The 141150-nt window shown below is 44.2% G+C and overlaps 10 protein-coding genes and 3 pseudogenes across 14 annotated transcripts; 9 read left to right on the top strand and 4 right to left on the bottom strand.

Annotated features, from left to right (window-relative positions):
• LOC115139432 (von Willebrand factor A domain-containing protein 1-like) overlaps nt 1–6249 on the top strand; it is a 12609-nt pseudogene extending 6360 nt beyond the window's left edge.
• Nucleotides 6250–21356: 15107 nt separating this feature from the next.
• LOC115145871 (olfactory receptor class A-like protein 4) lies at nt 21357–23176 on the top strand. The gene is made up of 4 exons (XM_029687469.2): nt 21357–21587; nt 21956–22219; nt 22399–22653; nt 22964–23176. The coding sequence occupies exons 1-4, from the start codon at nt 21357–21359 to the stop codon at nt 23174–23176; spliced, it is 963 nt and encodes a 320-aa protein (XP_029543329.2).
• Nucleotides 23177–36079: 12903 nt separating this feature from the next.
• On the top strand, nt 36080–38051 carry LOC115145867 (olfactory receptor class A-like protein 4). The gene is made up of 4 exons (XM_029687457.2): nt 36080–36547; nt 36911–37174; nt 37342–37596; nt 37739–38051. The coding sequence occupies exons 1-4, from the start codon at nt 36272–36274 to the stop codon at nt 37949–37951; spliced, it is 1008 nt and encodes a 335-aa protein (XP_029543317.1). The 5' UTR covers nt 36080–36271; the 3' UTR covers nt 37952–38051.
• A 645-nt stretch (nt 38052–38696) lies between these two features.
• On the bottom strand, nt 38697–39769 carry LOC115131415 (olfactory receptor class A-like protein 4; annotated as a pseudogene).
• A 3236-nt stretch (nt 39770–43005) lies between these two features.
• On the top strand, nt 43006–46031 carry LOC115145861 (uncharacterized). The gene has a single exon (XM_029687444.2). It carries the CDS (start codon nt 43410–43412, stop codon nt 44523–44525), a length of 1116 nt encoding a protein of 371 aa, XP_029543304.2. The 5' UTR covers nt 43006–43409; the 3' UTR covers nt 44526–46031.
• Nucleotides 46032–46526: 495 nt separating this feature from the next.
• On the top strand, nt 46527–51304 carry LOC115139412 (RNA polymerase II subunit A C-terminal domain phosphatase SSU72). Of its 2 annotated transcripts, none has more exons than XM_029676758.2 (5): nt 46527–46821; nt 47905–48048; nt 49645–49784; nt 49950–50068; nt 50409–51304. In XM_029676758.2, exons 1-5 carry the CDS (start codon nt 46742–46744, stop codon nt 50508–50510), a joined length of 585 nt encoding a protein of 194 aa, XP_029532618.1. In that variant the 5' UTR covers nt 46527–46741; the 3' UTR covers nt 50511–51304. The 2 variants fall into 2 exon arrangements, with proteins under 2 accessions (XP_029532618.1, XP_029532626.1); XM_029676766.2 differs by lacking the exon at nt 46527–46821 and adding an exon at nt 46831–47324.
• Nucleotides 51305–56401: 5097 nt separating this feature from the next.
• Nucleotides 56402–58432, top strand: LOC115139423 (transmembrane protein 240-like). Its single transcript, XM_029676780.2, has 2 exons — nt 56402–56801; nt 57932–58432. The coding sequence occupies exons 1-2, from the start codon at nt 56402–56404 to the stop codon at nt 58075–58077; spliced, it is 546 nt and encodes a 181-aa protein (XP_029532640.2). The 3' UTR covers nt 58078–58432.
• On the bottom strand, nt 58413–63760 carry LOC115131406 (ATPase family AAA domain-containing protein 3-like; annotated as a pseudogene).
• A 4000-nt stretch (nt 63761–67760) lies between these two features.
• Nucleotides 67761–81784, top strand: LOC115145858 (succinate dehydrogenase [ubiquinone] iron-sulfur subunit, mitochondrial-like). The gene is made up of 6 exons (XM_065001254.1): nt 67761–67873; nt 78142–78227; nt 78605–78741; nt 78852–78968; nt 79102–79468; nt 79588–81784. The coding sequence occupies exons 2-5, from the start codon at nt 78152–78154 to the stop codon at nt 79237–79239; spliced, it is 468 nt and encodes a 155-aa protein (XP_064857326.1). The 5' UTR covers nt 67761–67873; nt 78142–78151; the 3' UTR covers nt 79240–79468; nt 79588–81784.
• Nucleotides 81785–82482: 698 nt separating this feature from the next.
• LOC115139399 (microfibrillar-associated protein 2-like) lies at nt 82483–88530 on the top strand. Of its 2 annotated transcripts, none has more exons than XM_029676736.2 (9): nt 82483–82589; nt 84216–84276; nt 84456–84506; nt 86506–86532; nt 86632–86715; nt 86835–86870; nt 87007–87094; nt 87191–87264; nt 87402–88530. In XM_029676736.2, the coding sequence occupies exons 2-9, from the start codon at nt 84246–84248 to the stop codon at nt 87503–87505; spliced, it is 495 nt and encodes a 164-aa protein (XP_029532596.2). In that variant the 5' UTR covers nt 82483–82589; nt 84216–84245; the 3' UTR covers nt 87506–88530. The 2 variants fall into 2 exon arrangements, with proteins under 2 accessions (XP_029532596.2, XP_029532605.2); XM_029676745.2 differs by having other exon boundaries at nt 82491–82589; nt 84201–84276.
• Nucleotide 88531: 1 nt separating this feature from the next.
• Nucleotides 88532–112409, bottom strand: LOC115139391 (rootletin-like). The gene is made up of 38 exons (XM_029676715.2): nt 112060–112409; nt 111517–111643; nt 111238–111383; nt 107396–107587; nt 107204–107227; nt 106909–106992; nt 106685–106785; nt 106424–106589; nt 106213–106319; nt 105854–106081; nt 105500–105590; nt 105331–105417; nt 105026–105238; nt 104579–104778; nt 104119–104301; nt 103864–104008; nt 103556–103702; nt 103099–103329; nt 102725–102918; nt 102520–102647; nt 102052–102221; nt 101578–101757; nt 101289–101423; nt 101021–101164; nt 100695–100933; nt 100373–100532; nt 100002–100169; nt 99400–99835; nt 99089–99255; nt 98731–98851; nt 98380–98543; nt 97191–97406; nt 96805–97029; nt 96522–96671; nt 96155–96355; nt 94586–94717; nt 90218–90391; nt 88532–90123 (listed from the first exon to the last, which is right to left on the bottom strand). Exons 1-38 carry the CDS (start codon nt 112111–112113, stop codon nt 90037–90039), a joined length of 6117 nt encoding a protein of 2038 aa, XP_029532575.2. The 5' UTR covers nt 112114–112409; the 3' UTR covers nt 88532–90036.
• A 5711-nt stretch (nt 112410–118120) lies between these two features.
• LOC115139382 (adaptin ear-binding coat-associated protein 2-like) lies at nt 118121–121557 on the bottom strand. 2 transcript variants are annotated; one of them, XM_029676693.2, is made up of 8 exons: nt 121413–121557; nt 119816–119916; nt 119566–119670; nt 119304–119385; nt 119075–119183; nt 118812–118953; nt 118614–118686; nt 118121–118335 (listed from the first exon to the last, which is right to left on the bottom strand). In XM_029676693.2, exons 1-8 carry the CDS (start codon nt 121511–121513, stop codon nt 118296–118298), a joined length of 753 nt encoding a protein of 250 aa, XP_029532553.1. In that variant the 5' UTR covers nt 121514–121557; the 3' UTR covers nt 118121–118295. The 2 variants fall into 2 exon arrangements, with proteins under 2 accessions (XP_029532553.1, XP_029532563.1); XM_029676703.2 differs by lacking the exon at nt 121413–121557 and adding an exon at nt 120809–120887 and having other exon boundaries at nt 118203–118335.
• Nucleotides 121558–126073: 4516 nt separating this feature from the next.
• LOC115139366 (prolyl 3-hydroxylase 1-like) lies at nt 126074–137558 on the top strand. 2 transcript variants are annotated; one of them, XM_029676679.2, is made up of 15 exons: nt 126074–126153; nt 127813–127965; nt 132465–132654; nt 132749–132880; nt 133031–133170; nt 133345–133434; nt 133547–133599; nt 133866–133987; nt 134087–134214; nt 134388–134483; nt 134725–134875; nt 135105–135222; nt 135422–135497; nt 135628–135768; nt 135948–137558. In XM_029676679.2, exons 2-15 carry the CDS (start codon nt 127876–127878, stop codon nt 136953–136955), a joined length of 2535 nt encoding a protein of 844 aa, XP_029532539.1. In that variant the 5' UTR covers nt 126074–126153; nt 127813–127875; the 3' UTR covers nt 136956–137558. The 2 variants fall into 2 exon arrangements, with proteins under 2 accessions (XP_029532539.1, XP_029532512.1); XM_029676652.2 differs by having other exon boundaries at nt 126075–126634.
• Nucleotides 137559–141150: the final 3592 nt, after the last annotated feature.

Below are 141150 nucleotides of genomic sequence, written 5' to 3'. Positions count from 1 at the left end.
GGGTACAGCCGGGCATGGTGGATGGACCAATGGCAGAGCTGAGAAGGGCTGGTGTGTCTCTGTTGGCTGTCTCTACGGGACACGGGAACTACCAGGTGCTGCAGAGGGTGGTGACCCCGCCCATCGAGTCCCACCTGTACTTTGTGGACATCGATGACATCAGTATCATCACAGAGGACCTGAGGGAGGCCATCATTGGTGTGTGGGGCGGGGGTGTATTTATAGACAAGTATTTATAGACAGGACTGTGATTGCAGATGAAATCCTCTGTAGTGTAAATGCAAACTCTACCCCACTGAGTTGTATCCCCCTTCTCTCTCAGAGCTGATCCGCGTTGAGCGCCTGAGGGTGGTACAGGTGTCCTCCCACAGTGCCGTGCTGCAGTGGCGTCCTGTACTCGGATCCAACACAGATTTCTACAGCTTTTTACACTACAGCTCTGTTCTGCCAGGTGGTGGGGAGGGTCAGCCTAACGGCGGGGCCAGCAGTGGGGGGCAGTACCACAGACGGACCCTCCCCGGGGACGCCACCTGGGTGGAGCTGAGGGGCCTGCAGCCAGACACCATCTACACTGCCTCCCTCACCCCCAACTCCCAGTCCAACCATGATTATCTCAACACTCTCAGTGTCACCTTCACTACACAACCCGGTCAGAGGGGGGTGGGGGGGGGGGGGGGGGGAGGGGGATGGAGAGCAGTGATGTGGTAGATAAATTAAATGAGCAGATAGTATAATAGAAAATAAACACAACCAGCATATATTTGTACATTATTGAACACATTTTTGTGGATAATAATATTCTCTTTTGTTTCATCCCATCCCATCCTCCCCCTCTCCTATCCTCCAACCTAGAGGTGTTGAGCCCAGCGGTGGTCACAGTGGCAGACTCAGGTCCTGACAGGGTGCGAGTGAGCTGGGGTCCTTTGCAAACTGAGCATGTCCAGCGGTACCAGATAGAGTACGGAGCTCTACCCAGTGGGCAGGTCCACACGGTTAGGCTACATGGACATCAGAACTCCACTCTGCTCACTGGTCTAGAGCCAGACACACAGTACCTAGTTACTGTCAGCGCCCTGTACTCCACAGGCAAAAAGAAGGCCATGTCTGTCAAGGCCTGCACTCAGGAGGGTAAGATGTGTGTTGATGTGTTTCTATGATTTAAGGACAATTCGACATTTACTGGGTTAGGGGGGCTGTTCCAAAATAGGGGAGGGTTGTCTAGATTTTGGGGGGGTTGCTCTGGGGAGTGTGTTTTCTTTATTGGGAACACGGGAGGGTAGTGCGTTTTTTTCCCTGATTTACAATTTCCATTATGCAGGTTTTACGATAGGTCTTCCATATAGCCAAATGCCCTCATCTGCTTACTTGCTTCTTCCCTATCAAGGTGCTTTGGTACTTCCCTTATGCACTACACTTCTCTGTGCGATTACTATACCACAGATCAATATAGTCTACCAGTCAACTATCTATCCTGCCCTCTATCCATACTGACAATAGAGGTAGTTGGATCATTTATCCAGATCTGCAATAGGTTAACTAGCAATCATACCACACATAAAATCATTCAAATATGCACACATTTTCTATATAAATCCACAAGATATAGAGGCATAACTGATTGGCAGCAGAGAGGCCAGGTGCATCATTGGGCATGAAAGAACAGTGAAAACACGCAGCTCAAAAAGCTCCCCCATTGATCTTGTTAAGGGACAATACAATTATCCTTCCTAGACTAGCCTACAACACCATAATCCAATGACGAATTGAGTGCAATTATACTCCAGGCTGCAAACTGCAGTGAAAATATAATTTGAATAATGGTGCAAAAGTTTTTGGATTGTTTCATTCCATTCGTTCCATCTAGATCAGCTGTGGGTCTACTCTGGAAAGATTCTAGATAGGCACAGGAGCAGTCTAGGCTGGTTGTATTTTTACTTGTGATACTGATGAGCTGTCTGTTGCGGTCATCATTCTCCCATTCTCCCATGTCGTCCACATAGGCCTATATGCGCCCAGCAGGCCCAGTTATTCAAGAAAGCTTAACACGTTCTGGCTCCTTTCCGATCCAAGTGGCTATTCCTCGACCTAGAACCTGACACTTCAATATGGCCTAAATATTTGTCATTTAAAATGTATTACCTTTTTATGTGTGGCATTAACACAACTACTCACAATGTTTTGATCTGATTAGGCTACCTGCACACGTTCATCCACTCCACTCTAATATAATTCTACCATCTAAACTGCGCAATGGCCATTTGATTAATGGAAAGTGACAATTGTTACAAAACAACAAAATGACATTCAAACCAAGCCTTCGATACTGAGTAGGGATACTGAGTAGGGGTACTGAGTAGGGATACTGAGTAGGGGTACTGAGTAGGGGTACTGAGTAGGGATACTGAGTAGGGATACTGAGTAGGGGTACTGAGTAGGGATACTGAGTAGGGGTACTGAGTAGGGATACTGAGTAGGGGTACTGAGTAGGGATACTGAGTAGGGGTACTGAGTAGGGGTACTGAGTAGGGATACTGAGTAGGGGTACTGAGTAGGGATACTGAGTAGGGGTACTGAGTAGGGGTACTGAGTAGGGAAACTGAGTAGGGGTACTGAGTAGGGATACTGAGTAGGGGTACTGAGTAGGGATACTGAGTAGGGGTACTGAGTAGGGGTACTGAGTAGGGATACTGATTAGGGATACTGAGTAGGGGTACTGAGTAGGGGTACTGAGTAGGGGTACTGAGTAGGGGTACTGAGTAGGGATACTGAGTAGGGGTACTGAGTAGGGGTACTGAGTAGGGATACTGATTAGGGATACTGAGTAGGGGTACTGAGTAGGGGTACTGAGTAGGGGTACTGAGTAGGGATACTGAGTAGGGGTACTGAGTAGGGGTACTGAGTAGGGTACTGAGTAGGGATACTGAGTAGGGGTACTGAGTAGGGATACTGAGTAGGGGTACTGAGTAGGGGTACTGAGTAGGGGTACTGAGGAGGGGTACTGAGTAGGGATACTGAGTAGGGGTACTGATTAGGGATACTGATTAGGGATACTGAGTAGGGGTACTGAGTAGGGATACTGAGTAGGGGTACTGAGTAGGGATACTGAGTAGGGGTACTGAGTAGGGGTACTGAGTAGGGGTACTGAGTAAGGGTACTGAGTAGGGATACTGAGTAGGGATACTGAGTAGGGGTACTGAGTAGGGGTACTGAGTAGGGATACTGAGTAGGGATACTGAGTAGGGGTACTGAGTAGGGATACTGATTAGGGATACTGAGTAGGGGTACTGAGTAGGGATACTGAGTAGGGGTACTGAGTAGGGATACTGAATAGGGGTACTGAGTAGGGATACTGAGTAGGGGTACTGAGTAGGGATACTGATAGGGGTACTGAGTAGGGATACTGAGTAGGGGTACTGAGTAGGGATACTGAATAGGGATACTGATTAGGGATACTGAGTAGGGGTACTGAGTAGGGGTACTGAGTCAGGATACTGAGTAGGGATACTGAGTAGGGATACTGAGTAGGGATACTGAGTAGGGGTACTGAGTAGGGGTACTGAGTAGGGATACTGATTAGGGATACTGAGTAGGGATACTGAAAAGGGGTACTGAGTAGGGATACTGAGTAGGGGTACTGAGTAGGGGTACTGAGTAGGGGTACTGAGTAGGGATACTGAGTAGGGATACTGAGTAGGGGTACTGAATAGGGATACTGAGTAGGGATACTGATTAGGGATACTGAGTAGGGATACTGAAAAGGGGTACTGAGTAGGGATACTGAGTAGGGGTACTGAGTAGGGATACTGAGTAGGGGTACTGAGTAGGGGTACTGAGTAGGGAGGGATGTATTTTCTATTTTTCAAGATTGTCATACTCTACTTGATTGTGGTGTTGAAAATACAAACCATGATGATAAGTGTTCAAAGTCAGTAATTGGTATGCAGTTACGCGTTGCTTATTGGTTGTGTGTGATATATTGGCACAGAAACCTGTTGGTGGAAAATATGTTGCATATATTTTATATAATTATAAATACAGCAACGAAATGTTGAAAATCTGATTTCTCCCCAGATGATCATTGTCTGCAGCCTGCTCTGATCATAGTGTAATGAAACAGCCAGAGAGAGTGAGCTCACCCATAGCGAACCCTCAACTTTCTGGCCCATTAGCTGTGCGTGGCATTGACTGTGCCACAAAACCATGCTAAAGTGGTAAAGTCGATATCCACGTTTATAAACACTGGGTTGTTACAGTTATTGTTTAATTATGGTGGTAATAACTATTTTTTAGTTAATTTTATGAAGGGGGAGGGTGTGCACATTTTATTACAGTAGAAGGGGAGGGTGATGTGAAAATATTTGTAACATTGGGGAGGGGGGTGCATATTTTTTTGGGACCCCTCCTCCAGGTACATTTCTAACTGTCCCTTATACTTCTGCTGTCTTTCCTTAAATTGTTTCCCTCTCAGCAACAATATTGTACTTGTGCTGTTAATTCAATGGTTCCTAACTTTTTTCGGTAACTGTACCACCAAGTACATTTTGCTCTGCCCGGCTTTCCCCATAAGTACCCCCCTAATGTGCATTTTACCAGTAAGTCTATGGTCTCATGAGTCTTCTCAAGTATCCCCTGGTTGGGAAACACTGTGTTAATGAATGCTTGTTAAATGGTATTGACATTTAAATGTCATGAAACCCTTTACTTATCCTGACATACTGTACATTTATCCTACAGTCATTTATAAGGAGTCCATGCCTCCCTTAGGCTTTGCCCCTCTCTTTTTTCATTCTGTGATTTATGGCTTTTAAAACAGAACACACACACTAGCCTGTCCTCTATCTGTGTGTCTCAGTGCTGCCAGCCCTGGCTGACCTCCAGCTGACCCCAGTGGGGCGTGATGCGGTGCAGGTCCGGTGGTGGGGCCACGATGAGGGGCTGAGGGGGTACTGGCTCAACTGGGACAGGGGTGAGACCCAGAGCCCCTCCCGCCCTGCATTCTCCTGCCTATACCTGCCCCCTGGCTCCCTGTCCACACTGCTCACACACCTGGCCCCCAGCAGCCGAGTGTGTGTGTCCCCTGTCTACCGCATGGCCCGGGGATTGGGGCTCTGCTGCACCTCACGCACACAAACAGGTCTGATACTGCGCACACACATACCAGGGTTGGGCTCAATTCAGAATTCTGGAATTGGTTCCCATTCAACTCATGAGTTACATTTAAATTAAATTGGCCACACTCCACAGGATGTAGACATAGAATTTGAGTGACAGGAAGTATTATTTAATTCAGTGCTATTCAAATTCAGTGCTATTCAAAGACATTCCAATGTCATAGAACATGAGTGTCATTAAAACTAGAGAGAGTGCAAATCTGTCATCAAGGCAAAGAGTGGCTACTTTGAAAAATCTCAAATGTAACATTTTGATTTGTTTAACACTTTTCTGGTTACTACATGATTCCATATGTGTATTTCGTAGTTTTGATGTCTTCACTATCATTTTACAATGTAGGAAATAGTAAAAAACTAAGAAAAACCCTGGAATGAGTAGACCTGGGAAGGGTACTAAAACATTTCTGCAGCATTGAAGGTCCCAAAAAACACTGTGGCCTCCATTATTCTTAAATGGAAGAAGTTTGAAACCACCAAGACTCTTCCTAGAGCAAATTACAAATGACAAATTACCTCAACTAACCTGTACCCCCGCACACTGACTCGGTACCGGTACCCCCTGTATACAGCCTCGTTATTGTTATTTTATTGTGTTTTTTTTGTTTATTTGGTAAATATTTTCTAAACTCTTCTTGAACAGCACAGTTGGTTAAGGGCTTGTAAATAAGCATTTCAAGATAAGGTCTACCTGTTGTATTCGGCGCATGTGACAAATAAAGTTTAATTTGGTATTTCACTTTTTTTTTGGGAATAGCAAACATTTTGAAAAACCTGTTTTTGCTTTGTCATCGTGGATATTGTGTGTAGATTGATGAGGTGGAAAAGTGATTTAATACATTTTAAAATAAGGTTGTAATGTAACAAATGTGGAAAAAGTCAAGGGGTCTGAATAATTTCAGAATGCACTCTAATGAATTATGCTAAATGAGGCAAATATAACTTGTCTGTGTTTTGCCGTATATACAGTAAGACAACTGTCGGGACTGCCCCAGCAGAGCTTCTGACAGATGTTCACTATGGTGCATTACGTTTGTTGGAACATCTCCAGCTCACTGATAATAAACAATGATTAATTTAAGATTGCCTTTGAGTGTCTCTGTGTAAGAATTACAGAAGATTATGCCGTCATGTCATAAGGAAGACACGTTCTGGGTCAGCTGGGTCAAGATAAAGAGTTGTAGCTTCACCATATAGGTGATGTAATCCAAATGGATGGATTCCATTTCTCTGATTCCAATTAGAAGGATAGCCACTGACAGGGAGAGATGAATAAGGGTGAAAAGGAGGAGGGGTGGATGGAGGGGAAAAAGAAGACAACTGCATATTTTTATCATCTATGTCACATAGGCATTTCTGGAAGAAAAAAAATATACAGCATATACAGTTCATGAATAAAAGGTGAAAATGTACTTTCTCACACAATTTTCAGTTTTTGATTTCTCCCATAATGCAATCAACACCTGAGCCTAGCTCTTGTGAACTTGCTTCTGAAGAGCACCATCTAGTGGGACACATATTTTACCACAGGTTGTGACAATCAGGCCTACGTTAAACTTTTTAGATTTTTTTCCCCTGCTGCACTGTATGCACAGTACACCCCTAAGTGTGAATGTAATGCAAAAAAAATGCATGTCCTTCATTACTCAGATCTTTGCTGATGAAACTGTCTGACACTTTGCTGATGACACTGTAGTCTCTACCAATGATGTAGCATGCATATCATGCATCCTCCAATTGCAACGTCTGCCTATGCCCACACATAGGCTGCGTTTACACAGGCAGCCCAACTCTGATCTGTTTTTTCACTAATTGGTGTTTTGACCAATCAGATCAACTTTGAAAAATATCTGATGTGATTGGTCAAAAGACCAATTAGTGGAAAAAATATCAGAATTGGGCTTCTTGTGTAAATGCAACCATTGTGTCTCTAGAAAATATTATATTTTTAATACCCTCAAATATCAAGTTAAGCATAGGCTAAATAATTTCAAAATAAGCCATCAAAATAGGCTAGAATAGGCCATGATAATTCTTCACATTTTACCGGTGAAACCTGCAAACTACCAGTCATTGATTGATCTCAATCAGTTTCATGGGAATATGCATTTTATGCATCTTCTTGAATTACTGTTTCATGAGCAAATTACAGCGGATGGTGTTAATTAACAAACTTCTTTCTTATATTTTGTTTTCATCAAAGCATATATCCTGCTTAGTGGCTCGCTCTGGTTGAGTTTTGGAGCATGATAATTTTTTAAGGGGACAATTCAGCTTCAGCTAACCATCCTAAAATCTCATTAGAAATGAGATGTTTTGGTATAGCAGTAACGTTATAGGCCCCTATGGTATTATATTTGGGAGGGAGGTGAGGAATAAAGGAAACAAGGACAGAGAATGCATGGATTTGGCAGCTAGTAAATTTTTAGACAATGCCTGAGTGAGTGAGTGAGTAGCCGTGATACCCAGGTTCTGTCCAGACACAACCCGTAGCCTGAAAGAAATTGATGGGTGGTGACATAGTGAGTAGGCTTGGGTGGTATCCAGATTTTCATACTGTCATACCATCCTTCTCTCATCCCGGGATTTACGGTATTACTGGCATAGCACACAATGGGGCACTAAAAACACAAGAAAATCTGTTAAACTGTTATGCCTGCAGCTATGGCAACCCGACCTGTTCTCCGGACGTGTTACCTGTCCCAGACCTGCTGTTTTCAACTCCCTAGAGACAGTAGGAGTGGTAGAGATACTCTGAATGATCGGCTATGAAAAGCCAACTGACATTTACTCCTGAGGTGCTGACCTGTTGCACGACAACCACTGTGATTATTATTGTTTGACCTTTCTGGTCATCTATGAACATTTGAACATCTTGGCCATGTTCTGTTATAATCTCCACCCGGCACAGCCAGAAAAGGATTGGCCTGGTTCCTCTCTAGGTTTCTTCCTAGGTTCTGGCCTTTCTAGGGAGTTTTTCCTAGCCACGGTGCTTCTACACCTGCATTGCTTGCTTTTTGGCTGGGTTTCTGTACAGCACTTTGAGATATCAGCTGATGTAAGAAGGGCTATATAAATATATTTAATTTGGATTTTATTAACAGAACGCTAACCAAATTGACATAAACTAACAGCGAAATCACATAGACGCTGTTAGCTAGTGTGAAAACGAACAAACAAATTTCAAAAACAGGCAAATCCAGCTCAAAAAGTAGTACAAGCATATACAAGTGTGGACATTTACAACCGAAAATTAACAAGAGAAATGTTGCAAATGAAAAAAGTTGTGATGCATGCTTTTCTGAAGGAAAACCAGCATGTGTACATCAGTAGTGGCCGGTGACATTTAAGATGAGGACGATTTTATTTTTTCATGAGTATATCCTTATTTCTATTACAGCATGTTGGATGACTGTCATTCATATTCCATTCACCCAGTTCAATATAACTATCAGGTTTGAAGGTAAGACCCAGATGCACACTGTGTCAGAGTAACAATGTTTATTACAGCAACAAGGCAGGCCAACGACAGGTCAAGGCAAGGGTCAAAACCAGGAGGGCGAAAAAGAGAGACTGGGGAAAACCAGGAGTGGAGACAAAAAAACGCTGGTTGACTTGACAAACAAGATGAACTGGCAACAGACAAACAGAGAACACAGGTATAAATACACAGGGGATAATGTGGAAGATGGGCGACACCTGGAGGGGGGTGGAGACAATCACAAAGATAGGTGAATCAGATCAGGGTCTGACAATAACAGTGATTGGTTTAGGCTACTACATGATACAAAAATGTTCAATACCGCCTTGCAAACTCTTGCCTGCATCCAGCTTATCTATGGTGTAATCATTAGTCCAACAGTTGCAAACAAGAGTTTCCATTGGACAAATTCAGGTATGTTTATCCCCGTTTCATTCCGTTTAAGAAACATTTTTCAACAGAATTGGTGGAATGAATACACCCCTGATCACCCATAAACACAGTTCACTTTCATAACAGACACATTGTATTCCTTCTCACATCTATGCACTCTCCTCCTCTCACCTTTTCCCTTTGAATGTGGACTTCAATGAACAACATATCAGCTGTATGTGACCAGGCGAAAAAACCTTTCCAAGCCATATCTTTCCAAACCATATCATAAGCGCTACATACAGCCTACATCATTGTTACCATATTAGCTAAGGTAACGTCATAGTAAAGATAGCTAATAGTTCTAACTAATGTGTTAGTAAACCTGCTACAATCATACAGCAATGTTGCAGTGTACAGTCAGTAAGCAATTTAGCACTTACACCAGCGGGCCCCAGTGGTAATGAATTTGTAAACCAAAAGCTTACCTTGACTTGGAAGAGTTCCAGTGTTGTGCTGGATATTCATAGCCAGCTAGCTAACATAGCATTCTATAGTGTCTGTCTATATAAGGTCCCACAGTTGACAGTGAGCAAAAATCGAGCCATGGGATCGAAGGAATTGTCCGTAGAGCTCCGAGACAGCATTGTGTCGAGGTACAGATCTGGGGAGGGTACCAAAAAATATCTACTGCATTAAAGGTCCTCAAGAACACAGTGGCCTCCATCATTCTTAAATGGAAGAAGTTTGGAACCACCAAGACTCCTAGAGCTGGCTGCCCGGCCAATCTAAGCAATCTGGGGAGAAGGGCCTTGGTCACGGAGGTGACCAAGAACCCGATGGTCACTCTGACAGAGCTCCAGAAAGACAACCATCTTTGCAGCACTCCACAAATCAGGCCTTTATGGTAGAGTGGCCACTCCTCATTAAAAGGCACATAACAGCCCGCTTGGGGTTTGCCAAAAGGCATCTAAAGGACTTAGACCACGAGAAACAAGATTCTCTGGTCTGATGAAACCAAGATTGAACTCTTTGGCCTGAATGCCTGGAGGAAACCTGACACCATCCCTACGGTGAAGCATAGTGGTGACAGCATCATGCTGTGGGGATGTTATACAGCAGCAGGGATTGGGAGACTAGTCAGGATTGAGGGAAAGATGAACGGAGAAAAGTACAGAGAGATCCTTGATGAAAACCTGCTCCAGTGTACTCAGTACATCAGACTGGGGCGAAGGTTCACCTTCCAACAGGACAACGACCCTAAGCACAGCCAAGAGGAGGAGTGGCTTTGGGACAAGTCTCAATGTCCTTGAGTGGCACAGCAAAGTGAATGTAGCTCATAAACCAGTTAGCTAGCTAAATACATTTAATTTATGAGATTACAAAACAATTAGACCTAATTTAGCTAGCTAACTGGTTTCTGAGCTACATTCACTTTTCAATATGAACAGAACCAGGTTTTCCATTCTGTTGTCCTGCCCAAACAGTGTCTGTAATAAACACATCTAAGATTATTAGCTATAGAAACAACCTAGTCTGCTTTCATTTACAAATCTCATGACGTGGTTATGAGATATACTGTAGTAAAGTATCTAGTTTTGTTGTTATTTAGCTGAGCCTGCTAGGTAGCTAATTTTCATATTGGTATAGCTATACTACTGCTAACGTTAGGGAATGGGGATACCGCGTCAGTTGCACAACTGAAAACATTCAACCAGAGAGGAAGAGGAAGAGATAACCAACTCGATGGAAAATGGCTCCCTCCAGCAGGTGGTGTTTTTTAGTTTTGCTCACCAAGCAAGAAGATTTTGTATGGAGGTCAAATGAGAGTGTCGAACTTGGTGAACAAAAAATGTGTGACTTATTTGCTAGGTGAGGTTTATTTGATCTAATAGAAGTTGTGTAATGCTTAAGTTGTTACGAGTGTACTGATATAAGTTGGACAGGTGACATCCCGGCAAATTTGAGAGGAAAAAGAAAACACTTTTATATCAGAGTTGTCTCAAATGGTATGCATATTCACGGATAGTAGCGTAGCATCTCTCTCCATTGAATACAGGTGTTTGAAGTCAACAACCCTCATTGAATATTCAAAAAAGGTTTTACAATAATGAGATGTATTCACCAATCCAAAGCAAAAATAGGCGGGAGCTAGACAGCGCGCCCTGCCGCTTTGTGGACAACGACTCCCATTGTTATGGCGAAGAGACATGTATCTTGCCAGTCTATCTACACTGAAGAAAAGTATAAATGCAACATGCAAAGTCTTGGTCCCATGTTTCATGAGCTGAAATAAAAGATCCCAGAAATGTTTCATATACACACAAAAATTTGGACAAATTTGTTTCATCCCTGTTATTGAGCATTTCCCCTTTGCCAAGATAATCCATACACCTGACAGGTGTGCCATATCAAGATGTTGATTAAACAGCATGATCATTACACAGGTGATCCTTGTGCTGGGGACAATAAAAGGCCACTCTAAAATGTGCAATTTTGTCACACAACACAATGCCACAGATGTCTCAAGTTTTGCTGACTGCAGGAATGTACACCAGAGCTGTTGCCAGAGAATTTAATGCTGATTTCTCTACCATAAGTATTTAGCAGTACGTCCAACCAACCTTACAACTGGAGACCACGTGTATGGCGTCGTGTGGGCGAGTGGTTTGCTGATGTCAACGTTGTGAGCACCCCATGGTAGGGTTATGTTATGGGCAGGCATAAGCTATGGACAATGAACACAATTACATTTTATCGTCGGCAATTTGAATGCACAGAAATACCCTGACGAGATCCTTAGGCCCATTGTGAGGCCCATTTTTTCGTAAGGCATCTTTGGCCAACAGATGCAAATCTGTATTCCCGGTCATATGAAATCCATAGATTAGGGCCTAATGAATTTATTTAAATTGACTGATTTCCTCATATGAACTGTAACTCAGTAAAATCTTTGAAATTGTTGCATGTTGAATTTAAATGTTTGTTCAGTATAAAATCATTGATTCAACCAAAATATGGCTTCCACTCTGAATCAGAGAGGTGTGTGGGGGGGGCTGCCTTAATCGATGTCATTGGCACCTGGGGAGCAGTTGTTGTGGGGTTAACTTGCCTTGCTCAAGGGCAGAACAGCTGATTTTTTCCACATACCTGGCTCCAAACGCTCTAACTGCTAGGCTAATTGCCGCCCCAAAACTTAGCTAGCTAGCAGTCACTGTTAAGTCACCAAAATGATTTGAAATAATGATTGAGGTAACCATGTAATCTGGCTGAACACTTAAACTTTATTTATGGGAATTTAAATTAGATAAACAGTGCTAGGTGCAAGCACATTTGAATTAAAGGATAACAACAACAACACATCTTAGTATTTCCCTGATGCGGTCTAAGTTATGTCATGATTTTGAGAGAGAAAAACATAAACACAGTAGTACCAACATAGAAATAGATATACTAGATCACCCCCTAGTCAGGCCCTGACCTACTACACCATAGATAACCAAGGGCTCTCTATGGTCAGGGCGTGACAGTACCCCCACCCCCCCATGAAGTTGCTGCCTTGATCACATCTGATTTGACGAACATTACCACGTATGCCAATGAATGAACGCAGGGCATTGATAAAAGCGTCGGTGGTTAAGTCATCAAGCATTTCAATGTGAACTGCTCGGGAGCCCATGCAAGTGAGTAGGAGCCCATAACGCTTTAACTCTCTTCTTCCGTCCTTGGCATAGAAATGTCCAAAGCAGTCCATCCCGCAGTATGTGAAGGGAGGCGCGGTCTCCATGCGTTCCTTCGGAAGATCTGCCATCCTTTGCCCTTCTGTACATCTTCTGAATTTCCTGCATTTCACACATTTGTAGATGTGAGAGGAAACTGCATTGCTGCATCCTAGGATCCATATACCGTTGGATCGCAGCTCATTGATCGTCATTCCTCATCCTTGGTGTCGTACTCTTTCATGATAGTGCTTGACGAGCAGCACTGACAAGTGGCTATCTCTTGGCAGGATTGCAGGATGCTTCACATGGGAATGAAGAGTTGCATGAGCCAAGCGACCTCCCACCCTGAGGATACCTTGCTCATCTAGAAATTTGGTCTTAATGTCTTTCTGGTGCCTAAGGTTGTGAATCTCATGGGAGAAGGCTGCTTCTTGAACCATCTTTATAATGGTGAGCTCTGCCTCTCTCCTTTCTTCTATGCTTGTAGCTTCACTGGACCTCAATTTTAAGCCTATGGCTTCCTTGACACGTCGTTTGAGCCTGGAAATAGCTTTTACCACTCTTGCCCAGTCTGAGAACGTATGAAGGTGATCTAGTAATGATCTTTCTTCCTTTGCCTGGGTATCATGGACCAGGGATTTCTTCAGCTCTGGATCATTGTCTGAGAACTCTTCCCTCTTGACTTGTCCTTTGGGAAATTCTTCATGGCAAAGAAAGTCTGGACCTGTGAACCATTTGGAAGCCATGAGCTGTTCTGATGTGAGACCTCTGGAAGCATGATCCGCAGGATTCTCTTCAGAGGTCACATATCTCCATTGTTCGGGATCTGTGCTTTGCTTATTGTGTTGAATACGGTTAGCTACAAAGACGTGGAATCTTCTGGCTTCATTGTTGATGTAGCCAAGAACTACCTTCGAGTCTGTCCAGAAGTATTCCTGTAGACCTTGTATCTCTAGCTCCTTTTTGAGCATGTCACTTGTTCGAACAGCTACCACCGCTGCTGAAAGTTTCAGTCGTGGTATAGTCGTAACCTTGGAAGGGGCGACTCTCGACTTCCCCATAACTAGGGAGCAATGAACTTCTCCTGCTGTGCTGATTGTTCTGAGGTATGAGCACTCTCCATAACCTGAGGTACTAGCGTCAGAGAAGTGATGGAGCTCATAACTCTGCACCTCCTTGAAACTTGATGGCAAGTAGCTTCGTTGGATCCTTACTTCAGACAAGTTTTGTAGACCTTGGAGCCAGAATTCCCACTGGGAACGTAGGTCATCTGGAAGGGGGTCATCCCAGTTGATTTTGTCATGACACATCCGCTGCAAGATCTGCTTCCCTGCCAGGACAAAGGGTGCCACAAACCCAAGCGGATCATATACAGAGGCTACTGTAGACAACACTCCTCTTCTTGTGAGTGGGCGTTCCTTGACAACTACTCTAAACTGGAACTCGTCTGATGCGACACACCACTGTACACCAAGCACTCTCTCCATGTGTGGTTCACCCAGAGCCATATCCAGGTCTTTGGCATCCTCGTTCTTCCTTTGGAATTGTGGCTACAACTTCCTTGCTGTTAGAGATCAACTTGTGCAACCGAAGTTTGGCGATGCTGCAAAGCTCTCTTGCTTCTTTCACCAGCTGGGCCGCTTCAGCTTCAGACGATACGCTCGTCAACCCATCATCAACATAAAAGTTCCTTTCTATGAACTGGATAGACTTCTCGCTGAAGCTTCCTCGTCCTTCGGCAGCAAGATGTTTGAGACCATAGTTGGCGCAACCAGGAGATGAAGCTGCGCCGAACAAGTGGACCTTCATACGATACACTGAGGGTTGAGACTCTAGATCTCTGTTCTCCCACCAAAGGAACCGTAGATAATCTTGGTCTTCTGCTTTCACATGAAACTGGTGGAACATGCGCTCTACGTCACACATGATTACAACTGGACCCTTACGAAAACGACAAAGGACGCCCAGCAATGTGTTTGTCAACTCTGGGCCTGTAAGGAGATGGTCATTCAAGGACGTCTCTCGAAACTTAGCTGAGCAGTCAAAGACGACTTGTATCTTCCCAGGCTTTTGTGGGTGATAAACCCCATGGTGCGGGATGTACCATGCTGGATGCTTGTTAATTTCCTCTTTAGAGACCTTCTCAGCATCTCCACAAGCTATGGCCTCTTCCATGAATGCTGTGTAGTCCTTGTAGTACTGCTTGTCTCTCCTTAACCTCCTTTCCAGGCACTTGAGTCGGTGAACTGCACATGTTTTATTGTTCGGCAAATTGGGTCTTTCTTCCTTAAACGGCAGCGGCATCTCATAATGTCCATTGTCCTTGCGTCTGATGCCCTCTTTCATTTTCTTCAGGAACCGGATATCCTCTTGAGATATGAGGTCCTCTTCTGCAGCTCTCTCGTTGAAGTCAGATTCAAGCGTCTTGATAATGTCCAGTGTTGTGATTACCTCTCTTACACGTGTTCTACAAACATAATGTACTTGATTTGTGAGGTTGGAAGAAGATTGAAGGCTTGGCATCACCTGTCTAACGATAACCCGATGACTCACTCCAATAGGGTCGCCATAGTCGATACATGGATTTCCATAGCCGACTATGCTCCAGCCAAGATCTGTTCTCTGAGCAAAAGGCTGATTTCCCTTACCAGACACAATTTCTCTTGGAAGGAGAGCCTGGGAGCAGTTGTAGCCAATTAAGAGACCGACATCACAGCTCTGTTGAGGAGCAATCTCCTCTGCAATGTGTTCAAGATGAGACCATGCTCTTGCAGTCTCTGGAGTATGAATATGATCTCTGTTTGCAGGAATAAACTCTCTTGAGTAGGTTGTTGGCAGAGGGATTTTCTTCTCCAATTAAAGCCCTCTAACCTGCAAACCAGACAGCTTCTGGCAGGGCACAATGGTATTCCTTGAAGCCATTGTAGAGAGTTTCAGTTGGACTGGCTCCTTCCTTGTATTGAGAGCCTTTGTTGTCTCTTCAAGGATAAAAGTGGTGTCGCTCTGGGTGTCAAGAAGTGCATACACAAGAACTTCACGATTTGGCTCACTTGTGGTTGACACCCAAACTGGAATGATTGTGGAAGTGTGAGTGTTGTTAACTTCTTCGATATAGGGGGCGCTCTTTTAATTTTTGGATAAAAAAACGTTCCCGTTTTAAACAAGATATTTTGTCACGAAAATATGCTCGACTATGCATATAATTGACAGCTTTGGAAAGAAAACACTCTGACGTTTCCAAAACTGCAAAGATATTATCCGTGAGTGCCACAGAACTGATGCTACAGGCGAAACCAAGATGAAATTTCAAACAGGAAATGCCCCAGATTTTGAAGGCGCTGTGTTCCAATGTCTCCTTATATGGCTGTGAATGCGCCAGGAATGAGCCTACACTTTCTGTCGTTTCCCCAAGGTGTCTGCAGCATTGTGACGTATTTGTAGGCATATCATTGGAAGATTGACCATAAGAGACTACATTTACCAGGTGCCCGCTTGGTGTCCTCCGTCGAAATTATTGCGTAATCTCCAGCTGCGTGTATTTTTCCATTTGCTTCAGAGGAGAAACCGAACTGCCACGAATGATTTATCATCGAATAGATATGTGAAAAACACCTTGAGGATTGATTCTAAACAGAGTTAATTTGGAAAAAAGTTTGGCGTTGTAATGACTGAATTTTCGGGGGGTTTTCTTAGCCAAACGTGATGAACAAAACGGAGCGATTTCTCCTACACAAATAATATTTTGGGAAAAACTGAACATTTGCTATCTAACTGAGAGTCTCCTCATTGAAAATATCCGAAGTTCTTCAAAGGTAAATTATTTTATTTGAATGCTTTTCTTGTTTTTGTGAAAATGTTGCCTGCTGAATGCTAGGCTTAATGCTATGCTAGCTATCAATACTCTTACACAAATGCTTGTGTAGCTATGGTTGAAAAGCATATTTTGAAAATCTGAGATGACAGTGTTGTTAACAAAAGGCTAAGCTTGTGAGTGAATATATTTATTTAATTTCATTTGCGATTTTCATGAATAGTTAACGTTGCGTTATGGTAATGAGCTTGAGGCTATGATTACGCTCCCGGATACGGGATTGCTCGACGCAAGAAGTTAATGTCCCTTACGACTCTGTTAGATATGGCCTCACTTGACGCTCTTGTCCCCTTATCTTGTGGGGGCTCTGTCTTCCTATCCCTTAACCTTTCTTTAGTACGATCTTCGTGCAGGCAGGATGGATGCCTCCTCTGACACGTGTCGCAGGTGTTCCTGTTATCACAATCTTTCGAGCGATGCCCAGGCCTTAAACAGCCAAAGCACAATTTATTCTCTTGAACAAACTTCTGTCGCTCTGCGGTGGGCTTATCCATGAACTTCCAGCATGTGTGGAGACTGTGACCTGACTTCTCACAGAAGACACAACTAGTAACAATATCTTTCTCATCAGAGTTAGTTGCTAATACCCTTGTTCCGGGGCTTTGAATCCTTGGTGTCTTAGGTTTTCCATCTTCGCTTGGTTTCAAAGCATGAAGGGATGTCACAGGATTGCAAGCGATCTTTGCTTCTCTCGTGAGAAACTTCACAAACTGACTGAAGCTTGGAAAGATCTAAGTTTCTTCTAAGATGTCTAGGACCTTTCTATTCCATCTTGAAGTTAGCCAATCTGGAAGTTTAGCGAGGATCTTTTGGTTTTCATTACAGTCATTAAGCACCTCCAGGCCCTTATTCTGAGACATAGCAGCCTCACAGCTGCGAAGAAAGTCTACAAGGTCTCTAAGTTCAAGACTGTCCTTGGATCCTATCTTAGGCCATGCATTGAGCTTATCTTTGAAGGACTTGGCGATGAGGAATTTGTTTCCGTACCTTTCTTCAAGAATGGTCCATGCAGCATAGTAGGCTGAGTCTGTTCCTAACATAAAGTAACTTTCAATGGCTTTCTTGGCAGGCCCACCGATATATTTTCTCAAGTAATATATCTTCTCAGTTGCTGGTATGTTCCTCCTGTCTATCAGAGTCTGAAAAGAGACCTTCCAGTCAGTGAATGAGAGTGGTTCTCCATTGAATGTTAATGGTTCTGGTATGGGGAGGCGGCTTTCACTGATTGATTCCACTAGTAACCTGAACATGGTCTTGGTGCCATCTTCTTGTTGTGTGCTTGTCACAACATGTTGTGGTGAGAGACTGTGAAATGAGCCACTTCTGTGCATGACTTCTTTCACAGATTTGCAGTTAGAGAGTAGTTCTCTCTTCTCGTCCTCTGAGTTTTCATCTTGCTCATACACTTGCATTCGCGCCTTGGCAGCATTTAGTTTCTTGAGCACTTCTAGGCGCTCTAACTCTCTACGCTTGTCTTCTAGCATCCTTCGTCTGGCAGCATTTTCTACCTCTAACTTGACTCGCAGCCTAGCTTCTTCTAAGCTGCGTTTCACAGCCTCAGCTTCTTGCTCCGCTGTCCTCTTCTTATCTTCATCTTCGAGTCTCTGAAGCTCTTCTAGATAAGAGCGTCTGCTAAATGACTTAAATGTAAAATGTAAATGTAGTTGGCGTTCTTGCTTAACCATTACTTCTAAAGCTGCTTGGTTAGCAGCAACTTCCGCCGCAGCCTCTTGTCTCTTGACAGATGACACGCTTGAGCATCTGGAGTTGACCTTTGAGTTGCTTTGAGACTGGGAGGAAGCACTTGAGGGTTGATATTTGAGACTTGACTTATGTGAGAGTTCGGACATGCACAAGAAATTGCTGTCCTTCCAGTGCAACCCTATCTGGTTACTTTGACCTTCTTCTCTGCCTTTTAAATGACACCTTACAGTCTTGATAATAGACATTGTAACTGCTTCACAAGTATCAACTCTGCGTCGTATATCGTTGTCGGGAATGTCGATTTGACGCAAATTTACATAGACAAGGTTTAGCTCTGTAGAGGTATGGCTAATCTTGTTTCAGAGGTCTTCTAGTAGGTCTTCAGAGCAACAGCCTGTCAGTGACAGTTTTGCTTCCTTTACCAGAGCCTTCCACTTCTCATAGCTGACCCTGAAACGATGTTCGAGCTGTCTCCACCTTTCGTCACGCAGTTCTCTGCCCTTTTCAGTTAACCTGCGGACCCTCTCACCTTTTCGTGGCTCTTGTTTGCCTCCGTTTCATAATTCACTGGCCGAAGTGACTCCACACCAGTCTGGGCCTCTTCCTGCTGTTCTGTTTGTTCTGATGAAGGCTCGAAGTTTGCGAGGTGTTGCTGCAGCTGCTCAACTTGACGCACCCCATCTCTATCACCTTTAGTGAAACTACCTCTTTCTGACATTCTAAATCAAGTCAAATCAATTCTAGCTAAGGTTTGGATAAGTGAGTAGGTAATTTATACTCTAATTCGCTGTATATTAAACCTTAGTACGTGGTATAAACATGTATAATGCTTGTAACAAAGGCTTGAAAAAACACCTTACCAAACAATTACACTATTAACTTACAGGTGAAAATAGAATTAATAGGTGTACACTGACCCTTAATGTTTTGTAACTATATATATATATATATATATATATTTTTTTTTTAAGTATCAAAGAACATTTTTCCAGTAATACACATACCAACGATACATTAAGATAGAAAGAGCAAATGCATAATACCAGCGTCTTGAAATACACAACTATCTCCAGTCCTTACGACTTGTAATCTTAAGGTCTCTTATTAGCTGTTCACAAGGCTAGGACCACCTTCAAACACCTTGACTTGTACTTGCGTGTCTGACTTTCCTGTTAGTCTTGACCGTATGTTGCCTCACGATGCTTCCTTATGTGGAGATTTTCTTCTTAGGTTGCAGGTAGGTGCAAAACTCTTATCTGGTAGATGACAGGGTCTACCAGGATTGGGGAATCTTGTAGACGTTTTACAGCTGGATGAGATTCTTCTTTCTCTCTTGCTCGTGAAGAGCATTGAGTTCTCACTGTAGCTCCCTTCAGTAACCACGAGCACAACCGTTCCTTGATTTTAACTGGCGGCTTTATTCTGTAGTTTTAGTCAGAATTATCACCTTCCGTGAGAACTATAAAGTAAATAAAAAATACAGTTAAGCACACTCTTACAACCTTATCTTACGAGTGACTTATTAGCTTGGTATAACTCTGAAGTGCTTACATACATAACAGTTTAACCGGCGTTATAACGGGTTCAGATTAAACACATGAATAAAGGAAAAAATACCTCATTGGCTGCTTATTACAGAAGGGAGGAAATCAAACTTCACACTTATTATTCCTGGCATGAATTCACACTTCATCCTAACATACACTCTTCAACCTTTATGAACTACACCCGATGACATGAAAACTTAGCTAACGCAGCGCAGGATTGCCTTCCCTCCAAAAGTGTGTTGCTACAATAAGGATCCCCGTTACAACAGTATTAGCTACGTAGTTCCGCTTGTATTATCATTTCCCCCGCACAGCGGACACGTAAACAATTCAAACAAAAGACAACGACATAACCTGTAAGTCTAACTGTCAGTTACATCAGCTCTGAGACTAACATCTGTCTTGGTTTCAGACGAAGTCGCAGTGTCTCTTCTCCTTCATACACCATCTCTCTCCACCACCACCAGAAAATTAGTCGCAGGGATAAAGGGAGAGAAAGAAAGGGAAAAAGAGAGGGAGCGTCGGAGTGAACTTGAGAGGGAGAACGAGCGGGTAAGAGGAAGGAGAGATGAACACTCAAGATGAACATAGCTGTTGTCAATGAAGAGCTATGAGAGTTACTGTAAATGGCCTATGAAACAGCACATCACCAAGTACAAGCCAGATTCTTACTTTCCAATGTTTTCACTTTTGTACATTGCTTGTATTACATTATGATTTGGGAAACTATGCTCTAAAATCATAGTCCAAAGCTTTTGTCTGAACAATATTTTTGAAATTAAATGCTTTTGCATGACCTTGCCTTGTTTTATGAATGGCATCAAGTGATTACTTCCTGTTCAGCACCAAAACCAAACACACCTCCCCCCTCCTCCCTGGGGAAGCTAGTGTGGCATCCTAATTAACCTAGCTGCTAAGGAGGCATTTTTCAATTAGACTAGCTGATTAATCTCTCCTGTTCCGTGTATATGCACTCTCAGCTCCTGGTAGCTAAACTCTGAAACACCCACATTCCCATGGGTGTAGTGTACCCCTGGTCTAGCATTGATTGGTTGGGTAACTAGGGAAATGCCCTTTGCTGTGATTTTAGGTGGATGGGTATGGTAGGAACTACTTTGTATTTGTCTGGTGTCCATGGTGATTTTACATTGGTAGTTTTGTGGGAGGTTGGGCTTGTGTTCAATGCTACAGAAAGAGTGAGTGTTTATGAAAGTGTACCTATAATAGATGGGCAGCAATCAATATCTATTTTGCTGTGCATTTGTATCTATGACCAAGAGTTGTTCATATTTGGAATAAAACATCTAGCAGTGGATTAGAGGCTGCAGACAGATACTGGAATATAACTACTCTTAGAAGAAACTGGGAAAACAGGGCCCTGGATTAGGATCCAAAGAGACTGAAGAGTATTCTACCCAGAACTCTAACTCTAATTCAGTAGCTGAGATGGAGACCCCAATGCCGGAGTTGAGAGATGCGAAGCCAGCGGAGATGGGTCTCGGTGTCAAATGGTATCCCTTCCAGAACGCCCTCTACATAATCTTGGTCCTGCTGGGTATTGTGGGTAACGCCACGGTGGTTGGCATAATTAGTGAGAGCGTATTCAAAGACCCCAGTGGAGGACGTAACTCAGACATCATCCTGATAAACATGGCCCTCTCCAACCTGCTCCTTTCTCTGCTGAGGAACGTCCTGCTGGTCATGTCTGACCTGGGGCTGGAGGTAAGGAGCTGGATGCGACTGTTACAGGGGTTGGGCACTGTGGTAGGGGGTGCCATGAAGAATGAGGGCTGTATGTGGGTGCTTGAGCCAATGGGGAGGCAAGTATGGAAAGTGTGTGGTTTGGGCTCAAAGTAAAAGGGTTGTAATTTGTAATTTGAGATATTGGAGGGATTTGAGCTGGTCTTTGAGGAATGGTAGTTTAAAATGCAAGGGTTATGGCGGGTGGTGTGGTCTGTAACTAGAGATATGCCATGTGAAAAGAAAGCAATCTGACAATATACCATGCCATACTTACTGATAAGAGCATTGTTCAGGTCGGCACTATAGTGTACACACACATAAAACCTCACACCCAGCTCTCTCTCTAGCTGAACTCTTCCAGAGACGGGTGTCACGTCCTGATGGGGGTGTGGGTGTGGCTTCGCTCAGTCAACGTGTGGTCAACACTCTTCCTCAGTGCTTTTCACTTCCAGACACTGAGGCGTGTGGCCCCTCCCTCACGGACTGTTCACGGGCCCCGCAGGCCCCCCAAGACCCTTCTGATTAGCCTGGGCCTCATCTGGTATCTCAACCTGATCTATGCTATACCTGCACACATCTACTCTACTAAGGGGAACAAGAACAGCACAGAGGTAGGACCCTGATATAATAGAAGTACAGAGGTAGACAATAGGTGATGTGTATTATTTAAGTTGTGGGAAGCTGTCGAAAAAACCTTCTCCGCCTTATCTCCCCCCTCCCCATCTCCCCTCATTTCCTCTCCTCTCTGCTGTCCTCTGTCTCCTCTGCCCTCTTCTCTCTTCCCCTCCAGACCCTGATTTTGGTCAGCAGCACCACGCGCCCCCTGCTGGGCTGTGTGTGGAACTTCCCCTCCAGCTACAATACCCTGGCCTACACCACCACCTCCATGGTGATCCATGAGATCCTGCCTATCATCCTGATGGCCATCACCAACCTGGGCTCCCTCTACACACTCTACACCCACGGCAGGACCCGCAACCCAGCACACATGACTCAGGACGCGCCCGTCATCAAGAGGATACCGGCTGAGAGACGGGCTGCCAAGGTGAGAGAGACTGGAATGATTCAGAATGATGGCTTGTTGTGTGTGGACTGCCGCCTGGTTATTGTAAATGGAAAGAAGTACAACATGTGATTTGGACCTGTAACATTGTTATTGTCATAAAAAATTAGGAATGTGGAAAACAAAATAGCTTTTGTATTACTAAGGTGTTAATGATCCTGGTGTGTTTTCAATAAACAGTGTTTTTATAGAGAATGCGTGTGTATCTTTTATGTCCGTCATGCTAAGAGAAGACGAAAAAAGGTAAATAGTTTCACAGTATTTTCTTTCCTTACCTTCCCTCTCTCGCCAGGTGATTCTAGCCCTCACCATCCTCTTCATTGTGTCTTGGGGAACTAGCATCATCTCTATCAACTACTTAAACTACAATAAAGGATCTTCAGACAGGTTTCTCCCGATAATAGCTCGCTTTGCCAACAGCATCTTCATCGCCATTTCACCCATCGTGCTGGCAGTGGGTCACCGGCGGCTGCGTGCTGTCGTTAAGTCTTTTCTTACTCACTGACAGATCCAACACCCTGAATCCCACTGCAACTGACATTATGGGGAAGCCAGTGGAAAAAGATTATACTTCCCTTCACATAGCCTAATAATAAAGTAGACTTACATGTTTGTTGGTATTCCTCTAACCATTGGCAAAAATGATGAGGTCATCTGTGCTCTTTTAAGGTACTTACTACTAACTGAGCAGTATATTTTCCATGTGTGTAGGAGTCAGAATAAGAATACTGGGAGAGATGGAGGCTCGCACACTGTTGAAAAAATTAAACATCCAAAACCCGAGGCTTGAATGGTTATTAAAACATCATGGTGCCAGTGGCGGTTCTGGGGGGGTTCCAGTGCCCCTGTGACAACAATTTTGGACCCCCTTGTGGCCCCCCTAAATGTGGAGTATGAATTTATTTTTACATACAGTAACTCATTTTTGCTATCATTCTTTTTTTACATCCGTTATTAGACAGTGGCAACGATGATGATTATGAACATGGTCTTCTGCCTGCTAATGCCTGCAATGCAGTGAAGGAAACGATGTCAACAATAACGTCTAATGTAACTTTCCCCTCTAACAGTACAACTGGCCCCAGCTTGGCCCCCCCAGTTGAAATGGTCTAGAACCACCACTGCATGGTGCCCAAAAAATCTGAATGCAAGAAAGTGCATAAATGAAAGTGAAAACAAAACATAAACATTTTGGCCTCAGGTCATCATCAGTTTAACCATTGGCAACCATTTTGATCCTCTTAGGCAGACTGTTTTAACATGGTGCTATGAGATTTCTAAGAATGTATTGATCACTGAGGAAGACCACTGTTTGTTTGTCAGTGAGATTACATGAACACAATTTATTTCTGGAAACCTGCTCTTTTGTGAGCGACATAATGTTTTTGATGTATAGACTGTACGTGAAAGGGTACTCCTATCTATAGATAGTTGTTGTTACATGTTCTGTCTTGTTTGCTCTTTAAAAAACAGTCAAAATAAAGGCCTTTATTTGTACCATCTCTCAATCTCTGAGCCTCTATGCCAGAGGCTCCTCTACATGAAGCTCATTGAAAGGGTGTGAACAGTCCAACAGGATCTGTCTTTGCAGAATGTGAGAACTTATCACAATATTTCAACACTCCAGATCTTAAACATTCCATGACTTTAAATGTTCTAATGTATTTTTTTTTGTTATTACTTATCTATACAGGATTTTTATATATATGTGGACATTTAAAAACAGAATGAGGGGAAGGCAAGCACTGGTTATTTAATTATTCCATACAAAGTCGTACTCATTCATTCATTCAGTGACATGTTTTTTTGATATTTGCTTTAACTCTCTCCTCTACTTTTATTACCTCTCTCCTACTGAATAGTGAAAACAGTTTATTTTGCCTTCTTTCCTAGAAGGCCAGAATCCCGGAATCGCCTCTTTACTGTTGACGTTGAGAGTGGTGTTTTGCGGGTACTATTTAATGAAGCTGCCAGTTGATGACTTGTGAGGATTCTGTTTCTCAGGGTAGCCTAGTGGTTAGAGCATTGGACTAGTAATCAAAAGGTTGCAAGTTCAAATCCCCGAGCTGACAAGGTACAAAATCTGTTGTTCTGCCCCTGAACAGGCAGTTAACCCACTGTTGCTAGGCCGTCATTGAAAATAAGAATTTGTTCTTAACTGACTTGCCTAGTAAAATAAAAACTAGACACTCTAATGTACTTGTCCTCTTGCTCAGTTGTGCAATGGGGCCTCCCACTCCTGTTTCTATTCTGGTTAGAGCCAATTTGCGCTGTTCTGTGAAGGGAGTAGCACACAGCGTTATATGAGATCTTCAGTTTCTTGGCAATTTCTCTCATAGAATAGCCTAATTTCTCAGAACAAGAATAGACTGACGAGTTTCAGAAGGAAGTTCTTTGTTTCTGGCCATTTTGAGCCTCTAATCAAACCCACAAATGCTGATGCTCCAGATACTCAACTAGTCTAAAGGCGGACAGTTTTATTACTTATTTCATCAGAAAAAAAGTTTTCAGCTGTGCTCACATAATTACAAAAGGGTTTTCTAATGATCAATTGTCCTTTTAAAATGATAAACTTGGATTAGCTAACACAAAGTGCCATTGGAACACAGGAGTGATGGTTGCTGATAATGGGCCTCTGTACACCTATGTAGATATTCCATAAAAAATCAGCAATTTCCAGCTACAATAGTCATTTACAACATTAATAATGTCTACACTGTATTTCTGTGTAAAGGGTGCGTGTCGGTGGCAGGGAGGTCAGGCGCAGGAAAACGAACTTAGTACAAACGGAGTCGTTTAATAAGTGCTCATAAAACTCCAAAAACCTAAATATTCAAAAATAATAATATAAGTGGGTACAAAACCCTGCACATAACATACAATAAAACAATCTCCGACAAGGGCATGAGGGGAAACAAAGGGTTAACCTCTCTGGGATATGTGGGAAGCTTGCGTCCCACCTCGCCAAAAGTCAGTGAAATTGCAGGGCACCAAATTCAAAACAACAAAAATCCCATAATTAAAATTCCTCAAACATACAAGTATTTAACACCATTTTAAAGATCAACTTCTTGTAAATTCAGCCACAGTGTCTGATTTCAAATAGGCTTTACGGCGAAAGCACACCAAACGATTATGTTAGGTCAGCACCTAGTCACAGAAAACCATGAAGACATTTTCCAGCCAAGGAGAGCCCTCATAAAAGTCAGAAATAGCAATTAAATTAATCACTAACCTTTGATGATCTTCATCAGATGGCACTCACATGACTTCATGTTACACAATAAATGTGTGTTTTGTTCGATAAAGTTAATCTTTATGTCCAAAACCTCATTTGAAATTGGTGTGTTATGTTCAGAAATGCATTGTCTCAAACAAACATCTGGTGAAAGTGCAGAGCCACATCAAATTACAGAAATACTCATAATAAAAATTGATAAAAGATACAAGTGTTATGCATGGAATTATAGATAAGCTTCTCCTTAATGCAGCCGCTGTGTCAGATTTCAAAAAGACTTTACGGCAAAAGCACACCTTGCGATTATGTTTGGTCAGCGCCAAGTCACAGAAAAACATACAGCCATTTTTCCAAAGAAGGAGAGGTGCCACAAAAGTCAGAAATAGTATTATAAATAGTCACTTACCTTTGATGACCTTCATCAGAATGTACTCCCAGGAATCCCAGTTCTACAATAAATGTTTGTTTTGTTCGATAAAGTCCATAATTTATGTCCAAATACCTCCTTTTTGTTCGCTCGTTTAGTTCACAAATCCAAACTCACGAGGCACGGGCAAGTCCAGGCGAAAGTTCAAACGAAAAGTCCAAAAAGTTATATTACAGTTCGTAGAAACGTGTCAAACGATGTATAAAATCAATCTTTAGGATGTTTTTATCATAAATCTTCAATAATGTTTCAACCGGACAATTCCTTTGTCTTTAGAAAGGGAAAGGAACGCAGCTAACTCTCACAGGCCCGTGCGAGACTGAGCTCATGGCATTCTGCCAGACACCTGGTTGAAACAGCTGTCATTCTCTCCCCCTTCACAGTAGAAGCCTGAAACAAGGTTCTAAAGACTGGTGACATCTAGTGGAAGCCTTAGGAAGTGCAATATTACCCCATAGACACTGTATATTCGATAGGCAATTGACTTGAAAAACTACAAACCTCAGATTTCCCACTTCCTGGTTGGATTTTTTCTCAGGTTTTTGCCTGCCATATGAGTTCTGTTACTCACAGACATCATTCAAACAGTTTTAGAAACTTCAGAGTGTTTTATATCCAAATCCACTAATTATATGCATATTCTAGCTTTTGGGCCTGAGTAGCAGGCAGTTTACTCTGGGCACCTTATTATCCAAGCTAATCAATACTGCCCCCCAGTCCCAAAGAAGTTAAATACACAACATGTAATTGATGGGATTGGAACCAGGTGTGAGGAAGACAAGACAAAACCAATGGAAAATGAAAAATGATCAGTGATGGTTAGAAGGTCGGTGACGTCGACCGCCAAACACCGCCCGAACAAGGAGAGGGGCCGACTTCGGCGGAAGTCGTGATAGTACACCCCCCTGACACGCGGCTCCAGCAGCGCGTCAGCACAGACCTCGGGGATGACTCGGAGGGCGAGGCGCAAGCGATCCGGATGGAGACGGTGGAAATCTCGCAGCATCGAAGGATCCAACACGTCCTCCACCAGAACCCAGCATCTCTCCTCCGGACCATACCCCTCCCAGTCCATGAGGCAATGAAGGCCCCTCAACTGACGTCTTGAATCCAGTATGGAATGAACGGAGTACACCGGGGCCCCCTCGATGTCCAGAGGGGGGCGGAGGAACCTCCCGCACCTCAGACTCCTGGAGAAGGCCAGCCACCACCTGCCTGAGGAGAGACACATGGAACGAGGGGTTAATGCGGTAATCGGGGGGAAGCTGTAACCTGTAACATACCTCGTTCACTCTCCTCAGGACTTTAAATGACAAACTGTGGACCCAGCTTCTGACAGGGCAGGTGAAGGGGCAGGTGGAGGGTCGAGAGCCAGACCCGGTCCCCCGGTGCGAACACCAGGGTCTTACTGCGGTAACAGTCTGCACCCACTTTCTGGCTCAGCACAGCGCGCTGAAGATGGACATGGGCGGCGTCCCATGTTTCCTTTACGCGCCAGAACCAGTCATCCACCGCAGGAGCCTCTGACTCTGATGCCAAGGAGCCATAACCGGCTGATACCCCAATACACACTGGAAGGGAGAAAGGTTAGTGGAGGAGTGGCGGAGCGAGTTCTGGGCCATCTCTGCCCAGGGCACGAACGCTGTCCACTCCCCCGGCCGGTCCTGGCAATAAAACCTCAGAAACCTACCCACATCCTGGTTAACTCTCTCCACCTGCCCGTTACCCTTGGGATGAAAACCTGAGGTAAGGCTGACCGAGACCCCCAGACCTTCCATGAACGCCCTCCATACCCTCGACGTGAACTGGGGACCCTGATCAGACACTATATCCTCAGGCACCCCGTAGTGCCAGAAGACATGTGTAAATAGAGCCTCCGCAGTCTGTAGGGAGACTGGGCAAAGGGAAGAGACGACAGGACTTGATCCACAACGACCAGGATCGTGGTGTTACCCTGTGAAGGAGGAAGATCAGTCAGGAAATCCACCGACAGGTGCGACCATGGCCATTGTGGAACGGGTAAGGGTTGTAACTTACCTCTGGGCAGGTGTCTAGGAGCCTTGCACTGGGCGCACACCGAGCAGGAGGTAACATAAACCTTTATGTCCTTAGCTAAAGTGGGCCACCAGTACTTCCCACTAAGACAGCACACCGTCTGACCGATACCAGGATGACCAGAGGAGGGTGACGTATGGGCCCAATAGATTAGCCGGTCGCGGACAGCAGACGGAACGTACAGACGCCCAGCCGGACACTGAAGGGGAGCGGGCTCTGTACGCAACGCCTGCTCAATGTCCGCGTCCAGCTCCCACACTACCGGTGCCACCAGGAAAGAGGCCGGGAGTATGGGAGTGGGATCCATGGGCCGCTCCTCTGTGTCATACAGCCGGGACAATGCGTCTGCCTTAATGTTCTGAGAGCCTGGTCTGTAGGAAAAGGTAAATACAAAACTGGTGAAAAACATCTCCCACCTTACCTGGTGAGGGTTCAGTATCCTCGCCGCCCGGATGTACTCCAGATTGCAGTGGTCAGTCCAGATGAGAAAAGGGTGTTTAGCCCCCTCAAGCCAATGTCTCCAAGCATTCAAGGCCTTGACGAGAGCCAAGAGCTCCCGGTCCCCCAAATCATAGTTTTTCTCTGCCAGGCTGAGCTTCTTCGAGAAAAAGGCACAGGGGCGGAGCTTCACTGGTGTACCCGAGCGCCAAGAGAGCACAGCTCCTATCCCAGCCTCGGACGCGTCCGCCTCCACTATGAGCGCCAAAGAGGGATCCGGATGGGCCAACACGGTAGCCGAGGTAAACAGAGCCCTCAGTTGACTAAAAGCCGTGTCCGCCTCAGCTGACCACTGCAAGCGCACCGGGCACCCCTTCAGCAGTGAGGTAATGGGAGCCGCCACCTGACCAAAACCCTGGATAAACCTCCGGTAGTAGTTGGCAAACCCTAATAACTGCTGCACATCCTTTACCGTGGTGGGAGTCGGCCAATTACGCCCGGCTGCAATGCGGTCACTCTCCATCTCCACCCCTGAAGTGGAAATGCGATACCCTAGGAAGGAGACGGACTGTTGGAAGAAAATACATTTCTCAGCCTTGCCGTACAGGTCATGCTCCAACAGGCGACCAAGCACTCTGCGCACCATGGACACATGCTCAGCATGTGTAGATGAGTATATCAAAATGTCATCAATATACACCACTACACCCTGCCCGTTCAGGTCCCTGAAAATCTTGTCTACAAAGGCTTGGAAGACTGATGGCGCATTCATCAACCCGTACGGCATGGCGAGGTACTCATAGTGCCCAGAGGTGGTACTGAAAGCCATCTTCCACTCGTCTCCCTCTCGGGTACGCACCAGGTTGTAAGCACTAATGAGATCTATTTTGGTGAAGAAGCGCGCATTGTCTCTATCGCTGTGGCTATGAGCGGTAGTGGGTAACCATACCTCACAGTGATCTGATTCAGACCCTGATAGTGAATACAAGGGCACAGACCCCCTCCTTCTTCAAAAAAAAAAGAAACTTGAGGATGCGGGTGAAGTGGAGGACCTAATGTACCGCTGACCCAGGGATTTGGAGACATATGTTTCCATAGCCTCTGTCTCTGCCTTTGAGAGGGGATACACGTGAATCCTTGGAAGTGCAGCGTCTATCGCACAATCGCCCGGTTGATGGGGTAGTAATTGAGTCACCTTCTGTTTGGAGAAGGCGAGAGCCAAATCGGCATATTCAGGGGGGATGCGCACGGTGGAGACCTGGTCTGGACTTTCCACCATTGTAGCACCAACGGAAAGCCCTAAACACCTACCTGAGCACTCTCTGAATGGGGAAGGGCACATCCACGGGAACGATGGGGATCCCTAAACTATAGGCTAAAGCTCTATCAATAAAATTCCCAGCCAGGTCCAGCAGCTGGACAGGTCCACCAGCTGGTCAAACGTGAAGGTGGTGTCTCTGCAGGCCAGCTCCCGACGTACGCCCTCGCGCAGACTGCAGCGGCAATGGTCGATCAGGGCCCTGTTGTTCCATCCCGCGCCGGCATCCAGAGTCCTAAACTCCAGGGCGAACTCCAGGGCGAACTCCTGGGCGCTCCTCGTCTTCTGCCTCAGCTGGTAGAGGCGCTCACCCGCTGCTCTACCCTAGGGCGGGTGGTCAAAGACTGCCCGGAAATGGCGGGTGAACTCCTCAAACTGGTCCAACGCCACATCTCCCTCTCTCCACACGGCGTTGGCCCACTCCAGGGCTCTCCTGGTGATGCACGAGACGAGGGCGGACACCCTTTCACGGTGCGATGGAGCCGGGTGGACGGTGGCCATATAGAGATTTAACTGCAACAAGAACCTCTGGCAGTTCGCAGTCCTCCCGTCGTACTCCTGGGGCAAGTAGAGACAGATCCCACTGGGTTCAGGCGGGAAAGGGGCACTCAGGGGAGACCCCGGTTGTGCTGGTGGAGGCGCTGGAAGAACTCCCTGTCTCTCCCAGCGGTCCATTGTCTGGACAACGCGATCCTTGGCGTCGCCAAAATGGTAGAGCATAACTGCATGCTCCTGGACGCGCTCCTCCACCTCAATGGCCGTGGTACCCTCTCCTGCTGACTCCATAGTTATGGTCGGTGATTCTGTAAAGGGTGCGTGTCGGTGGCAGGGAAGTCAGGCGCAGGAAAACGAACCTGGTATAAATGGAGTCGTTTAATAAGTGCTCATAAAACTCCAAAAACCAAAATATACAAAAAATATATATAAGTGGGTACAAAACCTGTCGCACACCGACACATGACTTGCACATAACATACAATAAAACAATCTCCGACAAAGACATTAGGGGAAACAGAGGGTTAAATACAGAACATGTAATTGATGGGATTGGAACCAGGTTTGAAGGAAGACAAGACAAAACCAATGGAAAATGAAAAATGGATCAGTGATGGCTAGAAGGTCGGTGACGTCGACCGCCGAACACCGCCCGAACAAGGAGCGAGAATTCCAAGAACTGCCAGTTTATTTTACACACCTGTTTTACACACCTGGGTTTTAGTGAGTGGAAAAGTGGGGACAAATTGGAGGTTTACTTAGTAGCAATGCAAATATCATGGTACAGCTATATAGACACTCAATCATCATGTTAATTTTTAATGGTACATTTACAAACATATATTATGATAAATAGAATTGAAACTTGTGTCTCTCGTTATGGTAATTGGTGAAATAAGTATAGCCAGTTATAATTGTTATAACGGCTTAGCAGAAAATAAGAATAGACAATCAGTAGTTACCTGGCTAAAAGAGAAGGACTATAATATCTGGTGCGGGATGAAGTATCCGCTCATCCCGCGGATCCGCCAGCATCAGGGGCGGCTCTGGTGCGGGACGAAGAACCCGCTCAGCTCTCGGATCCACCATCTTTGGTTGTGGCTCTGGTGCGGGCCGAAGAACCCTCTCATCCCGCGGATCCAGCCATGGATCCAGGCTTAACACTGTACCTGGATTGGGCCTCGGTGCAGAAGAAGGCTCCTGTCTTGGAGCTGGTCTGGACACCGTGCTCGGACTGGGCATTGGCGCAGGGGAAGGCTCCTGCCATGGAGCGGAACCGGGCGCCGTAACTGGACTGGGCACCTGCGCTGAGGAAGACTCCGGCCTTGGAGCAGGACTGGACGCCGTGCTCAAACTGGGCATCGGTGCAGGGGAAGGCTCCGGCCATAGAGCTGGAGGTTCCGGAACATTGACCGTCGCAGGAGGTTCCAGACCGTTGACCGTCTCAGGAGGTTCCGGACCGTGGACCGTCTCAGGAAGTTCCAGACCGTGGACCGTCTCAGGAGGTTCCGGACCGTGGACCATCTCAGGAGGTTCCGGGCTGTAGACCGTCTCAGGAGGTTCCGGACTGTGGACCATCTCAGGAGGCTCCGGACTGTGGACCGTCTCAGGAGGTTCTGGACTGTAGACCATCTCAAGAGGTTCCGGTCTGTGGAACCGTCGCCAGAGGTTCCGGACTGTGGAACCGTCGCCGGAGGTGCCGGACTGTGGAACTGTTGCCGGAAGCTCTGGGCTAGGAACTGTCGCCGGAAGCTCTGGGCTGGGAACTGTCGCTAGAAGCTCTGGACTGGGAACTGTCACCGGAAGCTCTGGACTGGGGATCGTCGCAGGAAGCCTGGTGCGTGGGGCCGACCCCTGTGGTACTGGTCTGGTGACATGCACCTCAGGGCGAGCGCGAAGAGCAGGCACAGGATGTACTGGACTGGGACGGCGCACTGGAGGCCTGGCGCGTGGGGCCGGTACAGGTGGCACCGGACTAGTGACACGCACTTCAGGGCGAGTGCGGGGAGCAGGCACAGGACGTTCTGGACAGAGAAGGCACACTTGAGGGAGAGTGCGAGGAGCAGGCACAGGACGTACCTGACTGGGAACATGCACTTGAGGGAGAGTGCAAGGAGCAGGCACAGGACGTACTGGGCTGTGGAGGCACACTGGAGACCTGGTGCGTAGAGCTGGCACAGATGGTGTTGGAACGATGACACACTCCGCACGGTGAGTGCGGGGAGCTAGCAGAGGACGTACTGGGCTGGGAAGGCGTACCTGAGACCTGGTGCATAGAGCCGGCATCACTTGTACCTCTCAGGATGAGTACGGAGAGCTGACTCAGGTGGCTTTAAATCGATAACACCGGTGGAATTAAATGAATAAAACCCTTAAGCTACCTTGACTTAGATGAGTTCCAGTGTTGGATAGCCATAGCCAATAGGTACCATAGAATCCCTCTCCGTTTGAGTCGGATGTTTGAGTAGGCTAAACTAGCTAGCTGCATTCACTAGCTAAGTAAGTGAAAGTGGAAAAACAATTAAATGTAGCTAGCTCTCTCTTGCTTCTCCTTCATTTTTGAAGAAATTAATATTTTCAAAACTGTTCAACTACTGTTTTTCTCTCTCATAGTGGACAAAATCTAAATTGCGCCTAGTTAGATTTGGGTATGTCATTTTAAGCGAAAATGTGAAAAAAGGATCCTTAAGAGATTTTTTAACTGACTCGCTTTTCAAACACGTCTAGAAATGCACACATTTTGTGCTCTTGTAGGAAGCAATCACCCCCCCATTGCTGATTACAAATGATATACAGTATAACTGGGCTAATAACTCACTCACTAGCAAAGGATATGAACGAATGTGTACACTGCGCTTACATGTAGCTTTAGCTTTGATCTCAAGACAAGCTCGTTCTGTAAAAACAGTCCAGTTCAAAGTGAATATATATATATATATATGGCAGTGTTCTATTTGCAGTGGTGGAAAAAGTACCCAATTGTCATACTTGAGTAAAAGGAAAGATGCCTTAATAATAATAAAAAAGTGAAAGATACCCAGTAAAATACTACTTGAGTAAAAGTCTAAAAGTATTTGGTTTTAAATATACTTAAGTATCAAAAGTAAATGTTATTGCTAAAATATAGTTAAGTATCAAAAGTAAAAGTATAAATAATTAAAAATTCATTTTATTACGCAAATCAGATGGCACCTTTTTCTTGTTATTTTAATGTATGGATAGCCAGGGGCACACTCCAACACTCAGACATAATTTACAAACTAAGCATGCAAATTTTGTGAGTCTGCCAGATCAGAGGCAGTATGATTACCAGTGATGTTTTCTCGATAAGTGCATAAATTGGACCATTTTCCTGTCCTGCTAAACATTCCAAATGTAATGAGTACTGTTGAGTGTCAGGGAAAATGTATGTAAAATTAAAAGTACATTATTTTATTTAGGAATGTAGTGAAGTAAAAGTGAAAGTTTTCAAAAATATGAATAGTAAAGTAAAGTACAGGTACCACGAAAAACTACTTAAGTAGTACTTTAAAGTATTTTTCCTATACTATTCCAATCTATCTGACAGTAGATCATATTTGATCTACACAATACATTTCTAGCTGAACATTCTGTAAATGCCCATTCTCCCAAATGTCCATTGCCCCAGGTGTAGATAATAATTTTAAACCAAATATATTTAGTACAGATAAGTATTAATAAGTTATAATGCTCAATTACTGTATGACTCTTTCAACATGCCACTGAAAAGGTCGAAAGTTGCAAATCATTGTATTAAAATATTAAAAATACTACAGACAAATGCATAGCTATGCTTAGCAAAAAACTACTTTGAACCTCTTTGTCCATCTGAGGGTAAGTGCTAATGAAGCTCCAGACGAACAGTTCTTGTGCTCATGTTGCTTCCAGAGGCAGGAACTCGGTAGTGAGTGTTGCAACTCAGGACAGACAATGTTTATGCGCTACGTGCTTCAGCACTCTGCGGTCTAGTTCTGTGAGCTCGTGTGGCCTACCACTTCTCGGCTGAGCCGTTGTTGCTCCTAGATGTTTCTCCTGGTCTTCTTAGTTCATTGACTTTCTTTGAACCAGAAAAAAAGTGTCTTGCTTCCTCTTCTGTCTCTGACTCCAATGCTTTTTTGGGACAGTTGGGACAGAAGAGGAAGCGAGAAATCAGACCAGACCCAGTTGCTAATGCATTGGTGCCTATGGAAGAACCGGAACTGTGAATTTTTTTTCCAATTGTAAATGGACCGTGTAGGACGTTTAATTTATCCACCATATTTGGTTGGGACACTTTTTCCGGCTATCGGGGAGTTTTCATTCAGTTCGTTTTTCAGTTCATTTATCTAAAGCAATCCCTTTAATTAGAATTTGATTGGCACAATACTAGTATAGCCTATGGAGAATGCTTTCAGAACATGGAGATCAATGAAAGATAGCCATCAAAACATATACATATTCATGTCCGATTCAGAACCCATGCATAGATTTAAAAACATTATGATTATTACACACCTCTGCCACACCTCCGTTATTGGGCTCTCCACCCCAAAAGCGTAACTGGTTGGCACATGCGTTTCCCCATGCTTAAAATCCGTGCGGAGAGAAAAATGTCTGAATTCCCCCTCCAAAGATCATAGTCCAACGCTTTTGTTCAAACAATATATGAAATGCTTTTTAGATGATCTCTTGTCTTGTTTTATGAATGGAATCATCAAGTGAGGACTTCATATTGAGCACCATAAACAAAGGCACCTCTCTATTTGTCCCTGGAGGAGCTAGTATGGCATTATAATGAACCTAGATAGCTGTTAAGGCAGCATGTTTCAATTAGGCTAGTTGATTAATCTCTTGTGTTCCATTTTCATGCACTCTCAGCTTGGTAGCAGAAATCTGAGGTTGAAACACTGACATTCCCATGGGTATACCCACTGGGCAAAACTGATTGATTCAATGTTGTTTCCATGTCATTTCAACCCCAAAAATCAATCTGGTGACATCGAATCAACTTGGAAAACTGATTGGATTTGCAAAAAGTCACCAACATAAGGGCATTTTTCACCAAACTTTTAACCTATATCCAATGACATGGTGACATGTTCTATTGATTTCATGTTGAGTTCATGTTAGTTGACAACTCAACCAAATGTAAATCAAAACTAGACATTGAACTGACGTCTGTGCCCGGTGGGTACAGTGTACCTGACCCAGCACAGGTTGGTTGGGTAACTAGGGAAAGACCCCTTTGCTGTGGTTTTAGGTGGATGTGTATGGCAGGAACTACTTTGTATTTATCTGGTGTCCATGGTGATTTGACATTGGTAGTTCTGTGGGAGGTTGGGCTTGTGTTCAATGCTACAGAAATAGGGAGTGTCTATACAGGTGTAGCTATAATAGATGGGAAGCAATCAATATATGAGCTTTGCACATTTGTATTTATGATCTATGACCAACAGGGTGTTCATATTTGGAATAAAACATCTAGCAGTGGATTAGAGGCTGCAGACAGATACTGGAATATAACTACTCTTAGAAGAAACTTTTGATAACAAACTGGGAAAACAGATTAAGATGCAGAGAGACTGAAGAGTATTCTACCCAGAAATCTAACTCCAATTCAGTAGCTGAGATGGAGAGCCCAATGCCAGAGTTGAGAGAGTTGGAGCCTGTGGGTGTGGGGCTCCGTGTCACCACGTCTCCCACCCAGACCGCATTCTACATAATCTTGGTCCTACTGGGCATTGTGGGTAACACCACGGTGATTGGCGTGATCTTGGACAGCGTGTTCAAAGACCCCAGTGGAGTACGTAACTCAGATATCATCCTGATGAACATGGTCTTGTCCAACCTGCTGGTGTCTGTTCTGAGGAACGTCCTGCTGGTCATCTCTGACCTGGGGCTGGAGGTAAGGAGCTGGATGGGAATGTGGCAGGGGTCGGGCACTCTGGCAGGGCATGCCATGAAGAATGAGGGCTGTATGTGGGTGCTTGAAACAAGGGGGAAGGAGGTATGCTGATTATGTGTGGTTTGGGCTCTAAGTAAAATGGTTGTGATACTTGAGATATGGGAAAGATTTGGGCTAGTCTTTGAGTAATTGTAGTTTAAAATGCAAGGGTTTGGCGGGTGGTGTGGCTGTAACTAGAGATATGCCATGTGAAAATAAAGCAATCTGACAATATACCATGCCATACTTATTGATAAGAGCATTGTTCAGGTCGGCACTATAGTGTACACACACATAAAACCTCACACCCAGCTCTCTCTCTAGCTGAACTCTTCCAGAGACGGGTGTCACGTCCTGATGGGGGTGTGGGTGTGGCTTCGCTCAGTCAACGTGTGGTCAACACTCTTCCTCAGTGCTTTCCACTTCCAGACACTGAGACGCGTGGCCCCTCCCCCTGGGACTGTTCACGGACCCCGCAGGCCCCCCAAGACCCTCCTGATTAGCCTGGGCCTCATCTGGTTCCTCAACCTGATCTATGCTATACCTGCACACATCTACTCTACCAAGGGGAACAAGAACAGCACAGAGGTAGGACCCTGATTCAATACAAGCGGAGAGATAGACAATTGTGATGTGTATTCCTCTTTGAATTGTGGGAAAATGTCTTATACCCCTTCTCTACCTTCTCTTCCCTCCCCATCCCATCTCGTCTCCTCATCCCTCCACGCTCCCTCTCTACTCCCCCTCCCCTCCAGACCCTGATGTTGGTCAGCAGCACCACACGCCCCCTGCTGGGCTGTGTGTGGAACTTCCCCTCCAGCTACAACGGCCTGGCATATGCCACCACCTCCATGGTGATCCACGAGATCCTGCCTATCATCCTGATGGCCATCACCAACCTGGGCTCCCTCTACACACTCTACACCCACGGCAGGACCCACAACCCAGCACACATGACCCAGGACGCGCCCGTCATCAAGAGGATACCGGCTGAGAGACGGGCTGCCAAGGTGAGAGAGACTGGAATGATTCAGAATGATGTCTTGTTGTGTGTGGCCTGCCGCCTGGTTATTGTGGATGGAAAGAAGTACAACATGTGATTTGGACCTGTAACATTGTTATTGTTGTTAAAATGAGGAAATTTCTCTCCAGGTGATTCTAGCCCTCATCATGCTCTTCATTGGGTCTTGGGGAACCAGCATAATTTCTATAAACTACTTCAACTACAACCGAGGTTTGTCAGCCGGGTTCCTTCTGGTTATAGCTCGCTTTGCCAACACTATCTTCATCGCCATTTCACCCATTGTGCTGGCAGTGGGTCACCGGCGGCTGCGTGCTGTTGTTAAGTCTTTTCTTACTCACTGACAGGTCCCACACCCTGAATCACACTGCAACTGACATTATGGGGAAGTCAGTGGAATAATAATAGTACACTTGCCTTAACATAGCCTTTCAATACATTAGAATTACATGGTTGTTGGCATTCCTCTCTATACGTTGGCAACCATTTGATTCTCTTCCAGAGGCAGACTGTTTTAACATGGCACCTATGAGAGACAACCTCATTAATTTATTTTTTATCACAATTTCTATTGATTTATCAGTACTGAGGAATAGCACTGTCAGTTGTTCGGAGGAGTTTAATAGAAAATGTTGTAGAGTTCATCATTGCAATGAAATGTGTTCATCTGTACATGTCAGTGAGACTACGTTAACACAATTTATTTGTGTCAACCTGCTCTTTTGTGAGCGACAGAATGTTTTTGATGTATAGACTGTACATGAAAGGGCACTCCTATCTATAGATAGTTGTTGTTACATGTTCTGTCTTGTTTGCTCTTTAAAAAACAGTCAAAATAAAGGCCTTTATTTGTACCATCTCTCAATCTCTGAGCCTCTATGCCAGAGGCTCCTCTACATGAAGCTCATTGAAAGGGAGTGAACAGTCCAACAGGATCTGTCTTTGCAGAATGTGAGAACTTATCACAATATTTCAACACTCCAGATCTTAAACATTCCATGACTTTAAATGTTCTAAGGTATTTTTTGGTTATTACTTATTTATACAGGATTTTTATATATATGTGGACATTTAAAAGCAGAATGAGGGGAAGGCAAGCACTGGTTATTTAATTATTCCATACAAAGTCATACTCATTTATTCAGTCACATATTTGTTTTAATAATTTGATATTTGCTTCAACTCTCTCCTGTACTTTGATTACCTCTCTCCTACTGAATAGTGAAAACAGTTTATTTTACCTTCTTTCCCATTGTGTCTGGAGCTCTGCATTCCTCCACTATTTCCTCCTGTTGACATTTGACCCTCCTCAGCTTGTCATTTCCCAGAGCCACCACCATAGGGCTGAACCCCACAAACAGAGAAGTAGAGAAGTGGGACACAGTCAGCAGCCCCTCCACATGGTGCCCCCCGTTATGGTTCTAGTACGTCACCATCGCAACCACAAACAGCGTCATCATGATCACATGACTACCCTTGCGTTCACTGACCACATGACTGTCCAGCTCTCCCTGCATCCCTCCCCCTGCCTTGCCCGTCGTGCTTGGCCAGTGTAGCCAGGTAGGTGCCCACCATCAGCACCATTGGAGCCACCTTGTTGAGGGCCAGGGAGGAGGAGGCGAAGGCTGAGCCATGCTCCTCAGAGGGGAAATCCCACACACAGCCCAGCAGGGGCCTGGTGGTGTAGCTAATGACCATCAGCTCCACCATGGTGTTGCCGTGGACCTGGGTGGTGTTGACCAGCACCAGCAGGGAGAAGGCCAGGTTGACCCCGTAGACCAGCTCCGGGCCCACCCACACCCTCTTCCTTTCACGTTGCTGTGCTAGGGACCCCACAGCTCCTGGCTCTGCAGCCCATGGCCCGCCACCACACCCACAGCAGCAAGAAGAGGTGGCATCAGTCAAGGGCCAGGGACACGTCCAGACACAAAGACGGGCACCGTGAGGAACAGAGACGTCAGCAGGTTGGCAAGCGACAGGTTCACCAGGATTGTGTCAGAAGGAGGGAGCCGACAAGAGAGACTTTTAATGGCCGAGGAACACCTGAGAGAGAGGGAGAGAGAAAGAGTATAATGAACTACTATACTAATTATGTGATGTTATCTCAGGCGGAGATATTTCATGACTATTGACAGTTAGGGTTCTATTTCTCCTCACCTCATGGATGATCAGTATGTTTCACAGGATGCCAGAAAAGACCAGCAACCCAAACAGAATAGCATCTACAGTGAGGACCTTTGACATCGTATCCTCAGCATGGCGCCACCATTTCTTTGTCATTCATTGTCTACATGTATTATTACTATTCTAGGGTCTCAATTCTACCTCTGCCTCTATCCTGTTAATTGTGAACTATTTATATAGACACCTACACGCCCTCATACACAAACAAAGCCATCCCAAAAACAAACTCAGCATCTTCAGTGTTGCTGACCTGGCTCAGGGTAAATTTACTCCAATCATTTGTCGCCTAGGTAGGCCTTCCATGCCCTTGCCTGCTGCTTAGGTATGCAGATTTGTCACTGCATTGGCCAGCAGTGAACACACACCACTTACACACCACTAGTTCCCCTTTTGCTGGTATAACAGCCTCCACTCTTCTGGGAAGGCTTTCCACTAGATGTTGGAACATTGCTGTGGGGACTTGCTTCCATTCAGCCACAAGAGCATTAGGGCGGTTGAGAACTGATGTTGGGCGATTAGACCTGGCTCGTAGTCGGCGTTCCAATTCATCCCAAAGGTGTTCGATGGGGTTGAGGTCAGGGCTCTGTGCAGGCCAGTCAAGTTTTTCCACACCGATCTCGACAAATAATTTCTGTATGGACCTCGCATTGTGCACGGGGGCATTGTCATGCTGAAACAGAAAAGGGCCTTCCCTAAACTGCTGCCACAAAGTTGGAAGCACAGAATTATCTATAACGTTATTGATTAAGATTTCCCTTCACTGGAACTAAGAGGCCTAGCCCAAACCTTGAAAAACAGCCCCAGACCATTATTCCTCCTCCACAAAACGTTACAGTTGGCAATATGCATTGGGGCAGGTAGCGTTCTCCTTGCATCTACCAAACCCAAATTCCGGAGTCCAATGGTGGCGAGCTTTACACCACTCCAGCCGACGCTTGGCATTACGCATGGTGATCTTAGGCTTGTACTGTATGTGGCTGCTTGGCCATAGAAACCCATTTCATGAAGTTTCCTACGACTAGTTATTGTGCTGAAGTTGCTTCCAGAGGCAGTCTGAAACTCGGTAGTGAGTGTTGGACCTGAGTACAGCTATACAGCTAATAGCTAAATCCACTCATTTGCAGGGGTGTCCACATACTTTTGTATATATAGTGTATCAACTCATACCACACAGACAGGTCACATCAACAAGACATGTGAGGCTGACTAACACCTGAGACCATCTATACTATAAAGATATACAAATGGTTTCATGCCAATCTTAGCTCATTTGAGAGAGCGTTCAGGCATGTATTTCTTTGTTGCCCTTTAACAACCCTGGCTGTAAGTTGTCAATTCAAACAAATAAAACATGGCTAAATCGACCCATTTTAACAGGGGTATGTGACTGTGGCAGATATCTGTTGGCCCATACGTGTATGTTTAGATGTTTGTGTGTTATGTCATCATCCCGCACATTGTTATCTCCCATTGCTCAGAGGGGAGGATCGTAGAGAGTCATCATTAGACTCATTTACCCAGCATCCCCCGGGGGCTTCCCAGCGGTCTTATTAAAATCATCTCCTCCACTGATGCTGCACACTGTTCCTGTCCTCTCCCTTGGCACTACTACCTTGCTGGCTTGCCAATTCTTTCCTTTTGGGAATGGACATATAATCATTACCTCCAATAACCTCCACATAGAACTGCTGAGTCAAAACTGATCAAAGACTAAATGTTCTCAAATTAAAGATCTTCAGAGAAAGATATGAAGCTTTTTGTGACCATTATAACTGCCAGTAGGTGTTTCAGCAAAAACTTCAGAAGTTTTTGAATGTGTACAAAAGAAACACAGGCTTGTTGTAGAATGTTGTAGACCGACTATCAATTATTACCACTTGAGGTCACTGTACACTCTAAAAATAAAAGGTTCCTGGAGTATCCTTTAGGGGTTCTTCAACTTGAAACTGTGGGGGAACCCCTATAAATTCTTCAAAGAACTCCTTTTAATGGATCCTCGAGGAACCCTTTGAAGAACCTTTTGGGGTTAATTTTTTAACTCCCCTACTATTATTATTGTTATTATTATTAATAATAATAATATGCATAACAACAAGAACAATAACACAATATTTGAGTTGTCCGTGTTTATTATGATTTTAGTGGCAATTCATAATAAAAATCTAAATATGAGGTAATAGGTGATCAGTTCAGTCATCTGCACCCAATACAGCTAGCCTTCAACATATTCTTATAGCCAACATATTATTAACTCTTTGTTGATTGATACCCATTGAATTGTGTCCATTTTCTGTTTTAGAAAGATTTGCACAAATATGAAAAGATAGAGAGTATCATTGTAAAACAATATGAATATAGATCATACAAGGGACAACCCTTACACCTGCTGTCCTTTCAAATTCAAATCGAAGTTGGGCAGTTAGGTTCCTGCAAGAACCCCCACCAACTAAGGAGGTTCCTTGATTCATTTTCAGTGCCAAGAACCCTGAGAGTCTTCGAAGAACTTTGAGGATCTTAGAAGAACCCTTGTTGAATCCCTGAGTATTAGAGTCTAGGTTTGGAAATCGCATCACATCAAAACAAACCATAGTCCTAGATTTCAGCTTTACATTATAGCCCACTATTGACAATATCCAGATGTTCGTTAGTATTGGTAACATCTGCCTATATCATGACGAATGTGTTATAAACTGTTATCAGAGTTTATTTTCCTACAATTTTGAATAAATATGAATATATCATAATTAGGCTATTACAAGACAATTATGCCTGATAATAATAAACTATTTTTTTTGCACAAAACAATCTCATTATATTGCATTTCCAATAATCTGCCTGATTTGATAGTATGGACAAAAGACTACACACAGCAGCATTGAAGACTACAGCCTAGCACCCAATGTGGGAGTAAGGAGTGGGAGTTAACTGGAGGAAGGTCGGTTGGGTGGAAGGATGGAAAGGCACAAAAAAACAGAAAGGGTGGCAGGGAAATTAAGATTGGAGTAGGGACTTGAAATGATGACTCATGTAATTGACTGCTGATGACTACGCTACAAACATTCTGACAGACACAAAAACACACACTCTTCCTCACGACAACCATCACAGACAGCCAGACAGGACAAGACTGAGACAAATGTACCTGAAAAGATCATTGCCGCCGTCTTCGTTCTCGAAAACCTAGAAATGTAAGTTCTCTCTCAATAGCCAAATTGCATCTTACATTTATTGCCGTTTACATGAACCATTCTAATAAGCGGTGTGACCTATTTATTGGTCTGTTGAGTTGCGTGCGTAACCAACATGTGGTGTATGGCTTAAAACAAAGCATTCGTAAGTGATAGCAGTCTGGCTCATTCTCTAAAAGTGTGGTCTGTATCAATCAGCCATCTATTATTCTATGGTATATAATTTTTATTGTGCGATTTTACCGCAGATTGTTCTCGTGCTGGCCATCGGGGGAATACAGCGCTTTGATGGTGGTGTAGGACTGTGTAATGGAAGCCACCTGCCCCCATAACTCTCTTTTTCGCCTCGGATCTCCGCCGACAGTAACGGTGCTGTCCACTATGCATTTGCACTAAATACAGTGAAAGTGAACTGGTAAGAAGAGAAGAAATGAGAAGAAAATCGCTGGTTGCCTTCTCGGCAGTACTGATCTGTCTGTGCCGCGCGACAATCGTCTCCAACCGGACGCGCGGCGGCCGCGACGCGCAAACTTCATCCACATCATCAGACAAGGGAAGCGAGAAGGACGTGGCTGACTCCCCAATCTCTGGCCAACAGCATATCTACAATGTTGATTATTTCAGTAAGAATGAAACAATGGGCTCACCAAGGCGGCAGGGGGACTTCAGCCATAGGAATGGCACTTCCGCCATCAAAACCAGCAGAGGCAATACAGGCACCACTATGATATTTGGCAGGCCAGACCATGTTCAAGGTGGAACAGGGTGGGCCATGGATGGAGGAGTGGCACCAATATGTGCCTACCGGGTGATGGAGGAGGGAATCGGGGGGCGGCTGTGTTTTCGACACACACAGCTGGGGTTCAGGTGTCATCGTGGAGACTGCCGGACTGTTCCATCAGCAGGAGGGTCCCTGGTGGCCAACATTTTGACCAACGGCAGCGTGCTACTACAGTGGACATATGAAGATCTGAGGGGAGAGGCTCAAAGGACAAATAAAGGAAACACAGCTGGACATGACCTAGATAAACAAGAGACAGAGACTAGAGGAACAAGTGTAGAGGGACAGAAAGGGGCCCCTGGGACAGGGCTTGGGGAAGAGAGCAGGTTTGTAACTGCCCCACCGAAGAGGGTATTCGGTGGACGACGTGTCAGAAGGGGTGGGTTTGGGCTAAGCTGCTGGTGGAACGGGAGCTACACCCAGTTTGAGTGCGCTAACACCCATCTTGGCTCTGGTTGCAGGGACTTCTTGCTGACTGAGCTGCATGAGAACGTCCCTTACCGCATCTGCCTGCATCCGCTTGCCTCCACCCTGACACCACAGCTCCACTCAGAAGGAGCAGGCCAGAGGGAGGACATGTGGGACTGTGTGGAGTTCACTGTCTCACCCTTGGGCATGCAGGACATTGTGATTGCCATGACAACGGTGGGAGGAGCCATCTGTGTGATGCTGGTCATCATCTGCCTGCTGGTGGCGTACATCACTGAGAACATCATGAGCCCCATGACACAGCACTCACACTCCACATACCACTCTTACCACTAATGTCACTCACACAAACACGCACACATGTGTGTGCACACACACATAACCTTATTCAGCAATATCGCAGTCATTTATTTTAATCTCACATCTAAATCAATACACTAAAAACCCATTTATGTAACATACTGTGGTTGAACACCCACACACACATAATAAAAATCTCACTCCGATTCAGGGCATTGCACCTTACACACTAGTAGATCTGTAAGCTTGTGGAAGAATGATGAACTAAGCCTCACAACAGACCACCACACTTTCAAATACTATGAAATACTGTTCAAATGATAGGGCTCAGAGAATTCCGTTTGTGTCAGCATTAATTTGTGTGTTTATTTTTCTCTTGTGTATTTATCTCATTAGCCTTTATGCTAGTAATCAAGGTGCTCTGTATTAGAGATAGTAAGCTGCTAGTCAGTAGGCCTACCTAAGAGTGAAAAATGGTCTATAGTTGAGCAATATTATGAACCAGTATTTAGAACGATTCCTCTTTTTTGGGGTCCAGTTATATATTTGCAGTAATTACATATGTTCAGTGGTAAGTAATAAGTGCAAGCACATTAGGTAATTGAATGAATGATTTCTTACTTTTCACCTCAGAGAGGGTTAATTTAATTAGTGTCAACAATGCACCCTCAGGCACCCAAGAATGATTCCTATTTGCCTTACCTTCTCCTGGATGTAGAGATCTATGTATACTGAACATCCCTGTTAGTGAGCATTTCTCCTTTGCCAAGATAATCCATCACACTGACAGGTGAGGCATATCAAGAAGCTGATTAAACATCATGATCATTACACTGGTGCACCTTGTGCTGGGGACAATAAAAGGCCACTCTAAAATGTGCAGTTTTGTCACACAACACAATGCCACATGTCTCAAGTTTTGAAGGAGCATGCAATTTACATGCTGACTGCAGAAATGTCCACCAGAGCTGTTGCCAGAGAATTGAATGTTAATTTCTCTACCATAAGCCAACTCCAACATTGTTTTAGAGAATTTGGCAGAACATCCAACCGGCCTCAAAACCACAGACCACGTGTAACCACACCAGCCCGGGACCTCCTCATCCAACTTCTTCACCTGCGGGATCGTCTGAGACCAGCCACCCGGACAGCTGATGAAACTGAGGAGTATTTCTGTCTGTAATAAAAAAAACTTGTTAGGAAAAACCCATTCTGATTGGCTGGGCCTGGCTCCCCAGTGGGTGGGCCTATGCCCTTCCATGTCCACCCATGGCTGTGCCCCTGCCCAGTCATGTGAAATGCATAGATTAGGGCCTAATGAATTTATTTCAATTTACTGATTTCCTTATATGAACTGTAACTCAGTAAAATCTTAGAAATTGTTGCATGTTGTGTTTATATTTTTGTTGTAGACCTTCAACAGGCTTGTCTGCTCTGCAGTCTGCCAAATATACTGTTCCCAACCTCTAGTTTAGGAGGCCCTGTGGAATCAATAAAACACTGCGAGCATATGATTTTTGTATGTGTAAATGGGTACAGAAAAATATTATTATTTGTGTCTATCCGTCTATCTATCCATCCAACCATCCATCCATTGTAAAAAAATATATATATAGATGGCTACGCCTAGGCTTTTTGTACAATTAATGTAGGATACATGTGGCACAGTGGGGGCTCCCAAGTGGCGCAGTGACCTAAGGAACTGCATCTCAGTGCTAGAGGCATCGCTACTGGTTCGAATCCAGGCTGTATCACAACCAGCCATGATTGGGAGTTCATTAGTGCAGTGCACAATTGGCCCTGCCTCATCTGGGTTTGGCTGGTGTAGGCAGTCATTGTAAATAAGAATTTGTTCTTTAACTGACTTGTCTAGTTAAATAAAGATTAAATAAAATCAAAAGTGGCCGTCTTTTCCAGCATCATCAGGGCTTGGGAACACTTGAGAAGTTTGTTTGGATGACGTCATGCATGCACAGGAGGAAAAAAATCGATTTGGTATGAAGCCCTGCCCCCTATGACATCAACTGTAAAACCTTGGTTAAAAGTCCCCGCCGCCATTTTAACAGGCTCACAGAAAGAAGATTGTAACATCGCCTTGAAACGTTTATACCCCGTTGTATTTGCTTAGTTAGCTAGATCGAAGGCCTTCACAGCAGTCTTTTTGTAATAGTTACATTTCTACCACATTTTAACTAGTTGTGTGCTGTACTTAACATTCGATTGCTAGTTATTTCAGAAAAATAGCATTCGCAATGCCGAGCCACCCGCTGCGCGTGGCGGTTGTGTGCTCGAGCAACCAGAACCGCAGCATGGAAGCGCACAACATCCTCAGGTAACATTACTGGAAGAAAACTAAACAACGACGACATGCCAAGAAGCAAGGACCTTTGATTTTCATCGGCCTGGGTCTTTTACCTGGCTGAGAGCTCACCCTCCTCGACACAACAATGGGCTCACTACGCAGACCGCCTGTTTCCGGCAAACGACGCATTTTATTACAATACACAATGGCTAACTTCCATATTTACACGACAGAGACGTATACTTATTTATTTTTGTATCAAGCTCAACTAGTTCCCAGTGGCACACATGGAGATAAAGCTAATTTATTTTTCTTCGCCGGTGTTACGAATACCGGAAGTAGGGCATTTTTTCTTCAGTGCAGTGGCCATCCGCATAGCCTCCGTCAGTCACTAGCTGGAGGTAGCTAGGTCAAACTCCGACTAGAACTAGGCAACCAACCAGTGAACTACCTGAAATTGTAAAAAGATGGTGAAATATAAAAAATAAAAAAATAGGGAGACCTGCCATGCATCATCTACAACGTACTTTCAGGTTCGGGATTATTCCATGAAAGCGTCATAAAGTAGTTGTCACTCAACAGCCTCTACATTCAAAATTTAGAAACTTTTTAGGTAGGGTAAAGGTCAAATCAAACGCAGCCTCTACATTCAAAATGTATAAACTTTTTTAGGTAGGGTAAAGGTCAAATCAAACACGATCGAGCGTTGCTTTGGGTCGACGCGAGAGACATACTTGCTTTCTAATTTGTAGCGCATGAAGCTTTTGACGGCGTTGTCGTTCGCGACCAGTCTTTTCTAGAGTCTACGCAAAGCAATGCTTGTTCGCGTTTCGTTTGATTTGTTTGGCCTTAACACTAAACAAATGTATCTTAGACTAATTGTCATTTTACTGAGTAAATAAAAGTTGTAAAATCTCCATGCGTGGAGAGAAAGGTAAGGAGAGCCTGCCTATTGGGGAATGATGCCTGTGATATGGCTCTTGAGATGAGATTACTTTATTGATGGTGACTGATCCACAAATGTCCCCTTCTGTGGTCTGTATGCTTTTTGTCTTGCATGTGCTGGTCTGTAAGTAACCGTTTTCCCCCCCATCATTCCCTTTGTTTATACAGCAAGCGAGGCTTTGAAGTTCGCTCTTTTGGGACAGGGTCCCATGTGAAGCTACCTGGTCCTGCACCGGACAAGCCCAATGTGTACGACTTCAAAACCACTTATGAACAGATGTACAACGACCTGGTCCGCAAGGACAAGGAGCTGTATCCCCTGCACTCTTGCATTCACACACAGACACAACATAAACACAGCCCTACCTCTTCATGTTTCTTTTCTGCAGTGAGTTATTATCTTTATCTTCACAGAAAAATATACATAATTAGAAGTATGAAATTGTTAAGGGTGATTGAACAGGGAAGTATTTCATAGTGTTTATTGTTGGGAGATTTTGTAGGTAAGGGTGTCCTTCACTAACCTGATCTCAGATCTGTTTGTGCTCTTGTGAACACCATTGCTGCCCCTGTTAATCCAAACATTGGCATGGCAGAATGACAAGAAGCTGCCATGATAGCACATACAGACTGCCACTCAGGCTAGTCCGTTACATCTATTTTTTAGATTTCTCACATGCTGTCACAATGCTTTTTTAACAATGGTGGTGCGCTTGGAATATTTTACCTTCAGCAGGTTTCAACTTGTAAACAAGTAGCCATTTACCCTCTATAACCAGGTAGGTTGATTCGGGGCCAAGGAACCAACACTTCTAGGGAACATATCCCAGTCTTTCCATATCAGGACCTGGATGTAGACTTTAAACAAAAGAGAAGTTCTGGTTTGTATAATACTATATGTATTTCACCCAACTAGTTGTCAGTGTAGGTTTTTAATCCTACATATTGTTTAGCCAAGGGCACTACTTTTGAATGTGAACATTCTTTCCTTCTGTGCTGTGTCAGTATATGCTTTCACATGTAAAGAATTGTAGCCCCTCCCCCCACTACAGGGCTCTCAACCATATGCTCTTCAGAAAATAAATTAGCCATTGGAGCCAACTTCTTTGAATAGGCATACATTCATACGGCAACTCTGGAACCCACATGGACCCACCTTAAATGGACTCCTACTCCCTTTACACTTAAGATCTGAGAAAATTAGATATGTTTAAGCACTAAGGTGAAAAGGTGGAGTGATTACCATATTGGAGATGCCTATTAAATCCTCTCAGATCTACTGAAGTACATGGTGGGGTAGGAGCTAGCGATCCATTTGGGATTCAGCGTATTTAAAACATTTCAGTGTTGGAAGACCTGCTCAGTAGTGCTTTGGGGTGGGTATGGTTAAAGGGGTATGTTTAAATGTACAAAAAACTTTATTTTTGTGCAAGGAGATATCTGCATGCTTGTAAAAAGAAGGGCTATATATTAATTGTTAGTGGGAATGCCATAGCACTCCTTTCACTGGCCAAGTCCCTATTTGGGAGTATACAAGAGTGGGACCTTATCCTTACAATGCAGGCAAGGATTGGAGATAATTTCTGTAATATTTTCTTGCCTATTCATCTCGGTTTTTGCTCTAGAAAATAGCGTTTTTTATTTAAATTGAGTAGATAAGGTAGGTGACTTCCTAAAATATTTCACTGGTAGTTAAAGTTATGTGAGGCCAGTTACAATAAGTGTTATTAGTTACATTTATTAAGAAGCTTCCAAAGGTCAAATGCATTTTGAGTGAGTTTTGGCCTCTAGGGGGCATTGTGTCTTGAGTATTCACAGTGACTGACTGACGCCTTCAAGTTTCATATGTTTGAGGTCTTGTGTGTTGGTCTTTCGTCTTGCTGTGTTCCTTGACCCTGAGCACCTCAGATACACACAGAATGGAATCCTGCACATGTTGGACCGCAACAAGCGGATCAAGTCCCGACCGGAACGCTTCCAGAGCTGTAAGGACCAGTTTGATCTGGTCATCACCTGTGAGGAGAGGGTCTACGACCAAGTGCTAGAGGGTGAGAAGGGACCTGGGACAGAAGGGGGGTTGGGGGCTTCTCATGTCAAGTTGTGAAATATCAATTAGGAATAGTGAATACGCTTAAAATAAAGTTAGTCTTGGGCTAGGTCACTGGATTCATGTTGATCAACGATCACTATTCTCCCCAATTTCTCCCACTCAGACCTGAGCTCTCGGGAGCAGGAGACTTTCACGCCGGTTCACGTCATCAACGTGGACATCCAGGACAACCACGAGGAGGCCACACTGGGGGCTTTCCTCATCTGTGAGCTGTGTCAGTGTGTGAGTGTCTCTGCCTGCCTGGCCACCAGCAACCATTATCACAGGATTACACTGTTACATTGTCATAGCATGGATATCAGGGATATATGGTAGTATGGGCACATAGTGTCATGTTGCTACAGTGGGATATGTGTTTCTGCAAGATACATGGTGTGTCTGACCATAATGATTTGGAACGTAGGTGTGCAAATTATATTGGCAATAAATACATGCTTAAATGTTGTATGAGTAAGTGGTATGTCACTGTAATTCTATTACACTGAGCCCTAAAGTGTATGGATGTCTTGCCTTGACCCATGTAGCAGGTGTTGTATGTCTGACCGTCCCTTCCCTCTCTCAGATCCAGCACACGGATGATATGGAAAACGAGATGGACGAGCTGCTGCAGGAGTTTGAGGACAAGAGCAACAGGCCTTTCCTCCACACTGTCTGCTTCTACTGATGCCCATGCTACCAAATCTGCAATATCACACGCCCCCTGACCAAACATGCACGTTTATACACAAACTCATGCATACTTCCATATACACTTACTGATTACCTTTCACACACACACCCTCTGCTGTTGGTCAGGGCTGAGGGGACAGGGATGAATGCGCTCAAGTAGGCAGGCTCATCCCTCCTGCTCTGCCTTTCCTCCTCAGGGCCAAGGTGGGCCCAAGGTCCTCCCCCATCCTACAGTGAAACCACTGACACGCCTTCCCACAAAGAGAAATGCCCCTTTTGTCAAACACGTCCTCCTCTACCTCTAAAGGAGGATGTTTTTCTAAGTCTTGCACAGTGATGCTGATTGCTGAGCAACAATGAATTTAATTCATTTTTAAGAATGATGAATAGATATTGTTTTTATGAAGTATGATTTGTCACATTTACTCTCGATGGTGGAGAGTAGTATTGTTGCCACGGATGGGATAGAGTTGAGACTGGTTCGGCATGAATGTGTGTGTGTGTGTGTATACCAGTAGTTAATTAGGAATTCATCAAAATAGGGGGATAATGAACCAAATGGAGACCACGAGGTTCCCTTTTGCCCTCGTTTCCATTATGTTTTGATTCATGTTTAAAAACTCAGATCTGCTACCTTTTCAGGGTGTCATATTTTTTTTCTTTTGAAAACTGAAAAGAATGAAAATATTGTAATTATTTGCAAGCTGAGAGTTCAGTCCAGAGTGCCTGAATATATCTGTATGTACATATGAATCCATTAAATGAATAAACATCTCTAGAAAAACTTGATGAATTGACTTATTTTTAGTGTATTGCACAGATCCCGGATACACCACTCTGCATGCAGATGGAAGATTTTAATTAACAAATGTACCTTGTAAAGGTTCTATAGCCCAATGACCGCATTCATAAAGATGGCAAAAAATGTCCTCTTCCATCTGCTGATGCTCATGTCCATGGCAACATGATACTGTATATACCATTTCAAATATGTCTTTTACCCCAGGACTTTTTATGCAGTTACCCATGGCATTAACAGCATGCCCAATAAAAATGTTCAGTCCTGAGCTTACTCCAATTTCACTGACTAATGATGAGCAATACAGTTGTTATATTCGGTGCACAGAAACAATTGAATGGCAGGAACACAGTAGCCTGGCCCACCTTGAGTTGCACATGGACTATAATGTCAGAGAATATTATTTGACTGATGCAGCAATTTGTTCATACTGGGAGAGAAGAGGATGGGAGGGCTGCAAGGTCACTTATTTATGGGTAATGCAAAAAGAAAATCACCGGAGACAGAACCATGGTTGAAGTGACATTCCCATATCCTACCTCCCCCTGTCATCTAGTGACACAAATGGATAAATTACCTTGTCCTTGCCTCACAATAGGCCTATAAGACCAGGGTGGTTTGGTTTGTCATGGCAATATAATAAGGCAAAAGCTGATTCTGTGACATTTTAGATTTCAGGTGACTGGTGTAGGCCTACGCTCGTCATGGTACTGTTCATGGTGCTATATCGTTAGCTGGCACGCTTCGCGGCGCTGTCCATGGTGCTGAATTGTTTATGTGTACGACCTTATAAGGAGACACTGGTTCCATGCAGGTTAGAGAGTCAGGACAACGTTAAGAAAAAGCCTTTCAATATGTGACACTCTATTATTAACCATGGCCGGCACAGGGCTGGCATTCCCGGGGCCCCAATCCACTCAGGCCCAATTCATCTTCTTCTTGTTTGCTTTTCCCTGATAGACGTCGGCAATAAAGTGAATGTGTTGTCACAAACGAAGCCCAGCCCAACATAATGGTGCAGAATACATATTTAAACTGCTGATTGTCAGAGAGAGAGTATGCATACCAGTTATGTTAATTCGTTGTTAATTTATGTTGAAGCATGCTATTATAAACTTTTGGGGGCAAATATGGGGTGGAAATTGATTCAGCCTATAATCTGTTTCTCTGAAGGAGTCCAAAAATGCCTCCGCTATTATCAACTGGAATGCACAGTGGGAGGCTCCGTATTCTCTTTCAGCTGGGCCAAAGTAGCCTATCCTGTCGGACTATGAGAAATGATAGATAGCCTGACAATGAACAAACACCTGCTAGAGGGAGCTAACACGGAAAACGACTTGATTGGAGAAGAAAACACGAATCGATGATTCCTTGCCTAATGCTAGTGGATGCGTCCAGGTAAATAGGCTACACCAGGAAATGTGCAGTGGCTGGCATCACAGCAACGCATGGATCGCGACTTCGTCCTGATATCAACGGTGTTGCCGTGCTCTGGAATAGCCTAACAATCATTTTTCTGACATACGCTACAGCTTTCACACCACGCCTCCCCGTTGCACGCACCTCGATTAACCATATTCGCTGGTGCACAGAGTGCTTTTCGAAAGGGAGCGAAAATGAGACTGGTCCTCATCTCCTCATGTCGCGGAGAAAGGAACATCGGATAGACGATGCAATGATGGGTAGTTGGACACTGATGCTGCATCCATGAGCGCCTTCACTTCAGGGTGTTGTTTTTGGCACAGGTATCACAGGATAGTTCTGGAGGGAAAGCAAAAAACTGGAAGTTTTGATTCAATAGTGCACAACCGCCACGATCTTTATGATTTTAGGGGATTTATTTGTGATGGTAAGAAGAACACCGTTATCCTCATTCCCCACACTCCCTTATGTGTAACAATTGAATCTGTTCAAAGCTGTCAAATTGATATTTCAAACGACCTAGACATCAACGTGGCCTACATGAGGCGAAACAATCACTAAACTGTCAAGGAAAACATTGTTTTCTGGAGTAACTACACTTAATTCTTTTTTGAATTGACATTTTTGTGTGTCATCTACCTGAGAACTCGGGCAACATATGCTGTTATGGGAATGCGGCTTGTTTTGTCCCAGTTGACTTCAGTGGTTCTTTTCAGGCTGTAGCGTGTCTAACGGACATGAACGCGCTACTGGACCGCTTTCACAACTATATTTTACCACATTTACGAGGGGAGGATCACGTCTGCCATTGCAACTGTGGAAGGTAAAACAAACTTTCCAAAATAATGTGATTTAATGTTATGCAAAACAAAAGCATACATAAACAGTTTGTTTAAAACTACACTGTAAAACTAAGTGTTTAGGATCTGAGCACATAACTAAACCCATTTCTGTAACACTTTTTAAACGCATCATTCTCTGTAAACCCTTTTAAACACATGAACACGTGTATTCAGCACAGGGCGTTAAGTTTTAAACACTTAACACTGGGGGTATTATTTTAACACTGTAGGGTAAAGTCATATTTGCATTCTTCCCAGCATGCCTTTCAAGTGAATGTGAGAGATACCCACCAATGACTCTATTTGATAGTGACAGAGGCATGGTTGTTGCATTCAATCACTTATATTCCTGAATGGTTCACCTGGTGACTGTCTATGTGAATGTGTTAAAATGAAAAGTAAACCCTTTATGAAGACAAATTATACATTTAATCCCATAAAACCTTTAGTTATGACCTAGTTATTGACATTGTGCTTTGAAAATCCTGGCTCATGGGCCACATCAGACCTGCAAGACACAATATGCTGGTTTGTGAAGTGATTAGTAATTCCTATCGGAATACAGCCAGAGGGAGAATACCCAAGAATTGTACTATTTTATCACCCACAACCTGCACTCAGAATGACTGCTATGGTGAAGGACTAAACAAACACGACTACCTAAAATATCTAAACTGGAACAATCATCTCAGTAATGGGTGCAATAAATCCAAGTGACAGATTGGATTAGTTTAGAAAATGTAAGTTATTTAACTCAAAACAAATGTATTTTTGTCATAGGTGCCGAATACAACTGATCTGGACTTTACCGTGAAATGCTTGCTTAGGAGCCCTTCCCAACAATGCAGAGTTTAAAGATAACAAATAAAATAGTAACACAAGAGGAATAAAATAAAATACACAGGAATGTACAGGCAGTAACAGTACCAGATCAGTACCAGAGGTATTTGAGGTAGATATGTACATAAAGACAAGGTAAAGTGATAGATAATAATAAGAGTAACCTAAATACCAGAGCAGCAGCAGCAAATTATTGGTGTAAAAGTGTGTGCTTGTGTTGTGTCGGTCTGCATGTGCGTGTTATGTGTGTGTGCGTATGCGTATGCAGTGTATGTGAATGTGTGTGGGTTTTGTGTGGCAGTGTCAATGTAATGTGTGTGAGTGTGTATATGGTTTGTATACATGATATAGTCTAGTGAGTGTGCGTAGGGTCAGTGCAAGATAGAATCAGTGCAACTAGTTTGGGTACCATTCATTAAGTGACATGTCACATTGGGAATGTAGACCTGGTCATTTCCATCATGTACAAGAGCATAGTTCAACAGCGGTTTCATACATCGTTGATGTACAGACTGTAATGAGATGATAAAAGTGATAGGAGATGCTGTAGGCTACATGCAGAAAGTGCATTATTGCAGATGCTTTACATCACTAGTTCACCAGTGATCTCTGAGGTGAGTCGACATAAACAGAACTGTCAACATTCTTTGTTTATAAATAACAACAAAATGTTGATGGACCATCCACCATAAACAGTGCACTATCACCTGCACACTGTATCTGTCACCTTACCCATATTTCAGCACAACTGAACAGGACATTTAATTCAATAAATCTTTACAATCGCGTGGTGTTTTGTTACTCAACTGGGTTGAGTTCATTTCTGTTTACTTTCTCAGATAGAAAAAAAGATGTGGGAGTGGCTTCATTATTGTTATATTTCCCAGCTAGCTTTGTTTCAGGTTGATTTTAAGAATAGTTAGAATATTTTTAATATCTCTGTTTCCTCATGTACATTGATTGATTAATTGATCTTATACTATATTGATTGTATACTATACATACTATATTGATTGTTACTATACACAGTGTCTATAAGAACGTATCCAAACCAAAAACCATGGATTACAATAGGTGGAATCCTATTACACCCGCTCAGATGCTCATCGTACGTGGCAGGGTTTGCAGACAATAACGGATTACCAAGGGAATCCCAGCCATGAGTTCCCCAGCGATGCAGAACTCCCAAACGAGCTACATGGCTTTTGTTTTTCTGGAAAAAAGCCAGTTTTTCCAGATGCCTGTGTGACTTCGCTCTTCGTGGCTGATGCGAGCAAAATGTTTAAATAGGCTAACAATCACAAGACCGCCGAGCCAGACTGAATACCAGGGCATGTTCTCAAAGCATGCACAGAACAGCTGGCAAGTGAGGGTACGCAATAACACCTCCACCACGCTGACCCTCAACACAGGGGCCTCTCAGGTGTGTGTGCTTAGTTCCCTCTTGTACTCCCTGTTCACCCACGACTGCGTGGCCACGCACGACTCCAACGCCATCAAGATTTTCTGACGAGACGATGGTGGTAGGCCTGATCACCGACGGCGATGAGTCAGCCTAAAGCGAGGAGGTCAGAGACTTAGCAGTGTGGTGCCAGGACAACAACCTGCCCCTCAACGTTAGTAAGACCAAGGAGCTGATTGTGGACTATAGGAGAAAGAGGGGACTGGGCTGTTCTGGAACGGGTCGAGAACTCCCAAGTTTCTTGGCGTCCACATTACTAAGGACATAACATGGTCCACCCCCCCTAGCATTGAGCCTATTCCTGCAACCACTGGTCTGCCTGGATAGTTGCCTTGTCGTGTTTTAAGTTTGTGTAATTTCGGTAAAATGTATAAGCATGGACGTATGGCACATTTGCAGCCAAGATATTCATATTCAGGTTTTGAGATAAGGTTGTTTAATAGGGCTTGCATCCAACCCACACACAGCACTACAGCAAAGTACATAGAACCACACATAGCCTAACCATATACAGTCTTTGTATGGTAGATTTAATTACTCCCTTATGTCATTGTATCTTCCTCAATGCACTTTTTACCCCCCCCCATCCTCCTCTCTTCTCTCGCTCTACTCCCCTTTTCCTCCCTCCCCACTCCACGTGTCCTGCTCCCTTCTCTCTTCTCCTTGCCTCCTCACCTCCCCTCTCCCTCTGTCACCTCCCTCTGGGCTTCAGGCACCATGTACACTATGTGATCCCGTATGATGGGGACCAGTCTCTGGTGGACTCTGCAGAGAACTACTTTGTGAGTGACAGTGTGACCAAGCAGGAGCTGGACCTGATGTTGGGGCTGCTGCTGGGCTTCCTCCTCAGCTGGCTGCTGCTGTGCCTGGATGGGGCGCTGCACGCTGCCCTCAGACGTTGGAGGGCCAAACAGCACCATGGTGAGTCAGCAGGGGGACACAACACCACAGGCCGGCTCCGAGAGGCAGATAGACAATGTATGGGGAGCTGGTCTCAAAAGCCTGGCGCAGCTTTGAGTTTCAAAAATAGCAGCAGTAGAAAGTTAGTAAGGAATACAGATGTTTTGTTCATGGGGTGGGGGTAAAAATAGGATGTTCTTTGGATAAGTGAGGGAATGTATAGGAGAACAAATGTCTAAAGGTGCAGAGGTTTGATGTCTCAACTTTGAATTAGCCTTGTTTGATGAAAACTGCAGTATCGTGGGCAGCCTCTGTTCCGGAGACTACAGTACAGTGTGTAAACCTGTCTATGGTTCAATGACTTTTTATAAGTGTGACTCAGCCATCGACCCACTTTATCACAATATTCCCCAGCTTGCTGCTGTTTCTCTTTTGATTTCCTAAAAATTCATTTTGGATCAGTGTTTTTCAGGCTTATATATGACAGTGGGAGTCCCCCCCCCTCCTCAGATTTCTACATTGAACTGTTGGCACTGATAAAGTCATCATACATTCTTCCCCTTCAGTCTAGTCACAGTTTTTCCATATTTCTCTATCCAGTTGTGGGATTAGTATAATTCCCAGCCAGAGCTGCTTGCCGTGTATGAAGTGATGGAGTTGGTTGGTGTAGAAATTAGTCATGTATAGCTTCATGTCTTTTCAAATCTTTCCTCTAATGCACACACACACACCATTTATTTTAGTGTCTGTGGTTTTAAAACTGTGAGTTCAGAGTAGACTTACTGCAATGTTTCAGTGTCTTGTGATTTCTCTTTCTCCTCTCTCTGTATAGATTTGTAATCCCTCTCCCTCGCTTAAAATTCAGTATTTATCTCTCCCTTCCATCTCACCAATTAAATTCATGTTATTTAATTCTGTCTATCCTGTGAAAAGTCTGTGGGCTTTAGTAGTTTGGTGGAGTGGTCTCGTCTTCTCTCAATCCCCCCTCTCACCAGTAACCGAGAGGTGGCTATCTTGAATCCCAGAGCCAGCAAGTGAAAAAGATGCATGCACACTCACACACAAACTAACTGGAGGACACATCCTTAATCTTTCAATCAATGTCGTACATCTTCCCCAACCCACATCTTTTTTTCCTTTACTGTGTCCAGATGCGTTCTCCTGGTCATGGGTTCCCCGCTTCTGTAACCTGGGGAGAAGGGTGCACATGAGAAAGGTAGAGGACTCAAGTGGGAACATGGTGCACATTAAGCAGAAGCTGTACCACAACGGACACCCCAGCCCACGCCACCTCTGAGAGCATTGGACTGGCTGAGACCATAGACTGAGACCTGCTGACAACTGACCAACCAGACACAAGGGCAGCTAAACAAAGACTATTCAAGATATACCCTTCAAATCATACTGTTTCTTATTGCCACTGGATAGAACAATTTAACTGGCCCAATGGCCTTCACACACAGTGCAAAACTCCTCACTGTCCATATTTGTCTTGACTGGAAATGATTTCATGTAAAAGGATGTAGGTAATGGAGGGTCAGTTAGTAGTGGGGTTAGCAATTTGATAAAAGCGTGTTTTTCAAAATAGTATATATATATTTGGTTTTAGAATGTGAATTTTGCTAGAAGTGGGGATAGGGTGTATAGGGTGCCCGTTTTGAAATCAAAATATTTATTTTGCTTGAGGGTGGTCAAAGTTTGAGAGGGATTTGTGTATTGGTAGTACTTTGTCTATTTTAAAAACTTGGCATGTGAAAGCTGTACTGAAAGGGGCCTAGGGAATGTATTTTTCGTGGGTGGGTGTCATTTCTTTCTTGGTTATTGATGTCAATAATTAGACATTATTAGACATTATTTGGGGTGTGGAAGAGAACATAAATGCTGCCTGCTCATCTAACTGTGTGGTGTGTACAGTATATGCAGTGTGCCAACATTAAAGAGCCATTAGGAATGGCACTGTTGTGTATGTGTGTGATGTTAAGGGGTTAATTTGATATTTGGTCCAGAGGGTCATCACCATGGAAACCTGGAGATGAAATTCCAAGAAGGAGGGTTACACTCAGGAACTCTTTATAGTTGACGAAATACTTCACACTGAACAGCCAGCTGTAGAGTGCCTCCATAATAGTAGCTTTGAAAGGGACTGCCTGTGGTGTATTAACTCATATCACAGGTGCAACATGCTCTTGTCATGGCATTGAAGAGTGATACTGTATGAGGACTGTAACCCATTGGGATCCTGAGTGTTCCTCCCTTATGAATTAGTCTCTAGGGAGCGGGATGTGGCACCCTTTCACTTCCCTGCACCTCCCCGTCTCTGTGCAGACATCGGTGTTGTAAAAATTAAATCATTGTTTCATTAAAACGGACCACTGGAGGTTAACAGTGACGAAGTCCTGGTGTGTCATTACACAGGTTCAAGATATAGTTCATCACCATCTGTTGGTCACATGATTTTTTACAATGATTTAAGTCTATGAAACCATCCCATTACAAATTATAACATAGTTGCAGCCATTGTACAAAACCTGGATTATTTTCATCCACACCATCTGAATAATAGAGTATCATCTCTTACAGTCCACATCAACATTAATATTATTAGACAGTGTTTCCATATAAAGTATACTTTTTATACAAATCATATATTATCACAGCTCTCCAACCTCTCCAGGATTGTTTCATGATCTGCTAGTGCCTCCATCCCTCCTCCCCGTCCCCCATCTCTTTCAGTCAGACAGATGTATACAGACAGTCAGGAGGAACAGGAGGCGTCCTCCTGTAAACCCATTAATCCCAAAAAGCAACCCTCTTTCTTCCTTCCCCTAATGTTAATCTGGAGTCCCATCCTTGGGAGGAGTTTCTGTCCCACCCTCACTGCTAGGGGCTGCGTCAGTTTGGGCTACACCCTCTACCCCTCCCCCCGAGGTGTTACCACTGCTTCGACACCCTCCCCTTTGGCCGGGAAAGTCCCCTCCTCCGCAGGCAGGGTGGTACTGTCTGAGGAAGGTGGGGTTGATTCTGCAGGTAGAGGCACCTCCAATTTCAGCTCCTCCCACTTGACAGGGGTCTCCGGTCTGCTGTCCATCTCCAAGACCGGGTTGAGTACTCATGAGGCTGTGGTGGCTCCCATAGAAGTAGATCCTATATTGCTGCTGTCTACTGGTCCAGTGCTGTGAGAGGCTGTGCTCTTGGCCCCAGCCTCCCCGTGCAGCCAGTCCATCTTCTGGAGGTGCTGCCGCATGGCGTCGTCCACCCGAGCATCAATCATGGGCTCCGTTAGGACGCCGTCCTCTGAGGAGTATGCTGCCGCCTACAGGAGGACATAGAATACATTAATTATTACATTAAATCTAAATAAAATATTTTATCATAAAAGTTCTTGTCCACAGAATGAGTCTCACAGGAGAGATGAACATGACACAGCAGAAGGGGAGGAACAGTGACATACATAGTGATCCACTTCCCAGCTCTGCTTCTATAAATAGTTGGGAGAATAAATGGGTCTGGACTTCCTTGGTAACCAAATCACCTTGGGTCAGAATTGCCTGCTGTGGCCATCCCTAACCTTTCATCTATCTATCTATGACCCTCTACACAGGTTCTCCTAACAACAAATCATTTATGTCAAACTGGCATAATTGGACAATTCTGGTTGTTATCGTTTCAAAAAGATCAGCAGAAAGCATTGACCTATGAACAACAGGGGAAACGCATCACATACCTGCCAGGCCACGCCCAGTTTAGAGATCTCTCTGCCAGACATGCCCTCTGCCCGCTCAGCGATGTCTGAGCACTTCATTCTCAGCTTCATTCTCCTGCAGGGACAAACAGAGACAGAGGAACATGGAGACATAGAGAGGGATTACAGACAGATACGGATCTGAATGACATCCTGTCTGGCAGAATGGAAACAGGTCTGCGTTATGAGGTCTTGCCTGACTCTTATCTGGGGAGCCACTCCTTAAGTGGCCAAGCTCCCTCCACCAGCTGGCTCGGTTGTCTGAGTGTTGTTGGGCCTGGTCCAGCTTCCTGTGCCCGGTGTGTAAATCTCCCCCTGCCCCTCTGCCTCTCAGGCCCTCAGAGCCCCACTGTAATTAGTGACTCAGCATGGCTACGGCTGACTGGGATCCTGCTGCTGCTTATTGCTGGGACTCCTGCTCCTAAAGACCTGCTCCTGACACTCCACAGACAGAGCTTATTTTGAAGAAAAATAGAAAGAGGGGCCTCCTTCCACCCAGGCACCCAAAAGTTAATGCCCGTCCACATGTGTGCGTGGGTAGGTGTGTGTGTGTGTGTGTCAAGGAATGTGGATGACTCCAAGTATGTCTGGGAGTAGTTAATTACTTGGCATTAGAACTTGTTCCATTATACATCCTAGTGTGTGTGTGTGCTTGTGAGAGTGCCCTATTTAAACCTGTGCTGCTGTGCTGTGTGGGCATAACGCTGTGTGACTCACCGTCTCCCCTCTGTGGCTGGCTCAAGCACGTACCTGTCAAAGTACACCAGCCTCTCATCAGGACCCGGCAGGGAAAAGTTGACTATCTCATCAATGCGGTCGTTGATGGCCCAGTCAAACTGCTCCAGCTGGTTACTAGCCAGCACCATACTAGCCAGCATCATACTAGCCAGCATCATGAACCTGGAGGAAGACAACACAACAGTGGGCTACTAGGGTTAGAATGCTGTGGTATTTGAGGAAGTTTGTACATCAGAATTCAGGGTGTTGGGAATAGATATGGTGAATTTAGAGTGAATGAGGACTGACTTGTTGCTCTGCTCTCCAGTGCGGTACAGGAATGTGTTCAAAGTTGTTCTGAGCTCTTCACTGATCTTCTCCTGCAAACAAAAAGACACAAACCTTGAATTTTATTTTCCAATATTTCAACAAGATCATTGTTTTGGTTTTGCTATCATTTCAATACAGGAAGGTACAAATACCTGGGTTCAAATAGTATTTGAAAGAGCTCAATTACTTTCATACATTCGAAGTAAGTACTCAGATATCTTATATTTGAAAAGGCAAGTAGTTGAATATTTTACTTTATTTGAAAATACACTTGGAAAGTATTTGAAAATAAAAAATAAATATTTGAAAATGCATTTAATCCAGATATTTGAAAATAGTATTTAAGATAAGTATTTGAAAATACTCTCAAATACAATTTGGTAGAGTACAATTTTTTTTTTTTTTTTACAAATAACCATTCAAATACTCTGATAAAAGTTATTGTTTTGGCCTGTGTATTTTAAAATACTCAAACACACAGAAAAAGTTATTTTAAATACCAGATACTCAAATACATATGTATTTGATCCCAGGTTGTACACAACACACTTACGGTAGATCTCTTGCAAAGGAATGCAATCGGCTTCATCAACAAACAGCAACAGGCTGTGTCAGACAGGACACAGGATGGCATTAGCAGAGCTGCACTGGTCTTAATTCGTTCTCTGTATATAATATCAAGTGCATGTCTGTTTATGGCATGTTCAAATGTATATTATGTAGATACTTACGCTACATGGTTATATCATGGTTACATTTACATTAAGTTCTATCAATAGTATGATAGCACTGCAAGTGAGGGTAGCATACCCACGGCGACTGGTGTTGGCCCAGTCAAAGACTTTGTGCATGGCGGTGACGCCCTCACGGCGCCACATCTCCACCCGTCATGATGGCATAGTCCATCCCAGAGTGCACTGCTAGCTTCTACTCAAACCACAGAGAGACAGTTACCAACATAACACCTCTTGTCAAAGTCAAGGTGATTCTGTAAGGGGCCTACCTTAGCAAAGAGGGTCTTTCCAGTACCTGGGGGGCCGTACATGAGGATGTTCCTGTAGAGCCCCTTGTTCTGCCGTGTGTTCCTAGTTGCTATGGCGATGTCACGTACACGCTCTTCTAAGTTAGGCTGTGGGGAGTGGAGGGAATCATTCATATCAGGGAGATCAACATTTTGTCTCAAAGCAGGGCTGCAAAAACATATATTCACTCTACACAAGATGTGTACACAGCATTCTCTATTAATGTATCTTTAATACATGTGCTGGGTATAATATCTCCCAGGTATAGTTGTGTTGAGACTGTATAAGGTATGACTCTCTGGTGCTCAGGTGTGTGCTGAGTGTTGGTACTCACACTGAGCACTACTCCCTCCAGGGCATCCTGAGGTTTGCTTGTCAGGCGCTTTGAAATCTATAAGAGAGGAAAAATAAGAAAATGGACCTCACCATCACTTCATAGTACTTCTACATAAGTGTTTAGCTAACTTAATTTACTTGCAATAAAAAAATGTAAAAATAAACACAAAAAGCATCAGACACAGGACTTCTACAATGCACAGCAGGGCCGCTCTATCTTGGTGGGGTGCTTGATTGCCTCCGCCACAGTGATGCGAGACATCTCTCTGACCAATGAGGCCTTACCGAGCCGGGCCTCAATGTAGCGCCCTGCCACCGCTGTGGCGTTCCGGGCAGAATATACACCCACAGCCAGCAGGGTTAGTCCTGCCACCTAGTGGTGTGAGGGAACAAATACACTACATTTAGAGACACTCCAACAACAGCTTAGATCAGATATAAATACACCTTTAAGATATCAGGTACTTATTTTAGGAGTCATTGGCAGTTTGCATATTAATGAACATAAATGAGGAAGTAGAGTGGAAGGCAGGTCTCACCGTAGCTGTGACTTGATCCCAGTCTGACACAAAGACCTGGAATCCTTCCCCAAACACAGCACCTGCAGTCCTGAAATGACAGAAATATACAAAGACAGTCAGGTATCCAATATAGTATATTTCTGTATGGTCTGTAATGTAATACACTAAGTCTGTCTCACCGTACAGTCTGTGCTCTGCTGCCTTGAAGTGGATCTGCTCGTGGATGAGGTCTGCGTTTTCCCGTTCAACACATGCACGTGCTTTAGACTCTGCCTCTACACGTAGCAGCTCATTCTTGTGCCTCAGCTGCATCTCGTGCTCGATTGTTGCTATGTGGAGCGGGTAAATCAGTGGATATATCATTATACCATAGCATTGTTGAATACTCGTTTCTTATTGGCTTGAAGGACATTCTAGAGCGTGCATTATTTCTCTATAGAACACATACCCCCTACACATACACATTTTGTGGTTGCCAGACCCCATATGGCTATAATGACCAGTGAAAATCGAAGCAGAACCATATTCCTGGAGGCTGTGTGACTGTATTATACGGGGTCAGTACCTTACCTCATAGCCTCCTGTTTAAGCACAGAGTCCTCCTGTTTGCGAAGGTTGTCCTCATTCAGAGCTTGCTGAGGACACAGAAGAGAGGCTACACTCAGTCAGGTGGACATAGCATTTTCACTCTACTTCTTTCTAGCCTAAACAGGACTGAGTAGATATTGCAGCTAATGGCAGTTGGTCTTACCTGTTGCTTGAGTTGATCCTCATACCTCTGTCTGGCAAGTCTGTCTTGGAACTGTGCTCTCTGTAAAGGGATATGAGGAGACGGTAACCATAGTAACATGTTAGTCACCCTCTGGTGGACAGATATGTAACCCCTATATGTAAGCTCCTCTCCAGCTCTCATTGTAGCCTGTTTCAGAATTAAAGCTAATTGTGCAAACAATTTCAAGCTCTAAACTTATGAACACAATTGTACTCTCTACAAACTCAAAGACATCTAACAACTACAAAGCAAATGCTTGCTTCTACAGTTTACCCATACCTCTGCATTATGATCCATGCTATGAGCCCATCATTGACTCCATACTCTGCAGTACAAGGAATACTACTGCATAATCACCCTTCCTGCAGTATCACTAAACCCTCTCAGTACCAGCTCTCTCACCGATTGATGCTTGGTCTCCTTGCCGACAGTTTTCCTCCTCTCCTCCCCTTGAACACGCAGCTGATCCCCCTTCAGCTGCTCCACTGCTGCCCCATACCTCTTCCACCATCACACACAGAAGGAACACAAATAGCATGATCAGATATTGGATTAATAGTATAATGTATTTGGTGTCCTACACATTACTCTGCATGTGCCTTGTTTAGTGCAACAGTATCTTGATTTCGGTCTTCAAGAGACATACATTTAATTTAATGACAGTAGACTATATTCAAACTAATTAGAAGTTCCAGAAAAATCTACTTAATGTTCTGGAAAATAATGTAATACAAGGTTTTAAACCTGGCTGAATTAAGGTATACTAAATGTATTGTAACTAGAACTATCTGGCAAACTGAACTGTATGAAGGAATACCCTTTGCACCTTTCACCTTGAATGCGCTCTCGATCAACTTCCAACATGAATGAAAATGTGCAGCACAACGTTCAATGTGATACATGTCATTTTCGTTTATATAGTGTTGTCCTACTGATAGCTGTCATGAAGACTAATTAACTAGATATATAACAGTGGAAACTAGCTAGGAGATTACGCTATGTAAAAACACCGGCCGGTGTTGCATCAGCATCACTGCTGCGGGTGCATCGCTCTTTCTTTAACGATTACCAATATGTCTCTAGTTAGCTACTAGTTACACAGTCCTATATAATCTAGTTATCATGCAAGACACTTACTAGACTTGTCGAGCTTCTTTACCGCCTGGGTCGCTCGCTCTTGCCCTGTTGGGTCGAAATTGCTCCATTTGTCCTTGGGTTTATCGCCACCACCACCGGAGCTGCCAACCCGTGGAGGGGGTGGCGCTGGAACTGGGAATTCTGAGGGCGCCTCAGGCTGCCCCTTATTCAGGCAGAGCAGCCAGAAAACAGAAAATAAACTGCTGGCCCAGGCAGGTGGAAGTGATCAGGCTTGGCAGTCTATCACTACACTTCCTCCACACGCGTGTCATGCTGCCGTCTTTGAACAAGCACAATTAAATATGAAATAATAATTTAAAAATAATATCCCGTGCTGATTGGTTTGGGAAAACACTATTCCTCTGATTGGTTGTCCTTTGCTTGAGATCAAACATATAGCCCATCCGTAAGAGGCTATGGTAGCCGCAGTGGTCTAAAACGTAAGTCTTATAATAACCCTGAATAACCACACTGGAAGGCCATTTGAGACAATGAATGTGATAGTTGCATCATTTGCGGAGTTTTTTTGTACTTCTGTCAACAGAACGCATTTTAAATGAATTGCATTTTACATAAGCTTACATTGAGAGCTGTTTAGAGTTAAGATTCAGGGAAACCTGAATCTTTTCAAAACGTTCTCGAACAAATTCATTGACAGGAACTCCATATGAATGCCCATGATTTTGAAATGAGATCTTTAATGACCAGGTGTCCACATACTAGTGTATATGTGATCATATACAAATGTAAACTAGATTTGAAATTATGTTTTAGTAAAATATTATATATCTTTGGGCTTCTTGTGGTCAATTTGCTGTCTACAAATGATTTGTAATTATATTCCGGCCCAAAATGCTTCGTCTGTAACTAGTTAGGTAGCCAATTTAGTAAGCTTCATAACTAACCATAACATTAATTGATGAGTTACCTGTAGTGTGAAACTGTCACTACGTTGAGTAAATGTTGCATACAAAGTCAATTCTGTAATGTCATTTGAGTTTAGTTTGAGTTTATTTATTTTATTTTTACAGGGACAGTGCACATTAATCAACGTTTCAGTAAAAGTTTCAACCGCAGTCCCTGGGCAGGTTATTAAAAACAATTACAATATAGACAATAGCAACATAGAACAAGCAAGACATAGCAACATAGGACAAGCAAGACATAGCATACAGACAGAGCAACATAGGACAAGCAAGACGTAGCATACAGACAGAGCAACATAGAACAAAAAGCAGCAAGACAAAATTCATAAAAGCAACAAAGTGTTTCCACACCTCACAAGCTACAGACAACAGACAGCATGGAGAGCGGCAACACACAGCTAGGGACCATGTTCACAAATCTGATTGACCTTTAGCCATGTCTTCAAGCATTTTGTGAAAGTGTGATATGTGGTGCAGTTATGTGTGTCTGATGGCAGTGTATTCCAGACATGGGAAGCTCTCACAGAGAATGCAGATTTACTAAAGGTGCTTTTCCTTAGGGGAACTATACAGTCACCTCTCATGGCAGACCTTGTGGATCTGCTGCCATATGTCTGGGGTTTCTGTTTAACAAAAATATTGAGTGGAGGGGGAGCCAGGCCATTAAGGATCTTGAATACAAGACATGCGTATGCTTTCTAAGGATGTGACAATGATGATGGCTATTGGGCTTCCTATCAAGCACTTTGAGAGCCTGTTTGTAGACAGACTGAATAGGTTTTAATGTTGTACAGCAAGCTTGGGCCCAACTAGTCAAGCAGTATGTTAAGTGGGGGAGTATCATAGATTTGAAGTACAGTTTTGCTACCTCTGTAGTCAAACAATTTCGTATAAATCGGAAATTAGATAGAATAGCTAGCTAAATGGCTACAGTGCTAATTTACCCGTGCGTCACTGAGACATTTTTGTACCTTCTATTATCTATCAGACCCACGATTACGGATGCAACAAGATAAAGTAAAAAAACACCACCTTTAACGATTTTTGCTACAATCCTGTCGTTTTTCCCTTTGCCAACCTCACTGGATTATATGATTTTAATAATGCTGTAATGTTGATCTCAAAGAGTATCTGCCGTTAACTTTATTGACTACATTTATTTGAGCAAAACATCAAGTAAAACTCTTAGTTTACTGTTTTACATAAACTGTACATGTGGAATATCATGTGCATAGTATGTGCATGTACATTTATTTAAACAGACAATCATTTGTGACATCTGTATATTGGAAGAGGGTTTAAAATGCAGATAGCCTCTTTGTACCGAGCGTTGCGCAAATGATCTAATCTGCAAATCAATCATATAGTGACAATATAATTTTCGCAAATCTGCATAGTTTGGTAAAACCAAAGACGTTTAACACTGATCACAGATCAGTTTTTATTAAAGGAAATACCGCAGTGCATTCAGGGACAGCAGATACCAGAGAGAGGTCAGAGAAACACAGATTGCGCAAGATGTCGGTCGTTTGTTTATCGTCTTTGGGTCGCTGTAGTACGGTGGCATTCCGTTCTTCCACTGGAATGGTGGTAAGGCTGTGTTAAGACTGTGTCCATTTGAACGATTGCCTAATAAATTAATGCGGTTTGTTGATCTTTTCGAACGACGTGCGCTTGCTTGTCAGCTAGCATACCCATAGACACTAATTGCTTTAGCAAAGATCGACCAGAGCCTGTTGTTTCCAATGGGATCAAATTAATCACAGTGGGCAGAACAATCAAGGAGGTGGGCAGAGCCAAGCACGAAGTAGTAAAATCCTATTGGCGCGTTCAAGCATATTTCATTTAGGGAATTATGTGCCCGTGTGCAATAACTCAATTCGCCCTTGCACTACTTCTAAACAACGCAATTTTGTGGAACTTTGGCAAAGGTCAAAGTCTACCAAATGCAGACCACTGTTTGTTACAGATTACAGTTTTGGAAGCAGAACAGTGTGTAGATCAGCAGAATGTTGGCCAAAATCCATCTCACTCCATTTATCCCACTTCGTTTCCTCTCATCACCATATTGGTAGTGAGTGTGAACTCTAACCGGATGTTTTACATTTAACATCCGGTAAAATATTTGGCACATCTGTCTCTTTTGACGATAATATCTTCTGATCTTGGATATTTTGTTAAGAGCCCTGACGCTTACTCTAAACATGAACACCCATCGCGCTTTCCTTATGGTTTTGGAATTATAAGGAATGTATCTTTCACAACGGTGAGAAATAATAATAATTTAAAAAAATAGCGGTGAGAAATAATAAAAAATAAAAAAAGTTAAATTACTGCACACCTTTTTATAGTGTTAGGGTTCCCACATGGCCATATTTCCATGTATTTCCATGTTACAGCGCTTGTTTACGGAAAACAGACTACCTGTGCTAATGAGCTATTTGTGTCTCCTAATGTAACAGTATAACTTTAGTACGTCCCCTCGCCCCGACCCGGGCACACACCAACAACAGTTACCCATCGCTCCACAAAAGCCGCGGCCCTTGCAGAACAAGGGGAACCACTACTTCAAGGTCTCAGAGCAAGTGACGTCACCGATTGAAACGCTATTAGCGTGCACCACCGCTAACTAGCTAGCCATTTCACATCCGTTACACTAACACTTTGTGTGTAAATGGAAGGTACGCCAATATCCTGTTGTCAATGAAAAATACTGTGGTTGCAACTGTTAGTGTACAGTACTTGTATGTTTTCAATTTGTAAACTTATTTGTGATATTAAAGTAGAGGGATTTATGTTTCTAGAACCGTAATATTACAGCAAATGAGAATCGATTCACATTTAAATTGAGTATTTGGCTGTTTTGGCTTCTTCTGTGGAATTTATATGGAGGTTGGCAACCAACTTTGAGGTGCATTACCGCCTCCAACTGGACTGGAGTGTGGACCAGAGAGAGAACTGAGGGAAGGTCTGAATCCTACCCATTATTCTCTAAGTCTAAGGAAACGAAATGCATAATTAAATACTACATCCCCTGAAGATGAACCCCAGCAGTTAACTTAATATTGGTTCTTCAACCCCATTACTCCTTAAATCGAATAACAATCTCTTTCCCTCCCATATTGCTGGCACTAAAATATGTGTTCCACTGTCTCCATCTCTTCCTGACAATCACACTTCCCAGTCAGATGTTTTCCTACCAATTTCAATGTACTTTTGAGCCTTGTGTGTCCCAATCTCAGCCTTGTGATGACCCCTTTCCCTTCTCACCTTGACCTGAGGGCCTCCCCACATCTTATGCTGGTGTCTTCCCTTTCCCTCCCTGTTCCACAAATCTTTTCATTTGTTTTTAACCACTTCTTATTAACCCCTTGGCTTCTGCTTTACTGATTGACAATTCCATCTCAACTTTAGGATGTTTAATGAGTCTGCTTGGTGTTAACATCCCATCTCCTCATTTCCCTGTACTACCACATGAGCTGGTACCCAGAGGAACTGTTCTGTGAGCTTGTGTGGCCTACCACGTCACGGCTGAGCCGTTGTTGCTCCTAGAGGTTTCCACTACACAATAACCACACTTACAGTTGACCAGGGCAGACATTTTACGAACTGACTTGTTGGAAAGGTGCAATGTTGAAAGTTATTGATCTCTTCAGTACAGGCCAAATTACGTTTTTATAAAAACGTAATTCTATGTGACCTCTGTCAAATTGTGCAACGTAATCCACTGTTTTCCAATGGTGTATGAAATTAGTGACTTCAAAAATGCACTACCACTAGATACTTCTATAAATGTCAATTATTTAACGCTTACTTTGTACCTGTGTTTGTCCTGATTTGTTATAGAGTTGGAATCCATAGATTTTATTTAAAAAATGTCCTATGCTATGACAAGGTTGCTCCTTCTCCGTTTCTCAAACAACGGTCGCAGTTTGCTGCATGCACAAAACAAGTATTAGACAACAGGGATCTTGATCTATGACTCGTCTACCTTTGACCACGTCTACCTTTGACTCATTCCTCTCTGCCTCCTTCTTTCCACTCCTCTCCTCTTTTGACCTCACCCTCTCACCTTCCCCCTCTACTCACAAGGCAGGCAATACGCTCAACCTCATCTTTACTAGATGCTGTTCTTCCACTATCCTCACTGCAACTCCCCTCCAAGTCTCCGACCACTACCTTGTATCCTTTTCCCTCTTGCTCTCATCCAACACTTCCCACACTGCCCCTACTCGGATGGTATCGCGCCGTCCCAATCTTCGCTCTCTCTCCCCCGCTACTCTCTCCTCTTCCATCCTATCATCTCTTCCCTCTGCTCAAACCTTCTCCAACCTATCTCCTGATTCTGCCTCCTCAACCCTCCTCTCCTCCCTTTCTGCATCCCTTGATTCTCTATGTCCCCTATCCTCCAGGCCGGCTCGGTCCTCCCCTCCTGCTCCGTGGCTCGACGACTCATTGCGAGCTCACAGAACAGGGCTCCGGGCAGCCGGCGGAAATGGAGGAAAACTCGCCTCCCTGCGGACCTGGCATCCTTTCACTCCCTCCTCTCTACATTTTCCTCTTCTGTCTCTGCTGCTAAAGCCACTTTCTACCACTCTAAATTCCAAGCATCTGCCTCTAACCCTAGGAAGCTCTTTGCCACCTTCTCCTCCCTCCTGAATCCTCCCCCCTCTCTGCAGATGACTTCGTCAACCATTTTGAAAAGAAGGTCGACGACATCCGATCCTCGTTTGCTAAGTCAAACGACACCGCTGGTTCTGCTCACACTGCCCTACCCTGTGCTCTGACCTCTTTCTCCCCTCTCTCTCCAGATGAAATCTCGCGTCTTGTGACGGCCGGCCGCCCAACAACCTGCCCGCTTGACCCTATTCCCTCCTCTCTTCTCCAGACCATTTCCGGAGACCTTCTTCCTTACCTCACCTCGCTCATCAACTCATCCCTGACCGCTGGCTACGTCCCTTCTGTCTTCAAGAGAGCGAGAGTTGCACCCCTTCTGAAAAAACCTACACTCGATCCCTCCGATGTCAACAACTACAGACCAGTATCCCTTCTTTCTTTTCTCTCCAAAACTCTTGAACGTGCCGTCCTTGGCCAGCTCTCCCGCTATCTCTCTCAGAATGACCTTCTTGATCCAAATCAGTCAGGTTTCAAGACTAGTCATTCAACTGAGACTGCTCTTCTCTGTATCACGGAGGCCCTCCGCACTGCTAAAGCTAACTCTCTCTCCTCTGCTCTCATCCTTCTAGACCTATCGGCTGCCTTCGATACTGTGAACCATCAGATCCTCCTCTCCACCCTCCGAGTTGGGCATCGCCGGCGCGGCCCACGCTTGGATTGCGTCCTACCTGACAGGTCGCTCCTACCAGGTGGCGTGGCGAGAATCTGTCTCCTCACCACGCGCTCTCACCACTGGCGTCCCCCAGGGCTCTGTTCTAGGCCCTCTCCTATTCTCGCTATACACCAAGTCACTTGGCTCTGTCATAACCTCACATGGTCTCTCCTATCATTGCTATGCAGACGACACACAATTAATCTTCTCCTTTCCCCCTTCTGATGACCAGGTGGCGAATCGCATCTCTGCATGTCTGGCAGACATATCAGTGTGGATGACGGATCACCACCTCAAGCTGAACCTCGGCAAGACGGAGCTGCTCTTCCTCCCGGGGAAGGACTGCCCATTCCATGATCTCGCCATCACGGTTGACAACTCCATTGTGTCCTCCTCCCAGAGCGCTAAGAACCTTGGCGTGATCCTGGACAACACCCTGTCGTTCTCAACTAACATCAAGGCGGTGGCCCGTTCTTGTAGGTTCATGCTCTACAACATCCGCAGAGTACGACCCTGCCTCACACAGGAAGCAGCGCAGGTCCTAATCCAGGCACTTGTCATCTCCCGTCTGGATTACTGCAACTCGCTGTTGGTTGGGCTCCCTGCCTGTGCCATTAAACCCCTACAACTCATCCAGAACGCCGCTGCCCGTCTGGTGTTCAACCTTCCCAAGTTCTCTCACGTCACCCCGCTCCTCCGCTCTCTCCACTGGCTTCCAGTTGAAGCTTGCATCCGCTACAAGACCATGGTGCTTGCCTACGGAGCTGTGAGGGGAACGGCACCTCAGTACCTCCAGGCTCTGATCAGGCCCTACACCCAAACAAGGGCACTGCGTTCATCCACCTCTGGCCTGCTCGCCTCCCTACCACTGAGGAAGTACAGTTCCCGCTCAGCCCAGTCAAAACTGTTCGCTGCTCTGGCCCCCCAATGGTGGAACAAACTCCCTCACAACGCCAGGACAGCGGAGTCAATCACCACCTTCTGGAGACACCTGAAACCCCACCTCTTTCAGGAATACCTAGGATAGGATAAAGTAATCCTTCTCACCTCCCCCCCCTTAAAAGATTTAGATGCACTATTGTAAAGTGGCTGTTCCACTGGATGTCTTAAGGTGAACGCACCAATTTGTAAGTCGCTCTGGATAAGAGCGTCTGCTAAATGACTTAAATGTAAATGTAAATGTACTCGGGAGGGGATTGATTGTTTCTGCTGTAACCAAGAAGCTTGATCTTGCAAGCTAGACACTTGGTGAGCAAGTTAGCAAACCAAATGCATAGCTGGAGCCCTGTGCTTGAGCGAAATTATTTGACCTTAGTGAAACCAGTGGTGATTTTAGTATTTAAATCTTGGTGGGGCAAAAAAAATAAAAAGTGGGATGCATGCCAGCAAAGCCACTACAAAACACAATACATTAATTTCCCTATAACGGTGACAAACGGTGCCCACAAACTGTTAGGGCCTATATAAAGCTGTCCCAACAACAGTCCCAACATCTTACCACTGCTACACCTGGTTATCAGCGGAGCCTTGTCTGGCAGAGAAACAATTCATTCAGTCTCAATTACTGCCTTTAAAAAACATAGCTGATATTAAACAAATGTGGTTTCTAGTGACAATTGATTTACAAACTATGGCATATGGGGACGACGAGCAGATAAGAGGCAATCTGTAATTTTGATTAAGACATTAATGAGCGAGCTAGGACGGATGTAGTCAATATAACTATTTGTTTAGCACTTTTGAAATGAACAGCAACATAATTCAGAACATAGGCCATTCTTAGTGTTCTCCCTGTATATCAAGTTAGAACCGTAGGATACATTAAAGGGGGCATATAAGCAGACAATGAAAGCTCTCACAATATTCGATTATTACATTTCTCTAAAACAGGTTATAGGCTACATGTGCAGCACCAAGTCAGAACAATATGTGAAATTAAGAGGGGTAAATATACCAAATTATTAGGGTGAGTCACATTAACTACTAACATCTTACTACACAACATACACTTAGTATTATTTCTTATCTACAGTATAAATATTTCCATAGCATATTACATCATTTGTGCAGCAGCATGCAACACATTTTTGGACTCACCTCTGTTGTCCTGTGCTCACTTGAACAGGAAGGGGGTGCGGTGGTCCTTGGTGGGCAAATGTTGTCATGAAAGTCTGGCATTCTCTGGATTTATGGTGCTTTCAAAACAACTGGGAACTCGGGGAGGATGGGGGGGGGTGAATCATAATGACGTCATTGATCTTCAGGTCGTTGCTCTAGAAAGAGGATGGATTTACAATTCCGAGATGGATGACAGTTCAAAACGTATTTTCCCATTTGGAGCTTGTTTATTCCTGACTTCCCAGTTGTCTTCAACTCACTAAAGCAGCATAAATCATGCTTCATTAACAGCATGGCCAATGTTGAATGTTTATCATTTTAAACTTGGAAAAGAGCCCCTTAATCCCAGATTTGGGACCACACAGCCACTCCACTGAATAGCAGGCTAGTGATATCTTTGCAATGCTAGCAGTTAGCCACAGTCACTGATTCCTTCCAAACCACTCATTATTGAATTTGCAATTTCCAACTTGTGTAATGTTTGTGGCCGATGAGCACCGCTCATATAGCTATAATTACATTGTTTGCAAACTGATATGTAACATGTTTTAATGCCAAAATAACATGTAAAACAGGCAAGCCCCCCCTAAAAAGTTATAAATGTGGGGGTCAAAAAGCCCTGAATGATGGGTCACCAGGGACATTTACAGTGATAAGATATTTACCTCTCAAACAGTAGTGAACTTCAAGTGTAACTTGATCACCTCTTGTGCTGCTCGAGTGGATCGTCATGAAGCAATTTAAATATATATACACTGCTCAAAAAAACAAAGGGAACACTTAAACAACACAATGTAACTCCAAGTCAATCACACTTCTGTGAAATCAAACTGTCCACTTAGGAAGCAACACTGATTGACAATAGATTTCACATGCTGTTGTGCAAATGGTAATAGACAACAGGTGGAAATCATAGGCAATTAGCAAGACACCCCCAATAAAGGAGTGGTTCTGCAGGTGGTGGCCACAGACCACTTCTCAGTTCCTATGCTTCCTGGCTGATGTTTTGGTCACTTTTGAATGCTGGCGGTGCTTTCACTCTAGTGGTAGCATGAGACGGAGTCTACAACCCACACAAGTGGCTCAGGTAGTGCAGCTCATCCAGGATGGCACATCAATGCGAACTGTGGCAAGAAGGTTTGTTGTGTCTGTCAGCGTAGTGTCCAGAGCATGGAGGCACTACCAGGAGACAGGCCAGTACATTAGGAGACGTGGAGGAGTCCGTAGGAGGGCAACAACCCAGCAGTAGGACCGCTACCTCCGCCTTTGTGCAAGGAGGAGCAGGAGGAGCACTGCCAGAGCCTTGCAAAATGACCTCCAGCAGGCCACAAATGTGCATGTGTCTGCTCAAACGGTCAGAAACAGACTCCATGAGGGCCCAACGTCCACAGGTGGGGGTTGTGCTTTCAGCCCAACACCGTGCAGGACGTTTGGCATTTGCCAGAGAACACCAAGATTGGCAAGTTCACCACTGGCGCCCTGTGCTCTTCACAGATGAATGCAGGTTCACACTGAGCACATGTGACAGATGTGACAGAGTCTGGAGACGCCGTGGAGAACGTTCTGCTGCCTGCAACATCCTCCAGCATGACCGGCTTGGCGGTGGGTCAGTCATGGTGTGGGGTGACATTTCTTTGGGGGGGCCGCACAGCCCTCCATGTGCTCGCCAGAGGTAGCCTGACTGCCATTAGGTACCGAGATGAGATCCTCAGACCCCTTGTGAGACCATATGCTGGTGCGGTTGGCCCTGGATTCCTCCTAATGCAAGACAATGCTAGACCTCATGTGGCTGGAGTATGTCAGCAGTTCCTGCAAGAGGAAGGCATTGATGCTATGGACTGGCCCGCCCGTTCCCCAGACCTGAATCCAATTGAGCACATCTGGGACATCATGTCTCGCTCCATCCACCAACACAAAGTTGCACCACAGACTGTCCAGGAATTGGCGGATGCTTTAGTCCAGGTCTGGGAGGAGATCCCTCAGGAGACCATCCGCCACCTCATCAGGAGCATGCCCAGGCGTTGTAGGGAGGTCATACGGGCACATGGAGGCCACACACACTACTGAGCCTCATTTTGACTTGTTTTAAGGACATTACATCAGCCTGTAGTGTGTGGTTTTCCACTTTAATTTTGAGTGTGACTCCAAATCCAGACCTCCATAGGTTGCTAAATTTTTATTTCCATTGATAATTTCTGTGTGATTTTGTCAGCACATTCAACTATGTAAAGAAAAAAGTACTTAATAAGAATATTTCATTCATTCAGATCTAGGATGTGTTATTTTAGTGTTCCCTTTGTTTTTTTGAGCAGTGTATATATAAACTGTATTGAGAAACAAACCATGGGTATTTCAAAATACCCCAGTATGTGTTATATACCAGGGATCATCAACTAGATTTAGCCATGGGCTGAAGATCTTTTCTTTAGCGTATAATCAGGGGGCCGGAACATAATTACAAATCATTTGTAGACTGCAAAAAACCCAAACAGATATATTTAACTAAACATAATCATTTAAAACCCTGTTTATATTTGTATATGACCAGAGTATACAAAACATTAAGAACACCTGCTCTTTCCATGACAGAGCAGGTGGAAGTTGTGACATCAATAAGGGATCATTTGTTAGAGCCAGTTCAATCAGTGTAGATGAAGGGGAGGAGAGAGGTTAAAGAAGGATTTGTTGAGCATTAAAATCCAGCAGGTTGCAGCTCTTGACACAAACTGGTGCGCCTGGCGCCTACTACCATACCCTGTTCAAAGGCACTTAACATTTTTGTCTTGCCCATTCATCCTCTGAATGGCACATATACACATGTTTCAAGGCTTAAAAATCCTTCTTGAATCTGTTTCCTCTCCTTCATCTACACTGATTGAAGTGGATTTAACAAGTGACATCAATAAAGGATCATAGCTTTCTCCTGGTCGAGCAGGTGTTCTTAATGTTGTGTATACACTCCACACTGCCAATACACATTCTTCTACCAGGAGCATTGAGTCGTCAGTCATGAGGAAGTTGTTCAATCCCACAGCTTGTAATGTGGTTCATGACAGACAGGCTGAGCTCTCCTCATTCTCTCTCCTCTGTTACTTCAGGCAGTTCGGTACGCCCAGACAGAGGCGGCCACAGCACCCCAGCCCAGAGTCAAGAAGTTCCAGGTGTACCGCTGGGACCCAGACACGGTGCGGGATAAGCCCCGCATGCAGACCTTTGAGATTGATCTCAACACGTGAGTACAGCCCGCCTTATCAGTTGAACACTTCCATTAGGTTATTGGAACAGCTACTTTGTAATTTATCAGTTTCAGATCTTGTTAGTACAGACCTCCCCTTGCTGGTGATGGAGTACTCGTTGTATATAGACTCATTATTGTTAAGGTACTGTGCTATTTCCTATTATTATTATTTTTTTTACTGAGTGTTGTTGGGGAAGGGCTTGTAAAGTAAGCATTTCAAGGTATAAAAGTATACAAAGTATACACCTGTTGCATTCGGCGCATGTGACAAATATTTGGATTTGTTCGAGAGGGAATCATGAGCACCCTTCATATGGAATTAAGGAGGATAACCCTGATACTCTGGACAGGTTCCCAGTCCTCTTCCTGTTCTTTCTCCATCTGTCCAATCCTGTTGGCTCAGTTCTGGCAATGAGGCATTGTGACAAAAATACCCTGGAGTACTATCATAGCATGTATTTGTATAGTATACTGAACAAAAAATATAAACGCAACATGTAAAGTCTTTGTCCCATGTTTCATAAGCTGAAATAAAAGATCCAAGAAATTGTCCATGCGCACAAAAAGCTTATTTCTCAAAATGTTTTTGCACTAATTTGTTTATATCCCTGATGGTGAGCATTTGCCAAGATAATCAGGTGTGGCATATCAAGAAGCTGATTAAACAGCATGGTCATTACACAGGTTCACCTTGTGCTGCGGACAATAAAAGGCCACTCTAAAATGTGCAGTTTTGTCACACAACACAATATCACAGATATCTCAAGTTTTGAGTAAGTGTGCAATTGGCATGCCATCTGGAGGGATTTCCACCAGAGCTGTTGCCAGATAATTGAATCTTCATTTCTATACCATAAGCCGCCTCCAACGTTGTTTTAGAGAATTTGGCAGTCCGTCTAACCGGCCTCACAACCGCAAACCACGTGTAACCATGACCTCCACTTCCGACTTCTTCACCTGTGGGATCGTCTGAGGGGGTGCTTAGCAGTATTTCTGTCTGTTATAAAGGCCTTTTGTGGGGGAAAACAAATTCTGGTTGGCTGGGCCTTGCTCCCCAGTGGGTGGGTCTATTTCTGTTCAGTATATAGGTGTCAATCCTGTTCTCATACATCTTCAGTGTACAGATGAGGTTCTTAACAATAAGTGGACTGTCTGCTTCCCTTCTTTCCACAGCTGTGGCCCCATGGTATTGGACGCCCTCATCAAGATAAAGAATGAGATGGACGGCACTCTGACCTTCCGTCGCTCCTGCAGAGAGGGTCAGTGTGTGGAGGGAAGTAGGGTTATTTTGGGGATACTGATGAAAAGAGGAAATGGATGAGATGATTCTAGTGGTGAATCACTAATGTTTTTTGGGGAGTGAGAGAAGAGCTGGGATTAGTTTTCTTAAATGTTGGTTTACTGTGTTTTTGTTACGTTAGGGATTTAGATGTCGTCAAGGTTGGAAAGTGTGTCCAGGATGGAATTATCTTAGAACAGGTTGTCCAGTGGTGATACCAGATCAGGTTTATTCTAGTGACTGACTATCCACCAATGGACATGCCCCAGTCAAGGAAAAATAACACGGATCCGTTCCTTTTGCAACTTCATATAATGTGAGTAAGGCAGTGTTTGTATGGTGTTTGCTATGGTGCAGGTATCTGTGGATCCTGTGCAATGAACATCAATGGAGGCAACACACTGGCCTGTCTGAACAAGATTGACACCAACACCAGCAAGGCTACCAAGATCTACCCTCTGCCACACATGTATGTGGTCAAAGATCTGGTCCCTGTGAGTATCATCATTCCATACAAGCTTGTCACACACTGGTTGTATTATTTTAGTTGTCAATTCCACATTAAAGTTGGAGTGAGTTTGTGATGGCGTTCTTTTGGTTGCAGGACATGAGTCATTTCTATGCTCAGTACAAGTCAATCGAGCCCTACCTGAAGAAGAAGGATGAGACAAATGAGGGAAAGGAACAGTACCATCAGACTGTGGAGGACAGACAAAAACTGGTACACCCAAATGACTTCTGGTTCATTGACAATGAGCAACATTTAGATGGTTGAACAGAGTGCTGCAACTGTGTCCATTTTGTCAAAATGTCTTCTGTGCTCTCTTTTTTACTGTCTTGTCTCTCCCTGTCAGGACGGGCTGTATGAATGTATTCTGTGTGCGTGCTGCAGCACCAGCTGCCCCAGCTACTGGTGGAATGGAGACAAGTATCTGGGACCTGCTGTCCTTATGCAGGCCTGTGCTTTTGTGTATGAGTTTAGACTAGTCTGACTAGTTTGATTCAGAGTTGTTGTATTTTGATTAACGGGACACTGATGTGTGAATGTGCGTATGCACCTTGGACTGTTTGTGAGCTCACATGGCTGTCCTTCTCCAGGCCTACCGTTGGATGATCGACTCGAGAGACGAGTTCACAGAGGAGCGTCTCTCCAAGCTGCAGGATCCTTTCTCTCTCTACCGCTGTCACACCATCATGAACTGCACTAAGACCTGCCCCAAGGTAACCTCGGTCTAATAAACATTACTCCTCCCTTCGAAGGGTAAACTTCACTGCTCACTAGCACTCACTTCTACTTTCTCATTATTGTCAAATTCATCACCTCTCTCCTACTCTTACAGGGCCTGAACCCAGGGAAGGCGATTGCAGAGATTAAGAAGATGATGGCCACTTACAAGGAGAAGAAATCAGCTGTTGCTTGAACTCTGGGGTCATGACCCTTGACCCCCCCCTCCCCCTCTTTAACATTAATCTACAATTAAGATGCCCTACTAGTGAGGTCTACTGGGCCTGCACACTTGTGAACTTCACCAACTCCACACTCCAGCACTACATCTCTCGAGACGATCATCCAACAGTAGGTCTGGGGCGGCAGGGTAGTCTAGTGGTTAGAGTGTTGGGATAGTAATCGAAAGGTTGCAAGTTCAAATCCCTGAGCTGACAAGGTACAAATCTGTTCTGCCCCTGAACAAGAGTTAACTCACTGTCATTGAAAATAAGAATTTGTTCTGAACTGACCTAGTTAAATAAAGGTATAATAAAAAATTGGACTCCAAGGGAACAGTTGGGAGAGATGTGAGACATGTGGGTGGGTTTGAGTTGAGGGTGATGGATTCACAGACAAGAAATATGTATATCTGTTGCTCATCCATCAAAACTATATACAGTTGAAGTCGTAAGTTAATACACCTTAGTCAAATACATTTAAACTCTGTTTTTCACAATTCCTGACATTTAATCCTAGTAAAAATTCCCTTTCTTTGGTTCAGTTAGGATCACCACTTTATTTTCAGAATGTGAAATGTTAGAATAATGGTAGTGATTTATTTAAGCTTTCATTTCTTTCATCACATTCCCAGTGGGTCAGAAGTTTACATACACTCAATTAGTATTTGGTAGCATTGCCTTTAAATTGTTTCATTTGGGTCAAACGTTTCAAGTAGCCTTCATCAAGCTTCCCACAATACGTTGGGTGAATTTTGGCCCATTCCTCCTGACAGAGCTGGTGTAACGGAGTCAGGTTTGTAGGCCTCCTTGCTCGCACACACTTTTTCAGTTCTGCCCACAAATTGTCCAAAGGATTGAGGTCAGGGCTTTGTGATGGCCACTCCAATACCTTTACTTTGTTGTCCTTAAGCCATTTTGCCACAACTTTGGAAGTATGCTTGGGGTCATTGTCCATTTGGGACCAAGCTTTAACTTATTGACTGATGTCTTGAGATATTGCTTCAGTATATCCACATAACTTTCCTACCTCATGATGCCATCTATTTTGTGAAGTGCACCAGTCCCTCCTACAGCAAAGCACCCCCACAACATGATGCTGCCACCCCCGTGCTTCACGGTTGGGATGGTGTTCTCCAGCTTGCAAGCCTCCCCATTTTTCCTCCAAACATAACTATGGTCATTATGGCCAAACAGTACAATTTTTGTTTCATCAGACCAGAGGGCATTTGTCCAAAAAGTACGATCTTTGTCCCCATGTGCAGTTGCAAACCGTAATCTGTCTTTTTTATGCGGCTTTGGAGCAGTGGCTTCTTCCTTACTGTGCGGCCTTTGAGGTTATGTCGATATAGGACCTGTTACTGTGGATATAGATACTTTTGTACCTGTTTCCTCCAGCATCTTCACAAGGTCCTTTGCTGTTGTTCTGGGGTTGATTTGCACTTTTCAAACTAAAGTATGTTCATCTCTAGGAGAGAGAATGCGTCTCCTTCCTGAGCGGTATGACGGCTGCGTGGTCCCATGGTGTTTATACTTGCGTACTATTGTTTGTACAGATGAACGTGGTGACTTCAGGCGTTTGGAAATTGCTCCAAAGGATGAACCAGACTTGTGGAGGTCTTGGCTGGTTTCTTTTGATTTTCCCATGATGTCAAGCAAAGAGGCACTGAGTTTGAAGGTAGGCCTTGAAATACATCCACAGGTACACCTCCAATGGACTCAAATTATGTCAATTAGCCAATCAGAAGCTTCTAAAGCCATGACACCATTTTCTGGAATTTTCCAAGCTGTTTAAAGGCACAATCAACTTAGTGTATGTAAACTTCTGACCCACTGGAATTGTGATTTAAGTGAAATAATCTGTCTGTAAACAATTGTTGGAAAAATGACTTGTGTCATGCACAACGTAAATGTCCTAACCGACTTGCCAAAACTATAGTTTGTTAACAAGAAATTTGTGGAGTGGTTGAAAAACGAGTTTAATTGACTCCAACCTAAGTGTATATAAACTTCCGACTTCAACTGTGAGTATATATAAATATATATAACGGGAGTCTTTATTTTAATGTGTAATAAATGTAATGCTTTAATGCCTACCGTTGTATCGCTGGTTATTATGCCTGCTTGTGATCAAACATGCTGCCTGTCCTATACTATTTTGTTAAAATAAATTTTTAACATCACATTCATTGTGGAGTGCTGAAGAAGCATGTACAGCATTAACATGTCGATTGGTTTTAAGATCAGCTCAAGTCAACAAAAAAACCCTACTTTTGCTTATTAAACTGTGCATGCTCTGGTTGTCAGTCCTGCAGTTTGTATTTTACTTTTTAAAGGTGCTCTCTGCACGTTGCCATGGGCAGCACCAGACATATTGAGATGAGCGAGATGCAGCACTTTGCTGTCACACAGTACTGCACATGTACACCGGTTCGATTTACGCTGTGGTAACCAGGGAACCAAAACAGTGGAGCACTCGTGCTTAATCGCTTTTAGTTGTTGCAGAAATTGACCCACTAGGCTAGTGCACTGTGTCATATACGTGTGTGGAATTTCAATCCATGTCCTCTAGGTGTCAGCCTTTCACAGACTAATCCTGGAGTAGAGAGACATGCACACTCGTAGTGAAAAGGGAGAACAAAATGGGCCACTGGAATCAATCATGTCTACAGTCTACTGCTTTCAAACCTATTTATCCATCCTGAAGGTTAGGGGATTTATGTATGTTCAGTCAGTGCCATGGTCTCCTGACTGTGATTGGCGGGAGTGGGCGATGGGACAGACAGAGGTGGGGAGAGGGGGCTTGAAGGCGGGGCGTTATACAATGTGGCGCTCGGTCAGACTGCTGAAGACGGACGCATGAGACTTGCGGATCACCGGAGAAAAGAAAAATAACGAGGTAAGAGCTACAAATCGATGCAAGTTGTTAAAATGAATATGTCCAAATATTAAATAATTGCAAAAACAGCATATATGTATTTGTAATCATGTGCGCTTATTTTTATTAATTTTAATATTTGAATTCAAAGGTCAAGGGAGTAGTAGGTAGGCTACGGTTGTGGAGTTTTTAACCATTTGTCATGGTGGTGTGCGATATGAAATATGCATACACAGTATGTATCCATCATCAGTACTGGAAGTTATAGCCTACCTCTACAACTTTTATCAAATCACGCAATTCACGACATGGTTGGGTCTAATGGAATGTAGTTATTTGACAAGTATTTTAATCATTTAATTTGTTCAGAATGGTACTTTATTTGAAGATTGTTCTAAACTGACTTGAGGTTGTTTATTGGTCGTCTGTTTATACTGGATGGGGCTATCTGCACTCCAGGGGTGGGGTTATTGCTGGAGGCCTTGACAATACAATGGAGAGGGGCTGGCCAACATAAATAAAACAGAGGAAAATGAGAAAATGAATGAGGGATATTAAAGACTATTAGAGGGGAGGGGATTGGAGCCAGGGGGAGAGATGGAGGAAATTATATGCACTTTTTAACATTTTACATAGCACTTGAAAACAAACAAACTGTTTAGTAGGAATGAGAGGAAAGATAAGGAGAGACATGGCTCTCCCCTTTCATGGTGGCATTGTTCCCAAGTCCTTATGCTTTGGGGGAGGGGGTCGGGGAGGGAGGGGGAGAAATGAAATGGGGATGAGGAGGGGGGTGTAATAGCTCCCAGATGTGTGCTGTGAAAACATATGGTTTCCAATAGCCACTGTGATGCACAAGAGGAATGTCTGAACACACACACACAGACACACACACACTTTGGTGACATATACCTTCATACATACATGTACACTCACACATTATATCCAATCATATGCACATGTATGCCACACACCTCATAATATGAAACATATGTGATGACACTCACACATACGGATGATCACACGATAAGTGCACAAAACCCACATAAGCTGGACTGTCTGATTGTGTGCAGTACAGTTAAGCAGAAGCAGAGGAGTATTTGCTTATTCTACAAGAAAAGTGCTCTCTTCTTGAGAGAGAGAAAGAGGTGAGGGGGAGTGGTTAAGGGAAATGACAGAGGGTGACAGAGGGAAAATGAGAGACGTGGAGAGAGGGATATAGAAGATGGTGGAGGGGCTCAGTGGTTATTTTCCTGGAATTTAGCCACTGGTCTGTCTGCTTTAGAGCGTTTCACAGTGGAACAGAGAAAAGGAGAAAAACAGAGGGATTGTTAAGAAAGACAGACGTGCCACATTCTTTCTGTCCAAGTTTTCCTTTTTCCCCCTGACTTTATGGGGCCAGGGCAGGGCAGAATGAAGGAGAGAGTGGAGGAGGTGGAGGGGAGGTGAGTCCAGGGAAAGGGAAGAGGTGAGGCTAGAATGCAAGACAGGAGAGATGGAAGGGAAAAGACAAGAGGCTCATGGGTAAAGATTCTGAAAAGTGACATAGAAATACATCTATGACGCGTGTACACTATGTGACAGATATCTCTATATCACTTGGAATCAGTAACTCATTTGACAATGTATAAGGTCTCTCTTCCTCAGTGTCAGTCTACCTCTACACAGAAAACGACCATGAGAGTCCTCCTACTGCTCTCCATGCCAGGTGAGTCTAGCACACTGCACACTACATAATATACACAACTCTACTGTAGTGTACACACAACAATAGACCAACCTAATACTCATTCTACACAATAATGTTTTTCACATTGTGCTTAGCACCACCACAAAACACTTGTCCAGCACCTTTGCCTAAACATTTAGCTAACTTTGCCTCAACAGTCCTTCTGCTAGCCCAGCCCCCACTCTACCAAGAACCCTTTCCTTTCCTGGGTGAGTTCATCCATGTCATTACTACACTATCTGTCCATGTGTACAAACACACAGTGACTCAGTACTGTCTCACCACATTTGGTCTTTTTCATGTCTTTTGTCTACCTGCACTGAAGGTAAAACCATGACAAATGTTCAATTTGACCAGGCAGGTGGAAACATGTCATGTCCTGTGTGTGGCATGGAGAGCAGTAGGAAGACTCATGTTTGCTCTCCATTTTAAATTACGTTTTTAAATGTAACCTTTATTTAATTAGGCAAGTCAGTTTAAGAACAAAATCTTATTTATATTGACGGCCCACACCGGCCCAACCCGGACGACGCTGGGCCATGGGTCCTGTGTGGAGGTAGACTGACAGTGAGGAGGAGAGAGAAAACCTTATACGTTTCCATTTGGCTCATTCATCCCCCTCCTCTCCTCTGTAACTATTACCCAGGTTGTTGCCGTAAATGAGAATGTGTTCTCAGTCAACTTACCTAGTAAAAATGAGGATAAAATAAGTCAAATACAAATAAATACACTGTATATACAAAAGTATTTGGAAACCCATTCAAATTAGTGGGTTCAGTGACACCTGTTGCTAACAGGTGTCCACATTTGAGCATACAGCCATGCAATCTCCATAGACAAACATTGGCAGTAGAATGGCCTTACTGAAGAGCTCAGTGACCTTCAACGTTGCAGCGTCATTGGATGCCACCTTACCAACAAGTCAGTTTGTAAAATTTCTGCCCGCTAGAGTTGCCCTGGTGAACTGTAAGTGCTGTTATTGTGTAGTGGAAACTTCTAGGAGCAACAACGGCTCAGTCAAAGTGGTAGGCCACACAAGCTCACAGAACGGGGCCGACGACTGATGAAGTGTGTAGCTCATAAAAATTATCTGTCCTTGGTTGCAACACTCACTACGGAGTTACAAACTGCCTCTGGAAGCAACACCAGCACAAGAACAGTTCATCAGGAGCTTCATGAAATGGGTTTTCATGGCCAAGCAGCCACACACAAGCCTAATATCACCATGCGCAATGCTAAGCATCGGCTGGAGTGGTGTAAAGCTCGCCGCCATTGGACTCTGAAGCAGTGGAAATGCGTTCTCTGGAGTGATGAATCACGCTTCACCATCTGGCATTCCGACGGATAAATCTGGGTTTTGTGGATGCCAGTAGAACGCTACCTGCCCCAATGCATAGTGCCAACTGTAAAGTTTGGTGGAGAAGGAATAATGGTTCAGGCTAGGCTCCTTAGTTCCATTGAAGGGTAATCTTAATGCTACAGCATATAATGACATTGTAGACGATTCTGTGCTCCCAACTTTGTGTCAACAGTTTGGGGAAGGCTCTTTCCTGTTTCAGCATGTCAATGCCCCCGTGCACAAAGCGAGGTCCATACAGAAATGGTTTGTCGAGATCGGTATGGAAGAACTTGACTGGCCTGCACAGAGCTCTGACCTCAACCACATCGAAAGCCTTTGGGATGAATTGGAACGCCGACTGCGAGCCAGCATCAGTGCCCGACCTCGCTAATGCTCTTGTAGCTGAATGGAGGCCCCGCAGCAATGTTCCAACATCTAGTGGAAAGCCTTCCCAGAAGAGTGGAGGCTGTTATTGCATCCAAGGGGGGAAACTCTATATTAATGCCCATGATTTTAAATATGAGATGTTCGACAAGCAGGCCATGTAGTGTAAATAATGGTCATGTAGTGTAAATAATGTCACTAGTATTTTGTAAATACCACTTACTATTTCATCATTTGCTAACATCTTGAATATGAAGGAATGCATAAAGACAATCTCCTATACATTTCCTCTCAATTTTGAAAGCAGGTGGTCAAAATCCCCACTGTATTTGAGTAGATCTCTGTTAGTCATCTGTCATGAAGGTTTGCTTGCTTGTCTCTGTCTGTCCGTCCGTCCATCTGTTTGTTGTAAGTTTTTCATATGTTACCAGTCAATGTAACAAAAGCATATCTCATACTGTACCGTTGTTCATTTTGCTTCACAGAGGACTATGACCCTGATTATTTTCCTGGTAAGATACTTGTATGAGCTTGTTACCTATATTACTCTGGTAGTATCTGCCCTTTCTCTGCCCTTTGATGATGTACTGAAAACTCTCTCTCCCTGTCAGAGAATCCTGACACGGATGTCCAGCAGCAGGTCTTGTTACATGGTCCTCGACCATTCCCTGAGCCAGAACGTCCTGGTCCATCTGGTACGTACCCCCCTCTTATTATCTACTCTTCAACATCTACACCCACTGTCATGTTCTGTTGTCACATTAACAGAAGTATTCCATTTCAATGGGAGTTGAGTTTCTGTTTTGTTTTCCAGAGCCAGAGACAGAGCCTACAGAACCTGGCCCCCTAGGTAAGAAACATAGGGGAAGGGAGGGCCCGTGTGTAAAGTGATTAATGAATGATTGGATTTGTGTTGAAGTATTATTGCGATATCTATAGGGTTGTATGTATTTTCTTGCATGGCTCACTTGTTTTGTGTTGTGTAGATTGCCGAGAAGAGCAGTACCCCTGCACCAGACTCTACTCTATTCACAAGCCATGCAAACAGTGTCTGAATAGCCTCTGTTTCTACAGGTATGCTACTGCACCTTAGTTTTTACCATGAGGGTATTGACAGTGGATTTATATAGTGTTCAATATCACACTGTAACCCCGTTACTCTCTCCTCAGCTTGCGAAGGGTGTATGTGATCAACAAGGAGGTGTGTGTCAGGACCGTGTGTGCGCATGAAGAGCTGCTAAGAGGTGGTCAGCCTACACTTTTTCTGGTTTATGGTGCACAACCGACTGTCCCTAATAAAGAAAAGCACACACACACCCACTCAGACGTGGACAGTACAGATGCAAACCTGTAACCCTTCTCTCTCTCTCTCTCTCTGTAGCTGACATGTGCCGTGACCAGTTCTCTCGTTGTGGTGTAGCGGCGGTGAGTGGCCAGTGTGGGTCACTGGGGAGCAGCTGTGGGAAGAGCTGTGGAGGCTGTTGAGAACATGGAGACATCAGAGAAAACTCCAGCCCAAATACTGCCACATCTCTTAGGGTCCACATCTCTTTTCCTGTTTAATCTTCGACTGTATTCCACATAATCTTTGGTTCCAAAAAACTCCTCTATTTGTTTATTTGCTCTACTTCTCTAGTGACTTTCCCCGTCATCCCTTTTTTCATCTCTCTTTCAGAATTATACATAATGCAAGGTGGGATCAGTAGAATGTGTGTATGTCTAAACATATTATTTCATATTCAACAGAACATTGATGACTGTATAACATAACATAACTGGTGCTATAAAATCACTAACATACTGGTGCTAAGGAATTGAAATCAATCAATCAATCTTGATCTTGTTTGTTTTGCCTTACTGTATCCTATATTCTACATCATTGTGTGGTGTTTGTTTTGCCTTACTGTATCCTATATTCTACATCATTGTGTGGTGTTTGTTTTGCCTTACTGTATCCTATATTCTACATCATTGTGTGGTGTTTGTTTTGCCTTACTGTATCCTATATTCTACATCATTGTGTGGTGTTTGTTGTTGCTTACTGTATCCTATATTCTACATCATTGTGTGGTGTTTGTTTTGCCTTACTGTATCCTATATTCTACATCATTGTGTGGTGTTTGTTGTTGCTTACTGTACCTTTGTTGAAATCAGTCATAGTAGTGAGGGAACAGCAAGAGTGGCAGCCACTGTGCACTGACCTCAACAACAGAGGCATTATCAGCACTCAATCATCATCCCACTGCCTCTGCACTTCCTGGGTGGCGAGCATCCACAATCAGACTTGAAGAGACGGATTCTGACCTGACGCCTGATCTCTCCTGAAAGTGTTTTTGTGTAACACGGTCGGCCACATGACTAGAGCTACGGTGGCTGGTGACCTTGCAGTGAGTGCATAGTTTCACATATCAGAGGCAAGAAGTGGCGGCTCATAAATTGTTACTGTACTACTGCTTTGTAAAACCCTTTCACTATAATGGAGGAGAAAATAAATGTTTTTTTTACTACAACTTCAGCTTGGAGTGAATTTATTGTGATGAGTTTGTTTGTTGGCACTACGGATCAATCTGCCCTGTTGAGCTGGTTGTCATGGACTCAAACAAACAGGCATTGTAGTCAAAGATCCTTGATAAACATGAATATCTTCCAGATACACAACTGTTCCCTCATTTTCAAATCCACATGATTGATGCATGTGCATTCAACCCTATACATAATCCTAATAGTTATCAATAATGCACTTTGATATGTGCTATTTCTAGTTTGTTACAAGAATACTGAACAAAAATAAGACGCAACATGTAAAGTGTTGGGCTGAATGATGAGCTGAAATAAAAGATCCAAGAAAATGTCCATACACACAAAAAGCTTATTTCTCTCAAATTGGGCACACATTTGTTTACATCCCTGTTACTGAGCATTTCCCCTTTGCCAAGATAATCCATCCACCTGATAGTTGTGGCATATCAAGGATCTGATTAAACAGCATGATCATTACACAGGTGCACCTTGTGCTGGGGACAATAAAAGGCCACTAAAATGTAGTTTTATCACACAACACAATGCCACAGATGTCTCAAGTTCTGAGGGAGTGTGCAATTGGCATGCTGACTGCAAAAACCAGAGCTGTTGCCAAATAATTAAATGTTAATTTCTCTACCATAATCTGCCTCCAACATTGTTTTAGAGAATTTGGCAGTACATCCAACTGGCCTCACAACTGCAGACCACGTGCAACCCAGGACCTCCACATCCAGCTTCTTCACCTGCGGGATCGTCTGAGGAGGGGGATGGGGGGTGCTGAGGATTATTTCTGTCTGTAATAAAGCTTTTTTTGTGGGGAAAACTCATTTTGATTGGCTGGGCTTGGCTCCCAAGTGGGTGGGCCTACGCCCTCCCATGGCTGTGCACCTGCCCAGTCATGTTAAATCCATAGATTAAGACCCAATGAATTTAGTACAATTGACTGATTTCCTTCTATGAACTGTTACCCAGTAAAATCTTTGAAATTGTTGCATTAATATTTTTGTTCAGTACACACACATCTAAAATCACAAACAGTACACACATACAGTGCATAAATATTTAATCTCATGTCTATATATCATGTGCTCTACTTATAATAATGTCCATCTATTAGTCCATGCAAACTAGTTGGGTCAATCTCAACCAAATACTAGCAAGATGGACGGTACAGTAGTTTCTTCATAGGACTGATCAATTTGTTGCCTAGTGCTCAAACAGTGACTCAGACTGTTCTCCCATTGTATGCTGGTGTGTGTGGAAGGGAACCCTGGTCAACTGTATATACTGGCAGAGATGAGGATCTCATTCCTCTGTTGTGCTGGATGACACTTTTATCACCCACAGTCTCCTCCCGTGGCGTCGCTGACTTTCTCCCTGAGTAGGAGGAGAGTCGTGTGTCAAGACAGAGGAGCTGATGATGTGATACTGGTTCTGGAGCTGTTAGTGGGCTGTAGTACCCATGGAGGGACACAGGGAGCGCTGCTCAGTGCTCAGTTCCCCCCAGATATGAGGGAGGTGGGTAGAGAGGGCTGTCTACGACTCATCTCCTGCTGTAGCTGCTCCTTCAGAGTGGACACCTGTGGGACGGACAGAGAGGGTCAGGGACTGACACACAGACATTCATGGTTTGTCTTCTTGCCCTTTAACCTCTAACCTTGTGCGTGTACATACCTGCTCCTCCAGGTCTTTGACACGGTGGCGGTGTGCTCTGTCCCGGGCAGCCAGAATCCTTTCTAACTCCCTCTGGGCGACCCTCAGCTTCTCCGCCTCACGCAGCACCTCATCATGCTGGAGGACAGAACTCTCACTCTCACTGTGGGACTGCTCCATCTCAACCAGCTGGGCCTGGATACACAGAGAGACATAGAAACAGATAGAGAGGAGTGTTAATCACTGGGCCACAGAAACACCAAGTCAGAGATTTAGGGTAAGAGTAGTTTTCTAGGTGCTAACAAGAGGTATGTCAACAATACATGGCATAGTAGTTCGGGGATACAGAATAAAAAATATGCCTGTGCTGATTATGTCTATATCCGTCTGCAAATACAGGACTAGTAAATGTCTGTTAATACAGGACTAGTAAAGGTATGTTAATACAGGACTAGTAAAGGTCTGATAATACAGGACTAGTAAAGGTCTGTTAATACAGGACTAGTAAAGTTATGTTAATACAGGACTAGTAAAGGTCTGTTAATACAGGACTAGTAAAGGTCTGTTAATACAAGACTAGTAAAGGTATGTTAATACAGGACTAGTAAAGGTCTGTTAATACAGGACTAGTAAAGGTCTGTTAATACAGGACTAGTAATACAGGACTAATAATACAGGACTAGTAAAGGTCTGTTAATACAGGACTAGTAAAGGTCTGTTAATACAGGACTAGTAAAGGTCTGTTAATACAGGACTAGTAAAGGTCTGTTAGTACAGGACTAGTAAAGGTCTGTTAATACAGGACTAGTAAAGGTCTGTTAATACAGGACTAGTAAAGGTCTGTTAATACAGGACTAGTAAAGGTATGTTAATACAGGACTAGTAAATGTCTGTTAATACAGGACTAGTAAAGGTATGTTAATACAGGACTAGTAAAGGTCTGATAATACAGGACTAGTAAAGGTCTGTTAATACAGGACTAGTAAAGTTATGTTAATACAGGACTAGTAAAGCTCTGTTAATACAGGACTAGTAAAGGTCTGTTAATACAGGACTAGTAAAGGTATGTTAATACAGGACTAGTAAAGGTCTGTTAATACAGGACTAGTAAAGGTCTGTTAATACAGGACTAGTCTGTTAATACAGGACTAGTAAAGGTCTGTTAATACAGGACTAGTAAAGGTCTGTTAATACAGGACTAGTAAAGGTCTGTTAGTACAGGACTAGTAAAGGTCTGTTAATACAGGACTAGTAAAGGTCTGTTAATACAGGACTAGTAATACAGGACTAATAATATAGGACTAGTAAAGGTATGTTAATACAGGACTAGTAATACAGGACTAATAATATAGGACTAGTAAAGGTCTGTTAATACAGGACTAGTAAAGGTCTGTTAATACAGGATTAGTAAAGGTCTGTTAATACGGGACTAGTAAAGGTCCACTAATACAGGACTAGTAAAGGTCCTCTATTACAGGACTAGTAAAGGTCTGTTAATACAGGACTAGTAAAGGTCTGTTAATACAGGACTAGTAAAGGTCCACTAATACAGGACTAGTAAAGGTATGTTAATACAGGACAGGATAGTAGGTCTGTTAATAAGGTCTGTTAATACAGGACTAATAGGTAAAGGTCCACTAATACAGGACTAGTAAAGGTCTGTTAATACAGGACTAGTAATACAGGACTACTAATACAGGACTAGTAAAGGTCTGTTAATACAGGACTAGTAAAGGTCTGTTAATACAGGACTAGTAAAGGTCCACTAATACAGGACTAGTAAAGGTCTGTTAATACAGGACTAGTAATACAGGACTACTAATACAGGACTAGTAAAGGTCTGTTAATACAGGACTAGTAAAGGTCCACTAATACAGGACTAGTAAAGGTCCTCTATTACAGGACTAGTAAAGGTCTGTTAATACAGGACTAGTAAAGGTCTGTTAATACAGGACTAGTAAATGTCTGTTAATACAGTATTAGTAAAGGTCCACTAATAGAGAACTAGTAAAGGTCTGTAAATACAGGACTAGTAAAGGTCCTCTATTACAGGACTAGTAAAGGTCTGTTAATACAGGACTCGTAAATATCTGTTAATACAGGACTAGTAAAGGTCTGTTAATGCAGGACTAGTAAAGGTCCACTAATACAGGACTAGTAAAGGTCCTCTATTACAGGACTAGTAAAGGTCTGTTAATACAGGACTAGTAAAGGTCTGTTAATACAGGACTAGTAAAGGTCTGTTAATACAGGACTAGTAAAGCTCTGTTAATACAGGACTAGTAAAGGTCCTCTATTACAGGACTAGTAAAGGTCTGTTAATACAGGACTAGTAAAGGTCTGTTAATACAGGACTAGTAAAGGTCTGTTAATACAGGACTAGTAAAGGTCTGTTAATACAGGACTAGTACAGAACATTTTTAACTAAATGTATTTGAGTATTTACCAACATTTGTATCTTGAGTCTGATAATTATCTGTACAAAAAAAGTTAATCTGATAATACTTGATATATGTCTTCCAGTTTCTTGAAATACTTTGCAAACGCAACTGATTTCTATGTGAAAACTGAAACGGTCTATTCATTCCTTTTCCATTTCAGTAGAAGCACTTATCTAGAGAAACTTAGCAGTGAGTGCATATATCTTCATACTTGTCCCCCGTGGGAATCAAACCCACAACACTAGCATTGCAAACACCATGCTCTAGCCACGTTGCAAGCACCATGCTCTAGCCACATTGCAAGCACCATGCTCTAGCCACATTGCAAGCACCATGCTCTAGCCACATTGCAAGCACCATGCTCTAGCCACATTAGCCACATTGCAAGCACCATGCTCTAGCCACATTGCAAGCACCATGCTCTAGCACCATGCTCTAGCCACATTGCAAGCACCATGCTCTAGCCACATTGCAAGCACCATGCTCTAGCCACATTGCAAGCACCATGCTCTAGCCACATTGCAAGCACCATGCTCTAGCCACATTGCAAGCACCATGCTCTAGCCACATTGCAAGCACCATGCTCTAGCCACATTGCAAGCACCATGCTCTAGCCACATCATCACAAACCATTACTGTACTGTTTTTCTTCATGGTGATGGAAAGTCTACAGGTACAAACCTAGATGACCAGCCTATGTACAATACACTAATGTACATTTACATTGTGTAAAAGTGGTTTATAAGGAAGTTAAATTAATACTGCACAAAAAGTGGTTGTTTTCCATGTTATTTGATCAAGAAAAATCTGTAATTTGATGTGGATGTTTTGTGTCTTTGTTCATAACTTTTGATGTAAATGTTTGAGGACAGTTTGTTTTTGGTTCTTTCTGTATTCCATTAGAATGACAATCACAAAGAAAGGGACTGGAAACAACTCTTACAATTCCAACTATTTAACAAAGTCTCCACAGTAAAATACTATTCAACAGTGGCCTACTAGCTAGGCTACATCATGTAATTATGTAGAAAATGTATGTCAAGGATGATGTGCACGTTGTTATAAAACTTCAGTCGTAAAAGACACCATCAGGGTCCAGACCAAGAACAAACAAGCCAAACAATTCTGCTTAACTACTCAACATTAGACATCTAACTAGCAGCAGATGCTTTTAGGTCCAGAGGGCCTGGGGCTTCAGCCATTTTGTAGTGATTCCAACTCACGCCTGCATGGGGTTTAAAGCTGGAACACGACCCCCGGAGCTCAGGGAATAACAGACAAGCTCTCTGGGAGGGTCAAACTAATGAAGAGGAAAGTACAATAATCTGCAACAAAAGCACCATCTCACCTGACTAACCCCCTCACTTATCTGTACAGAGAATTTCAGACAAACTACAAAGTAGAAATGATCCTGGTCTTATATTATAGCAATGACTAGACAAACACCGGACATTGAGACACTTGCCATAGAAAATGTTATTTTCTTTCTTACATCCACCAACTTCTCCTTTCACAAAGCAGCCAAATAAAACATGTACACCAACATCAGCCAATCGCCTCAGTAAATGAGGGGTTTACTGGTGGTTGGGGGAGGGGTTGATTTTTATCTTACAATCATATGCTATGGGACTTGACTTTGATGAATGCTTTGCATTATCAAATTGAGTTTGACCCCAGTAAAATACTAATGTGTGCGCCTAGGAAAACATTACCACTTTGACCCACACAGAACCAACCAACTAAATAAAGGTCAAGTTAATAACTAACGCCTGACTCCATCATTAATTCTGCTAATTTAGCAGGGGAAATAAGATGACTCACATGTTGAGGAAACACTCAGCCACATCTCATAACAGTCACTGTCACCTTACTGCTACCCCCTGAAGTAAAGTTCACCTTTCTTTACCTTTCTCTACGGTTTACATTCTCCCTACTAGTCCCTGCCCACCTGTAGCAGTGCTATCTGTCTCTGTGCGTTCTGCAGCTCCTGCTCGGCAGTGGTGAGGGAGCGATCCAGGAGGCCCTTCTCTGCAGACAGACGCATGCTACCCTCCTCAGTCTTCAGCTTCTGACGCTCCACCTGACAAGAGACAGTCCCAAAGGTCACAAACACCTCAGTACCACTCAAAGGTTCATTTCATATTTAATTCAGAAAATTAGATTTGGCATTTTAGTCACTTAGCAGACACTCTTATCCAGAGCGACTTACAATTAGTGAGTTCATCTCAAGATAGTGAGAAAACCACCTATTACAGTTGTAGGAAGTACATTATCCCCTCAATAAAGTAGTTACATTATCCCCTCAATAAAGTAGTTACATTATCCCCTCAATAAAGTAGTTACATTATCCCCTCAATAAAGTAGTTACATTTCCCCCTCAATAAAGTAGTTACATTATCCCCTCAATAAGTAGTTACATTATCCCCTCAATAAAGTAGTTACATTATCCCCTCAATAAAGTAGTTACATTATCCACTCAATAAAGTAGCTACATTTTCCCCTCAATAAAGTAGCTACATTTTCCCCTCAATAAAGTAGTTACATTTTCCCTCAATAAAGTCAGTGCTAGTGTAACAGTATAGCTTCCGTCCCTCTCCTCGCCCCTACCTAGGCTCGAACCAGGGACCCTCTGCACACATCGACAACAGCCACCCTCGAAGCACCGTTACCCATCGCGCCACAAATGCCACAGCACTCGCAGAACAAGGGGTACAACTACTTCAAGGTCTCAGAGCGCGTGACGTCACCGATTGAAACGCTATTAGCGCGCACCACCGCTAACTAGCTAGCCATTTCACATCGGATACACTAGTAAGAAAAGACAAGTGCCGTGGGATTTATTTCAGATACTCTTTGAAGAGGTAGGGTTTCAGACGTTTTTGAAAAATGGGTAGGGACTCCGCTGTCCTGACGTTAGGGGGAAGCTCGTTCCACCATTGGGGTGCCAGGACAGAAAATAGCCTTGACTGTGCTGAGTGGGAGTTGACCCCCTGTAGGGGGGGGGAGGGCCAAGAGACCAGAGGTGGCAGAACAGAGCACTCGGTTGGGGTGTAGGGTTTGAGCATAGCCTAAAGGTAGGAAGGGGCAGTTTGCCTTGCTGCTCCTTAGGAAAGCACCAAGGTTTTGAAGCTGATGCGAGCTTCGACTGGAAGCCAGTGGAGTGTGTGGAGGAGTGGGGTGACATGGGACAACTTGGGCAGGTTGAACACCAGGCTGCGGCATTCGGGATAAGTTGTAGTGGTTTGATGGCACAAGCGGGGAACCCAGCACGGGAGATGACAAGTGCCTGGATTAGGACCTGCACCACTTCCGGTGTGAGGAAAGGTCGTACTTTACAGATATTGTAAAGCATGAATCTACAGGAGCGAGTCAATGCATTGATGATGTTTACAGAGAACGACAGGGGGGTGGGTGCAAGTCAATATTAGGAAGGTGTTCTTAATATTTCCAGACTCTGTGTATATTCCTGATGGCTGTTGTGTTTGGTGTTTATCTCACGGTCTTGTCTTCGTCTCACCTTGTCCAGTGTATTTCTCAATGCATTTTTGTCCTTCTCCAGGCGGACAGCCTGTCTCTCCGCATCTTTCTTCTCGGTCTCCAGCACGGCCACGGCCCTCTGCAGCCCCCGCAGCCTCTCCTCTGCAGCCGCTCTCTCTGCCTGGGCTGACTGGGCACTGTACTGGGCCTCTGTCAGACTGGTGGACCGTTGACGCAGGGCCTACAGGACAGACAGGGTGAAGGAACAGCTACACAGATGAGAATCAGGCCTATGTCTCTTTCTCTCTCGCTCTTTTTCTCCATTTCAATTCTTCACATGCCCCCGCTATGTCTTTACCCCTATCCTTCAGGTAATGATTATGTATGGGTAAGTCTCTCTCACACACCTCCTGTGTGTGGGCCAGCTCTGCCTCCAGCTCTCCTCGTCTCAGCTCGCTCTGGGTCAGCTCAGTCTGAAGGCTCTGCACTCGCTCAGTGAGGGCCACCATGCCTCTCTTCCCCTCCACCAGGGAGGCCCGCGCTACATCCACTCGTTCCTGAACACAGCAACACTCCATTCACTGCTCATTACAATTTGCTGTAATCCTATTTAAATTACAGGGATGAACCTTGACAACAAACACTTGAAATTCATCCCTACTGTCCCATCAATGGTTCCTCTCCGCCCACCTGTAGATGCCTGCGGTCCTGCTCGGCCAGCCCCAGTGTCTTCTGCAGTGTGACCAGGCGTCCCTGGGTGGCGCTGTGGGCAGCCGTGGCCTCCTGGAGGCTCTGTGAAAGGTTCTGGGTCTTCTCTCTGAGACAGGCCTCTCCTTCGTGGACTTTAGACAGAGCTTGGCTCAGCCTTTCCACCTCTCTCTGGAGCGACGTCACACGGCTCTCCCCCTCCGCCACCTGGGACAGATCCACAACACAGTGTGTATTAGTGCTTTCAGTGTGTATACGGTTTAAGTGTATTCCCATTTGATTCTGGTTAAATCTCAGCATAACCTGCCTCTATCAGGGATGTATCTGTTCATAGACATGTGGGTAAGAGTGTCCATCCAGTGTGCTACCTGTTTGAGTAGTACGTCATGGCGCTCCTGGGTGGCCTGGCTCTCAGCCTCCCTGTCCCCGAGGCTCAGTTTGAGTCTATGCAGCTCCCCTTCCAGGCTGCGTCTCCCCAGCTCCACCCTGGTCCCCCGGGCCTCGGCAGTCTCCAGGGCCTCCTGCAGTCTCCTCCGCTCAACCTCCAGACGCACCTCGCCCGCACGCTGCTTACTCAACTGGTCCTACAGGGAGGAGGGCGAGAAAGAGAAGGAGAGAGTGAGAGAGACAATGTGAGAGAGAAAGATCTGAAACTGGCAGTCACATGTGTAAGCCAGCCAGTCCATACAGATACAGTATGTGACAGTCTGACAGCAGAAAGGCTGCTTGTCTAATGAGAGGGCTAGAGACTAGAGCAGCCATACACAACGACTACATTGATTTTGTTGAGTCACTCAGGTACACATAAGACATGGCAAAGTGTAGAATTGCAGGAATTTTGCTTTAAAACGGCAAAAATGTTTCTCCACCAACAAGAGAGGTGTGAACAGTTTGGGGGTCGCATGGATCACGATGTGGGGGTTTGTTACTAAGCCAAGTAATGACTATATCCATCCGGACCTATGCCATTTAGGGAATGTGTATGACTGGACTTTCTCAAATAGTAGTTGAGTACCCCTGCTGTAGAGAGCTATAGAACTAGACATGAGGGGCAAACACAGACACTCCACAAACACTCTCACAGAGAGGCCAGACAGACATAAACACACAGCTGGCCACATCCCTCCCTCCTTCTCTCAACTCCCCCTCTTTTTCTAACCAAATTTAACCCCTCTCTTTCCAGCAACAGAAAGCATTCACCTGACCATTTGATTTGGACCATAAATCATAAATTCTCTCTCATAAGCAGAGAGCACTTTTCTTGTGTTTCCTTGGGTTGTGTGAGGGCTGGACATATGGAGTTGCTTTGGCCAGAGATATGACATGAAGTTGTGTTTAATTACGCAGTGTTCTGAGGCATCTGTTGTTATGACAGACACCGTCAGTTTTCTGCTCCCTGCAGGGTCACCATACGACAGTGTTGGCAGGTCAGTGTGCAGCATTGTGTTAGCAGACACAAGAATCCTAGTCAGAGAAGTTCTTCCACATACAGTAAGTATGTGTTTATGTGAGAGTATGTTTACTTCAGGTGTGTTTCAGTCTCTGTAATATGTGTACCTGTGTGTGTTTCCTCTCCGTCTCTGCAGTCTGCAGGGCTCTCTCCAGAACCTTGACTCTGTCAGTGAGGGCCCTCCTCTCCCTCTCTCCCCTCCTCACCGTCTCCTCCTGCTGCTGGAGCATGGCCTGGGTGGAGCTCAGACGCCCGTCAACACCACGCTTACCTGGACGGAAACACACAGACAGTCACAACACTGGAGCATTCACAGACAAGGTCTATATGCCAATGTGTGCATAATGTGAGCCCTTCCTGGGTCATTGGATGGCTGTGAATGACTTCACTGTGTAAATGACTCTCTTGGCCCTCTTATGGTTTGTGTGTGTGCCCGTGTGCATGTGTGTGTGGCTCACCCTCCAGGCACTCCTGCAGTGTGTTGTGTAGCTGAGAAAGGTGGTTCTGGGCGGAGTCTCTCTCCCCCGTCATCTCCTCCAGCACACTCTGTAGCGCCCCCAACTGGCAGCGAGCCTCGTCCTGAAAACAACATGAAACACAGTTCAACAACCCCGTCATGCACTGACAGACCATTTCTATCATATACATTCACATTTCAGAGATTTATTGTACAATTGTTTAGCACAGAGAAATCACTTAGTTCGAAAAAAAAAGTCTTAATATATGTTAATATATGTGTCTGACGGAATGGTAAATAAAATGTCAAATCTATATGTTTATATGATACTGGACTGACATGCATCATGTCTACAGTACCCTGTCTCTCCGAGAGTCTCGGAGCTCCTGGAGGAAGTCTCTGAGGCCGCAGCGCAGCGTCTCAGGGTCCAGCTCAGGCAGAGGCATGGGGAGGGGCGTGTCACCCCGTTCTGGGGAGATCTGCCTGGAGCAGCCCAACGTGTTGTCAGGGGTCGAACCTCCAAAATCTGGAAGAAAAAATGACAATCAGTGTAATTCCTCAAGTATAACTCCAATCCCATCAAGTATTCTACAGGACTTTGTTTGTCTCTGTAAATACAATACATTACAGCCTGCTTTCACACTGATGTTTGGCAAGGGTTCGCCCTCACCTTTAGGGGGCGACAGTGAGCAGCGTAGGGGCGAGAGGCTACGGTGACGTGTGATGCTGCTGTGGGATGCTGCTGGGGAGCTCCCCCTGGGGCTCCTGCCCCAGCTGGCACTGCTCCGGCCTCCCACTCCGATGCCCAGTGTACGGGTCAGTGCCGACTGCAGGCTGCCCAGGCGGAACTCCAGCTCCCTGCGTCCGGCCTCGGACCGGGCCAGCTCTGCCTCGGTGGCTGCCAGGCGGCCCTGGGCCTCGCTGAGCTGCAGGCTAGACAGTGTGAGGGAGTCCTGGGCTGTCTGGGCCCGCAGGGACAGGTTCCTGGCATCATCTTGGAGCTTCTTCTCACAGCCCCGGGCCTCCTGCAGCTGGGCCGTCAGCTCCCTCTCACAACCCCGACAGCCTGACTCTGACTCTGTCAGACGCCTCTGGAGGATGGACAGCTGGAGGGAGGAGAAAGAGAGGGAGAGCGAGCAAAGAGGGAGGGATAGAGATTGAAAGAGAAGTGCAGCAGAAAGTGATGTGTAGAGGGAGGTTGATTAAGTGTTATGTTTAACCAAGCCTAAACTCTCCCTCTACACCCTCCTCAATGTCTTCCACTATCCTCACCTCTTTCTTGATGGAGGTCATGGCTGTGTCAGCCTCGACCAGCTTCTGTTTGAGAGAGAACATGGCCCTCCCTCTCTCCTCCTCTCTCTGCTCCTCCAGGGAGAGACGTGTCCGCAACTCAGCCACCTCCTTCCCTTTCTGTTCCTTCTCTCCATCAAGCACCTTCACCTGATGGAGTGATCGGATGGAGGACAAGTTATAGACTATGTCTAAGCCAAAGTCTGGAGTTTTTCCTGGTAAGATCACGTGGATAGCAAAAACTCAATGCCTAGTCAAGTTATTTAGAGTGTTCCACTGCATTTAAGGTAAACCGATAAATGTAAAATTATAAAACAGATTATTTCAGAGATGTGACCGTGTGTGTGATGGACCTGTCTGCGTATCTCCTGCAGCTCTCTCCGGGCCTCCAGTCGTGACCTCTCGACCTCTCTCAAACAGCTGCGGAGTTCAGCCACCTCTCTCTGGGCAGACGACAGGCTCTCCTCCAGAACAGCCAGCCGCTGCTCCTTCTCCTCACACTGACGCTTTACACTGAAACACACACAATATTAGTACTGCAACTACTGCAGTGAGAGTTCGGTCAAACTTAAATGTCAAACATTACACACTTTTGTATAGATGCTTTCTTTAGGATTTACGACCCAACAGTGACACTAGAACTGAACATGTGGGAGGTGTGCAGCCAAGCTCTACCTGATTCTTTCAGTATCTGCACTTCTCAGTGTCTCTCTCAGTTGGGCATTTGATAGGCTGAGAGTGTCTCTCTCCTTGGTGACATCACCGAGGGTGCGCCGTAGCTCCACCCCGTCCCTTCTGTACCCCTCTCCAGTGTCCCGGGTTTGGTTGAGGCGCCTTTCCATCTCCATCATGTCCCGCCTCACCTGGTCTCGGCTCTCCTCACTGGCTGAGAGAGAAGCTCTGCACTCCTCCAACTGGAAGAGGAAGTTAGGGAGAGTGGTGAAGAAATGTTGAACCAGAAATGGTCACCGGCTCCATCCCTGACTCTAACCGTCCCTAACCTCTTTGAGTGCAATGTCCGTGTGTGTCTGTAGGTCAGTGCAGTTCTGCTGCAGCCTGTGTAGCTCCCGATCATGAACACTGTCAGTATCCTCCAGCTGAGAGCGAAGCTCCAGTAACTCAATGGTCAGAGCTCCCACTGAGGCCTATAGACAAAAGTCAGGGAGACGTTTGAGTTTGGACACATACATGTTTAGCCTTTTAATGTAATTTAGAACAATTCAGGATAGTACAGAATGGGAACAGAGTTCTAAAGCGGTCTATAATTACCCTCTCCTGGTCTTTGTAATGAGCTGCCTCTCTGGCCAATCTGTCCAGCTCCAGGGCTGCAGTACCCAGCTCTGCCTGCAGGATGGACACTCTCTCAGACAGCACAGCCTTCTCTGCTTCCTTCTGGGACAGCATCTGACAGAGGGCAATAGAAAGGGCCTCTAGAACTGGGCATATGGATTACAACCTCATGAAGGTAGTTATCTCTTATCACTATTTGCTCTGCACTTCATTACAAAGTCTGATCTCTATTACATGGTGTCTGTCTGGTCTCTCAGATGTGCCTGACCTGTTGTTTCTCTGTCTCTGCCTGTAGCAGACTCTGGTCTCTGTCGTGCTGCAGACTCCTCACTTCATCTCTCAGGTCTTCCCGGTCTCTCTCGGCTCTGAGGAGCTGCTCTTCGGCCTCCTGTCTGACTCGGCGTAGCGCCCCCTCCTGTTCAGACTCCAGACTGTGACGCAGGGCCTCCTGGAGAACAAACACACTCCGTTGTTGATGTTCATTGTAAGGCCCTGACCAGCCCAAATAAAGAACACAAACAACTGAGTAGAATCAAGACACACATTGAGACACTTTCGGCAAAAGAAAGAAAAATAACTATAATCCTAATAGTACTGGATACAAGTAAAATCATCCATACAATACTCTTACTGCTAGAGCAGAAACCTCTCCAAACAGACCTCGACAGTTTAGTAACACTACTGTAGGCCGTCACTGTAAATAAGAATTCTACAGAGTCTGAGAACCCCCATCCCCCCGCACCTTCTCAACGGTCAGTCTCTCTGCCTCCTCCTGGTGGTCAGTGATGGTGGTGCGTAGGGCCTGCTGGAACTCCTGCTGGGTGCTGCTCAGGGCCTGGCTCAGAGCCTCTCTCTCCCTCTCACTCTGTGCCAGTGCATTCTCCCCATCAGCACGCACACGCCTCAGCTCCGCTACACAGGACAATAGGGGACATGATGAGCAGTTTCACACTGGTGTTCAGACAGTCATGTAATGGCTATAGCATCATTTCTCCATCAATCTCCTCAACTCCTTTTTACTAACACTTGATCTGGTTTCCCCTCGTTCTTTTGATGTTCTATGGCTTCATCAATGCTCCTCAATATTTCATTCTAACATATCAATACTTCCGTCTTCCTTGTTGATGCTCTCTCTGCCACACTGCCACTACCATCTTGTTTTCACTCATTTGGTTCCTCCTCCTGTCCTCTCTCTCTCTCCATTTCTCACCAGTGTTTGTCTCACAGCGCAGACGCAGGCTCTGGATCTCTGTCTCCAGCTGCTCTCTGCCAGACTCCAGCTGCACCAGCTGCTGCTGCTCCTCAAACAGTCTGGTCTCCAGGGCCTCCCGCTCCGACCTGCAGGGGCACGACACACACATTAGGGACCAATTCTTCAACACACACACACACACGTGCACACACACAGATCTCACCTGAATGTGGCCAGCTCCTCAGTCAGGTTGGTGTTCTCTCTCTCTGACGCAGTCAGCTGGACCACCAGCCCCGCCCTCTCTCTAGCCAGCTCCACTCTGCCCCGCCCTACTTCCTCCAGGGCCACACCCTGCCTCTGTTCCTCACCCCGGGCCATGCCCAACTCCGCCCCCAGAGAGCTCACCTCGCCACACAACTGTCAGCAGAAATACACAGGTACATGCAGTATAACTGTACACATTTACAGACATATTCAATGGAACAATGAGGTTTCAGACCTCAGTGATGATCATGCTTTGTTAATTACTGAAGCTCTTTCTTGCTGAGAAGACACATTATCATATGCCACTTTCCCATTCAGAGTGGAGACATTTACCTGAGTGACTTTGTCCTGCAGCTTCACTCTATCTGCCCGGAGACTCTGAAGCTCCGCCTCCATTACCACCCTGCTCAGCTCGGACTCTTGCAGTGATTGGTGGAGGGCGAGGCGGGCGGTGTCCAGCTCTAGTCTGTCCTGCTCCACTCGGACCAGCTCATCTCTGATGGTCAGCTTCTCCTGCTCCGCCTCACGCCTCTGGGCCTGCAGATGGGCCTTCTCCTCCTCCAGCTGAGAGACAGACAGAGAGAGAGAAACATGGACACGTATGAGAGTGTGAACGGGTGAGGAAGGCCTAAATTGAAGAGGTCCAGGAAGGCATACCATGATACCTATCCTATAGAATAGGCCAGAGAGATGCTTTGTTTTGATGGTTACTCTTGCATCAGTCCTATATGACTTCACCCACAAGTGTTAGTCACATGTTGATCAAGGTGTTGGTCCCACTGTGTCTTACCTGGCAGATGATGGAGTTGAGGTCAGACTTGTCCTGGGCCAGGCCCTCGTTCATGCTGCCCATCTTGGCCAGAGAGTCTTGGAGGGCAGCCTCCTCCGAGTGAAGCTTATTGACCAGCAGAGAGAGCTCTGCGTTACTGCTCTCAGCCTGTGGTAGAGAGGAGAAAACATACAGGACAGAGAGAGGATGGGTGAAATTTTAAGGGATGAACTTTCAAGGAGTGGAAGTCAAAGGAGGAACAAATAGTAACATCCAAACAAGAAGATCCAGAGAGTTTGAGTGATATCATCCGTGTCTGTGTGTCTTACCCGGTTCAGAGCCTCAGTGAGCTGGACCTTCTCCCCCTCCAGCAGCTGCTTCTCTACCTCCACCTGGTGGTGGGTCTCTCTCACTACAGACAGCTCCCCTCGCTGGACAGACGCCCGGCTCTCACTCTGCTCCCACTGCTTCTGACTGTGGGTTCAGGGACAGCGTTAGACACAGAGACATGACCACAGGGTTTGTTTTCCATTCACACACCCTATCAATGACAATTGGTTTCGCTGATCTCTTCTCTCACTCACACTCGTTCGATCTCAGCCTTGGCTCGGTCTCTCTCCTGCAGAACGGCCTCCTTCTCCTCTCTCTCGTGATCCCTCTCTCTCTGGGCCGACGTCACGGCCTGCTGCAGCTTTTCATAGTCCATTTGCAGGATCTGGGCCTTGATCAGAGCTGTCTGGGCTGCCTTCTCCACAGCCATCTTCTCGCTGAGAGGACAGACACACAGACACAGAGGACAACAGGACATGGTGATAAGAAATTTCCGTAAAACTGTATGAAAGGATAGATGTGCGCTTCCTCAAAATAAATTGAACTGCTAGTGCTTATAACATATGTAGCATTAGCTACTCCTCTTCTTTAGCTACTCCACACGAAGGCCTGTTCTTTAACCAGTGCACTGAGGGAAGACAGTTCCTGGTGCTAAAGGGTTTTCCATCACCCAAGTTGTTTTATAAGTCTGCTCGCGGACTCTCCTGGTTGTACCTAGCCAGTGAGTCTCTGTCTTGTTTCAGACGTTCTCTCTCTCTCTGCGTGGTGTCTTTTTCTATCTGAAATCCATCCCTCTCTCCCTGCAGGGTCCGACTGCGCTGCTCTGCCTCTCGCTTGGCTGACTCCGCCTCTGCGAGCTGTCTGCGCAGTGTCTGCAATGATGAATGGGCAGAGGACAGGCACCCCCGGACCTCCTGTGGACCAGAGAGAGAGGACAGAGTGGGACACTGAACACTGGATGCTGAAAGTGATACACAGGAATTAAGAGACAAGACAACTTTTATAGGAAATGTTTGTATAGGAAAGTTGGACAATGTAACATTGTAATAAAGCAGGCTAGAAGAAGCTTCAATTCCCAATCCCAGGGAATGACTACAGTAAAACCACTTAGATAGTAGACGATATGTTAATGTGTCCAGCTGCAGCAGAGGGACAGGGTACCTGCAGCTGGAGATGTCTGCTGTTGACAGCAGAGCGCAGGGCAGACAGGCTGGCTTCTGGGACGGGTGCCAACGAGGAGTAGCGTCTGGGAGAGATGGATCGCCGGGATGACGAGGAGCGGTGAGGGGAGGAGCCACGGAGCAGAGCCAATAGAGGAGCTCCGGTGTTCTCCTGGTCTGCCTCTGATGACGAGTCCCCATCAGACAGGACAGTCTAGGGAGGGGTTTAAATGTGGAGGTTGGTCAAAGTTTGCTGTGTGTGTGTGTATGTGTGTGTGCATGTGTATAAGTGAGAGACTGCTGTACCTGTGCGATGTCTCTCAGTGTGTCCAGCAGTGTTTCAGTATGAGCTCTCATCACCTGCATGTCTGTCTCATCGTTGCCATTCTGCTCCTGTAGTAGAACCATAGTGAGGGGTATGATGGCTAATGGCTACAGGGAGTTTCTATGCTGGGGTCACACAGGCCAATCTCACCTCCAGTCTCCTGGTCAGAGAGGCCATGTCTCTGTCTCTCTCCTCAGTCTGCCCCTTCAGCCTCTCCCACTCTTGCACTGCATCTGACCATCTGACCACACACACACACGCACACATGCACACACGCACACACACGCGCGCGCACACGCACACACACCATTGAATCTCTAAGATGCACATTACACTTCACCCTCTTGATTTACCGCCACCGGACAGACCAGGCTGCCACTCAGTAAACACAAAGAGACAGACAGTGTCAGAGCCCCATAGGGCTCTGGTCAAAAGTAGTGTTCTATGTAGGGTGCCATTTGAGACACTGCCAATGACTGAGCAGTGTTCAACTCTGTCCCTGACCTGGCGTTGAGCTCGGCCCTCTCTGCGTCTGTCCTGGTCTGCAGGCTCATCATCTCGGCCACCCGTTCTCTGAGCTGCAGCTCCAGCTGCCCCCGCAGCGCCACCTCCCGCTCCAGAGCCAGGGCCGCCCCTCCCTCCCGGTTGCGCATCGTGGAGGACAGGCCGGAGCAGGATGACTGGATAGAGTGGGAGGTCTGTACCAGCTCGTTACGCATGTCAGACAGGTCTCTGGCAGGGGGAAAGGGGCCGAGGGCGAAATATGAAAGAATAAAAATTCCATAGAGCACAAATGTCGTGGCAACTTCACAATATAAAATGAGGTGCTTTTGTGCAGTTTTTGTGCAGTTAGTTGTTCTGACCTCTCTGTAGCGCTCTTCAGCTCAGACACCTGCCTAAGGAAGCCCACCACCTGTCGCCATAGGCACAGTAGACGACTGTGCTCACTGCTGAAATAACTGTGGAAAGACTAAGAGAGAAATTGTGAAATGGCATGTGACAGAAAATAAGAAAAGTGTTTCTTATATAAAAAATTAAAACAGCCATCTGCAAAAACCCATTTCTAATACCCACCTCCTCCTCCCTCCTCCAATCAGACTCCCTCTGCTCCAGCTCCACCCTGGATTTAGACCAATCAGCAGTGAGCCTGCGTATGTCCTGGCTGAGTGCCTCATTGGCCAGTCCTGCCTGCTCCAACTGCTCTCTCAGCATGGCGTTCACTGCAGACAGACTGCTGCTCCTGTGGAGCGTAACACGGCATTGCATCAATTGCATTGAATTCTGTACGTCATTAGTTTCATTACTGATTGGCCCAGGCAGATTACAATCACTAACCTTTGCTGCTCCTCCTCCAACCGGATCAGAGCATTTTCCAAGTCGCAGCATGGATCCACCTCTTCTCCGCGGTGACTGATGCTGGACAGATCACAACGACCCTAAAGAGAAATAAGAATCACAGTTACGCATCCGATGTGAATTGTAGATTAACTCACTGCTGTAACTAAATGCATGGTTAGTTGTTTCAGAATGTCTCCATAGTGGTGTAGAGCAGTACGAACACTCAGTCTGTGCTGCTCCAGCTCCGAGGACTTCTCCACAAGAGTCTGCTCTAGATCTCCACACCTCTTCTTGTACTGCAGGACCTGGAGGGGAGGACAGTGAGGTGATCTGCTCTCTGACTGGTGACATAATATAGATTACATTAGATAAGCAGCGTCAGTTCCTATTTGTCATCATAAAATGTTTCATTCTTAGTAGGAGAGTATGTAAGGCAGTGATGTCATACAGGAAGACATCTATGAGGTTCATGAACTCACTTCCCAAATTAAAACCATAAAAAAACACAGCCATTACCTGTTTTGTGTTCATTTGTGTGTTCTTCAATAAAAATAAAGTAAATAAAAAACACAAAAAAACACGCCATTAGGCTCAACCTGTTAACAAGGTTGGCAGACAATTACAGACTTACAAATGAACTAGTAAAACACTCTTTACCCTCCAAATGAAATGGAGGTGAACGGAAAGAAATGCATCATAGTGTGATACCTTGGCCTGCAGCTTCTGCACCAACTGAGCCTGTCTCTGCTGGCCCTCCTGGTAGGCTGTGAGTTTACGCTTGTAGGCCGCCTGCTCCTCATCCAGACGCCGGCGTAGGTCCACGTTCTGCTGAGCCAGGCTGCGAGACCCTGTTGAATCCTGCTCCCCGTCACCCGTCTCCAGGCAGAGCGCATGCTCTAGCTACGTAGATTAAAACACATAACAGAGAGGTTGAGGGGGTGATGTGGCACAGGGGGAGTCACACTGTAACCCCTGTTGCTTACTGTTTTTCTTCGGGATTGCAAGCTATGCTATGTGGTCGGACCTAGAAAGTCAAATAAGATATGCTGAAATGTTTTACCATAATTCTCTGTTATAAATGCATAATTAATTATTGCAAGGAGCAAGACGATTCCATTTGCATCTACCTAACCCTATCAGGAACCAAATGGTTTCTTAGAGGGCTCTGTGATTGAGGGGTTGTAAGCAGGCCTCCAGGCACGGCTCCAGGATGAAATGCCTGAGGGGGCATTTTAAATCCATGGGGGGCATAAACTAGTATTGCTTTATAGAGTCTTAATAAAACAAGAGATTGGTCCTACTATGACATACAAGTGTATCTGAAATGCAGCCATAGCTGCGGCAGACCTACACCTAACAGAATGAGCACTAGTAGGACATCAAATATTCTCACAGGCTTCATAATGTAAACATCAATTACTACAACTATAGGCTGCAGTAGTCAAATTTGTGACACTACGCAATGAGCATAATCTACAGTAAGCCAAGCCTCCACATCTCCAGGTGTGCAACATTTTCTATGGGAGAGTTTCAGAAAAGCAAACTAAATCCAACTATATTCATAGCTGGTGTGAAATGTCCTACGTGACAGTAGCCAATTCAAATCTGCCGCGAATAAGAGTCAATGCCCATTCAGAGAGTGTTATGGATACAGGTATCCTGTGTGTATTTGTTTTCTCTCCTTCTACCCTAGTCACACGTGGCAGTCATCAGTTGCTAATCAGTCGCCAATCTAAAGACACACCTGCTCCTTTTCCCTTACCCAGTCACATCCCCTTTCCCTTGGTTTAAAAAGAAACCCAATCAGTTGTCTCTCTAGCTATCTCTCTTTTGTTTTTGTGCCTACATGTCACATTTGACCATTATCATGTGAGTATGTATTGTTGTGGTGTATGACTGTTTGTTTGTTGGTGGGAAAAGGGGATACCAAACCAAGTCACCCTTGGGCATACATTACCCATAGGAAAACTTTGTCTAAGAACCCTAGTTAGAACTGGGCGGACCACCCACTGTATTTGATTGGTTAGTTAGCTAGCTGTTCATGAAGCAGGCTAGACTACCTTAGTTTTTTGTTGTTGATATATATTAGTTCTTTCCCTGGGTCCAGCTCAGCCCCCCCCTCCCCACCCCCCACCCATTACCGTGTGTTTGAACAATAAACCTTAAGTGTTTGACAGTAGAATTAGGTTGTCTGTTATTAGTTCTCACTGTTCCTTTTCACTTATGATTTGCATGAGATATGTTACGGGTCTCGTTTCCATCCCCCCTAGACTGCAGGGCCAAAGGGATTCGTAACAGAGAGCAACACACATGTTATAGCAAGAGAGCAGGGAAGGGCGATAAAGTAAGCTGCGTGCCTTCATAGGCTATTGTAAAAGTGATGTAAATATTAGAGGTCAACTGATTATGATTTTTCAACGCCGATACCGATACTGATTACTGGAGGACCAAAAAAGCCGATACCGATTAATCGGTCGATTTTTTACATTTATTTGTAATAATGACAATTACAACAATACTGAATGAACACTTATTTTAACTTCATATAATACATCAATAAAATCAATTTAGCCTCAAATAAATAATGAAACATGTTCAATTTGGTTTAAATAAGGCAAAAACAAAGTGTTGGAGAAGAAAGTAAAAGTGCAATATGTGCCATGTAAGAAAGCTAACGTTTAAGTTCCTTGCTCAGGACATGAGAACATATGAAATCTGGTGGTTCCTTTTAACATGAGTCTTTTAATATTCCCAGGTAAGAAGTTTTAGGTTGTAGTTATTATAGGAATTATAGGACTATTTATCTCTATACCATTTGTATTTCATTAACCTTTGACTATTGGATGTTCTTATAGGCACTTTAGTATTGCCAGTGTAACAGTATAGCTTCCGTCCCTCTACTCGCCCTTACCTGGGCTCGAACCAGGAACACAACGACAACAGCCACCCTCAAAGCAGCGTTACCCATGCAGAGCAAAGAGAACAACTACTCCAAGTCTCAGAGCGAGTTACGTTTGAAACGCTATTAGCGCGCACCCCGCTAACTAGCTAGCCATTTCAAATCGGTTACATGAGCCTAATCTCAGGAGTTGATAGGCTTGAAGTCATAAACAGCACAATGCTTGACGCACAACGAAGAGCTGCTGGCAAAACGCACGAAAATGCTGTTTGAATGAATGCTTACGAGCCTGCTGCTGTCTACCACCGCTCAGTCAGACTGCTCTATCAAATCCTAGACTTACTTATAACATAATAACACCCCGAAATACGAGCCTTAGGTCATTAATATGGCCGAATCCGGAAACTATCATCTCGAAAACAAGACGTTTATTCTTTCAGTGAAATACGGAACCGTTCCGTATTTTGTCTAATGAGTGGCATCCATTAGTCTAAATATTCCTGTTACATTGCACAACCTTCAATGTTATGTCATAATTACATAAAATTCTGGCAAATTATGCGGCCCAAACTGTTGCATATACACTGACTCAGCGTGCAATGAACGCAAGAGAATATGTACATAAAGATATGAATGAGTGATGGTACAGAACGGCATAGGCAAGATGCAGAAGATGGTATCGAGTACCATATATACATATGAGATGGGTAATGTAGGCTATGTAAACAAAGTGGCATAGTTAAAGTGGCTAGTGATACATGTATTACAAGATGCAGTAGATGATATAGAGTACAGTATATACATATACATATGAGATGAGTAATGTAGGGTCAGGGACTAAGGGGAGACTAGCTCATAATAATGGCCGGAACGGAGCTCTTTTAAAAAAATATAATCACAAATTAAAAAATATATAATATTTTCATTTAACCTTTATTTAACCTTTATTTATGCATTTTAACTGCAGGCTAGCCAAATCATTGTCACCATGAAGAAAACTGATTAAAGATAACATGGTAGATATTTTTGGCTAATAATCTTTGATGTTCACCCGCATTTAGTAAGGCTAAATTCTAACGCCATACTAATGAGTCTCCCCCTCTAGCCTGACGCCCCTCTGTTCCCCACTAAAGCCCCTGTTTACAATCACCAGGGGTGACAAACGCCATAGCAACATGCCACTTCACTTCATTCCTGTCCCCGTAACCAAGGAGACGGACAAAATTCTCCAGAGCAGACAAAGAAAATAATGAAAGGAACATTGGGAATGGTGTAAATTGGTATTTGTTATATGTGCCTGTCAAATATCCCTTTGACTGTGGCCTGCTTGGTCTTCACAGTGCCAGGTGTATGGCAACTCAACCTACTATTCCTTTACGGGAAAGATTAGAGACCACAATGGTGGGTCAAGCATTTAAACCCACCACATATATGGCCTCTCGAAGCCAGGTTAGTGTTGTACTACAACCAGTCCAAACTAATAATTAAGAAGAGAACTCACTAACTAAACCCCACCAAATGCCTCAATTCTCTCTCTCTCAACCTCCATTTTGTTATGTGCTTCACATCCAATCCTGTTATCTTTTCCTGGATAATCTAATTTTATATATTTTACTTACTGATCTTCTTCCTCCTCTTCTCTGTCTCTTACCCTCTCGCTGATTGCGCTGTATTTGATAGCCAGCTCATCGCGGTCCGCCTTGCTATGGGCCAGCAGGTCTTCCAGCCTTCCCAGTTCTACCTGCAGCACCCGGTTCTCCTCTTGGACAGACATCACTGAGAACCTGGTTCCTGGTGCTGGGGTGGGGTGGGGAGAGAGAGTGCCAGACAACCAATCGCGTTAATGAAGAGCACAGCTCTTTGTTCAATATTCAGGACACTAAAATATCACAGATGCATTCAAAGTAGAGTAAGATGGTTGGCTACTCACAGCTCTCGTTGAGGTTCTTGGTGACAATCCTTCGTACCCGTGCAGGTAGACACATAGTTGGGTCTTCTGGGGAGGCACCTCCGACCGTCAGCCTCTTCTCCTCAGACAGCACACTCTCCTCCACCCTCTGGCAGGGAGACAAAGACACATAGTTATAGTTAATCTCCTCAGAGACAGACTAAAACTAAGGGCCCTGCAGATCACAGTGCCACGAGGACAGGTGGCTTCTCAGCAGTCACTCCTGTCTACCAGAGAGCTGTGTTCAGAATAGAACACTGACCTCACACTCTGCAGAGCATACATACATACACTTTCATAACACAGAGAGACGATTTAATGGCATCTCTGTCGAAGTGTCAAACCATCAGCATCCTCAGTGAAGACGTCTATTGTAATTACAACGAGGCTACATACTTATAACATATTGGGTAGCCTATTGATATTTCTATAAAGCTTTACAATAAATTATTTACAGAAGAATATCAATACATGCTAAAAACAACGATAAATAGAAGTGCAATCGTGCACGAGCCATGACATGACCTGTATTACAGATTCCAATTTGGAATCCGAGCTGTAATTTTCCGTGTCGCTCATTGAGAAACCGTTGATTTTAATCCAAAACCAGCAAAAAAGAGACGAAAAATAAACGTTCCGCTCCAGTCCCGTGCGCTGGTAGCGTTTTCAAATAGGATTAACCGTTCGATTTAGATCCAAATTAACGGATGCACGCGGTTAAATGCGTATCTAAATGAACGACACACTAGCAACTATAAAACAAAAAAATATGTCTGCTGTACAGAAAGTTATGAGTTTGTTGGAATCTCAGGATTTCTCCCACGTCCCACAGGTGCGTCCTGCTCCATCCTCTACAGGACTGTCGGAGAAAGATTGAGGACAAGGGGATTAGCAGACTGTAAATTCCCCCTCCCTCCTCCACGAGGATGAGCTTTCAATTCCTATTCTTCGCCTGGCCACGCTTGCAGTTTAATTAGATAGCCATGTCCTTCATAAAATAGTTACACTCAATTACAATGAAACAAAATACACAGTATTATTGGATTAAAAATGAGCTGCACATGTTGATGATATCAACTAAATCAATGTAGGATATTTGTAGGGCACACAATAATATAATTTATTTCACAGACCCTGCGCGAGGAGCTCTGAAGTTTTTTTAACAAGGCTGTCTGTGTCCATTCATCATTCCTATCAATGATATAGGTTCTTCATTCATATTATAGAATATGTGCCAAAGAAGAGTTAGGCTACACAGAATAAAGATGACGATGGTGCGTTAAGGGACATGCATGATCCACTCTTCTGTGAATGCAAAAAGTCAGTCAGTGTTTATAATGTTGCAATAATTAAACACACACCATAATCAACAAGAAGGGAAAAAACAAACAATTTGATCCACTTTACAGTATCTGGTGGCCCAGTTCGAACACCTTCCCTACCACATCACTTCAATGCTTGAAATACCATGGTAACAGACATGCCCACAAAAGAGAAGGACTCAGAATGCCAATACCAGACCCCTCTATTCACAAAGCCCAGCCTTAACCACAGGCCCACAACTTTCAGCATGTTCTCATTTTGAAAGGAGATGTGCATCAAATATTCAGCCATTATATTCTGCCGCAAAACTATTGTATATTTGGACAATGTTAAATATCACACATCATTCAATTTCTCATGTATTACTCTGGCGTTTTTTGGGGGTTAGGGCCCTCTTGTGGTTTCCCGGCAGTGCTGCATTGTATGGAGGCAAGGGTACTAGATACTACATTCAAGGGTACTAGATACTATATTGAGCATGATCCGAATGTTAATCTTTGTGAATAAATTAACTTGGAAACATAGTATTAGGTTAATCGTAACAAATATATTATGGCCTACAACTAAGGGCACAGCATTTTTCCTTGTCAGGTCATGCAGAGAGTAAAAACTCCTGGCCTTACGTGGTCCTTTATTACTAAGCAATTACATTTACATTTTTAAGTCATTTAGCAGACGCTCTTATCCAGAGCGACTTACAAATTGGTGCATTCACCTTATGACATCCAGTGGAGCAGCCACTTTACAATAGTGCATCTAAATCTTTTAAGGGGGGGTGAGAAGGATTACTTTATCCTATCCTAGGTATTCCTTAAAGAGGTGGGGTTTCAGGTGTCTCCGGAAGGTGGTGATTGACTCCGCTGTCCTGGCGTCGTGAGGGAGTTTGTTCCACCATTGGGGGGCCAGAGCAGCGAACAGTTTTGACTGGGCTGAGCGGGAACTGTACTTCCTCAGTGGTAGGGAGGCGAGCAGGCCAGAGGTGGATGAACGCAGTGCCCTTGTTTGGGTGTAGGGCCTGATCAGAGCCTGGAGGTACTGAGGTGCCGTTCCCCTCACAGCTCCGTAGGCAAGCACCATGGTCTTGTAGCGGATGCGAGCTTCAACTGGAAGCCAGTGGAGAGAGCGGAGGAGCGGGGTGACGTGAGAGAACTTGGGAAGGTTGAACACCAGACGGGCTGCGGCGTTCTGGATGAGTTGTAGGGGTTTAATGGCACAGGCAGGGAGCCCAGCCAACAGCGAGTTGCAGTAATCCAGACGGGAGATGACAAGTGCCTGGATTAGGACCTGCGCCGCTTCCTGTGTGAGGCAGGGTCGTACTCTGCGGATGTTGTAGAGCATGAACCTACAGGAACGGGCCACCGCCTTGATGTTAGTTGAGAACGACAGGGTGTTGTCCAGGATCACGCCAAGGTTCTTAGCGCTCTGGGAGGAGGACACAGTGGAGTTGTCAACCGTGATGGCGAGATCATGGAACGGGCAGTCCTTCCCCGGGAGGAGTAGAGCTACTGTTCTAATCAGAACTTTAACCAGCTAGGTCTTCCTGGACCTGGGGTAGGCCTATAGCCTATTACAGGTCAAACCAGTTTAACCTGGGTAATGAATCTGGGTGTGGGTCAGTGTTCTACTAGCTGGTAAAGCATGTGTAGGCTATTAGGAGTAATACATTTGGCAGTTTTAGCCAAACTCTCTGCTGTATCCCTGAAATGTCTCTGTAAAACGGTAACAGTGGTATCCACACTAGAGAGTCCTTGCATTACAAAAACGTACGCTATAAGGTTAAACTATGTTAGTATTATAAATGACTAATTAGGGGTTCAAGCGGCGAAGCTGAGTGAAACCCTATTGTATTTGTTGAAGTTGATTATTATTATTTTCCTTCTGACGATTTAGTGAGAAAAAAAAGTAAATTCCTGTGAGTTGGTGAGGCCTAGAACAGGGGTCGGCAACAGCAATGTAGAAATTATTATAATCATGTTCTGGCCTATAACAAGTGATTGAAAATGCAAACCTTAGAAAGCTCATGCCCCTCACCCCATTTGAACTAGAGCCCTGAAAATCTGTATAAAGGGGTTGTGGCAGATATCAAAACTCTTCCGCGGTAGGATACACTTAAGCTTCCTCGCCAAAAGTAGGCTATCAAGGAGAGGAGGACCGTCCTCCGTTTGCCTACTAACGAATTGACACACTCCTCGACCACTCATCGGTTTTCCGATACCACAATGGCCCTCAAGGAACTACACTGGACTTGATGCAAACCACATATACTGAGATCGCATTTATTGAAGCAGGGGATTTTAACAAAGCAAATGAGGTAAACGCTATCGAAGTTCTATCAACACATTGAGTGTAGTTACAAATAAGAGCAATTATTACAATTAAGGGCTGTATCACCGCCTGGTGCGGCAACTGCACCGCCCGCAACCGCAGGGCTCTCCAGAGGGTGGTACGGTCTGCCCAACGCATCACCGGGGACACACTGCCTGCCCTCCAGGACAGCTAGAGCACCCAATGACAAAGGAAGTCCCAACCCCTCGGGGGAAGCCATGAAGGTCAAAGGCTTGCACTGGCTTGAGAGATGGAAACTTGAGTTCACCTTAGCCCAAGTTTGACACAGTTCATTGGAGAACTTGGGGCACTGAGGAATGTACACTCTGCCCAGAATGCTGTTAGGGTCTGGTTTAACATCCGGAGCATTCAGAACCCTATTGAGGAGCTCCTGCATATCAGCTGATGAACAAGGCGCTTCACTCTCAGCTCTCTCTGAGCCATAGTTTGCTGATCCAGAACGGGGAGGAGTCTCAGAGGAGTCTTCGTTTAGGTCATTATCAGCAAGGATGGAGATAGCATCAAAATCTTGTCTTAAGTCTTCAGCTGAGCCTTTCGGGCTGAGAGAGCGGAGCTGCTAAGACAGAGAGGCTGCCTGGGCCTCCAACTCATCCAGAGTAGGTCCCGTCTTTCTTGGACTGCTTGGAGGGCAGGCCCGCTGCGCTCCAAGCGCCTCTAGAGTTCGTCTCCATCATAGCCAGTCATGCTTCACGTAGGCATGTGCCAAAAGTAGCACAATAAATGCTGCTGAAGGGGGAATCCACAGAATGAATGGCATTTTTTAAAATTTGACCTTTATTTAACTAGGCCAACTAAGTCAGTTAAGAACAAATTCTTATTTTCAATGACGGCCTAGGAACAGTGGGTTAACTGCCTGTTCAGGGGCAGAACGACAGATTTTGTACCTTGTCAGCTCGGGGATTTGAACTTGCAACCTTTCGGTTACTAGTCCAATGATCTAACCACTAGGCTACGCTGCCGCCTCATGCTCTAAGCCTAGGCACATCATACAGGTGGAATGGGCATCAACCGAAGCCAAGCAAGCATTGCATTTATTGCAGTAGCATGGATGATCTTCTCCCTGTCTAGACAGAAGTGGAAATACAGATATGTCTTACAGATCAGATCATCTGTATAACACCCTGTTAATACTGTATGAGGTATAATTATAAAGTAGTCCTGTTGTCAGGGCAATATGTGAATTATGTAATAACATTGTATGGATATCAGAATATATTTAGGGAAATTCCACACACAATCCCCAAAAGCAATGGATGTTAAGAGCCAAGCTCAACTGACTCCGTAACAGAGTAGGTGTGAGATGTCCTGAAAACAGACTGGTCAACTGCTACGAGATTAGTGAGGAGTGATGGTTGCTGATAACGGGCTACACTTATGTAGCTATTCCATTCAAAATCTGCCATTTCCAGCTACAATAGTCATTTACAACATTATCAATGTCTACACTGTATTTCTGATTCATTTGTTATTTTAATTGACTTTTTTGGGGGAGGCTTTTCTTTCATAAACACAGACATTCCTAAGTGACCCCAAACGGTGTTTGTTGTAATATATCATAACGAGAAATAAAATTACAGTGGAAAAACAAAAACAATACTCACTCTACTCTCCCTTGCACCTTCTCCAAAGTAACCACTGTGACAGACACAAGTTTTAGTCCAGGCAGTCTTGACACCTTAATAAGACAACCATAATCCTGAATTCTGGTGTGTGATGACACACTGGCACAGCTCCCTCTCTTGTTCACTGAAGCAAAACAGTTGGAGGCTTGTGTATGTCATACTTCAGACAAACACCAGTCATGGAGACCACATCTAAAGTCAAACTAACTATGTGTTAAACAAGCTTACCACTGCTGCATTGCCTGTGTCGTGGGAATAAACCTGAATGTAAACATAAAAGGAAGAACTGAACAACAAATGGTTTATTTACAGTAAACATTTTGCTTTACATTTTATACAGGTGATTTTGATTTGCGTAAGTCACTTGGAGCAAATATTTGTCGCAAATTAAAGTCAAAACCTCAACTCCCCCCATTGCGCTGAAAAGGCACTCCTAGGGTAAAATAAAGGATGACAGAGAAACTCAACAAAAAGGACAGGAAAGGTTGCTAAAGATTTATGATATGTAAACAAATAACAAAAAAGACTAAACACATCACACACATCTACCAGAATTCTACTTATCTGGTTAACTTCTAAAAACACTGTCAATGTTGACTTTCTCTGACCTACCTCCTCATATTTCCCAAAATCCAAACTAGACATTGGTTTATCTGGCTGCTATACTAACAGGCCCAAGATATCAGATATCAGACTGATAGGAACAGATAATATACTTTATCTTAACCAAGGGGCCAGTTTAAAGGAGGGTGTGGAGCAACATTGAAGCAGAGTCAACTCCCAACCTTGTGAAGACACACACCTGTCCTTCATATTCTCTCAAATAAAAAAGTGAGGGACACAAGTTATACTTGAACATAAAAAAGAAGACAAATCCTCACCCTCTCCAACAGAAATAAAAAAGTAAGGCATACAAATACTAAACTTTACATCAAACGTTGGATGACTCCATGAGATGATGAATGATGCTGGCAGGAGTTAGTAGTATGGTGAAGGGTCAGAGATAAGGGGAAAGGTTGACAGCGAGATGTTGACATCAATATTTTTGTAAAAATGTAGAGACATTTTGAGGGATGGACATATAAAGATAATGAGCGGACCGCCACCCTAAGGTGTTATTAACATGGAATGCATACTTTTCACCTGGTCAAAGTGACAGCAAAATAGGTATCAATACTTCAACAACAAAATGAAGTGTCACTTCTGACTGCATAGTTAAAATATCTAAAAATAGTAATATTGTCTTTTGTGTCTAAAAAAGGATGTGCTGGTCAATCATTGACTTGATAGTTTGAATCTATACATCTGGTATGCAAAATGTGTAGGTAACGTACAGCATCATGTGTCAAGCAACCTGTCAAGTTGACAGAGCTCCCCCACCTCTCATTTCTGTTGCCACAATCATTCTGTCCAGGGAATGTAAGGAGCCTGAGTGTGTGAGAGAGTGTGTGTATGTGGTCCATCTCACAGCTAAAACTGCACCCATCCTTTAGCAGTGTCTTGACTGGAGCTGTGGAGAACGGGAGATGCAGAGGATGATGAGGATGATGATGAGGATAATGACAAATGTCAATAACAACATGGATGGATGACAATAAAATGCTAATATGGACACCGCCATAATCACCAAACTGTTTAAAAGCTTCACTCAAGGGGATGAGAGACTTGAACCCATCAGGGATTTGAGCTAGTAACCCTGTGATTCCTAGTCAGTTTCCCTTGCCACAACACCATTCTGAAGGCCTGCCAACTTCTTTGGTCTAAACCATTAGCTCTTCTAAGACTGACCTGGCGCCAGCTGCTGTGAAGTCTCCCCACAGGTCTGCAGTAGACTGGGCGGCAGGGACCCGGCCTCCAAAATCTAAAAGAGAATTTAAAAACAAAGAGATGATTTAGAATGTAGGGAGGTTATCCATGTTAAGCTGTGAAAGGGCAGTGATAAATGGGACATTTTGATCATTGAGCTCTATAGCCTAAAGAGGTCACCTGTGTTGGAGTGTGTAGGTGGAGGTGATTGCTGGCCTCCAGGAGGGGATACAAGGACTGCACCCTTAGCCATTGGTGGAGGAAGGAGAAGGCCACTACCCATGGGCCGAGACTTGGCACCTGGATCCTTCTTCTTTATGTTCTAAGATAAAGAAAAATGATTACATTTTAAATGTCTTCCTCACTTTTTCTTCACATCTCATTTAGTTTCTCCTCTCCTTTCAACATGTTTCCCATCTTTTTCTGTAACCTCAAATGCTCACCCCAATGCTGATCTTGATCGTCTGGCCCTCTTTAAAGCCTAGGTCCAGTTTGGGTGCTGTGCTCTGAGACGCTTCCTCTTTTGCCAGCTCACCTTCCTGTTTTACCCACCTGTAGAAAAGGACACCGAGATATGTTTGATTTTACTTCATGCTCCAATGTGAAGATCTATATTGAAAATGGACATTGATACCAGACCAAAGAGAGGACAGGTATGAGAGGTTGACTCACTTAAAGTGGTCTTGAAGAGCCACATTGAAGTCAAAGGAGTCGCCACGATCAGCAAACCCCAGGCCGATAAATGCATGTCGTCCTATATAAAACAGAAGTGCATGAGAAGACAGATGTACAAGCATACTGTATTTAAATGACTAATCTGCAATTAACCTTCCATACCACACTGTACTGTTTTCCGCTAAAATATATTTTCAGCATATCAGTTTGCATGGTGATGTATTTCTGCTGCTGTCTTTCTGATGTGAAGGCCCCTTACCACTGCCATCCTCTATCCGCACCACAAAATATCTGCTGGAATCTGTGACTGCCTCCACCACACACCCAGGATACTGCTCCACTGGGGCTTGGGCAAACAACTCTCCTAAGAAATACAGAATTCAGTTTGCCTCAAAGTTGGATATGATGGTATGCATCAGAAGCAGACAAGGTGACAGCCAGTACAAGACATGAGCGCAACAGCAGTACTGGCAGATGTAGCCATGACAGTCGGACATTTAGTAGTTAACCTGAGTTTTTGTCCTCTAGCTTGATATAGGCAAGCTTTCCTATGGATATTATTTTCATCCTGCCGGTCCATGCTGGCTCATCCAGCTTCCAGTCAGCTGCTCTGAAAAACAAAGAGAAGCACCATACCTGCATGTCATGACTCGGCTATGTTACAGGGCTATTGGGCCTACTACACAAAAACCCATAATCAAACTGTGTAATGCAATAATTAGTGCAATCTCAAACTATGCAACAGAATGAGTTATGCTACATAAATAACATCACACTCTCACCCAGCAAATCAGGAGTATTTGTATATTTTTTGGTTGCCCAAAGAAGCATTATTTTTTATTTGATATATAAGAGCATACAATTTACAATTATTGACATAAGTGCAGATATATCCTTGTTTTTCTTATTAGAAATAACCCCCCAGCGGACTACTTTAATTATTAGCATTTTGGTTGTGTATTCTCTAGATAATATAACATATATTTTTATTAACCTTTATTTAACTAGGCAAGTTATGAACAAATTCTTATTTACAATGACTGCCTACCACGCCAAACCCAGACAACGCTGGGCCTATGGGACTACCAATCACGACCGGATGTGACGCAGCCTGGATCTAGCTATAAAATGGTATTAGCTACATATCTTTACATAAGAACCAGGATCGATTTTCATTAGATACACATTTCTTCTGTAATGTTAGCTAGCTACAGTACATAACCAAATAATTTTATAAATAAACCAAGATGGACCACAGCCTTCCGTGTCAAACGGGAACAAATTAGTAATAGTGGGCAGAGCAAAGCACGAGCTAGCGAGATCCTATCGGCGCGTTCTAGCAGGGAATTTGCATATTTCCGTTAGGGAACGCCTACAATGTATAGTACGCAATAATTTAGGGAACGTCTACAAACCTTAGCCCACTCTGTTCGTAACTGGTTCTAGTTTTGGGAACAGAAAACTGTATTGAACTCAAATATTTAATCGATGAGAAAATGTACCGAATATCGGCCATAATCCATCTATTTTCATCTTCTCCCATTGCCGGTCACTGGGCTTCCTCTCACTACAGTTTAGTAGTTCACTACCATATACTACCATGTATTGAGTGGAAACGCCAAACGGATGCTTCACATTTATACATCCGGTGAAACATCTCTCATTGTTCTGTAACATAACTGTACCATGACTGACTGAACGTTTGAGCCACCGTAGAATGTACCGTGCTTCCTGCTAACGTTTCCTGTAAAATAATTTGACACAGCAGATGTGTTTAGCATTGCACACCGCTTGAAAATAATGCTGACATGCCTATTTTAACTGTTATATCTTACCTAGCTAGCTCATTAGTAGTAACTAACCTGGCTAGCAGCTAGAGATCCCAACAGTGCCACATTATAACAGATACTGAAAGTTAACTTGCTAAATTCATTAAAACGTTATCCCCAAAGTAATCATCTTCTCGCCATGTTATGCATTCAATAATTGAATAATGTCAAGCTAACGTTAGCTAGCAACAACCTTGATGGATTCTCTCCACTTCTTCAGGTTGACATTTGAGTAGTTAGCTAGAAGAAAGTTTATTAACAAAGAAAAAAAACTCACCGATATCCACGGTTAGTGGCGCGGGGTGGGATCTTGTACACATGAACCTCTGGCTTTACACAGATCACTGACTCGTAACCGCTGTCGTCTGCCAGTGCCATTTTGGCAAGTTAAAAACTTCCAAACTTCTAACTGCCATGGGGGAGGGTGAACCAGTCTCCACTGTACAGCTCAAGAGCGACTCTCTTGGAGAGGATGATTACTACAGTAGCTTTCAAAGAGACAACTTTTATGGTGCTACAACTTTTATGGTGCTTATGACAAGCTACGTTTCCATCCAATAATTGTTTTCATGGCGAAAACTCTAAAATCCGTATAAAAACAATACGTGAATTTTCACACCAGAGATGTGTTATGTCACCAGAAGAAGACCCTCGATATTTATTGGAAAGGCGCATCATGCTCATCACCTTGCACTGTCACCACCCTGTGAAGTTCATTATAATTTATTTCATATGTAGTTTAATAAACTGAATGCTTACCCGACGAGTCGTAGTGGGCGGACCACACAACATGCCATTGCGTGACTCCCAAGTTTACTTCGATATGATGGTTATTGCCCCGAGATTTCTCGCATAATTAATTGTACCGACACAAAAGATCCCACATTGTCTAGCATATTTTGTTTTGTCATATGGAACGTTAACCGAAAAAAAGTTGTTTCCATCAGGCCTGTCATGCCATGTTTTTCCCACAGTTGTGTTAAATTGGCTGGATGTCTTTTGGGTGGTATACCTTTCTAGATATACATGAGAAACTGTTGAACGTGGAAAACCCCAGCTGCGTTGCAGTTCTTGAGACACTCAAACCGGTGTGCCTGGCACCTACTACCATACCCCGTTCAAAGGCACTTAAATATTTTGTCATGCCCATTCACCCTCTGAATGCCACACATACACAATCCATGTCTCAATATTCTCAAGGCTTAAAAATACTTTAACCTGTCTCCCTCCTCCCCTTCATTTACACCGATTGAAGTGGCAACAATACGGGATCATAGCTTTCACCTGGATTCACATGGTCGTTCTTATGTCATGGAAAGAGCAGGTGTTCCTACACTCAGTGTATGCTTAAAAAAATGTTTAACTGGTACCGGGCTACCTTCAGACGAGTCTTGTGAGGCTTGTGGGCACCCTGGAGCAAAACAACCAACATGTACGTGTTCGTGAGAGTCTCACCTTTCCAGAGTTATTATTAGTGTTTAGCCCAAACGGTTCCCGACGCTACAGACAGAAGTTGGCAGATTGGCCGTATCAACTTCAGAGTCCAATGATGTTCGTGTGGGCAATATAATAATCATGTTCATGAGAGTCTCATCTTTCCACAGAGTGGTAATAAAAAAAGTGTTAAACAAATCAAAATATATTTTATATTTGAGATTCTTCAAAGTATAGTGTAATAGGATGAGCCTTGACTAGAATACAGTATATACAGTGCATTCGTTAAGTATTCAGACCCCTTGACCTTTTCCACATTTTGTTACATTACAGCCTTATTCTAAAATTGATTAAATATTTTTTCCCCTCACCAATCTACATACAATACCCCATAACGAGGAAGCAAAAACAGGTTTTTAGAAATGTTTTGAAAATGTATTAAAAACAAAAAAGTTAAATATCACAGTTACATAAGTATTCTGACCCTTTACTCAATACTTTGTACTCAGGTTCTTGGGTATGACGCTACAAGCTTAAGCTTGGCACACCTGTATTTGGGGAGTTTTTCCCATTATTCCCTGCAGATCCTCTCAAGCTCTGACAGGTTGGATGTGGAACATTGCTGCACAGCTATTTCCAGGTCTCTTCAGAGATGTTCAATCGGGTTCAAGTCCGGGCTCTGGCTGGGCCACTCAAGGACATTCAGAGACTTGTCCCAAAGCCACTCCTGCGTTGACTTGGCTGTGTGCTTAGGGTCGATGTCCTGATGGAACATGAACATTTGCGCCAGTCTGAGGTCCTGAGCACTCTGCAGCAGGTTTTCATCAAGAATCTCTCTGTACTTTGCTCCGTTCATCTCTCCCTCGATTCTGATTAATATCCCAGTTCCTGCCGCTGAAAAACATCCCCACAGCATGATGCTGCTGCCACCATGCTTCACTGTAGGGATGGTGCCAGGTTTCCTCCAGATGTGACACTTGTCATTCAGGCCAAAGAGTTCAATCTTGTTTTCATCAGACCAGAGAATCTTGTTTCTCATGGTTTGAGAGTCCTTTAGGTGCCTTTTGGCTAATTCCAGGCAGGCTGTCATGTGCCTTTTACTGAGGAGTGGCTTCTGTCTGGCCACTCTACTATAAAGAGACGGGAAAAAAGAGACGGAGAGACGGGAAAAAATAAGCTTGGACAAATGCTGGTTGACTTGGCAAAACAAGGTGGAGTGCTGCAGAGATGGTTGTCCTTCTGGAAGGTTCTCTAATCTCCACAGAGGAACTCTGGAGCTCTGTCAGAGTGACCATCTGTCATGCCCTGATCTGTTTCACCTGTCCTTGTGCTTGTCTCCACCCCTCTCCAGGTGTTGCTTATTATCCCCTGTGTATTTATCCCTGTGTTTCCTGTCTCTCTGTGCCAGTTTGTCTTGTTTTGCCAAGTCAACCAGCATTTGTCCAAGCTTATTTTTTCCCGTCTCTATTTTTTTCCCCAGTCCCCCTGGCTGTGACCCTTGCCTGTCCTGACGCCGACCCCGCCTGCCTGACCACTCTGCCTGTTCTGACCTCGAGCCTGCCTATCGCCTGATACTGTTTGGACTCTGACCTGCTTTATGAACTCTCGCTTGTCCCAAACTTGCCTTTTGTCTACCCCTTGTGTTGTAATAAATATCAGAACTCAACCATCAAATCAAATCAAATTGTATTTGTCACATACACATGGTTAGCAGATGTTAGTGCGAGTGTAGCGAAATGCTTGTGCTTCTAGTTCCGACAATGCAGTAATAACCAACAAGTAATCTAGCTAACAATTCCAAAACTACTACCTTATAGACACAAGTGTAAGGGGATAAAGATTATGTACCTAACGATATATGAATGAGTGATTGTACAGAGGCCCCATCTGCCTCCTGTGTCTGCATTTGGGTCTCGACTTGTGCCCTTATAGTACAAACTGGCCATGACAGACCCAGCAGACTTGGACCATCTCCGTCACGCTGTCTCCCTGCAGGGAGCCACCATTGGGAGGCATGAGGAGCTACTTTGGGACCTTTTGGAAGGGCTTTGTTCCCTGATGGAGCGCCAGGATCAAGGGTTCAAGGCTATAATGGAGCAAATCTTTGAATTAGCTCATAGGCAGCAAGCCACATCTGAGACCTCCCAACCACCCAGTAACCTTTCTACTACTAGTGGATTTGTCCAACCTACCCTGGCTCCCCGCTTGCCTCCTCCGGAGCATTATGCAGATGATCTTGGTACCTGCCTGACATGTTGTTGCTCTGACATGCACTGTCAACTGTGGGGCCTTAAATAGACAGGTGTGTGCCTTTCCAAATCATGTCTAATAAACTGAATTTACCACAGGTGGACTCCAATCAAGTTGTAGAAACAACTCAAGTATAATCAATGGAAACAGGATGCACCTGAGCTTAATTTAGAGTGTCATAGCGAAGGGTTTGAATACTTATGTAAATAAGGTGTTTCTGTTTTTAATTTGTAATACATTTGTAAAAATGTCTAAATATCTGTTTTTGCTTTGTTATTATGGGGTATTGTGTGTAGATTGATTCTGAAAAAAATAATTGTATCCATTTTAGAATAAGGCTGTAACATAACAAAATGTGGAAAAAGAAAAGGGGTATGAATAATTCCCGAATGCACTGTATATATGAAGTATGTAAAATAGTATGTAAACATTATTCAAGTGACCAGTTTTCAATGACTATGTACATAGGGCAGCAGTCTCTAAGGTGCAGGGTAGAGTACCGGGTGATATCTGGCTAGTAACACTGACTAAGGTTCAGGGCAGGGTACTGGGCAGAGCCTGGCTAGTGGTGTCTATTTAACAGTCTGATGGCCTGGAGATAGAAGCAGTTTTTCAGTCTCCCGGTCCCAGCTTTGAGGCACCTGTACTGTGTCCGTCTTCTAGATGGTAGCGGGGTGAACAGGCCGTGGCTCGGGTGGCTGAGGTCATTTCAGACACAGCCAGTGAGTCTTGGCCAGCAACAATCGGGGGTCCCTAGTTAGCAAAAAAAAAGACAGTACTATTCAACATGCAGACAACAACAGATAAAGACAACAATTATACTTATCACTCCTGTGGATATCAGGAGTCCTCTAGCTATAGAATTAAGCTTACTGTATATACTATATCTTATGTGTCTCAGAGGAAATGGTCATGATCTGACTCTAGAAACTTTGTAACACCTGCTGACCCCAAATAGTTTTTTTTATTTAATACCAGAGAGCCCTTGGTTGGTATATTGTTAAATGGACTAGGCTATTTAGAGTGTGATAACATCTTAGAAAAAATATTTATGAGACACATTTTTGTTATCATACTCAAATAGACAATTTAACAACTGAATATGACCTATATACTTATTGATCATTTTTAAATTGGACCTTGATGTTGTCTGGCCGGTCTGTGAGGAGAGAGTGAACTGGGCCACAGCGGCCCTGTGCGTCGTGAGACGGTGGGGCACCTCACAGGGGCTGATCGTCTCAGCGACTCCCAGTTAATCCCACCCACCGACAGAAGTTTGCAGGCCCCGGCTAAACTTCCAGCTCACTTCTCTGCCGACGACTGCTCCTTTCCACGTAGGTCCCATTTTCCAGAATGCTGTGGCGTTTTGTAGTAGCGATTTTAGGCGTTTGCATCCCATATTGCCTTTCGGACGTGCAGCTCAGTAGTAATGTTATTCTGGAACCTTATGATCTGCTGTTCGACACCGCGGTGGAAGCCTACTACAAGGGGGACTGGATGACGGTCATTCTGAACATGGAGAGAGCGCTTCGGAACAAGGCTGCGATTCGCAGGGTGAAGGCGCATTGCCGGATAACTTGTGCCAACCAGAGCGCTTTCGGGGAGCCTTTATCCAGCATGGTTGTGCCAGTACCAGGCGCTGGCTCCGTGGAAGATCTGGGCTTTTTCCAAAAAATTATGAAAAGGGCTGATTGTGTAAATACCTGCGAAAGTGAGAAAATTGGACCACCAACTATCCATAAAGTCACTGAAGATGTGGACCTTGAGTTTAAGAAAAGAACCCCCTACAATTACCTGCAAGTCGCGTACTTCAAGGTATAAAAATAGTTGATCATATAGGCCCTATAAAGTTATGCATTATACATTTGTATATTTTGCATAGGCTTGCTACAATATATCTTCCACACAGACAGTATCCCGTGTTGTGGAGTAAGATGCTCCTGCATCATATCTTATTCCACAACATGTTTATGTAGTTTGAATCTCGGTGCACATTTATCACACTTACATGACAAAATAAGGGTCATGTCACTTTATTTTGTCCAATTTCATTCAAACTTCCCTCAAGCAATTCGTTAACTGTAGGCTACGTGATCTGCTCAGCTTTCCCCAACCCCCCAGCCGGCCGTGCCACGTCTCTAGGTGGAGTCTAGCTATGTAGACAGACCACTTACGTTCTGGCGCTTGATTCTTCTCGATTTTTGGGGCTTGTCATCAAAAAGCGAAGCTACTCAGCAGCTTCTGCATGCTATATACCTGCCATTCAAGAGTTTCTTTAGCTATTGTTAGAATAGGCATATACATGAACAGGAGAGGCCTAAACCAAACTCAGTTTAAAAGTCTGTTTACTACATTGTAGTAAGAGTAGCTAGTTAAATAAAGTGAATACATGCAACCTATAAGGCCTGCAGTTCCTGAGAGTTGCAGGTCATACATTGTTTATCCATATTGCCTATTTACTAATGCCAATCAATATGAGCAAAATATGTACTGATTTACAAACATAAACACAAAAATCTGTAAAAGAGACACAGTCCCTGGTGGTAGGCAACATTTATCACAGGAGGTTGGTGGCACCTTAATTAGGGAGAACTGGCTCGTGGTAATGACTGGAGAGGAATCAGTGGAATGGTATCAAACACATGGTTTCAAAGTTTGATGCCATTCCAGTCACTCTGTTCCAGCCATTACTATATGCCATCCTACCCTCAGCAGCCTCCACTGAGATTCATGTATACTATAGGAAGCCTATAGGATAATGACTAGTTGCCTGAAACAGCATGCTGGTGATTGCAGCTCACACATTTGTTACATCATTCCAGGAAGTCCTGGCTCCTAGCCAGATGACAGAAGACTTCTGAGACGTGGAGCATTTAGGGAATCCTTTGGAGTCTTAATGTGCTACTTCTCTTTGTTTGCTTGTTGTGTGAGAGTTATTCATATTATGTTGTGTCATTGTTTTGTTGTGCTAAGTATCTCTCTTACCTGTGTAGATCAACAAGCTGGATAAGGCTGTGGCTGCGGCAAACACCTTTTTCCTGGCCAACCCAGACCACATGGAGATGAAGCAGAACCTGGACTATTACAGGATGATGGCAGGAGTACAGCAGGAGGACTTCAAAGACCTGGAGGCCCGGCCGCACATGGTGAGACTGACACTACTCGTCCCTAGTAATGCACCCGTTATAACCGTAACAATGCACCCGTTATAGCAGTAACAATGCACCCGTTATAACAGTAACAATGCACCAGTTATAACAGTAACAATGCAACAGTTATAACTGTAGCTATGCACCCGTTATAACAGTAACAATGCACCCGTTATAACAGTAACAATGCACCAGTTATAACAGTAACAATGCAACAGTTATAACAGTAGCTATGCACCCATTATTACAGTAACAATGCAACAGTTATAACAGTAGCTATGCACCCGTTATAACAGTAACAATACAACAGTTATAACAGTAGCTATGCACCCGTTATAACAGTAACAATGCACCCGTTATAACAGTAACAATGCACCAGTTATAACAGTAACAATGCAACAGTTATAACGGTAGCTATGCACCCGTTATAACAGTAACAATGCACCCGTTATAACAGTAACAATGCACCAGTTATAACAGTAACAATGCAACAGTTATAACAGTAGCTATGCACCCGTTATTACAGTAACAATGCAACAGTTATAACAGTAGCTATGCACCCGTTATAACAGTAACAATACAACAGTTATAACAGTAGCTATGCACCCATTATGACAGTAACAATGCACCCGTTATAACAGTAACAATGCACCTGTTATAACAGTAACTATAAACCCGTTATAACGGTAACAATGCACCCATTATAACAGTAACAATGCACCCGTTATAACAGTAACAATACACCAGTTATCCTAGTGACAACGTATCAGTTATCCCAGTAACAATGAACCCGTTTTAACAGTAACTATGCACCAGTTATAACAGTAGCTATGCACCCGTTTTAACAGTAACAATGCACCCGTTATAACAGTAACAATGCACCAGTTATAACAGTAACAATGCAACAGTTATAACAGTAGCTATGCACCCGTTATAACAGTAACAATGCACCAGTTATCCTAGTGACAACGTATCAGCTATCCCAGTAACAATGAACCCGTTTTAACAGTAACTATGCACCAGTTATAACAGTAGCTATGCACCCGTTTTAACAGTAACAATGCACCCGTTATAACAGTAACAATGCACCAGTTATAACAGTAACAATGCAACAGTTATAACAGTAGCTATGCACCCGTTATAACAGTAACAATGCACCCGTTATAACAGTAACAATGCAACAGTTACAACAGTAGCTATGCACCCGTTATAACAGTAGCTATGCACCCATTATAACAGTAACAATGCTCCCGTTATGACAGTAACAATGCACCCGTTATAACAGTAACAATGCACCTGTTATAACAGTAACTATGCACCCGTTATAACGGTAACAATGCACCCTTTATAACAGTAACAATGCACCCGTTATAACAGTAACAATGCACCAGTTATCCTAGTGACAACGTATCAGTTATCCCAGTAACAATGAACCCGTTTTAACAGTAACTATGCACCAGTTATAACAGTAGCTATGCACCCGTTTTAACAGTAACAATGCACCCGTTATAACAGTAACAATGCACCAGTTATAACAGTAACAATGCAACAGTTATAACAGTAGCTATGCACCCGTTATAACAGTAACAATGCACCCGTTATAACAGTAACAATGCAACAGTTACAACAGTAGCTATGCACCCGTTATAACAGTAGCTATGCACCCATTATAACAGTAACAATGCTCCCGTTATGACAGTAGCTATGCACCCATTATGACAATAACAATGCTCCCGTTATGACAATAACAATGCACCCGTTATAACAGTAACAATGCACCCGTTATAACAGTAACTATGCACCCGTTATAACAGTAACAATGCAACAGTTACAACAGTAGCTATGCACCCGTTATAACAGTAGCTATGCACCCATTATGACAGTAACAATGCTCCCGTTATGACAGTAGCTATGCACCCATTATGACAGTAACAATGCTCCCGTTATGACAATAATAATGTACCAGTTATAACAGTAGCTATGCACCCGTTATAACAGTAACAATGCACCCGCTATAACAGTAACTATGTACTAGTTATAACAGTAACTATGCACCAGTTATCCTAGTGACAATGTATCAGTTATCCCTGAAACTATGAACCCGTTATAACAGTAACTATGCACCAGTTATAACAGTAACTATGCACCAGTTATAACAGTAACTATTCACCAGTTATAATAGTATCTATGCACCAGTTATAACAGTAACTATGCACCAGTTATAACAGTAACTATGCACCAGTTATAACAGTAACTATGCACCAGTTATAATTGTATCTATGCACCAGTTATAACAGTAACTATGCACCCATTATAACAGTAACAATGCACCAGTTATAACAGTAGCTATGCACCCGTTATAACAGTAGCTATGCACCCATTATGACAGTAACAATGCTCCCGTTATGACAATAATAATGTACCCGTTATAACAGTAGCTATGCACCCGTTATAACAGTAACAATGCACCCGCTATAACAGTAACTATGTACTAGTTATAACAGTAACTATGCACCAGTTATCCTAGTGACAATGTATCAGTTATCCCTGAAACTATGAACCCGTTATAACAGTAACTATGCACCAGTTATAACAGTAACTATGCACCAGTTATAACAGTAACTATTCACCAGTTATAATAGTATCTATGCACCAGTTATAACAGTAACTATGCACCAGTTATAACAGTAACTATGCACCAGTTATAACAGTAACTATGCACCAGTTATAATAGTATCTATGCACCAGTTATAACAGTAAATATGCACCAGTTATAATTGTATCTATGCACCAGTTATAACAGTAACTATGCACCCGTTATAACTGTAACAATGCACCAGTTATAACAGTAGCTATGCACCCGTTATAACAGTAGCTATGCACCCATTATGACAGTAACAATGAACCCGTTATAACAGTAACTATGCACCAGTTATAATAGTAACTATGTACTAGTTATAACAGTAACTATGCACCAGTTATCCTAGTGACAATGTATCAGTTATCCCTGTAACTATGCACCAGTTATAACAGTAACTATGCACCAGTTATAACAGTAACTATGCACCAGTTATAACAGTAACTATGCACTAGTTATAATATTAACTATGCACCAGTTATAACAGTAACTATGCACCAGTTATAATAGTAACGATACACCAGTTATAACAGTAACTATGCACCAGTTATAATAGTAACTATGCACCAGTTATAACAGTAACTATGTACCAGTTATACCAGTAACAATGCACCAGTTATAACAGTAACTATGCACCAGTTATAACAGTAACTATGCACCAGTTGTAACAGTAACTATGCACCAGTTATAACAGTATCTATGCACCAGTTATAACAGCAACTATGCACCAGTTATTCCAGTATCAATGAACCCGTTATAATAGTAACTATATACCAGTTATAACAGTAACTATGCACCAGTTATAACAGTAACTATGCACCAGTTATAACAGTAACTATGCACCAGTTATAACAGTAACAATGAACCCGTTATAATAGTAACTATGCACGAGTTATAACAGTAACTATGCACCAGTTATCCCAGTATCAATGAACCCATTATAGTAGTAGCTATACACCAGTTATAACAGTAACTATGCACCAGTTATCCCAGTATCAATGAACCCGTTATAATAGTAACTATGCGCCATTTATAACAGTAACTATGCACCAGTTATAATAGTAACTATGCACTAGTTATAACAGTAACAATGAACCCGTTATAATAGTAACTATGCACCAGTTATAACAGTAACTATGCGCCAGTTATCCCAGTATCAATGAACCCGTTATAATAGTAACTATGCACCAGTTATAACAGTAACTATGCACCAGTTATAACAGTAACGATGCACCAGTTATAACAGTAGCTATGCACCAGTTATAACAGTAACTATGCACCAGTTATAATAGTAACTATGCACCAGTTATAATAGTATCTATGCACCAGTTATCCCAGTAACAAAGGACCAGTTATGACAGTAGCTATGCACCAGTTATAACAGTAACTATGCACCAGTTATAATAGTATCTATGCACCAGTTATCCCAGTAACAAAGGACCAGTTATGACAGTAGCTATGCACCAGTTATAACAGTAACTATGCACCAGTTATAATAGTTACTATGCACCAGTTATCCCAGTAACAAAGGACCAGTTATAACAGTAACTATGCACCAGTTATAATAGTTACTATGCACCAGTTATCCCAGTAACAAAGGACCAGTTATAAAAGTAACTATGCACTAGTTATACTACTGACAATGAATCAGTTATGAAGCAGCAACATAGACCAGTTATATACCATTTAGAACAGTTAGAATCACACATAGTCAGACTGAAACCATTTACCCCTTTGCCTACTTGGAAAGGGCAGGCATCGGGCACTGGAGAAGTGACAAGGGACCTAATTGGTACACGGTTGGGGTAGGGTCTAGGATCTGCTGACTCCTTGCTCTGCTCTCTAATCCATCTCTCAGGCCGAGTTCCTTGCAGGGAAGCGGTACTACAGCTCAGACTCGTTCGGTCTGGCCATCGACCACTTTGAGGCGGCAGTGGAGGAGTACTTCAGCGCGGACCAGGAGTGCCGGGCGCTCTGTGAAGGAGCTTACGTCTACGACGGATACAACTACATGGAGTACAGTGCCGACTTGTTCCAGTCCATGACAGGTGAGATAGAGTGTTAAGACAGACTAAATCCCCAAACAACCTCAAGCTATCGTTTTGGATAAAAGCCTAAACCCTGTACCCCTGTCTTTGTCAGACCACTACATGCAGATTCTGAACTGTAAGCAGAAATGTTCTGTGGAGCTAGCCTCCACCGCGGGAAAGGACAAGCCCTTTGAGGATTTCCTCCCTTCCCACTTCAACTACCTACAGTTCTCTTACTACAACAGTGAGTCTAAGTCCCTATTCACTGAAAGAATCAGGAGCATTTGCTGTCTGTCTGTATCTGATTGTGCCTGCCTCTCCTCTCATACCAGTCTCTTCTTATCCCTCTCTTTTTCCTTCTCTTCCTTCCCCCCTTCCTTCCCCCCTCTCTCAGGTGAGAAGTATGAGCAGGCCATAGAGTGGGCTAAAACCTACCTGCTGTTCCATCCAGAGGAGGAGGTGATGAATCAGAACCTGGCTTACTACTCCGCTGTGCTGGGGGAGGACAAGGCTGCAGCCATATCCGCTAGACTGGTGTGTGTGTGAGCGCACACACACACACACACACACACACACACACACACACACACACACACACACACACACACACACACACACACACACACACACACACACACACACACACACACACACACACACACCTGTGCCCCATGCCTCCAACTCACTTTCCTCCATGTCTTCTCTCAGGTGGTGAAACAGCATATTCAGCAGTCCCTGTTGGAAAAGGAGCTACTCTACTTTGCTTATGAAGTGTTTGGAATCACCTTTGTTGATCCGGTAGGTTAACATGTCTCTGATCTTCGCTTGTGTCTCACTGTTTCTACAAGATAGGTGATCACTATCAAGTGGTTTTAGCATGTGATCTTACATCCTTTCCTTCCCTTTGCAGGATTCCTGGACCCCTGCAGACGTCATGCCCCTCAAACTGAGAGAGAAGCAGAAGTATGAGAAATACACGTACAGACCAGTAGAGGCTGGTGGATGGAGAAATTGGAGTACTCTCTCATTGTAATGGCTCGAATGGAAAATGATCAAACATACTGCTCCTTTCATTCAATTCAAGCCATTACAATGATCCATCCTCTAATTTAAAGTGACACCAGCATCCACTGGTACATAGTACATACATGTATGCTCTCAATTTCAGAATAGGCTCTGCTCTCCAATTTGTTTGAACCTTTTAACCTGTTCATTGCCACCCCCTGCAGGGCAGAAAGGGAGACTGCGGCGAGGATCACTGAGGAGATTGGGAATCTGATGAAGGAGATTGAAACTCTGGTGGAGGAGAAGAACAAGGAGTCGACTGACATTGCCAAGATCGTACGAGAAGGTAGGGTTTTTAGAGCATGAAGTTTGGGAATGTCAGTGGACTGTGTAGAATACTCTGACGTGCACCTCTCTCTATATTCATTCCCTCTGTCCCTACCAGGTGGTCCTCTGTTGTTTGATGACATCAAGATTACTATGTCGTCAAAGCAGCTGAATGGGTCTCAGAGGGTTCTACTGGATGGATTTATCTCGAATGACGAGTGCAGAGAGCTCACCCGCCTCTCTAATGTGAGTGGGAGTCAGGGCTAGTTAGTCTGTGTGATTGACCGTGTTTGTGTGTGTTTGACAGTGTGTGTGTTGATTGTGTGTTAATTAATGGAGGGTGTATTTCTGATGGTCTGTGTGTTAAAACTGAATGCATGATTCTGTTATTGTGTGTGTTGACGCTGTGTGTTTGTCAGGCGGCTGCGCTGAATGGTGATGGGTATCAAGGCCACCCCTCCCCCCACTCACCCAGCGAGAGCTTCCAAGAAGTCACTGTCCTCAAGGCTATTAAGGTACATTACTGACTCTACACACTACAGCCCTGCTTACCAAACCATAACCCAAACACCACTAGCCAACTCTGACCCTAACCCAGTATGTTCAGCTTCCCCCAACCCCAGCTAGCTTCATTCTCTAGCCTCAGCTTTATCTCCAACCTATCTAAAGCTGAGCCCCAGCCCAATGGCATCAATGTACTATGCGGGTTAGGGATAAGAAAGCACCTATTTCTGATGATATTGTACTGTTCTATAGTTGGGACAGGAGGGCACTGTGCCCCTGAAGAGTGCCCGCCTGTTTTTTGACATGAGTGAGAAGGTGCGTGGGGTCCTGGAGTCGTACTTCCGTCTGGACTCTCCTCTCTACTTCTCCTACTCCCACCTGGTCTGCCGCTCCGCCATGGACGGTAAGAAAGTGAACTATGGTGGGCACCCAGGGGACAGTATTGTGGCTGACTGCCAGACAGAATGAGTTTAGCTCCTTTTTGGAATTCACCACTATGGGAAAACAACATGTTCTATTTTCTTCAAGTTGTCTATATCAAATTCAGGATGTCATTTAACCCACATTATTCACCTGCCTGTCTGAGTGTATAGACATACAGTAAGTTATGTTTCCATCTTCTGTCTGTACAGAGAAGCAGGATGACCGTGACAACCTGAGTCACCCGGTTCATGCAGACAACTGCCTGCTGGTCTCTGAGCTCAACGAGTGCATTAAAGAACCACCTGCATACACAAACAGGGACTATAGGTATACAAACACACACACACACACACACACACACACACACACACACACACACACACACACACACACACACACAGAGACTACAGGTACACACACCATGCATATGCTTATAACGTAGGTATCAGCAACATCTACTGCACTTGCAGGTATCATCATGCACCACTGTCTTTAAAACACTTCTCTTGTTCCTGTTGTGTTTTAGCGCAATCCTCTATCTGAATGATGACTTTGAAGGAGGAGATTTCATTTTCACTGAACTGGATGCCAAAACGGTCACAGTAAGTGTCAATCAATGATGTGGATTTGAGTGCTGTAGAGTATAACCAGTTGTTTCGCCATGATTTATTTTAAGGTATAAGTTAATTGAGCATATGATGGTGACTGATGTCACTGACCTGTGTTGTCCAGGCGGAGGTGCGTCCTCAGTGTGGTCGTGTGGTTGGGTTCGGTGCTGGGAATGAGAACCCTCACGGGGTAAGAGCGGTCACTAAGGGCCAGAGGTGTGCTGTGGCCCTGTGGTTCACCCTTGACCCCAAACATGAGGAGAAGGTAATGTATCTATCAGTTAATTCATCTGGAATCGTGTATATCATGTCTTTCTTTCTATCATTCTATGTTGTGATGGGCTATTTTGTAATCTGAGGGAGAAAGCAACACTTTCCATTTATTGATGAATCTACATTTCATCAGTTTCTCTTGCTTCAGATTTTCTGTGTGTGTGTCTCCAGGACCGGATCCAAGCTCAAGAGATGCTGAAGATGTTCTCCTCTCCTACGGACACAGAGTTCACAAAGACAAAGGCAGAAAGCTCACAACCACAGCTTACACCTCTTGACCAGTCTGCGCTTCTTGGTCAAGCTGCAACCCTAGTCCAGGAGCAGGCATACCAACCAGATGACAAACCAGCAGAGAAGAAGCCTGAGGAACCAGCAGAGAAGAAGCCTGAGGAACCAGCAGAGACGAAGCCTGAGGAACCAGCAGAGAAGAAGCCTGAGGAACCAGCAGAGAAGAAGCCTGAGGAACCAGCAGAGAAGAAGCCTGAGGAACCAGCAGAGAAGAAGCCTGGGGAACCAGCAGAGAAGAAGCCTGAGGAACCAGCAGAGAAGAAGCCTGAGGAACCAGCAGAGAAGAAGCCTGAGGAACCAGCAGAGAAGAACCCTGAGGAACCAGCAGAGAAGAAGCCTGAGGAACCAGCAGAGAAGAACCCTGAGGAACCAGCAGAGAAGAAGCCTGATGAACCAGCAGAGAAGAACCCTGAGGAACCAGCAGAAACAGTTAGTGAAAAGCCATCTGATTATCCAGAGGATAAAAAGAATGAGAAGCACGTAGAAAAACTCATTGCAAAAAAGGGTAACAAAGCTAAGGTGAAAGAGCTGGTCAAAACTAAAGCCAAAGCAGCGGATGCATCAAAGAACAAAAAAGCGACGACTAAAACAGCGGCTAAAGCAGGGGACAAAGCCAACGCTAAGACAGCAGACAAGGCTAAAGCAGGGGACAAAGCCAACGCTAAGACAGCAGACAAGGCTAAAGCAGGGGACAAAGCCAACGCTAAGACAGCAGACAAGGCTAAAGCAAAACCTGCTGCAAAAACAAATGTCCAACAGGCAGCAGACAATAAAGAGCAGAAGCCAGCGACAGAAAAGACAGAGAAAATCCCTGTCAAAAAGGTTTCCAAGGACTCCAAAACTGACCTCAAGTCATCCTCGGACTCACAGACAGACAAGGACGAGCTGTGAGACCAACAGCACCTGTGACTCTTATTCTGTGGTGTCTTTTTTTCTACTGTTTGAATATATTTGTCAAGGTTGTTTCTGTGGATGTGCTGGATAAAGATCTGAGGTCGTTTGCTGTATTGTTTTGGATGTTGTTTGTCTGCCCAATAATGGTGGTAAGGAACAAGGATATGGTGTTGTAATGTAAGCCATACCGTAATACCAAGGGACTGCAAACTCACTCTGATGGCTGATGTCAACCAACCAATCAATCAAATCAATCAATCAAATTAGATTTCTATAGTGCTTCTTCACAAATACATTTGTCACAAAGTGATAAATTGTAACCACCTTTGAATACCTATCCCAGACTCATGTGAACAGATAATTTTATATATATATATATATATATATATATATATATAATATTACTTTTGTTTATGATTTTGGATTCTCAGTCGGCTATTTTGTACTGTTTTAAAATATACTGTTCTTTGCCTCAGGAATTGGAAGATGTAATGTCCTCAAAAAAACAAAAAACAGGAAAGAACAACAATGAACAAATGTGTCTGAATAGAGACTGATACCTGATTCATGTGGATACGCTAAATAAAAGTACAGTTCTAACATTGGTGTTGCTCTTTAATGTAATACCTCTATAGAACACTAGGTGGCAGAGAGGAACTAGAATGGCATCTCATGTACATCGCACATGGAATATGTACCCATTTTCCCTCTGAATATGTTGTAAGTATGGACCCTCACGTTTTAACTGTCCGGTTACTACTGGAGAGCCTCACAGTTACAGCTGTGTGGCGGTCATCGAATTCCCAGGAGACCATGTTGTATGAAAGCCTGTTCAGACTTTTCAGATGTATTTCTTTTTATTTAACTAGGCAATTCAGTTAAGAACAAATTCTTATTTATAATGACGGCTTGCCCCGGCCAAACCCTCCCCTAACCAGGATGACGCTGACCCAATTGTGCGCCGCCCTATGGGACTCCCGATCACAGCCGGTTGTGATACAGCCCGGGATCTGTTGTGATGCCTCTAGCACTGAGATGCTGTGCCTTAGACCGCTGTGCCACTCAGGAGCCTGTGTGTGGTCAACATGTCTGTTGTTGATCCCTGGTTAGTCAGCTATCTCCTCAGTAGACTATTCTATTAGGATCATGTTTATATCAAAAATAATGTTCCACCCTACAGCCACATTCTTAGTTTTAAATAGTTGAATTGTAATCAGGTCTTTGGGGATGTGAGATGAGTTGCTGAGTTTCCCTACAGAATTATAATGAGTAGAATTGATATTCCAACTCAAAGCCATGTGCCACGGTGTTATTGGTTATCTTCATAGAAATGAGAGAAATTATACCCAAACAGTCATTTATGTTCTGTGGACATAACAGCAGAACAACCCTGTCGGTCCAAATGTCAATGTCAAGACAATCAGCAAGTAATATTGACATGCTTGTGTGTTGGCCATATTGTGTGTGTCTTGACAAATCATATAGATTTGAGTTAGTCCATTCTGGCCAATGTGTTTCTATGTTCCCCCTGCCAGCCCTGAGTCTGTGGGTGGTAATAATGCTGGGTCCTGTGCCACAGCGCCTGTGTGGGTTTAGCATGTGGATGAAGTCATGCCTACATAGAGCAGAGCATGCGCGGACAAACACACACACAGGGCTATGCATGTATAGTGCCTTCAGAAAGGATTCATATTTTCCATTTTTGTTGTGTTAAAGCCCAAATTCAAAATGGATTGAATAGTTTTTTTCTCTTCACCCATCTACACACAATACCTCATAATGACAAAGTGAAAACAGGTTTTTAGAAAGGTTTGCAAATTTATTTGAAAATGAAATGCAAAAATATCTCATTTACATTAGTGTTCACGCACCTGAGTCACTACTATGTAGAAGAACCTTTGGCAGTGATTATGTAACGATGTGCGCTGAGAGTCTGGAAGCAAGTTCAAGAAGTGAGTGTTTTAATAAATAAACACAACATAATACAAAATAAGTATCACGAACAACGCACAGACATAACACAGGAACAGAAACAATAACGCCTGGGGAAGGAACCAAAGGGAGTGACAGATATAGGGAAGGTAATCAGGGAAGTGATGGAGTCCAGGTGAGTGTCATAATGCACAGACATAACACAGGAACAGAAACAATAACGCCTGGGGAAGGAACCAAAGGGAGTGACATATATAGGGAAGGTAATCAGGGAAGTGATGGGGTCCAGGTGAGTGTCATAATGCACAGACATGACACAGGAACAGAAACAATAACGCCTGGGGAAGGAACCAAAGGGAGCGACATATATAGGGAAGGTAATCAGGGAAGTGATGGGGTCCAGGTGAGTGTCATAATGCACAGATGTGCGTAACGATGGTAACAAGCAGGCTGGTGACCTAGAGGCCGGAGAGGGAGCACACGTGACAGATTACAGTCTCGAAAAGCTTTCCACACCTGGACTGTGAAACATTTTCCCATTACTATTTTAAACATTATTCAAGTTCTGTCAAATTGGTTGCTGATCATTGCTAGACAGGCATTGTCAAGTATTTCCATAGATTTTCAATTAGATTTAAGTCAAAACTTCAACTTGGCCACTCAGGAACATTCACTACCTTCTTGGTAAGCAACTCCAGTGTATATTTGGCCTTGTGTTTAAGGTTATTGTGCTGCTGAAAGGTGAATTCATCTACCAGTGTCTGATGGAAAGCAAACTGAACCAGGTTTTCCTCTAGAATTTTGCCTGTGCAGTTCTTTTTTATCCTGAAAAGCTCCCCAATCCTTAATGATTACAAGCATACCCATAACATGATACAGCCACCGCTATGCTTTAAAATACGGAGAGTGGTACTCAGTAATGTGTTATATTGGACATAAAGCTTTGTATTCTAGAAATAAAGTGAATTGCTTTGCCAACAAATATCTGTTTAATCCATTTTAAATTCAGGCTGTAACACAACAAAATGTGGAAAAAGTGAAGGGATGTGAATAGTTTCGGAAGGCACTGTAACAGGCCAAACATCCCAGTTATTCAGCATCACAGAAGAGGAGGTGTTTGTCAGTCCAATTGCTGCCCTGCGTAACAAGCCCATGTGGGGATTAGTGTGTGTGTGTATACACTAGGTGTACAAAACATTAAGAACACCTTCCTTTTATTGAGTTGGGCCTTCCTCTGACACCACCTGGCATAGAGGTCCTGGATGGCAGAAAGCTTGGCCCCAGTGATGTACTGGGCCGTACGCACTACCCTCTGTAGTGCCTTGCGGTCGGAGGATGAGCAGTTGCCATACCGGGCGGTGATGCAATCAGTCAGGATGCTCTCGATGGTGCAGCTCTAGAAGTTTTTGAGGATCTGAGGACCCCTACCAAATCTTTTCAGTCTCCTGAGAGGGAATAGTCATTGTCGTGCCCTCTTCACAACTGTCTTGGTGTGTTTGGACCATGTTAGTTTGTTGGTGATGTGGACATCAAGGAACTTGAAACTCAACCTGCTCCACTACCGCCCTGCCGATGAGAATGGGGGCATGCTCAGTCCTCCTTTTTTTGTAGTCCACAATCATCTTATTTGTCTTGATCACGTTAAGGGAGAGGTTGTTATCCTGGCACCATACTGCCAGGTCTCTGACCTCCTTCCGAAATGCTGTCTCATCGTTGTCAGTGATCAGGCCTACCACTGTTGTGTCGTCAGCAAACTTAATGTTGGAGTTGTGCTTGGTTATGCAGCCATTGGTGAACAGGGAGTAAAGGAGGGGACTGAGCACGCACCCTTGAGGGGCCCTTGTGTTGAGGATCAGCGTGGCAGATGTGTTACCCTTACCACCTGGGGGGCGGCCCTTCAGGGAGTCCAGGATCCAGTTGCAGAGGGAGGTGTTTAGTCCCAGGGTCCTTAGCTAAGTGATGAGCTTTGAGGGCACTGTGGTGTTGAACGCTGAGCTGTAGTCAATAAATGGCATTCTGTTCTCGGAGTACACGTCCTTGTAAACCTTCTGGCCCTGCGGCCTTGTGAATGTTGATCTGTTTAAAGGTCTTACTCACATTGGCTACAGAGAGCGTGATCACACAGTCTTCTGGAAAAGCTGATGCTGTCATGCATTCTTCAGTGTTGCTTGCCTCGAAGCGAGCATAGAAGTAACTTAGCTTGTCTGGTAGGCTAGTGTCACTGGGCAGCTCGCGGCTGCAAGACCTGCAGTCAATAGTT

Source organism: Oncorhynchus nerka, linkage group LG2 (assembly GCF_034236695.1).
Source record: "Oncorhynchus nerka isolate Pitt River linkage group LG2, Oner_Uvic_2.0, whole genome shotgun sequence".
In the NCBI taxonomy this organism is placed as follows: Eukaryota; Metazoa; Chordata; class Actinopteri; order Salmoniformes; family Salmonidae; genus Oncorhynchus; species Oncorhynchus nerka.
The sequence above is the reverse complement of the archived record's forward strand: the minus strand, read 5'-3'. Positions and strand labels throughout refer to the sequence as shown.

What these genes read in the sequence shown, in the direction of transcription:
- LOC115145871 (XM_029687469.2), top strand. Translation starts at nt 21,357, where the DNA reads ATGGGTCTCGGTGTCAAATGGTATCCCTTCCAGAACGCCCTCTACATA. An exon ending in TGTCTGACCTGGGGCTGGAG is followed by an intron (nt 21,588 to 21,955) that starts GTAAGGAGCTGG and finishes CTCTCTCTCTAG; the next exon opens with CTGAACTCTTCCAGAGACGG. An exon ending in GGAACAAGAACAGCACAGAG is followed by an intron (nt 22,220 to 22,398) that starts GTAGGACCCTGA and finishes CTTCCCCTCCAG; the next exon opens with ACCCTGATTTTGGTCAGCAG.
- LOC115145867 (XM_029687457.2), top strand. Translation starts at nt 36,272, where the DNA reads ATGGAGAGCCCAATGCCAGAGTTGAGAGAGTTGGAGCCTGTGGGTGTG. An exon ending in TCTCTGACCTGGGGCTGGAG is followed by an intron (nt 36,548 to 36,910) that starts GTAAGGAGCTGG and finishes CTCTCTCTCTAG; the next exon opens with CTGAACTCTTCCAGAGACGG. An exon ending in CTGAGAGACGGGCTGCCAAG is followed by an intron (nt 37,597 to 37,738) that starts GTGAGAGAGACT and finishes ATTTCTCTCCAG; the next exon opens with GTGATTCTAGCCCTCATCAT.
- LOC115145861 (XM_029687444.2), top strand. Translation starts at nt 43,410, where the DNA reads ATGAGAAGAAAATCGCTGGTTGCCTTCTCGGCAGTACTGATCTGTCTG.
- LOC115139412 (XM_029676758.2), top strand. Translation starts at nt 46,742, where the DNA reads ATGCCGAGCCACCCGCTGCGCGTGGCGGTTGTGTGCTCGAGCAACCAG. An exon ending in GTCCGCAAGGACAAGGAGCT is followed by an intron (nt 48,049 to 49,644) that starts GTATCCCCTGCA and finishes TGAGCACCTCAG; the next exon opens with ATACACACAGAATGGAATCC. An exon ending in CTACGACCAAGTGCTAGAGG is followed by an intron (nt 49,785 to 49,949) that starts GTGAGAAGGGAC and finishes TCTCCCACTCAG; the next exon opens with ACCTGAGCTCTCGGGAGCAG.
- LOC115139423 (XM_029676780.2), top strand. Translation starts at nt 56,402, where the DNA reads ATGGTAGATTTAATTACTCCCTTATGTCATTGTATCTTCCTCAATGCA. An exon ending in GAGGGCCAAACAGCACCATG is followed by an intron (nt 56,802 to 57,931) that starts GTGAGTCAGCAG and finishes TACTGTGTCCAG; the next exon opens with ATGCGTTCTCCTGGTCATGG.
- LOC115145858 (XM_065001254.1), top strand. Translation starts at nt 78,152, where the DNA reads ATGGTATTGGACGCCCTCATCAAGATAAAGAATGAGATGGACGGCACT. An exon ending in TGGTCAAAGATCTGGTCCCT is followed by an intron (nt 78,742 to 78,851) that starts GTGAGTATCATC and finishes TTTTGGTTGCAG; the next exon opens with GACATGAGTCATTTCTATGC. An exon ending in TGGAGGACAGACAAAAACTG is followed by an intron (nt 78,969 to 79,101) that starts GTACACCCAAAT and finishes TCTCCCTGTCAG; the next exon opens with GACGGGCTGTATGAATGTAT.
- LOC115139399 (XM_029676736.2), top strand. Translation starts at nt 84,246, where the DNA reads ATGAGAGTCCTCCTACTGCTCTCCATGCCAG. An exon ending in TACAGAACCTGGCCCCCTAG is followed by an intron (nt 86,871 to 87,006) that starts GTAAGAAACATA and finishes TGTGTTGTGTAG; the next exon opens with ATTGCCGAGAAGAGCAGTAC. An exon ending in AATAGCCTCTGTTTCTACAG is followed by an intron (nt 87,095 to 87,190) that starts GTATGCTACTGC and finishes CTCTCTCCTCAG; the next exon opens with CTTGCGAAGGGTGTATGTGA.
- LOC115139391 (XM_029676715.2), bottom strand. Translation starts at nt 112,113, where the DNA reads ATGAGCGACACGGAAAATTACAGCTCGGATTCCAAATTGGAATCTGTA. An exon ending in AGGGCCGAGCTCAACGCCAG is followed by an intron (nt 105,591 to 105,853) that starts GTCAGGGACAGA and finishes GTGTGTGGTCAG; the next exon opens with ATGGTCAGATGCAGTGCAAG. An exon ending in CGGAGAGGAAACACACACAG is followed by an intron (nt 97,407 to 98,379) that starts GTACACATATTA and finishes TCCTCCCTGTAG; the next exon opens with GACCAGTTGAGTAAGCAGCG.
- LOC115139382 (XM_029676693.2), bottom strand. Translation starts at nt 121,513, where the DNA reads ATGGCACTGGCAGACGACAGCGGTTACGAGTCAGTGATCTGTGTAAAG. An exon ending in GCGGATAGAGGATGGCAGTG is followed by an intron (nt 119,386 to 119,565) that starts GTAAGGGGCCTT and finishes TGTTTTATATAG; the next exon opens with GACGACATGCATTTATCGGC. An exon ending in TTCACAGCAGCTGGCGCCAG is followed by an intron (nt 118,336 to 118,613) that starts GTCAGTCTTAGA and finishes CGTTCTCCACAG; the next exon opens with CTCCAGTCAAGACACTGCTA.
- LOC115139366 (XM_029676652.2), top strand. Translation starts at nt 126,173, where the DNA reads ATGCTGTGGCGTTTTGTAGTAGCGATTTTAGGCGTTTGCATCCCATAT. An exon ending in GAATCACCTTTGTTGATCCG is followed by an intron (nt 133,435 to 133,546) that starts GTAGGTTAACAT and finishes TTCCCTTTGCAG; the next exon opens with GATTCCTGGACCCCTGCAGA. An exon ending in AAACTGAGAGAGAAGCAGAA is followed by an intron (nt 133,600 to 133,865) that starts GTATGAGAAATA and finishes CACCCCCTGCAG; the next exon opens with GGCAGAAAGGGAGACTGCGG.